Source organism: Prunus persica, chromosome G3 (assembly GCF_000346465.2).
Source record: "Prunus persica cultivar Lovell chromosome G3, Prunus_persica_NCBIv2, whole genome shotgun sequence".
Classification (NCBI taxonomy): domain Eukaryota; kingdom Viridiplantae; phylum Streptophyta; class Magnoliopsida; order Rosales; family Rosaceae; genus Prunus; species Prunus persica.
Window position 1 is genome coordinate 1,196,469 of NC_034011.1, and position 117,399 is coordinate 1,313,867.

Consider the following 117,399-nt stretch of genomic DNA (forward strand, 5'->3'; position numbering starts at 1 on the left):
GTGGTAAAGTGGAGATTCTTGCTTCCGAATATTCAGGATTCCAAGAAAAACTTGATTCCGGTACACCAATCAAACAACCTTTTTTGTTAGTTGACAAGGTACAGAATTCTCTTGCTCGTGTAGCGAAATTCCTCTTCACTTATTTTCTTTGCAATTTTTATTATTATTAAGTATTACAGATTTTTCTTTTATTAAAATGATTTGTTGGCCTCCACCTTGTCAAAAAATTTAATGCACATCCATCGAATAAAAACAATAGTCGAGGTAATTTACTGACATATATATACTAAAGACATATATACAACAAAATAGTCGAGGTAATGTTGATATTATTTCAGGGTTATCCATTCCCCAACTTGGAAGTATTGGGCTTGGACGAGAACACGAAGATTTGGTATGAAGCGCATAGTCCACTCCCAGCAGAGTTGTTTATCAATCTAAAAATGTTTGCATTTTCTTGTGCACACCCCCAGTCATTTCATTTCCTCCAAGAATTACATAATCTTGAAGAGCTCGTTGTTTATAATGGTCCTTGGAAAGAAATATTTGTGTATGAAGGAACTAGTAGCGGGGAAATAGATGCAGTTGGGAGGACCCTCCCGCACATAAAGATTTTGTATCTCAACGGATTGATGGAGCTGATGCATCTAGGGATTGGGAATGACAACTCTGAATCAGTTTTTCCAAACTTGGAAATTCTAAAGGTGTACAGTTGTGGCAGATTAAAGAATCTAACTTCATCCACAATATCCTTTCACAAACTAACCACTTTACACGTAGCAAATTGTGAGGGACTGAAATACTTAACAACTTATTCGGTGGCTAAATGTTTACACCAACTCAAAAGCTTGGAAGTTGAGAATTGTGAAAGCATGATAGAGATAGTGGCAAGCAACGAAGATGAAGAAGATTCAGGAAATTATTACGAGATTGCTTTCAGCTGCTTGCAACATTTGAAACTTTATTATCTACCAAGTCTGCAAGGCTGTTGCTCATCAGGAAATTGCACTGTTAGAGTCCCATCCCTAAACTCTTTAATCGTCGAGGAATGTCTGATTGAGTTGAAGATTTCCCCTGATGGGTCACTGATCCAAAGTGGTTCAAGACCAGAAAGACAACAAATAACAGAGGAAGTGGAAGAAGAAGAAGAAGAAGATGATGGCAATGAAACGGTATAAGTTGTCATTCATATTAATAAACTGTATGGTCGTATGTTTCGTTGTAATGCTCAACAATATATTTCCAGGAAGGAAGGACGCAGCTGATTGCCCGTACAAATTAATGCTGCAAGACTCCATATTCCATAGTTTCCACCTCATCAATTCCTAATTAGTTTCACTGTAAGTGTATACTGGTACCATTCATTCAGTATGTAGTGGATACCATTTGATAAATACAGTTTTACTTGTTCTGACAATTCTCTCTGTTCCACCCTTGCCGCCATTGCTGATCTGATCAATGTTAATTGTTTCATACAAGCTTGCAAGCGGCCACCTCAAGGCACAGGCTTAAGAATTTGGAAATGGTTGTGTGATTTGTGTTGGCATTCAGGCATTCCAATTCCTGTTGTGTTATGCTTGTGTTGCCATGTCTATAACTGCAGTCGAGGTGGAAACCGAAGCTGTTTTGGAGGGGTTACTGTTAGCAAAAGAGGAAAACTGTCAGAAGATTATACTTGAAAGTGATTCAATGGTAGTTATCTCTTGTATGAGAAACGAAAATCTGCGTGGCAACTGGAGAATTATCCCCCTCATTATGGAAATCAAAAGGATTTCTTCGTTAACTCTGCCATTGTACTGGTTGCAAATGGAGGCTTCATCTGTGAACTCTTTTGTTACATTTTTTTTCTTCCTGCTGTGTTCAGTTGCAAATGGAGGCTTCATCCGTGAACTCTTTTGTCAACTCCCTACTTTTGGCTTTAGGGATTGGTACGTGCACCAAGTGTTTGGGAAATGCTTACTCTCTGACTTGTGCGATTCAATAAATTGTAATCGAATTCATAAATCCTGGTATTTCTTTCAGTACTCTGCTCTTTTACATGTCTCTTTTGTTGATCCCTCAAACTGATATTTTCTTGAGAGATTGTAACCAAAACTTTTGCACGTCAGTGAAGTTAAGAAAAGCAATGGCATAACATGCTGCATCAAATACGGCGGTTGTAATCAAATTCATAAATCCTGGTTTCCAGTGCATATTCATTGAGAAAAATAGGTCAATAGACTTAAATAAACAAAACAAAATCACCCGACTAAAAGCAAACTTGTCAATGACCATGCATAATGAAAAGAGCAAGTCTACGAGAAAACAAAAAATACTACATTAACGGATATCACCTAACTTAAATGTGTATTGAAGAGACCAAAATCCATCCAAAGGCACGCCGCATCGCGCCCTCAACATCAAAATTTTGAATTGATGGGCTGATGAGCAGAAGTTCTTAGAAAATATAAAGAAAAGGGGCGGGTATCTGGAAGGCGCTATCACACACTATTTCTATGCATCAGTTATTGGGTACTCAAATACAACATCTTTTCCTGAAAGCTTCCTGTAAACTGCAGAAAAGCTCTCCAGCTTGTACTCCGTGTTGTTTCGTTCCTTGGGATCCAAGAAAACCTGCCCAGCATTGAAGATAGATAATTATGGTACTTAACAAACAAAATCCCACCCTTAACAACCTATGCATGTACTTTTATAATAAATCCATTATAAAATCCATCCCACCTAAATGTACTACGTTCGCAATTCATCCATTCCATTGGCAGTCTTTGGACATCTTCGTAACAAAATCTTCTCTTTGGTATAAGGTTCTTAGCCTTCATCTTTCAAGCATTAATCAACACCTTTTTTTTTTTTCCATTTCCAAGTGTTCGTGTGCGTGTGTCTATATATCAAGCAATATTGTTTTCCTTCGACAGCTTACCTTCATTATCTTGGACCCATCAAGTCGATATCTAGTTCGTTTACCAACAATCTCAGCAGGCAAAACAACATCCTCCAACATTGCCTCATGCACAGCAGTTAGAGTACGAGTGCGGGGCCGTTGGACAGCAGACCCTTTCTTTGGAGGCCTCACTATCCTCCGTGTGGCGATCAGAACTACATCCTACCAAATGACAAACAAAAATAAACACCACCAAAGAAAACCACTATTTGCAAATAAATACATGTCTGAATCAGAGATCTACTCACCCTAATTATAGCAAAAATGAAGTAAGAGAAGAAAAAATAAAATGGGTTGACTGTAAGAAAAGTCAGCTAGGAAGATCAGAACTAGGAACTAAAACATAAAAATAAAATATCCTTCATTGTAAGGCACTAAATGTAGTGCCTAGAAACAAGTACAGAAAAACATCACAAAGAAAACATAGTCTGGGTTAAATCTAGATTTCATAAATGGCAGAGAACCAAAGAACTTAAATAATCACCTTTCCACTGAATTTCTTCTCTAGCTCCCTCACAAGCCGAACATGGATCTTGCGATAAGCCTTCCTAAGTCTATATGGTATGTGGATAACAACAGCCTTCCGGTTCCCAGCCACATCAACTTGACTGGATAAAGGAGGAATATTAATCATACAATGGCAACAGTTTACAATAAATAGTCATTCAGTAAACAGTTCATACACAGCCGAATTTATATATAGATCCTTCAGTTCACTTTTTAGGTCCGAGTTTGTTTCCAAATCAAAGATTGCCTGCACAGACAACAAACAACTCATGATTATATCTAAACATCATAGCAACAATTTCATCAATAGAAAGCTCAATAAAAAGCTGCTTATCTTACCTGTCCAACTGACTCTTCAAATTCAGTGGGTTCAGCGTTCTTGTCCTTGTGAATCTTCTTCCTTGATGTATACATCTTGACAAATCTGACTAAACAATAGGAATGAAACATAATTACAACTATTTTGAAGACATGAAAAGGTTGAGAATACAATGTAGGTTAACTACTCTTGAGTAAACAGTATAATCATTTTCAAAACCCATACACAACTGAACCAATTTTAAAATCAATTCCAAAGTCAGCAGAATAACAAAATATGAGCCCTGGTTAGCTTATTGTTTCAGTATCAGTATAAGCAAAAGCAAAGGGCTTAGCTCCTTCAAAATCTCAATCAAAAACAAAGACAACGCCAGTTGGTTTATCACATTTTCCCGGAAAGAAAACAAAGCAATCAACACAATTTACAGAAACAACGCCAAAAGCCCCAACCTAAAATTTATTCTAAATTAAATTTCACAAAAACCAACCAACATACATTTTCCAATCATGGTTTCTAACAATATATCATCCCGTACGATTGCTAAAGAATTCAAACTTCAGTATTTCTTTCGGTGCAGAGGAAGAAATAAAATAAAAAAATTCCTGCACTTCATCTGGAAACAGAGAAATAATTCGAAGGTGATAAAATAAAAACGGATTGGTTACTGGATTTACCTCAAGGGGAATCAAGAGTCCGAGAGAGATTTGCTCAGAGTGGCTGTAAACCTTAGTTTGGTTTCGGCAGAGAAGAGAAACCCTAGCGATTAGAATAAAAATGGTTCAGATGGATGGAAAGGACGACTGTGGGGTCTATTTGTACAACTGGACGGCTGCGATCAACTGATATTTTTTTGGAGTGTCATGGTAAAAAACAAACATAAGTAAATTTAGGTTTTAGTCATAAAAAAACTTTCACTTTTGGAAAAAGCCAAAGCTTTTTCAAAAAAAACAGAAAAACCTCTCGACTTTCAAATTAAAGACATGCAAATGTAAATGATTCATTAAGAAATCCAAAAATAAATAAGGACAACTTTGTCCATTTTAACTTCTTTTAAAAAATTTCTCTCTCCTTTGGGTTTTTCCAAAGTCTCCCAAAAACATATATATTTTGGGGTTAGAATCTGAATAAACATCAAATTTTCAACATTAAACAAAATTCTTTTTTTAATGCTCCGTGAATTTGTTAGAAGTTCTCTTTTTTTTTTCTTTTTTCTTTTTTTAAAAATAAATAAATAATAAGTGATAGTATATCTATATATCTATATATCTATATATATAAAGCAAAAGGCAGAGAATGGTGAAACATTCAAAATACCAGAAAATGCCATTGGTTAATGCAAACATTAAGAATTGAAATTATTAATTAAATGAGGATAATATGGTAAATTCACAATTTTTCGTATTAAAAAAAATTAAAATTAAAAGAAAATTCAGATAATGGATCCTATTTTTATGGAACACAAATATCCATTATCTTTTTTAATTCTAAAATAAATTTATTTTTTTTATAAAAAAAAACCTCTCGCATGCGCGGAAGCGCGTGCAGAGAGGCTAGTATATATATAAAGCAAAAGGCAGAGAATGGTGAAACATTTAAAATACCAGAAAATGCCCTTGGTTAATGCAAACATTAAGAATTGAAATTATTAATTAAATGAGGATAATATGGTAAATTCATAATTTTTCGTATTAAAAAAATTAAAATTAAAAGAAAATTCAGATAATGGATCCTATTTTTATGGAACACAAATATCCATTATCTTTTTTAATTCTAAAATAAATTTAAATTTTTTTAAAAAAAAACCTCTCGCATGCGCGGAAACGCGTGCAGAGAGGCTAGTTATTGATAAAGAAACAAAAGTACAAAGTAATTATGTACCGAATATGGGTAAATCGTCTCCAGTGATCAAACATAACAATATATTGAATTGATCTAGAGAGAATCACGCACAACCCAAACAATAACTAAATCTCCTTTCTAACAACTAAAAGCACATGTAACCAGAAGTTCTCCTTTCATGGTATATTTTCTAATCTGTAATTGGATTAGGAGAAATTGAATTGAGGATGAATTCAATTGAGGAGGAGTTAGATCGAAGAGAATTAGATTCCGAATTCCTATAAAGTTGTTTACTGAACCATATGAATTGTGGGGAGTTAGATTTCGAATTCCTATTGAAGTTGTTTACTAAACCATATGGAATTGCGTTAGGAGTGGTTCTAATTACTAAAATGTCATTGTTGTTTGATTAAACTATATGACAAATTTGAAAATTTGAAAATTGTGTGAGAATATAATGGGTAAAAAAGATGAATTTCTAATGGATTAATTCTCCAAGAATTAGAATACCACATCTCACTCAAGAATTGAATTCCTCCAAAATCAAGAATTCAATTCCTAATTTTATATGGGGTCTTACTTTTCAATTCATTGATGTGAAGTAAACACAGGAATCCACCACATGTGGAATTCAATTCCTAATGAGAATTCTAATTCCTGATTAATAAACACACTATCAATTCGCAAACTTGCAATTAATCAATCTAGTCCACAAAACAATTTGGTCCATAATATTACATTTCATCTAAACCTTTAGTACTTTAAAGAGGCAACAAAATAAAGCTCTGTCTTTTACTCATACCGTAGCCCCCAACACCAGAACTTTTGCATCCAAATCTCCACCATTAAAAAAAAAAAAAAAGATTCACTATTATACCCAATACATGAGCCCAAATTATAAAAATACCTTATATGAAATGGACTTTTGAAACACATCCAAAACTCATTTACAACATAACAAATAGGCTTTTAACTTCTTACAAATTGCAAAACTGCCATCAATTCTTAAAACAAGCCCAACACCAAAATCTCATAAAAATACCTAAAACACGCAATAGGGCATCAAAGTAATTTAATAATCAATATTAAATTCAATAAGGCCAGCTATCATTTTTTGGATTTTTTTTGGGTTTGTTTATAGAAATTCAACAGTGTAGGGTTTATTTATAATATTAGTGCTAAGAATGGGTATATCACTAAATATCTCTAAATTTCAATGAGCTATAAATAGGCTTGATTCATTCAAACGACATGTACCGAACAAGGAATTCATTATAAGTGTATTGTGTAGCCACAAAACCAAACAAATTCACATTCCCGACTATGCGCCTTTGTAATTTTAATCAAAATGTGTTTTATTTGTTTCATGCGCCTTTGTAATTTTAATCAAAATGTGTTTTATTTGTTTCAATTATAACGAGGGATCATAATTAGAAGATACTTTATTTTGAATTGGTCAAGCTTAAATAAATAAAAACCTTTGTTCCTCGTGAGTGAATATTAGTGAAATTGTATTCAGAGTAGTTTGTTCGTTATCGTAAAGTTCCCCAACCCAGGGGATTGCTTCTTGTTCCTAAAAATTTCATGTTATCTTCATCAGCTACTTAGAAAATGTGGGTGATTGGTTGGTAATGGTGGTTGCTGTGAAACAACCCGGCTATAGATATTAATTTGACTTCTTATTCATCCCAAATCTATCCGGATTACTGCTTCCAAATACCCCCATAAACATACCAACTTGCTTCAAAACATTCAAAAACTTGCTGTCATGGCCTCCAAAGCACCCCAAAAAAATTGTTTACATGAAAGCTAGAATGGCCTACCTGCTGCTTCCTCCGGCATTCTCTAACCACTTAGTCAAAAAATGAAAAATCTTTACTGCGGACATTTGAAGCTCCAATGACCTTACCAGTAACAAAGATCATGCTTTATGGAGTTTATAATACAAGATTCTCGTGGAAAACAAATTCTTGCAGCAAGGAGCAATTTGGGTCAAACATCTAATCCAGCTGCGGAATGTACAATGTAGAACTTCAAAAGAACTTTCAAATTAAAAGAATATGAATTAATAGTTGAAGCTCATGCCATTCGGCTTTGTTTTTTACAAAATTGAGTCAACCAAATCCCTAAAACTACCTGCTAAGTAGACCCTTTTTCTCCTAGTGAAGGGAAACACACCCTCTGAGCACCATCTCTCTCAAAATTTCTGAAAGCTTCCCAGACCCACATATACATACCAACCTGCCTACAAGAAAACTGCAACGCTGATGAAAATTTCAATTATCAGTACAATGCTAGTAAAAGCATTGCTGTGAAGGTTGTAGGCCGAAGAATCTACACTTGTGGAATTCAATGATGGAGCTGTGATATTTACCAAGGTGCCATTCTTGCCGAGACTGCGAGCACAAAATAATAATAATCAAGATTCAAATGGTGCCATAATTGTTTTGTACCACCAAAAAAAAAGTTAATTGGTCATCTAGCTAAGTGTAGTAAATAAGCAGAATTTTACCTTCCAGGAAATATGCAGGATCCGTGGCCTGCATAATTAGAACAGAATTGTTAACATTGATGCATAACTGATAATAGTTTTTAATAAATTGAAATAGAACCTACAACTCGGAGAATGTTGCATGCTGTACAGTTGAAGTCTTACTTGGATCTGTTGTGGTAATTGCAGCCACTCCATTGAAGTCGCATGCCGCCGGAGTCTTCCCCATCTTATGATAGTAAGTATCAAACGCATATGTTGCATGTGCAATCACGTTATCAGGTTCGTAGCATGGTTCTCCCTGCAATAAAGCTGAGCAATCCACCTTGCCAGGTCCACAAGCCCAATCTAGTGCAGCCTGAAGCATCTTTGGATCAGCGCCATCCTTTGTAATACAGAAAGTTTGGTTTGTAGTATCATTTGATAATACTGCTCCTGATCCTGTCAAACGCAAAATGTAGATAGGTGTCCCATTTGCATCAAACAATCCCCAGTTCTTCTCTGAGATGGGTCCAGGTTTCATATCCTCATTATAGAGTTCATAAATGAAAGTACTAACAGCAAGTCCAGGATGTTTGGGAGTTCCAGTTTTATTCAGGACATGCCTTATTAAATTGCTGTTGTATGTGTTGGCATTTTCTAATGTTGCATCTGGCTCATTAGAATCACCCTTGGAAGGCCAGCCTGATTCTGTCACTATTATTGGAACGTTAGTGAAGTTAAGAAAAGCCATGGCATAATATGCTGCATCAACCACAGCATCAAAAACATTAGTGTAATGAAGAAGCGTATTGGAATCAACAGCTTCTTTGTTTGGAGGGAGGGACTTGAAGAGTGAATAATCTAATGGAATGACACCATTTGATTGCATGTAATCATAGTATGGGTATATATTTAGCATGAGAAACGATCCTGTGGACTGCAAGAAAGTAAGCATGGGGACCAAAACTGGATTCAATGAACGGTTAAAGAAGGCTTGGGAAGGTGGGAAGGAATCAAGGATAATGGAGGAAGAAAGAGGAGTTGAAACTTTGATTTGGCGGTCAAGATTGGATGCCACAAGGGCTGATTGAATGTACTTGAGAGCATTGACAAGAATTTTTGCAGCATTTGGGAGGGTGGTAAGAACGTCTGACCCAACAGCTATGGCTGTGATGTTTGTGGCTGGGTAATGTGCTACCACATTCTGAGATACCCAATTGGCTGCAGTGGAATTAGATTGACCAATTCCAAGGATCTGTTCATTAGGAACAGAAATCATAACTTGAATGCCAGTATTTGCAAGTGCAACTAGCATGGCACGGTCAGCGTCATATAACCGGACATGTCGAATTTGCTGAGCTTTTAGTAGGGCTACTACTTGTGTTGGGTGTGGCATGTCTGACAGATCTGTTCCTATGTTCACGCCAATAAATACATCTGCAAAAAAGAAGTCACGGTAATTGATTTGTTATAAATCTAAAACATAAATCTAAGTTCAAGGTTCAAGTAATAACACACACATGTAAGGAAATGAAAGCAGCATCTAGCAGAACAACTTCAACTTCTTTTCAAATCTTAGTTAAATTTTAACCTAGACACTATTGAAAGCTTCAGTACTCTTGAGAACCAAATACTCATGATTTCCAAAAGTTTCAAAAATAGGCCTAAGCCCAATAGAGAAGGAGAAGAGATTCTTTGGTGAAAGTTTGGGTTGGTTTGTGAAGATTATCTTCAAGAACTAGACAACCAAATGTCAAACTGACACAGCCATTGACCAAGATTTGCATGCAGTACAAGTCACACCTATATAGAAATTCGTTTTATCAAGTATATGCAATTTTTTTTTTTGTGACTAAGATTGGATAATATAAAATCCACTATAACCTGCCAATTTCCTGCCCTCACATATTAAAACTGTAGTAGTGAACATCATGATCACCCAAAGTAGTAGTGGACCTAAATGAGGTGATTAAGTAGCATAAGTCACTGAACAAATTGTACAAGAAAGAAAGTAAACATCCCATTTAGGTTGATATAATGCCAAAAAATTTAAGATTATATGATCATGGAGTGCACGACTGGAATGAATCAAATAAAACATCATAATGCCAAAAGAAAAAAAATATTCAAGATTCTCAAGCCTTTATTATGATCATGGAGTGCACTACTAGAATGAATCAAATAGGAGACCGTAACTTGACATCTAGTCTTCAAAGCTCACCAAGACAAAGATTTACATGACATGAATCTAGCATTTCTAATTAAACCGCCAAATGATAATCTGATCATGGTGATAGGAGACTAAAAATCTGTTAAATGGTGTCCACACGATAAACAACAACAACGTCATCCGTTCACTTTATAAAAATCAAAAGATGACTATGTCATGCATCTTTATCTTTTGTTTCTCTTAGTAATACAAAATTTTGAAACAGGGTGAAAATTCATAAATTACCCATTCTTACTATATGTGGAAAAGAAAAAAGTACTGGTACATTAAGAATATACAAAGAAAAATAAATTTGAATTACTGATTCACTTTAGAGTATACAATGTTAAGGCACAATTTAACCCTCTAAGTCCCTTATAAACTCAAAGTGAAGTAACAATTTAACACCGTTTGTTCATTCCACTCAGTCCCTACAAATATTCCTGTGGCATGTTTCAAATGTTTTCCCTGTGTCATAAGAGACAAAGTGTTCTGCAATAAAATGGGAGCCTTGTGAGGAACAAAAGAAAACGAAGCAAATTGACTGGGTGCATTTTGGTTAGCTTTATTGAGAAAAACTAAGTAGACCATTATTCCAAGGTGTCACGAAACTAATCCAAGCAGGCACTAGACTTAGGTAGGAAGCAATACTTATGGACAGATGCTATATAATATTGAGTAACTGAATACAGCAGCGTATGTCTCCATAATCCACAAAGTTCTAAGAAGAAGTGCCCAAATTCTGTCAACTTTGACCATTTGAGCTAAAAACAAGGTAAAAAGGGTAACAAAAACTACCACATGAGCTGGAAGACAATGGATATGTTATATTATTATTATCATACACTACTGTATCTGAAGATGGCACAACTTCAGCTTCATGTGCACAATCTCATCATATGCGCCTTTGATTTTTATTTGAAAACAACTGCAAATATGAGATGGTGAAAATGCAATTTCAGTACATTTAGGCATATTAAATAGTGCAGGGACTGTTGTTGGAAGATTATCTACAGTATCAGGAGCATTGTCACTGTCAAAGTGAAGCAGAGCAAACTCATACACAAAACAAAATGCAACAGGACACTTCACACCCTAACTTTCCTCTCTCAGATTCTCTTCCTGTAAGAGGGAGATTTTAAAATTACTGTGTTCTTCTTTTTGCCTCTGGAACATCACTAAATTTCCCCTGTAAGAACAGAAACTCAAGTGGGTTTTGAGGGAGGAAGTGAAAGAATGCCTCCGGAAGAACATATGAAGATAAATTAGATAAACATCAGCATCATAGATTCATGAACTCTAAATATTAACATCAAACAAGTAAATTGTCACATAAAAAACCCAACAATGCTGAGAAATGTGGAGGCCAATCCTTCAAATAAAACTCAAACACATTCAAAAACACCACGGCAAAGTAAAATAGCAAAAAAAAGATCCAACCTTCATCAGCTGTAGCAGCTGAAACTGCTATAAGTAGAAGCAGAAGCCGCCCAGCCGTAGCTTTACTACCCAGAAAACCCATTCAAGAATCTGAAGCGAACCCAAACCCAACAATGGAGAGAGAGAGATGAGTATTTAGAATGGAAACAAAAGCAACCCAAGTGAAGAAGTAAAGTGAAGCAAAGAATGGATTAAAGTTGCAGGGGAATATATGATATAATTCGGGAACTCTGACGGATCAGTGAGAGTGGCCCACAAATCACGTGGCAATAATATAAGCAAATCGAACGGTCAAGGAATCATCTGATAGCAGTCATGATGATAAGTGCAAAGTTGACAGTAAAAGCAAGCAGGAGGTGTTGGTAGTCCAAGTTAATGAGGGGGAGCCCAAGGACCTGGAAGTCATCTTCTTGTTTTTTTGTTTTTTGGAAATTAAATGAATCTTTCTTTCTTCTGTTGCTGTTGGGTACCGTTGTGAAATCAAATAGAAATAAGCTGATTGCTTTTGCTTTTGTGCAGTCACTGCAGACGACGTTGTTTTTGTTGCAATTGTCTTGTAAGTTTTGTATTATTTTACTGTAGAACTGTACTGATATTTGTCTCTTTCTGTTGGCTTTTTGTATCTGCATGCAATACAAACAAAGGACACGCATCAGCGGCAGCGGGAACACCGAAATATATGACCCACCCAGTTAGCTGGTCTGGTCCCAACGGTCATATTTTCCGTCCTTTCTACTTTTCATTCAATTCATTGATCATTTTCGTTCAACTCATTCATTGTTCATTCATTCCATCCAATGCTGAATTAATTTGAATCGATCCGTAAATGTATGGTTTATTGAGATTTGTTTCAAAATTTTCCTATAGCAAAAAGGACTAAATATGTGACAAAGTTGGAGTCGTGAGGTTTCAAACCTATTACCTCCGACCAACATATTTAGCCTTTTTACTACTGCACCACATGCCTTATTGGATAAACGTTGTATAACTAATATAATTAATGTATAACTCGAACAAAATTTTAAAAAAAATAAAGAAGATATAAACCCTACCAATTGGTTCGACAATGACGACGCCGAGAATCTCTTCTCCCTGTCTTCTCTTTTCCTAGGAATCTCTCTCTCATCTTCTATGTTTTCAAAACCAAACTACCAACTAGCACCAAATTGGTCGATAACCACCCTCCAATAGGTCTGCGACGGTTCCAATTTTACATATACCGACCACCCTCGATCAGTGTTAGATTTTATCTCATCGATTTGATTACCGAATCGAACCCAATCCTAATTCTGAGGATTCAAACATGAGACAATTAGTTTGCAAGTCAATGTAATCGAACCGAACCCAATCCTAACTCCGAGGATTCGAACATGAGATAATTAAATTACAAGTCAATATCATTTTTTACTGAATTAGACCTCATTGTCGAATTACGAATTAGATTTGAACAATTATTGATGCATTCACAACTAAAAAAAACAGACGGTTGAAAAAACCTAGACATAACTTAAAACATTTTAATAAACTCAATATGTAAACATACCTACATTATGTAAAAACTTGTATATAATTTAACATATAAATACATGTTCGACTACATATTAAATAAATAAAACTTTATTTATAATTTATAAACTAAATATATATATAAAAAAACATCTCCAGCCGCCCCACATTCTTCCCCAAAACCCAGCACCCCATATTCTCCTCACCGCCACCACCGCCACCCTACCCACTCATCACCACCACCCCACCCCCACTCCAGCCTCTCCTCACTGTCTCCCCTTCCCCTCCTTCTCTCTCTTCAAATGAACCCAGACCCACTACTCAGTAAATAGGGGGGACTCTAAAGTCTCCTCACATTCTCTTACTTCAACTCTCATTCGAGAATCAAGATTCGGCCACCTAAAGAAATAGGAATTAAGATTCTTGACTCAACTTTCTTCAAACTAAAATCTGGTTAGTTCTTCTTCTCCCAGGTAATTTTAATATTTATATCTAAGGGTTTAAGATATTGCTCATCAGTTTTCGTTTTAAGTTCTTACCATTTCTCTTTCATTAGTCGTTTACTTGGTTTCCATTAGCTATTTCTGCAACAACTCCACGCATTTTCAATCACAGTTGTTTGCTCTTTCTTTGAATTTGTCTCAGGCTGACGGGGTGTGTTGGGGTATTTAGGTTTTTTTTTAAATAAGTTTTTTTTTAAAGATGAAAAATGACGGTATTGCCCTTTGATTGTTAGTGGAAGTTAATATAGGTCAAGAAAAAGAAGGATTGTAATTGTACTGTGAATCATACATACATACCGTGAGCAGAATTTTGCACCAATATGAATACAAGTAGGGTGATATGAATACGGCAATGATACGGTGATTAAAATAATATATATTTAAAAAATAATATAAATAGAAATTTGTATACATTATTCATTTCCCATCACTAGAAAATTAGCCAATTCGAGGGTGAAAACGCTATGCTGGGTTACACAACCCCCTCCCTCTCTGGTTGGAATTCTTACTATGGATGGCCTCCCTGCCCCCCATAAGACACGATGTTTTGCTCCTCACTCATCTTCTTTGTCTGGGGCTCTGCTGTCACTCTGCTGTCCTGGTGGATGTTCATCCCCAGGTGTACGTGGTTCTGGCCCTCTCCAGTTTTGTTATTGAACTTCGTATTGACCTCAAAAATAATAATAAAAATCACTATAACTATTACCTAAATTATTCATTTCCTGTGAAACAAATGAAGTTTGATAATTAAAAAATAATAATAATAATTAAATACATACACAAAACAAGGCAGCTATTTCCAAAATATTTTAAGTAATATATCCATATTATCTAATTAATAACATTTCCAACTTCACAAATTAACCACACAACAACTTATTAAAGAAAGCCATATACGTATTATCTAATTAACAAAAGTTATTAAAAGAATAAGAAGAACTGCGTAAGAAACCCCGCAACCCAACCAAATGAATCTGAGATGGGTGCGACGGCGATTGCTGGTGAGTTCTCTTCCTTCTTCCTTCTTTTTCTTTTTTTTTGATTGCTGTCTGATTCACCCAAAAGACCTAGCCTCTCGACATAGGGTCTTTGAAATTCTAAGTTTTAAGTTTACATTTTAACCCAAATATTCAATAACCTTTAAAATCACCCCAAAATTTTCAAAATATTTTCTCTTTTACCCCTTGACGTATCGTGACCGTATCGCAAACGTATCGTGATCGTATCATAAAAGTCTACGGTACGCCACATGGCGTATCGGATTTGTATTGGTGCAACAGAGTATGGGTCTCTCCAGACGGCGTCGTATTACCTCCTAGTTTGGTTGTTGTGTTGGGCTTTTAGCCCCCCTGTTAGCGGAAAAAAAAAAAAAAAAAAGGAAAAAGGGGTGTAAACTAAGTGGAATAAATGAAAGGCTTCTCCCGTTTTTGTCTTTTGGTCCGATAAACCCTATTACTTTTCCTGGGGTTCTGATAAACCCTATTAATTTTCTTTGGGTTTCAGTTTTATCTCCTTTTTCCTTACAGTATTTTGCATTCCTTTGGTTGCATGTCTGGTTTCCCACCGAAGACAATATGGATGTTGTTTAGAAACTGAAACGCTGTGGTGAGTTCCTTTTTCTATATTTCCTCTTACTTTGGATTTGATGTTCAGAATTAGAACCTGGTTCCTGGTTTTGCATAAATTAGTGCATCTTGTTTTGCATAAACCAATGCATTGTTTTTCATAGGAGAGCATTAAGTTTAGGAGTTTGGGAGTGTTGAAAATAGTTGAATGTGGTGATAGAATGGCTACTGATTTTTATGCTTTTTTTTTCTCGAGATATTTGGTCTGTGTTAGGCTTCTAAATGGCGGTTTGTGGGTTTATTGTTTCGTGTTTCGTCTGTAACTTTGAATGTTGATGGGTTGTATGTGCACTTTTTATTTTGTTTTTTTGCAAATTCAGATTGTTATTGACAGTGTAGTGTTTGATGAAGTGCCTCTTAGATGAATTGGGTTCATTTATGTCATATAATATTGTTATTTCCATGTATCAGATTCAGCTATGATGTCCAGGTTTATTCATTTTATGTTTAGGCATCTAATGATTTGATATTTAATATTTAGGCATGTTCAAAATTATAGATCATTCTACTCAACTCACGTATAAACTTCATTTTGATCTTTTGTGCTCTTACAGTTCCTATTGTGTTTCTAATATTTCTAATATTCAACTCATGTTAAAACTGTGTGCCACTTGTTGGGTCTCACAATAAACTGGGCTGTTGTACTGGAACAAAAAGAGAATTCAGTCACTGGTTGAAGAATTTGAGTTAAGATTTAGAGCATTAGTTGCTGACTTGAAGGATGCTGTGATTTTGGAAATGGGCATTGAATTAGTTATGATTTTACACTGGTGGATTAATTATGATACGCAATTGAAATATTACAGCAATATTGCAATATGCATGGAAGGCATTTCTGAAATGGGCGTAACATAACCATGTGCTCATGCATCCTATGTCCTGAACATAAGTTGATTGAATTTTTTCCTATTTGTTTGCATAAATATTACATTATCTTCTTTCTTACAAAGACATATCCTCCCTTATATAGCAACTGGTATGTCTTTGGTCTTACTTGCATTTATTTTCCTGGGCAGTGAAAATTGCTTCTTGTTTGTCCTTAATGTTCAACTGTGATACCACAAGTGCCAGAATTGGAAGTATCGTAGGTTTTCTTGGGATTTAAAAAAAAAATGATTTTCTTGTTACAGATGCAACTAGTCGGAGAAACTACAGCAACCAATTCTATTCAGTACTGGATCCTAGTATGCTTGTTAACCACAGAAAAGTTCTCAACCATTCTCATTGCTCTATGAGATTTGCTTCATCCGGAGGTTATTCTGTTCTTCACTCAAGTGGTCTTCAGCACTGGTTCAAAAATTGGCAAGGACTCAGAAAACATAAACTGACAGCTAGTACTTTTGCTGCGGCCATTGGTTTTTTTCATCGCCGAAGACTCCAGCTTTGGTTGGAGAAGATTGGAGCAATTGAGCCATTTTCGGGTAACCTGGCTACCTGTTGGAGCAATATCAAAGAAGAGGAAGCACTTGAAAGATACAAACTAATAACAGGAAATTCTGTCTTGTTTCCTGAATTTCAAGTCTATGGTAATAGAAATGCTGGAGATGATTGGCTAGGAGCTTCACCAGATGGGGTGGTTGATAGACTGGTATACGGATTGCCTTCACGAGGAGTGCTGGAGATTAAGTGCCCATTTTTTGATGGAAATATGAAAAAGGCTACCCCTTGGTCACGAATTCCTCTATACTGTGTTCCACAGGCTCAGGGTTTAATGGAAATACTTGACAGGGATTGGATGGATTTCTATGTTTGGACTCCTAAAGGGAGCAGCCTATTCAGAGTATACCGAGATGCAGAATACTGGGATGGTTTGAAAATGGTTCTCTCAGATTTTTGGTGGAACCATGTCCAGCCAGCAAGGGAGATCTGCAGTAAGTCTCAGATTACGGATCCCCTCCTTGAATTAAGATCACTCAAACCAGCACCCAGGCATGAAATGTGTAGTTATATAGTTTATGAAAGCAAACGCATTGTTGACAGCTCCAAGTTATTGATGCGTGAAATCAATGGCAAACTGATAAACTGATGCATCTTTAACCACAATTTAGGCCTTTCAAATTAATTGGTTCTGAGGATATGGGACTATCCACGTCAAGTTGCTGGAATATGGCTTTCTTGAGTTTAGTAATTGATGTAAATTCCTACTGCCTGTATCATCATAACTTTTGCCTAATTAGCGTAAGAGGAATGTACGTTGCTACATGAGGCAGATTTTGATAGGATGAATATCCCAGCTACAGTCATTGTATGATAACATAAAAGAAAGAAAAAAGTTTGATTTCTACAGGATTGAAGAAGTATAGACCGAAGATTGTTAGTTGAGGTGCTGATCATGCTGTGGAGAAACTCAAACAGGTGATTTTTTTTCTTCTTAAATACTCTTTTCTTTATTTTCTTTATTTTTTATGTTCAATATTCATACGGGGCACCTATCATATTTGATGTTGAGCTTGAAACACAATACCATTTAAGTTTACTTAGTCGTCCCTGTCATCATTTGCAGGAACAGCTTGCATTTGCCTTTCAAACTATCAAATTACTGCTGCAAAATGAAAAGCAAGTTAAAGTTGTTCATGATTTAACTTACCCAGAAGTTTTGCTCTTGAATGAGCAGGGGCAGTTCTTTTGGGCTCTGGAATAATTACTGTGACTGCAGCCCATTCTGATGGTACATGATGGAGGGGTACTGAGCTCATTTGCACTATCAAATTGGAGCCAACTAGTTTCATTTTTCATCGATAAACTTACCTTTGAAGGCAATTGTTAGAAAGCAACTAGATGAAAAAGATACTAGGTGCATCGTATTTACATGCTTTAACATATATCTTGTCTTGTATTGACTTCTTGACCAGAGTTGAATGGTGCGGCGTAACGGCGTTCGTTGTGTTATATATTTTCTAATTATGTAAAGAGGGGGGTATTTTAGTTTTTGCCTGGTTAGATGTTTTAGTGATGTAGGAGGACAGAATTGTATTGAACAAAATATTTGTGATCTGTGACATGGTGGATGAAGTTTCACCATTATTATTTGAGGCCATACTTTTACTAGGTCGCTCAGGAAATAAGATTTTATAGGAAAATTTGGAAGGCAAACAGCTGCAAGAAATTGAGTATATTTTGGCTGAATTTCAAGACAGATTCTGGCGTTCTTGTGATTTTCTGTTCACTATTTGATGTTCGTTTGTTCTGTTTTGATGTTTTGTTTCCTCTGTGCCTGTCGCTCTTTAGTGAGTTTAGTTGGCGTTATGGGCTTTCTGACTTGTGCTGGTCCAGACCCACCCAGTCACACCTTGTGTTGTTTTCTCTTGTAATTGTTGTCGTGCACTGTTATGGGGTCTTTATCTCTGTATCTTCTTTCTCGTAAGGCCTGGTCTTTATGCATTGGGGATATGGGCTTTGGCTCAATTTCATCTTCTCCTAGCTTATTTGATCATTCAATGGTATTCTCGCCTTGTAAGATTCAATTTCTTCGTTGATTTTTCAATCTCATTTCTTGGATAAATCCAAGACAAAAATAGTTATAATACTGTTTTTTTTGCACAAGTTATATTGAGGGAGGGAGGTTTTCTCACATACATAGTCAATGTGCTATGGGAGTTCGAACTTGGGACTATTGATATGCAAGTCAATCCTTTTCACTGTGCTAGACCCTTTATAATACTAGTACAACTTTTTTTAATTCTTACATGAGAGGAAGGAAGAACATTCAAATCGTGTACTAACAAAATAGACTATTTGGATCGTGAGACAATATTGTCAATTAGACCCTAATAATGTTATACTTTTCTCAAAACTAAGGCATTTCCTTGATTAGAATGATAAGGCCGGAAGGTCTCGGCCCAGATTAAAACGGTAGTTGCTTTTGCCTTTTGCCACCATGCGACCCAAAAAAAAAAAGAGAGGCATATCCTTGACTTATTACATATAAAATTAGCTGAATGAAAAATCACAAATGAATATTCTCAATTTCACAATCAGCAAAAAAGAAGTACATAATTTAGTAACTTTTACTTCGATACATAAATAATTATTTAAAGTAAGCAAACTTTTAATTAGACTTTCCAAGGATAAGCAAGATGAGCATCACCACCCACCAAGCCATGTTTTATTTCTGTTTTCGGAATTTGGAGTGGAGAGATTGGAAAAAAAGAAGAGAAAAGTGCTAAACAACTACAAACCAACATAACCTACTTAGCTTTATATCCCATCAAATCAAAAGAAAACACATCAAAGCTGATGTGTTTAACAAATACTTGATAGAGGTTGAGCACCGACAAATCTAATTGATAATCTCCAAGACTATGGAAATCCAGATCAAATGTGGAGGGATTGTGTGTCTTAATGTTACTGATCCAACTCTACATATGGAAGCAAATGATACATCATACATGGGTACCCTCCAAAACATTTTGTCTCCCCTTCTTTCATATTCTAATCATCTTTTTCCACTTTTATTTGCACACATTTTTCTAATAATCTAAGGCCTCAAAATGTCACACTTTAGCACAAGTCCAGAACAATGTAGAAGCATATATATTTTAGTGTGGTTGAACAAGATAAGGTTTTCATGATATTGGATGGGGCATTAGCATCAAGAGAATCAAATTCAAATATATATATTTTTTTTGGGTTTAAAAAAAAAAAAAAAAAAACCTTTGGATATATCAATGTCTATCATCATTATGAGAGAAAGTGGTAAATATAAAATAATGTTGGAGAAAAAATAAATTTTTGTGCTATTTCAGAATGCTTTGTAATGTTGTCTCCTCTCATTTTGTGATGTGGCGGCATCTGGCAAGCAAGCAGAGCTTAATACAAGCACTTTCTCATCATCAAATGTAGTCCAGTTATCATTCCACTTTTTTTGGACCCAATAACAAATTCAAACTCCACGTCACCATAAAACCGTGTAGAGGGTATATAGACAGGCGTGTACATGTACTAGCTAAGCAATGTGGACCTTAACAATGAAAGACTAGGCTTTATCCATAAGGTGGTGTAGAAAGCCAGAAATGTCATCATTTTTATTTCCAACAAACAGGAAAGTGATGTGTCTAGGTAATGTATAATTTCCATCCAAAGTGCTTGAATGAAATTAATACAAAATGTTACGATTGTTTAGCAACATAAGGTGTTATGTCGTCAGGTTGTGAATCTCGATTATTAATCAAGTTAAGTTTGTATGAATTAATACGTAATTTAGATTCATAGTCTAATAACGTGTGTGTATACAGATAACTTTCATTGAGGGATCTCTCAAATTAGCTTATTTGAGGGATACTTTTGTAGGACCCACTCCGTATTGTATTTCACTAATCCAAACCTTCTATTTTGTAGATACCACTTAATTGAATTATTGAAATTTTAGTATTTTCTTGAAACATCGTGTTCATTGATTTTATAAAACACAATTGGATATTGAAACTGTTCCGATTTGTCTAATTTTTTTGCAAGGATGATTTATGAATGTAGACTTAAAAAATAGATGGCTTGAATCGTTGAAAAAAAATTTATAAGGGATCCTAAAGAGTGTCCCTCAAATAAAATTATTTAAAAAATCCCTCAATAGAAGGGAACTGTATGTATATATGCGTAGTTCCGCCAATGTTAAAAATAAACATGCTAACTCAACATGCGTAGGCATTGCATCATCTCAAATTTCTTAGTGGTGGGTTGGTAAAATCATACTAATTAGTGCAAAAGTAGGAGTAACATAAATATAGTCCTTTAGACCTTTTTCACTATATATGATGACAGAAGCATTGCGAAATTCTGGTCACTTGAGCATTGGCCGATAAGAATTCAAACCTGGCATGGATTATTGGTAATTTGAGAACATACTATAATAAGTTTGAAAAAGTAGTATTTCTATTGAATATGCACTCATTGGAGCATTGATTCATTTTGATTCATCAGATTAATGAAGACTAAATAAAGCTTGAGAGCAAGACAGAGGGACCCAAAATCCACTCATCTCAGACAGCAATGATTCCAGTACAGTCCATGAGCAACCGGCCTATGATTCTGTGACCGCCCCAGTGAGAAAAACAAACCCAAAAAATAAATAGTAAAGAAAACTCCCTTTACAAAAGTGATTGAGAAATGAACAGAAAAATAAAAAGAAGAAATAATAATAACATGCATAAAAACTTCTTCATCTTCCCCTTCAATCTCTGAAAGAATAAGAAAGAAAAAAAGCATTATCTGGCAGCCTCTCTTTCTCTCGTTAAACAATGGTTTCCAAATTGGGTTCATCTTTTTCTGTGTTGCTTTCCTCCCAATCCATTCACTCCTCCACTACCTCTTTATTTTCTCGTTCTATTTTGGAGGCAATCATTGTTTAAGGGGACATGCTCCATTCTTTTTGCATGTGCAATTTTTTATTGTGCACTTTATACCTTTATCTTGTGTATTTTTTTTTCCTTAGTGATTCTATCTATCTATTTGTTTTCTTTTGTCTTTCTGTTTTTGGGAAGAAGAAAGGGAGAATTTAAAAAACAAAAAAGCATAGATTAAGCTAGATGGACATGAGTAGATTACTTTCTTTATGCTATATATATATTATGTTCTGCCACACACATTGCCTTTCGATTTTCTTATTAAACCTTAGCTACATTATAGTATTAGACCTTCATCCACGACTCAAAAACCTGTGGGCTATCAAATGGCCTGCCTGGTACAAGAACTTGGCGCCAGGTTTACTTAATTTGGTCCACAGATAAGATAACCAGAGACAGTGGTGTAGTACTACTTCTTTCCTTTTTGTTTTTCATCAATCGGAGTGGATGATCCGTTTAATATTGAGAAGAGAAAAATCATATATAGGTTTTAAAGATAGTACTCAATTTATTTTACTGATTTTTTCTTTTAAATGTCACAAAGACAAAAAATTATCATTGTAAGAGCGTGATAAAACAACTCACAAAGTTAAACATAGACATGCGTGACCCCAACCTTCTCTTAATTTATAAAAACGCACATTTCATTAAGCATACTGTTTCTTAAAATAAAAATTCAAGAACACTACAGTTAAATTTTATTCCGCAACAAATTAAATTTTAAGCATGCGCTCGATAATAATTAACGATGGATCGAATCACGAATAGGAACTAGTTATAATAAAAGGGTAATGATTTCCCCACTCCAATTTTATCCACTTACACTCCTTTTTTAGTTATAAAATAGAGTGTAAGTAGATAAAATTGGAGTGGGGAAATCACCACTCATAATAAAATTTGTCCGACAAAAATCCTCATATCTATTGATATTCATATGTAACCTCCTAGCCAATGAACGATTAGGTTTTTGAGTGATTGTGACGTGATTTGGTGAGCAGTACGCATTCCATTCCTCTCACCACTGCGTTGACTGGAGTTTTGACTCAGCGGATCTTGATAGTGACACGTGGACTGAATTATGCATTCATCACCATCCAAATCTCAAACATTGTGTTGACCAAAAAAAAAAATTGCCAAAACATTGTCGTGCCGCGTCCTTTTGTCCACGCATTTGGCAGCGAGTGGATAGAAAGGCTGGCGGAACCGCGTTTTGAAGCTTTTTAGCGCAAAGTCAGAGCCGCATTATGACCGTGGAATTGCTGCCCCACGCGCTAGTTGAAACCCGTGAAAGGGTGTGGCCCACGAACCCTTGTTGTCTAGCGAGAGCGCGAGAGGAAGTGACTTGTGGCGATTTGAGTCGCACTGAAAGATTGGAAGGACACGTAAACTATTATGGACTGCTCCTGACCCAAGAAGAAGCCGTCATGTACTCATCAGCATGATGTCAAATTTCAACAATTTTAAGATTTATTAATTTACACGGAAATAAATTTTAAATCGATTTGTAAATTAATTTATTAATAGCATAGGATAGCATTTGTATTTTTCAGTGACTAAATTAAAATTTTGTGTAAAATTCAGTGGCAAAAAATGTATTTAACCCAACAACTTAACGAAAAATAACAGTAAGTTTATAAATTGTAAACTTTGAATAATACAACAATCAACATTATCAATTTTTTTTCTCAGTGACTAAATTTAAATTTCGTGTAAAACCTAGTAATAAAAAATATATGTTCCTTATATTCACCTTAAAAAGAAAAAAAATTAACAAGTTCATTCCTTATAAGGAATATTTGTCACAGTTTGAAAAGAAAACAAACAAACAAAAAAAACAAACAAACAAACAAAAAACAAAAAAGGGCACTGAGTTTGAATTTTGAATGTGAACGAGAATTTTGAGGAATCTATAACAAGTGATATGGTGATTGAGAATGTAGAATGCGCATGATGTTTCTGAAAGCTACAGTGCAGCGATCCACTAGTACAATATATTCATGGGACCATTTGAGACTTCCAGGTGTGTTATGATAACTATTATTATTGGCCACTAATTTGTTGGATATAATTGGCTTGAGAAATTTCAATAACAAAACCCAATTGAGAGCCATTTTGTTGGCAAAAGAAGCAATCACAGCACCGAGGGTCTGCAACTTCAAGTGATTGCAAAACATAATTAATTTAAGAAAAACATCATTCTTAGACTTCCCCAATACGAAGAAATCATTAATGCTTCGTTTACATGAAGGGATTTGAACAAAATGATTTTAAATTTGCTACAAAATTAAGAAATAACAATCATATTAGATTTTTTAATACAAGCGACAGTTCAAATTATAAGAGGAGAGAGGTTTTTCATACACACACTACTAAGGTGCAATGGGGTTGTTCGAATGAGAGACCACTAGTCTGCAAGTCAATGACATTTTCATTAGGCTAGACTCCGTTGACAAGATTCACATTAGATTGAATGTATTTAAAATATCTAGATGTATTACATTTGAAATAAATTGGAAATAACAATATCCAAGAAGGAATCATTTAAAATCCATTTGTGTCCTTTCTTCTTTTCTTGTCCAAATATTGACACACATGGATTGTAATATTCCAAACAAATAATTTTTAATTATAATTATATTTCACCGTATACTTACTGATGTCATTGCCAATCCTAAAAGTAATTTCATATATAATTGCATACTTTTTTTTGGGTAATTGTTATTGGCATTTTAAAACGTCGGCATGCACTCATATATAAAAATACAAGGGAGAAACTAAGTTGAATGAGTGAAGGATGACTTTTTTTCAAATGTCAATAACAATCTTTAGAAAAAGTTTGCATGTTTATTTGGAACGAATTTATTGCCTGTCCAATTGATCTGCCCCACATATGCATCTTAACTAAATTTATAAAAATAGATATTGGAGGCATGAACATTTTTCTGTTAGCAATTATGAAGCATAGCACATCAAGAAACATAAAGAGTGTGAATGCACTAGGGCTTCAAGGGGTTGAAAGATTCACAACAAATTATGGCTGTGATCCGTAAGAGTCGCCAAAAAGACTTTGGGATTTCCACACTACGTAGGAAAGAGGGTGATAAATTTTGAGTTTATTTCTACTTCCAGAACTCATCGTCTTTGAATGGATATATCCCAACATTAATGAACTATTTTCTACTAGCTCTATTTTTCAGAACGCAAAGGTGGCGTAAGTTTGGGCACTCATTCAAGAGTGCTAGGCCTCAACATTGACTGAATAAGCATTCCCAACTCATGATTTACGCACTACATGCAATTTTTCTTCCTACAATCCACTTGTATACTTGAGATTCACATTATACATATCATATTATAATTCTCATATGTCTCGTAAACGTATGCTGTGTTTTTTTCACACATATAAAACTTCACTTGCAAAGTTTCTGTAAAATAACTTTTACCAATCGACGGACATCATGTTCTTCTATGACGCATAGTGTTCGTGTACGTTTGTATATATAATCGTATAAAAGTGAGAAGGTATTCAAATCCCTTTTGGATAAAATTGCCCTAATTCAAAATACGTAATTTTGAAATAAGTTTTCCATTTTCATCCCTTTGTTCATCTTCGTACCTTTTGTCAGTGTCCCCATTTATAAATATCGTAAGGAATAAATATATCTGAATGTTTACAAATATTTCTTGTCGTTCACGCGGATAGACAGCTAGTTATTAGCTTTTGTCAAGTTAGACAACTTCGCATCAAAAGATAAAACAAGGACTTAGGTTGCAATCCAGATGGTATATCAATTTTATTTTATGTCTTTATCTCTTAGTGTTTATAATTATTTTTCTCGGGCTGGATTTTTCATGGTCAAATAAAATGAAATTGGTTTTAATAAAGTCAATGACATGGAACAGGAAATCTTCTTTGAAAGAAGAAGCTACTGTACAATGACAAAGACCTATTCACATTATTTCTTGGGTTAATTTTGACTAGGTGTACGGATGTTTATTTTTGTGAGAGTACTTTCTTATCTTCTCCGGGTTGATTAATGAATCTTTACAACACACATGTCATAATCGAGAACTATATTTATTTTTTAAAATTACAATTTAAAGATTATCATAATTAGTGATTCACACGGCGTACGGTTGAACTATTTTTTCATGAATGTTACTTCCTAACTTACGGTTCTAACTTTCACGAGACAAAAACAATGATTTGTACTGATTGCCAACCAAAGACACTGAATACAAGGTTGTTGCATGAATAAACCACACACAAGAAATACAAATTTTATTTGGTTGATACTTCATATTCAAACATCAAACATGACCTTGCATATAGAGGGAAACGTAGGTTTTCTTTAAGGTTGTGCTGTAGTTTAAGATTGTGTATGAATATTTAATAGCAGTTGATACATAACAAACTCAACTGCCTTGATTGACCAAGGCATCCCCATCGCTAGGTCGCATTTACTAACAAGTTTCCTAATCATGTGGTTAACATCCTCTTAACATTCTTTAAAGCATGTGGCAGAGTTTACAGTTTTCATATATTGAACTAACGTACGTATGATAATAATATAATAAACAAAAATATGATAATATATAATAATTAAAGGTAGTACATGAAACACTTTTTTTAACGTAAAATTAAAATGAAATTAGTCAATAGGGTCTAACCCAATCAAAAAAGGGCATTGATTTGCAGATCAATAGTCTTAGATTCGAATTCCCAAATCCTGCTCCCCTTGTAAGTTTTTTTTTTGGTCGAATTTCTTTATAGTTTAGACTATTGTTTGTACTAAAAAAAATTTAAAATCAAAATAGAAGAAAGATGATGGTCCAACGTAGCTCTCTTTTGGCTTGGAAAACAACTGTTGCTTAGAGTTTCTATCTGAATTTATGTCATTGCAATTTGCAATAATGATAAAGTACTTGTCTTTACTTGGTTTTAATTAATCATAGGTTTAAAAATTAATAACAGGTTGACAAGCAACCCATCTCAAAGGAGTTGACATTGGGTGAGGGCATTTCTACTTCTACATATACATTAAATTAAAGGGAATCTTTAATTGCATGCATGCCACTGCCAGGCTGGCTTTTAAATCCTCGAACACGCTATTAAGCGTTCTAGAAGCAATTTTCTCATTAGTTTTTCCTCATGTTGCAAAACATAATTAAAAAAGGGTTTACCTTCTTTGATTTGGGATTTAGACTGATTGTTTTACTCTTTCTCAACGTTTAATCTCAACTTTTTTTTAATCACAAATCCAAGCATTATCGAGTTTTAAAACAAAACATGCCAAGCGCTACATATTTTATTTTATTTTACTATTAAATCCTAAATCTCAACGATAATTTAGATTTGGTATATGTATGGCGGTCAATGAGGCCAAGCATAGTGAAAAAAAGAACTCTGATAACATCTTAGTTGTGCGTGTGAGAAATCTCCCTCTTCATGATTTAGTATACATATGCACTTTCTCTACAACTCCAAATGAGAACTGAAAAATAGTTAGTTTAAGCTCTTACTCTCTCATATATAAGCTAAGCTAATCGCAAGAGTCGCCTACAGTTGAAAGAAATGACAAAGAAGAACAAACAAAATCAGCTCAGTTACTTTATAATTTAAAGGTACATTTTTGCTCCCCCACTTGCTCCTGGTTCGTGGAATTTAATTTTCAAATAAATTAATCTCCTTCAAACAGAAAGGGTTTAAAATAATATAATAATAAAAAAATACCAGCACGTATAACCTAGCTAATGTTTGACTACATATACTAGTATATAAATTTCTTGAACTATAGTCTATAAATAAGAAACGAACTTGCTTTGTTCTTCTTCCCATGATAATGTAAGTTAATGAATAATACTAAACAAATAATTTTTTTATAAACTTTTTATTAATTAATTAAATATCAACTACTCTTTAATCTAGTGATAATTTAAATCTCATATTCGACTCACGTATATATAATACAAATTTGTACTGAGTTCGATACTTCATGCATTAAGTAAATTTGTGACGAGAATGATACAAAAATTAGCTTTGTAAGTGTATTAAGCAATCAAGTTACTATTGTCATATGATGTTGATCCTCATGTGATAATTTAACACACATGATTTTATTCGACAATAATTTATTTAGGAATTGTATATCATATATCATATGAAATGCTAATCTTACCCGCGGGATTGAACAACAGTGAAAAGACGCATTGATAGAGGGGGACAATCAGTTTGGTTTCTTTCTTTATCTTGTTCCTCTCTTCAACCTAGGAATATGGAAACTTGAAGGAAGTTTGGTGCGATTTGTGGACCAGCCTATAACTTAAGGCAACATGTAGGGGTTAAGTCTGTGGCCTCACTACACGTGTTTAGTGCCTCACCAACTGTGAGCAGCCTGCTGAGTGCATAATTTGTTTGGATCAATGGAAATTGATGGCGCACCGAGATTTAGCTTAGTGGAAAATGATATTGACTTGATGATTGTTGGTTTTATAGAATTTTGACACTGTGTGAGAAAACGCTATTCTCCTTAATTTTCGTAAAAATGAAAATTGACAGCCAATATCATCATCACTGTGATCAATACAATATTACAATATTACATTGAACAATAAATAAGAAGGCAAGAAAAAGGTGACGCAACTTAAATAACATGATAATGAAATGTAACCAATCGGGTTCTTGAAAAGGTTTACTGAATTAATTCTTGAAGACAAAGGATAAGAAAACATGATGAGAAAGAGAAAACTGGAGCCTACAATAATACATTGAAATAACAATCAATCCAATCCAAACAAATGCTTCCATGAACACACAAAAACCTTATTTTAATTTATTTTATTTCACTTTCTAAAGAGTAAAAAATGATTTACATACTTTTTGGATTTCTTACAAGAACATTAGAATCTGGGGATTGCCTTTTGCTTACTCCACTCCAATGTCACATCTAAAAGAAATTGTGATTTTTTCAAAGATGTGGTTTTCTCTATTCTCTTATAATTTATTTTCTACTCTTTAAAAAACCAAAAGTAACAAGCAAATTACAAATAATCCAAGTGGAAAATTTGTTAATTCTCCTTTTCACAAAATCCCATATGCCCAAGATTCTTGACCCCAACTGCTGAAGTCATCATCCCACAATCCAATGCTGTCATTGTTGTTGCTGTAATCACAAAGCCACTCAAAATCTGGGAGATGCAGGTCTTCAAGAAAGTTGGATGCTGAATTTGAAGAAGATGAAGATGAAGAGGTTGATGAAGAAGAGGAAGGAGCACAAGGGACCAGAATCTCATGGGGCTCAATCAATGGAACTTCATCTGTGCAGAACCCATCAATCAAGAGCTCCATTTTATCCAACTCATCACCTCCTCCTTCCTCCTCTATGGCTTGAGCAGCAGGGGTGTTTTGCTCAACTTCAAATGTGTCATTAGCTGGACAAGATTTTTGTGCTTCTTCTTGTTGGTTTTGACTTTGTTCTTGTTGGCTTTGATCATTGACATCATTAGCAATTGGCTTGTGGGTGAGAGGATCAATCCCCATTTTCTTCAACTTCTTCTTGATGTGGGTGTTCCAATGATTTTTGATCTCATTGTCTGTTCTTCCAGGGAGATGAGAGGCAATCTTAGACCATCTGAGAAAATAGACAACATTTGACTTGAGCACACAAGAAAGAAAATGCAGAAGAAAACAAATTTAATAATTTGCTTTAAGTCTTTTTAGCATCATCAAAAGATTATTTGACTTTATGGCCATAAGAAAGGTCCAATAATACAAAATATACAGAAGGACAAGACTGCATATTTCAGCACTGTTGAATTCAAGGTTCTATAATAATTAACATGTCTTTTTTTTCTTTTTTTAAAAAAAAATCTCAAGTCAAAAGAAAAAAAAAAAAAAAAATTCATGTTGGACTGGGTGTAAAATCCTCAGACATCTTATTTCCCATAAATTGTATAATCTGGTCTTCTATTATTATTTACTAAAATGATAAAGAGTTCCTTAATTATAATTAATCTGTAATTTCAGAAATGGCAGAAAATATTTGAACTTGCTATAAAAAAATAAACCTGTTGCCAAGTTGAGCGTGAAGATCAATGACCATTTTCTCTTCAATTTCTGATAAAAGACCTCTCTTCAAGTCTGGCCTAAGATAGTTGGTCCATCTCAGCCTGCAACTTTTTCCACACCTTAACAATCCTGCAATTGAGACCAACCCACCATAGCTATAATCAGTGAGCTGATAATTCATTGAATATATTGGGGCATTCAAATTCCAACAAGTTTCCACTTTAATATTGATAATCATGAGAATCAGGCCTCTTAAACTGTTAGCTCATTTCCCTTAATTTCCCAGAGCAAAAACAAAAAACAAAAAGAAAACTTCAGAGCCACCTTATTTTGTTTTTCTGAGAGAGAAAAGAAAATTAAAAACAAAGATGAAGAGATGAAGAGATGAAGAGATGAAATGATGAATTAGAATAAACCCAATTTCTGAAAACAAAAGAGAAACTTGTAAAAGTTTTGGAATTCAAACACATTAACAGAAAACACATGTTCTCCTACCCCTCTCTCTCTCCCCTGAAGGAAAGAAACAGAATGAATAACAGAGCAATCAAATTTGCACAACATCTCTTTTTCTTTCTCTGTCTCTCTCTAGAATGCAGTGACAAAAACGAAGTATAAATATGATAATGGATATGAGACCTGCAAGCTTAGGAACAGCTCTCCAGCAGCATTGGCCATTTGTGAGGATGAAGTTAATGAGCTTCTTGTCCTCTTCAGCTGTCCATGGCCCCTTCTTCAACCCAACTTTGTCACAGCATGGTTGCCTTCCCATTTTTATTAATCCTCCCCAAAATCAAACACAACCCACAAAAGCTATAAGACCAATTAGCTATAATTTGTATACAGTAGCTGCTCAATAAACTATATTCAGGTCTTCAACTTAGCAATCTTAGCTTAGCTAGGCCTAGGCCAAGGCAGGCAGATATGTAAAATAAGGCACAGACTGATTCTGAGATGTGCAGATGACAAGCTTAGACTCATACCACCACCCACCTATATATAGTATCTTTTCACCCACATAACTCTTAAATATATAATAATATAATAAGCCAAGCAGCACCTAAGGCCAAGAAGACTTTCCTACTATGGTTGGACTTTGGCTTGGCTTAGCTGGTTCAAGTATTTGATTTATTTCTTTTTTTTCCTCTCTCTCTCTCTCTCATTTAACAATTAGTGTTATTGAAATTTAAATTCATGACCTCCTTTAACAGATATTTGTTTGCGAGTATTTATGTAAGAACCACTTATATTCATAAGCAATTTTGTTAGAAGTACAATAAAATTTTCATTGAAAATTTACATTTTTTAAAGAAACACCTACATCGTTTAAAGAAGTACTAAAAAATGTTATCGCAACCGATAAGTATTTTAAAATATTCTGTTAAAAATTGTTAGAAGCGTAATTCATTATTTGAATCCGCTATTAGTCCATTTAAGAACTTTATTAAACAAACATTGGATGTCACTATGCTACATTTTAATTGTTTCGTTTACTTCCATTATTTCTTTTAATCTTTCAGAATTTAATTTAATTTCTATTTTGTGTGGTGCTAGTCAGTTTTTTCTCCGACATTTGGGTATACACGTGTTGAGCTGCTGGGGGTAACGCGTAACACGTGCGGGCGTCTTGATCAGATAGCTCCACCTCATCAACCTTCTTTGCTTGCGTTTGAAGCGTCAGACACTCCATTGGAGATAAAACGACACCGCCACAAATCTTCATGAGGAAATTTTGGAACCCTAATTATAAATAAATGCTTTTTGTACTTCTCCGTCATCCCCAATTTTACATTTACACTACTGCTTCTTTAATTAGTCGTATGTACAAAGCAAAAAGGTCCCATCCAATTTCTCGTAATTATGTTTCATAAAATAAATAAAAAAGTTTCTCTTAATTATGTCCTAATTAAATTAAATATAGAAATTAATGTATTTAAAAAAATACAAAGAGAAATGAGACTTCCCTATTTGATCATCATTATCGCAGACAAGATGAAAGCTAGGATCATTATAATATAAAAAAATATATTAATTAATTAATTTAACTGAAGTAATGATTAATTTTCGTATTAATATATAGTTTAGTTAATTAAAGTAATATGATTATCCATTAATATTGAGCCACTCCCGTATACATATGCTTTTTAGTATATTTGTTCTTTTCAAAAGCACTATACATTTTTTTATACGCCATGTATGGTCCTACACACTTTAGTTTTAAGCAAAATTTTCCTTCTCTTACTCATAAAACCTCTTCCCATAAAGGGAAAGAGTTAGTAAAGGAAGGAAAGGGTTAGTGTTTGCCTCTTCCCATTGCTGCTATTTTGATCCTCTTCCTCCGCTGAAAATAATGTTGCACCAGACTTTGCAAAAGAAAGCCAGCCAATACCCACTGAATTTAGCAATGTATATGGCTTTTACTGCAGCTGTTTTAAAGATACAACAGACGGAAAACATACTCATATTCCTTATCTTTATCTAGTAAAGTCAATCGCCCGTTCGGAGCATAATTATCCCATTTTGGGTCTTGTCTAGGTTGGAAGCACCCCTGCACAAAGGTAATAACAGTTAGAATCAATAAGAAATTCCAAATGTCTAAAAGATAATACATTGATGTAGGCAGTTTGGTTGAATTTAGGCGTTTCACATAAGCCACACCAAAACAAACTAATTGTGGTTTGGTTTGGTTATGTTCACTTCTATATTTTTTTTGGTGCAAAAACAGAATCAAAACCATTTGAATTGGTTTGGTTTAGCCGGTTTGAATCGTTGTAATGATTTTTCCCTACTCATACTTTATATAATATGTATAATTGTTGATTTATAAATCACTTGTTTGATTGAAATCTAAGCAAGAAATATGTGTCAGTCAAGGTGAGTGACAAAAATTACACTCTCTCGATGGACAAGGAAATTAAGATGAAAGGTCGAACATTCACATCTAGATGTAAGACAAATTGTATGTCGTGTAGACTTGAGCTGTATGTAACTTCGTTTTTCAAAGAAATAGGACAATAGATGCTAAATGCTAGAATTGAAACCCAATAATTTACCGAAAAAATGTATGTGAATGTCTGGTTTTGGTCAAAGTACGTGAATGCGCATCCTTTATTTTGTCTTCAATCTGAACCTTCTCAATGCAAAGTCAAGTCTTTATCCGTTCAACTTGCATATATTCCAAAGTAACTTTAATTTCTTACTTTAACAGTGAGATAGTCTTATCAGCGTCTCAATTACCTTCTACTATTAGTATTACCCACAAAATTTTTCACATTTACTTTATTTTCTTGGAATTTCAATTTCACTTGGACTTTCCACTTGCCACTTAGTTTAATAATTTCTCTACAAAAACAGCAACCCCTGCCAGTCCAAGTCTTTACACAAAAGTCTTTGCTTTTTCACTTCTAGATGAGGAATCATACACTGGCTAGATGCTTCACATTGGCAAAGACAAAAGGATGTTTGTTTACTTAATAGCACTTCTCTTCTCTCTTTAAGTGTTTTTTATTTTTATTTTTTCCCTTTGAGAATTCCATTGAAACGAATTGTGTTCTAGAATTTTGAGGTCATCCAAACGTGTGGATGTTACAATGGACGGACAATGATTTGAATTTCCTATTCATTATGATAGAGACCAGAGTTATGAAGCAAAAAATTGATTTGATACCTAATCACATATACACATACAAGCTAAAAGATGTTCGACGATGTCTTTGTGGTGTGCAAAGCTTTTTTATATGCAAAGATGACGGATTATAATAAACCTAGTCACAGTCGAAACACGACACGACATAACTCTGTCGTCACCTTCAATATTATTTAGCTTGATTACTCATTTTCAACTTATGTAGTGCAAGCAGGTGCTATTTTAGTGTCCATTTTCTTTTACAAATGGAAATATTCAGATTTCAACTAGGTTCATTCCAATATGAATCAAACATGCGTCTCAATCTGGTTGGTTAGTATTTTTGTCTCCATTTCCCATCCTCTAAACACGACGAGAAGAAAATGGCCTTTCTAGTGTTTGGGAATTGGATTAGCTCCCAAAGTCTCCTACTAAAAAGCCTTCGCGGGGAGTCCGGGGACACCACAAAACTTCAGCACAATAAACAATAACAAGTCACAATATATTTATCTCACAAAAATGGTGCTTCTAATTTAGGATCCTTCATTCGAAAATCGAAATCATTTCAAACGAACAAGGCAATTTACAACAACCAAAGCATGACAGACTTGCCGGCTAGATAAGTACTGTACAGATCATTCTATTTGGTGAATAGCGAAATCCTACTATAGTTACAGAGTCTCAACAGTGGTTGTTTTCATCAATTCACCTTTTCAGCTCGTGTCGAACTTTGTTTGATCAAACACTCTGTAATTGATCGATTCATGGATCAGGTTGCTGTTTTGGAGTGTTTGATAAGCCAATCAATGACAACATCTATATTTATGGAATCCTTGCATGAGATCATATAGCAGCAGACCTCCTTGTCCGTAATTGAATCAAGGCCTCTGAAAACACCAAATGGAACACATCAAGATTTCTAGTAGTAGAAATAATCAACAGAGAATGATGATTGAAGTAACAACTATATCACATTCTGTACTCACAGTTGATCAACCAATGCTTGCTTGGAAAGAGCCTCAGACTTGTCGATTTTGTTGCCAAGAACAAGTAAAGGAATCCCACTTAAGGAAGGTTTCATCAAGAGGTCATGTAGCTCACTTCGAGATATTGGAACACTGTCTCTATCAGCAGCATCAACTACATACCTGTGACAACATCCAGTACGAAGGAAGAATTAGAAAGGGACCAGATTGATAGACAGCTCAGCTAACAGGCTGGGAATGAATGCCCAGACCTCTAAATTAAATAAATATAAGATGTATGTATATTGATAAACAAATGTGGAAAGTCTTCAAATAGCTGTCTGATGAAGGATAAGAGAATTGATTAATGCCGGCTAAGAGAACACTAAGGATAGACAGCCGACTTTATATAATAATGGATTTAAATATCAAAGCAAGTCTTTTTTTCATAAGCATGATTGACAGTTAAATTTTTCAACGTTTCTTAAGAGAACAAAAATGTCAAAAATATAGAAAGAGTCCAAAGGTGAGGCTTAATTTTCAGGATCAAAATATACTGTTCCTGCACACAGGCAGGCATTTGCTAGTTTCCCCAAAAGCCAGAAAAGATAGAGATGAAATTTCAAAAGGAGAAAACTTAATAGAATACAAAGTGACTGAAGGAATTACACAATTACAGAGACACCACGACAGTAACGCTCCCACATTGTACGGAACCTCCGTTGCCCTCCAAGGTCCCAAACCTTAATTGTCACATTTCCCTTGGTTACTTTTCGCATGTTGAATCCAACCTGGTTTTCATAATAGGAAAGAATTCCTCTTAAAGTACTAGAAACATATATTTTTCACACCACCCAAAAAAATGTGATAAACCTAATTCCACAATTTGTTCGAGAAAAGATGCTTACAGTTGGAATCATGTCCTCACTGTAGCCACCTGTCTGGTAATGAAAACATAGAATGATTAATGTGAAGGGGTAGCAACTATACATGCTAGAAAGGATGTGCAAAGTTTGTGTTTCACTCACAGCAATGGCATTTAAAAGAGATGTCTTTCCTGCATTCTGAAGCCCTACTAGTGAAAGTTCCATTTCCTGTTTAAAGAATAAGCTGAAATGTAGGCACAGAGTAGGATGATACAAAGTTAGCAGACCGATCATCGAGAAATCTAGAGACCTTCCATTTTGCAACAGTGTCATAATAAAAGAAAGGATAATGCAAATAGGACTCACTGCCCAAGAAAATGGACTCTCCACCTATTTCATTGTGTGCTCAAGAATTAAGAAAATGTGAAGATGTGGAAGCCAATAGTTATAACACCTTACAGCTATTATGGTTAAAACGTGCTAGTATCGTACAAAATTACTGCAAATTATGCTTCAACCAAAGAATGCGCAATTTGGACAGGGATTAACAGAAGTCATCATATGCATATCCAAGAGGAATATATTTTAGGCAAAGTTGTTCTGTAAAGAGTACAAATTTCAGCACTACAAATCCTTTTTTCTCTTCCTTTTCAAACCTTCACACTGATATTTCTGTGGAAGTATCTAACAAATATATGTATCAGACGAAATTCCACCCATCTGCCATGAATTTAGTAAAACAATTCCTGAACAAACCAGTTGGGAAGCAAATAAAAAAAATCAAAAGTGTATGCATGGATGGCATCATTTTCAGATATACAGACAGGCAACCTGAGAACCAGTATGGAAATAAGAGAACTGCACTCAATCTAGTGTAAAGTTTGGATCCACTTTACAAGCGTAAACAATGTATCAGTAAACTTGTCCCATCTCGTATCAAATAGTATTACCAGACATGTAACAGTTTTTCCAGGTGTAAACAGATTATAATGGCTCAAAGGTACTATCCTTGTACTCTGTATCGTTTAAGATCAGGTACAGCTAATATAGGAAGATATGACTCTGTACTGGAGCTGAGACTGTTCGAACTGAAATAATAGGGGATTTGCAGACAGAGTAGTCGGGACGGTTTAGTAGGAACTAAAGACTACCAAGATAATTTAGACATATCATAGAACTGATATGGGTTAAGAGGTTGGTGTACAAAGGGCTGGCAAGATGGAATGGAATTGTCACTCCATTCTGCATCAAAGTTGTGATCTAGGCTGGGACCCATCTGGGGCTTGTAGGGACTTCCCATCTGGTTTGCTATTCATACTTTGCTCATGTTTCTAGGACCTAATGACTTATTTTGCTACACACAACTCAACTACAGTTGCTGCCTCTTGCAAGAAAAAGAGCATAATACAAAACTGAGTGTTGATATCAAGAAATATCATAAGACAAAAGATCAGTTGAAGTTGCTACACATCAATCGACCGAGATCTGTCAACTTTGAATCCATTCAATTGGTTTATCAAATGAAACAAGACAGGATGTTTCAATCAAACGAGAGGCAAGCCTGATCTACTGACAACTGCATCAGGATTCTTATAAATTTGAGATTTTAGGATTTTAAGTTTCCTTATTCAAACTTCTCAAACATGCTTGTTTTACTTTTCTAGGGATTGCCTGATCATGTGAATACAAGTTTCAAATTTTTTGTATGAAATTTTGAACTTGGGCTTTATAGTTCTCTCATTAAGGTTTCGTTTTTTTTTTTTTTTTTGGGGGGGGTGGGTGTGGTTAAAATCTATTAGCATTGGAACTTCGATTTTCAATTCAACTGTTTAGTGCTCGCTTGCATTTCAGAAAACTCTAGATCTCTGTTGTGTGCATGGTCATGCTTTACTGAGTTTTCACCATAAATCTCATTAATTTACACATATTTTAGTGAAATCTTGATAGTTTGGAAGCAAGAAAACGAGGCTTGTACAAGGGTCCGACCGGTCAGTAGGTTTTGGGCGAACGGTAGCTACTCACTGAGACTGCAGGATTCGGAGTCAAAGCAGAGCGACCGGTCGGAATGTGTCGCACAGCGAGTGACCAGTCAGTCTAGCTAGCCGGCCAGTTGGCTCTCAGGTTTCCTGTTTTAACCCAAGCTGTCTTTTACATATTTTTTTAGGGTTTTAGTTTCCTACTTCGGGTCTAATTGTAAGCTGAGCCCTATGTGATACAAATAAAACTTTAGGGGGTTGGGAAACAAAATGAGAGATACAAGGGAGGCACCAAAGGATTTGAGCAAGGGTGAGAGAGAAATTAAGACCTAGGGTTAAAAAAGGGCTAAGGGGCTTCTTCTCGTAAGCAAAGTTGTTCCTTTCTTGACTAGTGAAATTTCTCAGGGTGATTACCAAGGACATAGGCACAAATAGCCAAACCTCATTTCGGTACAATTTCTAGTGGATTTTTTTTTTCTTTCGTGGTGTGTTTTTTTATCCTTTTTTTTACTGGTTGTGTGTGTGTGTGCTCATCATAGTTCATTGTTAACAAGATCTTGGCACGTTTGTACAAGAATTCCCACACTTATACCTTTCTTCACTTGGTTGTGTGCACCTGCCATACGCACCCTTGCCTTGGCAAGGGCATGGCAGCAATCATGCCTTGGCATAGGCACTGCAGCCATCATGCCTTGGGCAGGGTCCAGGGTTGTAACACTTATCGACTATGCTTGGACTTTCAATTTTTGAATTTTGAATAAAGTTTGTGTTTATGATCAAGAAAAGAAAGTGCCTATCCATGATGACATGTGGAGCAAATATAACCAAACACACAAAACAAAGAGATGCACGGTTCACAGCCCTTTAAGGATATGAAAAGAACTGACAACAGATTACTATAGTGTTTCTCGAACTTCATTAGATCAAACTCACAGGAAGCTCAAAAAGCCATTCATGACCATGAAGCTTAATGCCATATGATGAAGTATCTAACTATTAACTCAAAGGAAGAAAAATCATTGACAGAATACAAGGAGTGGAATGAGTAATGAGAATTTAACAAGGGGTTCACATCCACTGTCAACATTAGATCTGCTGTACAACAATGGGATAGTAGTCATTCTCTCAACTTAACCCCCTAAAACAGAGAAATCGAACGTTTCCAAATTCCAGTATCCCTGCATAATGCAGGCATAAAAAAACTAACGCAGAACTTCCAAATCATACTAACATAAACTATAGGTTGGTTATTCCAACAAACAATGTACTCTTTTGACCCCAAAAAAAAAACACAATGTACTTACCCTTTCAATTTCATAGATTATAATAGACTCGAAAGGAGAAAAACTATTTAAAAATACGAAGAGGAAATGCACAAAGATGGTTTCTAGTACTTCACTCATGGTAAGAGTTGCCCACACCGAATATTTACTCAAAGGCCAATTTCCCATAACCCCTTCCAGTTAAAGAGACAACAGAAAATACAAAGAATCTCAACCTTCTTCTTCTTGTTTTCTCATATGGAGGGAATAGTAAAATGAAAATCTTAATAGTATGAACATGTAGCTTTGCCTCTAATAAGGGCCGTCTAACAATTGTATGGGTTCTAGTCTCAGAAGATTGAAACTCACTTTCATAATTGTCATCATCATAGTCATAACAATGAAGACAACTTCAACCAGAATAGCCACATAGTTACAATTTTGATAGGACCGATAAATTCAAATTCATAAAATTTTGTGTGTCCACATCTTTTTTAAGCCGCTAATTAGGAAGTCAGAAAATCATGTTATGCAACTAATCCACTTGTATAAACAAATGAAATCACCGATCCTTTTTAAGTTATCTAAAAGCAACAGGATAACGCTGGAAACCATTTGAATCATAAAGCCTAAAGAAACTTCATTTCAGAATGATATAAAAGTTAAAACCATAGAGTTCTCAATTGAACAAAGCTCAGTGTGATTACAGATTCCACAAAACCCATCAAATAATGCAATTACTTTTCGTTTTGATTTTCATAATTGATTATTAGCAACATAGGAGGAAGGAAGTAATTAAATTAATCAACTTTCGCACCTCAAATCTTTATAATACCAAGTTGAACACAGCAATCAGTAAACCGGGAAAAAAAAAAAAAAAAAAAAAAAAAACCTTCCACAGCAACTCAAATCCAAAGAAAGAAAAATGAAAAAGAGCAAGATGGGTTACCTCCGGAGCCAAGTGAGGAAGGAATCCAACAAACCCATTGTCAAGAAAATGAGTTTGGGTCTCAGGGTGAGTGGTTCTAAGATGATAATGAATCGAAAGCCTGGGAATTTCTTCAAAGAAACAAAAGGAAAACTGGGGAAAAGAATCAAAAACAAAATAACGAAACTTCACGGACTGGTGATGCTTTTATCAACGTCTGTCTGTTTTTTTCGGCTTCCTCTTGTGATGACCGCTTTTTTTTTATTTTTTCCTTTTTAACTCCTTTTGTTTTTCTCTTTAGCGAGAGCACAATTCCGTCACAGAACCCACAGCTTCTTTTTTTTTTTCCTGTTCTTTTCCTTTTTTTAAGGTAGGGATGGCATGGGTTGAGTTGGGTCGATTTTAGTCCTAATATATAATCCAACCCGATATATAGCGGTTTATGATTTCTTCAACTTAAGGCCTGCTCATTATTAGGCCAATCCAACTCAACCCAAATCTTTTGTGATCGAGTTGGACAGTTTGGTCGAATTATCTCAAAATCATTCTTCTTTTGAAGCTTTAGTTCGAACCCGTTACTCAACTCGTTCAACCCATTATGATCGAAGAGTAATGCTATACTTACCACATTTTTATCCTATATTTTTGTACCACATGATGTGGCATGTCTATATCATATGTCACATTAATTAAATTAATAAAGTGTATTTTAATAAAGAAAGTTTAATTAACAATTTTTTTAAAGTATTAATAAATCATAAAAGAAAAGAAAATATTAAATAATTTTAATTGATGTGGCTGTCCACCTCATCTGCCACACAAGGTGGTATGGAAATGTGATATACAAATGTGGTAAGAGTAGCATTATTCATGATCGAATTGAACGATTCAATTAGGGTTGACTCGAAATTGTGCCCACCTCTATTCAAACAGTAAGTTTTTTTTGTACTTCCAAAAATATTTTTAAGGTTTCTTACGAGTTACTAGCCTCTTTTCTGTTTTCAAGTTTTTTGTCCCAAAATTTATGTTGTTTCTTCTTCAAATGTCTCAAGACACTTTAGCAATGTCTCTTCTAAGCTTTATATGTCGTGGTAGACAATGTATTTGCAATATTACAAATAAGCCAACATATTTTAAGCATTCTAACATGTGGTATTGCTTTAGGTTCCCAACATTGATGAAAACAGAGGTCAATTCAAAATTGATTGTTCAAATTCGATCAGTATAATTCCCATCATATTGCTCTACACATCAATATCATCCCCGACGTCAATTCCATTCAATTTTCGTTAAAACTAATGGCATGTTTATTTATATGGAATTGAGGAAGTTATGAATTATGGAATTTTAAATTCGAAAAAAGAATGAATGGGCATGTGATGAATTATTTATCCCTAATGAATCTAATTCCTTGTTTTTAAGATATCAACTTACGTATTTTAAAGTGTAACTCATACAATTCTTTATTACTTATGTGTTAGTAAGTATAGGGGAAGTCGAGAGTTAGAATAATTTCAACACCCATGTATTCGTAAACACAAGGAAATTCATAAATTAGAATAATTCCAATACCAATTCTATATAAGAAAACATGTCATAAGAATAATTTTAACTAAAAATTGGATGCAGTTGTCATTGAGGATGACATTGAAGCACAGAGCAATTGGATGGGAACGCCATTATCAAATTTGAAGAATGGAGACCAAAATTATGAGGGTTTAGGGTTGGATTAGGGGGACATTGAATTATGTGAGACTATAAATAGGATATTGTCATGTGTCCAGTGAAAGGATGAAAGGTATCAAAATGTACGTGACCAGCTTTAAAAAAAAAATACAAGTAATAGTTTAAACTACAAAAGAGAGGAGGTTTCTCACACATACTATCAATGTGTCATGGGAGTTCAAATATGAGACCACTACTCTACAACTCAAAACTTCTTTTTCCATTAGGCTAGACCTTGTTGGCGTACATGACAAGTTTAAGATAAGGAATATGGGATAGATCTCTTCTTGTCCGACAAAGCTTATTATACAATTCAGTTCACCTTCTTTTTTGTGTGAAAATTATCGGAATCACCTTTGAGTTCAAGCCAAGTTAGCTTGAGTAGCCCCCAAGGCAAGGCATGGGAGAGGAGCCCTAGTTCGGATCTCCTAAAGACTTACCTATTTCAGACCAAATCCACTTGGATTTGGAGAAGGATTTATGAGCCACTACGGCTATAAGAAGATCTCTATGCCTTTTACGATCGGCAACCATTGTCTCAAGACAGCCATATAAACAATAACTATATAATTTCTTAATAATCTTCTGTAATGGTTTTATGTTAGATTTGTGGTTATGTTGTATAATTTTGGAGTTTTTAGTGTTCCAAGCTGTCCCCCGAGGTCAGTGACTATAGAAGAAAAGGTTCCATAACTGGCATGAGAGCCCTAAGCTTTTTGTTTCTTACTTTTCAGCAAATTTATACCCCAAAAAAAGAAGCTAAATTGTATTCAAAATTCATTTACGAAAATAAAAAATAAAACTGGTGGGTAGAAATAAGGACACTCTTTACGTACATTGATGTTGAAGTTTAAAATGGCCTATATTATTACGTTCATTGGAAGTGTAATGAATGATACCAAGCTAAAGCAACCATGGGAGCCCAGAGAATCAATTGACCTAAGTACACAATAAAACTACATGATAAGATTATTCTCCAAGTATAGAGATATGCTTGACTAGGCTGAAGCGAAAGAACAAATAAATGGCAAATACTCAACTCAAAATCCAGAAAGTAACTCAAGCATTTCAAATCATATAGAAAAGTTGCACCCAGTTCAAAGCTACGAGGGACAGAGGGTGAGAGTGAGCATCTCACCAAGGGCTAACTCAGAGTTCGCAATTCGGGCAACCACGTTATAAATAATAATACAGATATCCCCCTCCACATACAGCATAAACAGTAATACAGGGGCTAATTAAAGAAGATTGCTATTAAGAAAATAGGTATGAAGGTGAAAACCAAAAGAGAAAAATACATGATCCTGCCGGTAATTTTTCTTTCACGAGAAACTCAAGAATAAACAAATAATGAAAGCACTAAATTATCCCTGACCAGAAGGGCAATGCAGGAAGAATGTTGATCTTTGTTCAATCCTTATGGACGTATATGAGAGTCAGCTGAGAAATGCTGCTGAGAAAGCCCATCATCCACATCACGAGATATATCAGGATTTGCATCTTGTCCATGCTTTAAACTGGCACTATAAAGCTCCTCAATTCGGCTAGTTACCTCGCCCATTAAAGGGCGATTATCAGGGTGCTGAACGGTACATTCAAGTGCAATCTGTAAAAGTTGAACCATATCCTCCTCAACATTCTGGTACCTGAGAAGCTCGAGGTCAAACACCTCAACAGTCCACTCCTCTCTGACCACAGAGTGAACCCATCTTGGAAGGTCTACTCCTTCCTCATTCATGATAGCTTGGGTTGGAGCCTTTCCTGTAAGCAGCTCCAAAAGCAATACACCAAAGCTGTAAACATCTGCTTTTTGGGTTACTTTGCTAGCATCTGTGAGTTCTGGAGCACGATAACCAGAAATGCGGTTGGGAGTAGAGGTTGGGCTTGCAAGATGAGCAAGGCAAAAATCAGAGACACATGCTTCAAAGGATCTAGTGAGAAGAATGTTTGAAGATTTAATGTTTCCGTGTGAGATCGTAGGACCATGAGAATGTAGGTATGTAATTGCACGAGCAGCTCCAACAGCAATGCCAGACCTTGTTTCCCAATTCAATGGAGTCCTTCCAGCGCCTCTGTTTCCTGTAGGGGAAAAGTAAAGAAATGAAATGATAAACAAGAAAACAGTCTTCAGCATCATTGCTTTTGTCCCTCTTTCAATGAGTCTCGGAGTTTACATTGGTGAAGAACAATGCAACTTTTCACGGCCTTTTCAGTGCTACATTTTTTTATTATTATCAAAATCTGTAAATTACTGAGCAGATATATTGGGGTTCTGTAACAGCATAGATATCATGCAAAATTAAAAAATTAAAAAAGGGAAAAATAAGAAGAATATATTGTTTGCGTGAGAAACAAAATCCAATTATTTATGTAGAAATCCATCCTTTGTTGACTGTCAAAAGCTTCAAATTTCTGCAAAGAATGGGAGCTTCACGTTTTCCACAAATTCAAATATTATACTAAACATTGGAGTTAAGAGAACCAAAATGTCATCAACAGAATAACAATAATAATAATAATATACAACAGTAAAAAAAGTAGTAGCAATAGTAATGATAATAACAAAAGGCGCCAAAACACAGAACTGAACTGGTATATCAATTGTTTCTTACCAGAAACACAATCCAAGAACCCCAAGAGCTACATTCAGTCACATATAGAAAGAAAATTCTTTCCAAACAATTTTTTCATGCAGCAGCAATTTTCCATGAGACAAAGTGGAGAATGGGCACCACTAGACCAAAATGAAATTTCTTGCTTTCAGGAAAAGGCAACAGTAGACAAAACAAAAATATATTTCTAATCATTGATAAATTCAATGTGGTTCAACAGAAAGAAAGAACACTTCATCGAAACTTATTAAATTAAAAGAAAAACATGCAAAATTCTTCTACATAAAAACTCAGCAGCTAACAGCATGCTTTGCATCTGTTTTATGAAAGTGCTGCTGGGATTTGGGACAAAATGCAACTGTCCACGGCAATATTAGGCTTGAAACCAGGGACCAAAACACATTGTTTCTTACCCCTATGTAGCTTATCAACTTGCTTAGAAACTCAACATTATGCTTCTTTGGTGTAATAAAATGGCTGAGACAGATTGAAAACCTTAGTTGTTCTCAGATGAGAATCATGATAATTTTCTTGTTGTCTATTACTTCAGTCCATTCTGTTATTTCACTCTATGGAACGATTTGTTTTCACCCAAATGGGATCATGATCAGAGTTTCCAGGTAACTAGAAATTATTTTACAGTCTACTGGGCTTCTGAGGATTCCCCTCTGTTTGGTGTAAATGTATGGCAAGCCTAAATTAGTAAAAGGGTTAATTGCAGACATGCACGTAAAAAATTGGGCAACAAAAATACAAAAGTTGATTTATGGAATACCTAAAGTAGCAATTCAACGGAGATATACAATCAGAACAAAGTTGGATGAAAAGAAACACTAAAATGATGATAACAATAAATCATAATGCAACAAATGGAACCCGAGAAAGAAATGCTCACCGTGCAAAAGAGCAGATAAGCTTCCCATAGGCATGTAATCATACACAAGAAGCTTCTCATCCCTGCTGTAATAGTAAGCCCTCAGTGGGACCAAATTCACATGATCCATTCCCCCAATTTCTTCAATATTTTCCCTAAATACCTTCTCCGATACAGTCACCTCCTTCAACCTCTTCACTGCCATGGACACCCCCAATTCCAAAGCCGCCTTATAGGTAGTCCCAAAAGTCCCCTTCCCAAGCACCTCGGCCGATGCCCTCAACAAATCCTCCAAATCAAACACCTTCACTGCATCCCCGAAAAACACCAAACTCTTACTCCCACCACCACTCTTCACATTCCCTTTGGACGCAGCCGAGAAATCAGTACTCAAACTCTCACTATCGACCCCTGTCTTTCCACTGGCGGTTTCAACTTCCCGAACCTTCGCTGGAGCAACATACTCTGTACCCTCTTCACCATTTTTATTTCTCTTACACAAAAAGATCACAATGGCAATAATAACAAAGAGACCAAAAATACAACCAATAACAATCCCTGCAATTGCCCCACCAGACAACTTGTTCTTCTTCCCAGTATTCTCTGTCCCATTACAGGCCTTCAATGGCTTCCCACAAAGCAAATTTCCCTGGAAAGCGTTTTCGGGCCAATCCGAAAGCTTTGAAGGGATCGACCCGTTTAACTGGTTGGACGAAACATTGAATTGTTCAAGGGCCAAACCCAGTTCAGGAATTGACCCAGTAAGCTGATTCTCTTCCAAATGCAGAGTTACCAAACTCGTCAAGTTATTAAACCCCGGCGAAATTTCACCGGAGAAATTATTTTTAGCAAGGCTCAATCTCGTAAGGCTTTGCATATTGAACAAAAATTCTGGAATCGGACCCGAGAATGAGTTACCTTGCAAGTAGAGATTTTTGAGGTTGACGAGGTTGACAAGGTCATTTGGGACTTGGCCTGAAAGCAGGTTTAGGCGTAGAGAGAGGGTCGAGAGTTGGGTCAGGTTGCCGAGACCCCGAGGGAGTTGCCCAACTAGTGCCCGACCCGGAAGCCTCAACTTAGTGACTCGGCCTGACTCACATTCAACGCCAGGCCATAAACAGGGGTTGGTCCCCGTTACGTTCCACTCCATTGAACGGCCTTTAACGGCTGTTCTGAGAGCCAACAAGGCCTCTCTATCTGCAGCCAGATCAGAACTCGCAATCAGGCAAAGGCCAAGACTATATATCAGCAACAAAGTGGTGAAAACCATGTTGCGCTGCTTTGGAGACTTCATTTTTCAACTCCAATGGTGAAAAACAAAGCTGGGTTTTGTTCTTTGGGGATGGTTACGAAATGGGTTTCATCCCTTTTTGAGTTCGAATTCGAATTTGGTTCTCTGGACCCTGGTTGGATGGAGAGAAAGTGAGAGAAAATGAGGGAAAAGTTAATACGGGAAGGGGGGAGGTTGAGAACTTGAGAGGACTGAAGTAGTTGCGTTTGTATTAAAAGCACCGGAAATTCAGAAATGGCGTTTAAAAGGCCATTGGCTGAGTTGTCATATAAAGAAGGGGTGATACAGTACAGGCAGGTGTAGATAGGAATAATGCAGCCACTTGACTTTCTCAACATAAAAAATTGTGGGAAATGCTTGAAAGTTTCGAGTTTGAGGAGATTAAGGGGCAATCAAAGGAAGCTTCAAAAATGGGGACCATGAACATTAGATCGGTCCAAAGGGATTTTGAACCTTTCTTGGAGCTCCAACGTGGATGCGATGATCTTACCTTTCTCAATAAGAAATGTCTACAGGCAATTAGGGATTGCATTAAGATATTTTTCTGATAGGTTCTTATTAATTGCTTGGCCATCTATAGTAAAAAAAAATTAATAATTAATAATTGTGTTTTGTTTTTAAATAAAACGGTGATTTATTGGAAATGGAATTTGGGTAATGAAATCTTATTGATTACAAAATCCTAATCAAATCTTCAATCAAAAAAGGCCAAACCAAGATATGCCTTTTAGCAGAAGCTTGTGGTCGTTTGAGGACAATGAATTCATTCTCAAATTCACATCAGCTTTTCATATATGTCTTTAATATGTACTCCACTTGTCGTCCTTTAGTTTCAATCTTAGGCTCAAAGATTACTTGGTTATAGTTTATACCCAATTGTATCAACGATAAATCCTCTCTTGTATTGTGATTGTCAAACCAAAAGGAAATTTTTTTAAAAAAAAATTGTTTGAATGAAAGCTGTCTTTTGGAGAAAATGATATGAATGTTAAAAAGAAATGAGTTCGTATTATTTTGATTGATTGAAAGCTAGCTTCAATCTCTAAGGCATGAATGTTACAATTTACAAAGTCGTCCCTTCTATTTGCATGGCTAGTTTGGCCAGAACACCTAATAAAAATAGTAATCGCATGTAGGAAGTTCGTAACTTTTCTTCCAAGTTCTAAAAAATTGATAATAAATTATATTTAACAAAAGGGTTGATTATATAAAATTACACAACTTTTGGGAGTCGTTTCAACTAGTACTCAATCTTGAAAATGTTTCAACTAGTACTCAATCTTGAAAATCTTGCACGTAGATATCAAACCTCAACATATTGACTATTAGTTCAATTAATGGATCCCCACCCCCTTCTCCCAAAACATTTCTAATTGATTTTGGGGTGAAAACCTCAACTTCCTTCAAGAGTTCAACTCACATAGAAAATGTAGACTAAACTTTCCAATATGGGGTTCATTCGGGTTATGTTTTGCTTTGATTTCTTTTTTTTTCTTTTTTTTTTTAATTTAAAATTTATAAATAATCAAGTGAAGAGATAGAGACATACATATAGTAATATACTTTGGTGTGCCAAACATTAACTGCTTGAAAGAACCCTATCATGGGAAGAACTTTCTAATATGGGGTTCATTTGGGTTATGTTTTGCTTTGATTTCTTTTTTTCTTTTTCTTTTTTAATATATATAAATAATCAAGTGAAGAGATAGAGATATACATATAGTAATATACTTTGGTGTGCCAAATATTAACCGGTTGAAAGAACCCTATCATGAGATCTCTTCCCAGTTGCACAAGCATAATTTGAGCGCCGATGAGGAGGTCACTGCCCCTTCTCCCTACTCCTTCCTTCACATTTTGTGAGGTGTCTCAAGTCTCTCTTATAGTAAAAGTCATACATGTCTTTTGTTAAATTTCATAAAGACAGACCAACAACTCACTATTAACGACACTGATATTATCTCCAACTTAATCACCTACACAGCCAAATAGATGTGGAGTTTTATCACAAAAGACATTGGTGCTATTAATAGTGGAACCACTCATTATATGTTATTTTTTATTAGTCAAGTTTTCAATGTTGGAATTTTATATTCTTCCATGCACTCCCTTATGAGGAACCACCACATAATGGGCCATGCGTGGAGCTAAGTCCACATCGAAGTCAATCAATCAAGCCTAACACGTGAACACCAAGTATTGAGTAAACTTGGTGTTCACATTTTGTGAGGTGTCTCAAGTCTCTCTCATAGCAAAAGACATATATGTCTTTTGTTAAATTTCATAAAGACAGACCAACAACTCACTATTAACGACACTGATATTATCTCCAACTTAATCACCTACACACCCAAGTAGGTGTAGAATTTTATCACAAAAGACATTGGTGCTATTAGTAGTGGTACCACTCATTATATATATTTTTTTTTATTAGTCAAGTTTTTAATGTTGGACTTTTATATTCTTCCATGCACTCCCTTATGAGGAACCACCACATAATGGGCCATGCGTGGAGCTAAGTTCACATCGAAGTCAATCAATCAAGCCTAACACGTGAACACCAAGTATTGAGTAAAGAGTAAAGGTAAACAAGCAAGCTCTAACACGTGAACATCATAGAGGTAAGGATAAAGACTCGGTCAATAAGTGCCCTATGATACCATGTTACATTTCAAATAACCGGATCATCGGGCCATTACTAGTAACACTGATATTACCCTCTACTTAATCAATTACATAGCCCAGTATGTGTGGGGTCTTATCACAAAAGGTCTCAGTGTTGTTAGTAGTGGAACCACTCAATAAATTTTGTAATTTATTTAGTCAAGTTTTCGATGTATGACTTTTATATTCTTCAACGCCTTTGTTTGTGCAAATATTCTCACGGGAGAACATCCGCTTGAAGATCCTTTCATATTTGAACTTACTTCTCTCACTTCCTCGATTCCTGTATAAAAAAACATAAGTAAATAGACCACACTCGATGGTGTCGGGCAGAGGCCCTCTAATGCCGAGGTTAGTTATTTTGAATCTATGAGAAACAATTGCTAAAAAAGGGTACAGAGTTTTCTCTAAGGAGATAATCGGGTGGCAGGAGTTATGTGTGGTAATCAAAGCTGTGTATGAAAATATGGAAAAATGAGAGAGGCATGGCTAGAGGTAGTGTTGGTGTCATCGGCTTGGAGAGAGAGAGGAGTGTCTCGGGGTATTTTTGCTAGGTTTTTGGGATTGGAGAATAATTACCTTATCGAATATAACCATGTATTTATAGGGATCTAGGCATCTAAAGTTTTCGAAGAATATCTTATTTGGAAGGAAAATATTTTTTCCTCAAATTGTAGAGATTGAATCAAATAGAAATTTGATTAGGATCAAATCACTAATTGATGATGATATCTCTAAATTAGGATAATATCTAAATTTGTGATATTATCTTATTATATAAAGATAATATCCCCTATTTATAGTATTAATTAATTAACCAAATAAATAAATTTAATTAATTAATCTATAAGATATTCTTCTTATCCACATGGCGTCTTGTGATTAGAAGCTGAATTATTTGCTCCTACGTCCTTTTTGTCTGGTTCGAAGCTCTCTCCTTCCTAAGAACTAGTTGTTTGTCAAGCTCTTGCTCATTTTTTAGGCTTCGTGCCTCATTGCAGCTTAGTTTACCCATATTTCCACCAACCCAGCCCTCCCAATGTTTCCCCTTTCCCCTCAAACTCCATAGTCCTAACCTTGCTCCTTCCTCCTTATCCCACCCAATAGATCTCCTCTTCCACAAATTTCTATTCTCTATCTATAACGCAGGTTCTCCCTCTCCAAATTCGTTTTTGCCTCTCCATTGGATTGTTACATAACGTTGAATCCCATAAATCTCGGAAGATGCGAGTCACATCTCGGGTTCATTCCAATTTCTTGGTGTTCATTCAATTGGCTTTGGGTTGTATGGTTGTTATCCGATTGGCTTTGGGTTGTGTCCCATGATCTTCTGCATTCTTCACCCATTATGCCTTGATTTTCTGCGTGACCTTTTGGAGTGTAATTTTCTTTACCCTAGTGCATTATAACGACACTGAGGAAGTATACGCATATGCACGCATATATACTTATTGCTACAGGCTAAAGCACAATACATGACACATGATCAAGCACATGATCAAGCATTAGATGCTTCTGGTTTGATTCTCGTGAACAGCTAGGTGGTGGTGGTGGTGCTTAGAGCTTGCTTGTGATGTTGATGTTTCGCACTTTAGATGGCTTGGGGGTTGCATCTTTAGGGACAACAATGGTGAGAACTCCATTCTCCACTTGAGCTTTTATCTGATCCACCTTCACGTTTTCCGGCAATTCAATTTCCCGAGAAAAGTCTCCTTTCCCCGTCCCTCTCTCTGCCACATGCCAAACTGTGTCTTTTGCATGGTAAGCCTCCTCTTTCCCGCCTTCCCCTTTTATCTGCAGAACGTTCCCTTCATCTATCTGCACTTTTATGTCCTCCTTTCTAAAACCTATATATACATATATATATTTTCATCAAATCGCTCAATCTCAATATATATAAAAACAGTGCCCAATTTACTTACCCTAGTCACAAAAAATTGTTCAGTCCTAAAAACCCAATTAAGATTACAATCTAATATTTGGAGGCAGAGGAGCTAAAGAAAATGAGCTAAACTCATAAAACCCACTAATATTTCAGTTTGAAAAAATGAACTGCAAGAAGGAAAACAGAGCAAAATTTATTAAACCAGCAAAAAAAAAAGGTAAATCCCAGTTGGGATTGACTGGACTGGGAAAAAAAGTGGTATGTATGTATACCTGGAACATTGATTTTGAATATGTGGGCATTAGGAGATTCAAGCCAGTCCATGAGGGCCGTTGATCCTGACCATTCTCGGAAAATCGGAGGGCTCCACAGGAAGCGCCTCAATGGGTACCCAAAAATGCTATCAGCTGCCATTGTTTGTTTGTCTACTTGGTCTGTCTCTGAAGCTTCCGTGTATTCTGGTTTGGTGTTTGATGTGAACAATTGAGAGAACAAAAATGGTCTGGATGACGGGTTACTAATACTATTGGACTCATCTGACAGAACCGAGAAGCTTCTTCTGAAACCTTCTTATCCCTTCTTCAGTTTCCAAGGTATTATCTTCTACGACATTCCAGCAACATCTCTGTCGTATTTGGGCTTTTCATGGGTCTGAAAACCATGGGCCATTCTGTGATCTATTTTGCTGGTTTGGTTTCTCAAAAAGAAAAATGAGTAGGGTAGAATTCTTGAGAAATTTGCTATGGACATTAGATATGTGAATCCAAACATTAATAATTTTTACATCTCTTGCCAATTGACTCAAAAAGTTTAAAGGATGATGACCAATTTCCATGTTGTTGATGCATTGCCAAATTCTTGATGGGCTTGCATGTTAAAGGCTGCCATAATCTTGACCTTGGTGTGCGCAAAGTTTGATTCTCCCTTCATTGTCAATCTATGTAGTTTTGTTTAGTAGCAATTGTTATTGGATGCTACATTCATTATGTCCCATATTCTTCTTCTGAGTACGATGTTCATTTTGACCCAAAAAATAAAAGTATGATGTTCACTTAAAACAGATGGTGAAATGAAATTTTATAGTCTAAGTTGTTAAAAATAATGAAAGAGTAGTTTTCATGTTGTCAACAGGGTTCATAACTCAGAGGCTCGGTAATAAGATAGCACAAGGTAAGTTATAAATTTATACATCCTAAATTAAAATCTTCATAGATGGGTGCGCAAATTTTATTTATTTATTGGACTTAACAAATAGTTTGGATTTGATTCTTGTATTATCTTTACCTTAATGAGGAAGTGAGTGATAAACAAAATTTCCTATTCCTTGGATAGCAATGTTTTTAAATTATTGCAAAGCTTCATCATCAAGAAACCATACAAAATGAATTATATGGTGACATTTTATAAAGCCCAAAACAATCATATATTTAAGAAATTACAAAAAGAAAAAGAAAAAGAAAAAGAAAGAAAAAAAGATCATCTGTGCTTTTACAAAAAGAATATGCCAATTTTTTTTCATACTAGACAACACACTTTTGTCAAGTGGAGGGGAGATTGGAATCTCGAGCCTCCTTTTGTCACCCACCCTCCTTTCAACTTTGTTTTGGGTAAGTGCCCCATCGTACATCTTTCCATCTTTTCCATATTTTCTATGAACTCTACTTTCCGAGAGAAAAACATGATCTTAAATCAAAGAAAGAAAATAGCATAAAGATTAAAGAGGGAGAGGAAAGTAGACATAATGAAGAAAAAAGAGAGCCAAAAGCAAATCACTTCGGAAGCCAATAACTTTGCAAGCTCATTATTTATTTACCTGCACATAAAAAAGTAACATTATGTTAACATATCCCTGAATATACAGTATCTATCTGCTTTCTTGTCCTAAAGCCAGTGGAAATTAATAATAAAATAAAGGATAAATTAGGGTAAAAGAAAGGTAATCAAATGAAGATTTTACGTACCATTTCCCCCAAACACCTTTCTGATGAAGGTAAGAAAAACGATGAGCAGAGCAACTCCAGCCAATAGTCCAATAATAACAGCAAATGTCTTCTCACTATCATTGGTAGATTTATCTGCCATTCATATTGTTGAAAAACAAGAACCAAAAAAAAAAAAAAATTGTTATATCTATATGTTTCGTCAATCAATAATACTAGAGACATTAAATTTGTTCGTTAAATAATACGATCGTATAAGCAAATTAAGTGTAACTTACCATGATGGCCCTTAGAGTAAAAATTAGATCCACCAGTTGAGTACCTAGCATAACACTTGGCCAAGAACATATCACCATAAACAGCTCCACCACACTCACTTTTAACCCGTCCGATTGCCTCCGACACACAATCCTGACACTCCGATAAGCTTAAATCACCAACGCATTGCGCCAAACCCTGCACTTCCCCTGACCCACCAACTCTATATGGCCCACTGGACCCAACCAAGGCCGCCAACACTGAATCTCTACGGCCCATTCCATCGGCATCATACCCAATCGACGGTCCACATTTCTTCAACACCACAGTCTTGTCCTCCACTCCCAAAAAACTAGTGTTGTCATACTTGATGTAGCATCCTTCTAGCTGAAGAGCGCCACCGGAGGTGTAGGAGCAGAGGTGCCCTACTTGGCTCACGGCACGAGCAACACACGTGGCGCAGTCGGGCATGGCCAGGTCACCACGGCATTGGTAGAGTCCGTAGATGACGTCTTGAGGGCTTGAGCCCATGATGGTGTAGTTGTTGTACGAGGAGTAGGTGGCCGAGTTGACCAGGGAGGTGAGGAGTGAGTTGAGATTCGACTCGTAGGGCGAGTCGGGTACATACTTTTGCTGTGTGCAGCCTCCAAACACAAAGGAGTCTGTGGAGGAGGAACTTGTAGGACTGTAGAGACATGAGAGAGAAACAAGGACTGTAAAGAAGGAGAGAAGAGTTGTTCCCATCATTTTTTGGGACAAGAGAGAGAGAGAGAGAGGTAATGAGAACGTTGGCAAATCTGTACTAGTCTCTAGCTAGGAACATTAACGTTGGAGCTTAAACCCCTTAATAAGAGACTAATAATTTGCTGCTTTTTTTTGGGGCAATTTTCTAAGAAACAAAAAACTAATAGCATATACACAAAGTTGTACCTTTTTTTTTATTACAAAAAATGTTACACCTTTATCTTTTCAGAAAGTGGACTGTTTTTACGACATGTCAAACATACATACTATCCATATTCATTATAGCTACAGTAATATTTGATCAATAATGTATATTATCAAATCAAAAAGTTTGCTAAATACGTATGGTTTACAAATAATTACATGTATTTGACGTTCACTTGGAAGTCTTTGCAATAGCAGAGGTCAAATATCTTCCGCTGATGATTATTTGGCTTTGACCCCAAGAGAAATATCCATGTTCATTTGATATCTTTGCAAATAATTAAAGACTTGCATCAGATATTGAAAAGTGCAGTAGGTCACTGTTACAGTGTTGTGTAATGTGTCACAACAGAGATCATGGTGTAAAACTTGAGAAAGCGTTTAGATGACTATAGCATTATTGTAAATATTTATTCTCACCTTGTCACTTTTGGTATATTCAGTTTAATATAAGACCTCAAGACACAAAAGGGATGACGCTTCTTTTCATTTTCTAGAATTTCTAGATGGTCCATGAATCATAGGTATAGACCTTTACCATGAATTATACATAGACCTTTTTCGAGTGAAGACACAAACACAACGGTGCCCATCGCACCATAATTGTGCTCTCTCACCATCTAACTTTATATGACAGCTTACTTCAGGAGAAAGAAACGCCTCAACACCAGTTGGAGTTCAATTTATGAGCAACTTAGCAAAAAAATAGCACTACATGCTCTTTATTATAGCTCTAAGGTGAAAGTTTTGTTGCCATCAGGATCTAGCCTAGTGAAAAAAAGAGCATTAACATGAAGACTAATGGTCTTAGGTTCGAATCCCATGACACCTTAGTAATATATGTGTGTGAGAAACCCTTCTCCCCTTTGCATACTTGTATTATTTTATTGGGAAAAAAAGGTGAAAGTTTTGTTTCCAAGCATGAAAGGAAAAAATGAGAGATGTGGGAGGTGATTTGCACAGGTTAAATTAACGTCCATGTGTGTAATTATCTTGTTAAGTGTAAAATATATCTTCCCTCAAGCTCAATGATTAGGTTTAGATTATGTACTTGTCATGGAAGTTAGAACACCATGTGAATTTGAAGCAATTCTATGTGGGCCTTGACACCCTCACAAAAGTCACGAGATGTTGTTAGGTCCCCCACTAAAGAACACTAAAATAAATAGAAACGTGTTAAGTTTAGGCCTGTAAAATGGGTTGGGTCGGTCATGAGACTAGACCTTCAAAAAGTCCAAGATTAAGCAAACTTATCAATACAAACCTAGCCCCTTAAATCTTGAATAATTGTTGAAGTCACACACTAAATTCATTGAAGATTAATTCAAGGCCCATGCAAAACATCAAGGACTTTCATGTCTGTTCAAAGTGTCTGTCTCTGAAGTACCCTAAATAAACTTCTGGTTCTGATCACTACTCTACGACTACACATAAAGAATGGGGCAGTCAGAATTTAATGCATACAGTTTTGTAGCTCCCACTCCACAACAAACACTTGTGGTATCGATCGGCCTCTCTCTGCCATCATATATTGTTTGCTTCGTTTGTTACGTCTCTCTCTCTCTCTCTCTCTCTCTCTCTCTCTCTCTCTGTGTGAAAGTATGTATAGATGAAGTAGTGGAGGTGCAAGCTGTGAATGTTAATTAATTAATTTTGTTTCCTTTCAGAAGTTCAGAACAAAGAATGAGAGGGGACGATAGGGTTTGTGTGTCCAATTCAGTAATGTATATGTCGTATTAAATTTATGGTATTTTGTCTTTGGTCGCTTCATGCCCACCACTCCACAGTTTACGCTTGTGGTTTAGAAATCGTCCAGACGGCCATTGTCATTTTCAGTTTACTCTTTTACAAGAACGGATTCAGGATTTTAAATTAAGTTGGGTTAAATTTATCTTACGCACATAGCTATTAAATTTGACGGTACTAAGTGAAATTCATTGATAACAAAAAATTATAACTAATCATAATGACATAATGAGTTTTATTCCTCAAAACGCATCTAATACGTAATTCTTTTATATTTTCTACTTGCAGGAGTTATTTTTTAACAAACATGAAAATAAGAGGGGTTGTTTTTTACCAAAAATTAAAAGAAACAGGGTTTTTTGTATTTGGCCTTTGGCCCCTTTTGTACCAAAAGGAAAATATGAGAGAAAAAAAAGGTGAAGGGGGATTATGAGAGTGCAGTGGAGGGCTTCTCATTGGGTGGGATGGGTGTATCAGTTTAGGCTTAAAAAGACAAAGTCACCTGGCTATAGCACAGGTTAGTCAAAGAGTAGGTCCGTAGCTGCTCTCTTAGATAAAAGGTCGTCCATAATTAAGAACAATTGATGGCCATATGCTGCATCAATCATCAGTACCTGTGGTGATTGGTGAACAGCTTATTCCTAGTTGTTGTAAATTTTATTGGTGTTTTTAATCTTACTTACCCCATGTTGACCCCCACTAGTCTTCTTGTTGGGTTGGGGCTTGAGGGGATGAATGAGAAGGATGACTGGGTTTTCTATTTTGGGTGTTTCTAGAGACAAAGTGGGTGTCTCGAGTAGATAGGTTGGGCTTCTATTGGTGGGGTAACTTATTGCAGGTAATTTAGAACTCCATCTACCACCATTTCAATGTGACTTCCAGTTGGGTGGAACTAGAGATACTTTCAAAATTGTAAAACTTGGGCCTTTTGAGCTTATCAGAAGGAGATCTCTAGCTGTTATGAAGCATGATTTTGCCTAACTTTGTGAGTCGATTACCAAAATACGGATACTTGTGCTTAGTGAAATAAAACTGAACATGTGGCAACTGGGTTTAGCCTAGGGAAAAAGAGCGTTAACTTTCAGATCATTGGTTTCAAGTTCGAACTCCCATGACATCTTGGTAGTGTGTGAGAAAATTCCCCTCCTCTTCCCTTGCTTTGGCTATAAAAAAAAAAACTGAACAAGTGGGCTAATCCTGGCTTGCCTCAGCCATTAATTTCCATGACTTCAAGCGTGGACCAAACATGTCCACAATTCTCTTCCACTGAATTTATGTCAAGTTCTTCTAGAAATGCTGCTGTGGTTTGGAGGACTTTACTTTCAACAATGCTAGGTTGTCATCAACTTGCTGAAGGAAGACTTGCAGGATCAACTTGTAATGTCCCAAGAGGCAATAGGATGCCATAGCTGGAGACAGAATGAGAAGCGTACAAAAATCGGTTTTGTCTTAATTCATTAATGGCCAAGTCAGCAGATTGTGTTGGTTGTATTACTAAGTAGTTAGTCAGAGTTGGAAGACGGCATATAATCTTATGAAGGCTCGTTTGGGATTACTTCTTCTGCTTTATAAGCGATTTTTTTAGAAGCAGGTTTATTATAAGCAGTTTAAGATTCTTATTAAAAATACAAGTGTGAAAATGGACCCTCTTATTATTAGAAACAACCTTGCCCAGAGTTGGCCTCAACCCGAGATGATTAATTGTAACAAAAGCTCTGGAACTGGGACTTCCAACAAAACAAGAACCAGTTCTTTTCAGGTGTCAATTTTTCTTGCTTGTTTGAAACCTATAGTACTCTCTCTGCCTAAATCCTTCTTGTCTAACAGGGAAAAGTCCTTAAATACTTTTTTTTTTCTACATACATGCCATCAGATTTTCCCTCCTAGCTTTAAGAACATGATCTAATTCTTGGTCTTGATTTTGTTGCTGAGATGTTAGACGATTTACTAATCTATCCAAGGCTTCTTTCATCCACCAATGCTGGCAAACTTCTCTTGCTTCTTGAGCACTCATCTATCACAAAAGTAATTCCAAATAAAATCAGCAATTGCAATAATAAAAAATTATGACCGAAGTACATATAAAGTTAATCACATACCCAAATCCTTCGTCTGAGATTCTTCTCTGGCCAGAAATCCAACTGCTCCTGAACAAGTAAAGGGAACATGTAACCGTCATAGTAAGCATCATGGCTTTTGCTCTTGAAGATCCATTTACCCAGTTCACCCTGCAAAAAAAATTATTTAAAAAAATTAAAAATCTTTTAAAAAAAAGGTTTTCACAAATGTAACAAGAACATCACAACATCTAATTAAATACAAGTAACAGAAAATATGAAACTAACCTCAATGAGTCCTCTTACTCCTGCTTCCTCTAACGTCTCTCGGGAGGCTGCCCCTTCCTTGGATTCATCTATTTCCCACCCTCCCTGTTATGAACAAATTGTATGAGTTTAAATTGATTGAATTAATAATGCAAAAAAAATACGTCATTAATTAATTTGATTGAAAAGAAGATTTGGGCACCTTTGGAAAGAGCATTCCTTTGCCCTTTTGTGAAGTAATGACAAGAACTTCTAGTTCTGGTGCATCATGCTTTGAGGGAGTCTGCTTGGAAGTTTTATATCTGTATGGAATACATCTGCAAAAGGCCAAACTTGGTTCAATAACCTAAACAATCAAATCCTAAGACTCAATAAACCTCAAATTTCCTCTGATTCTCTCTCTCTCTCTCCACATCAGATAGCATATACATTTTGTCCCTATAATCCATAATGAACACTCATTGCCACTCATCAATTACTGTTTTCTTTTCCAGCTAAAACCCACCGTCAAAAACCAGTAATGCAGTAATATTAATATAACCCTTCATTCCAAAAGCAACCAACAAAAGGAAAATGAAAAACTCAAAACTCCCAACACAAAGCTGAGAGAGAGAGAGAGAGAGAGAGAGAGAGAGAGAGAGAGAGAGAGAGAGAGAGAGGAGACGAACCCTACAACTTGGCGACGACCTTTGCTGTATCGCTGCAAATGCCTGCCAGTGCGAGATACCAAGGCAACCATATTTTCTTGAGGTACCAAAGCAACCATGTTTTTGTTATTCAGATGGATTCTTGGAATGGGACCATACTAAAACTCACCCCTCTTTTATAAACAAAAAATCAAAAGAAAGAGAATATTTGGAAATCAAAACCCATAGTTTATTATTGAAAACGAAAACATATATTTTATTTGGTTTTACATTAATGCTGACCACAAATATATATTTTAAAAAAATAAAGGAGATGAATTATTTGAATAATGATTGACGACATGCGTTCTGTTATCCAATAAAAGGGAAGGGACAGCTGAACCACCCAGTCCTACCCCTTATAATTACTTTGCCTATATGTCAAGGCTACCTTTATCTAGTCAGCCTTACACTTCTTGCCTTTCATATTGCAAGTAAAAAAGTAGGGCTAATATTACCAAAGGCATCTCCAGTCCAGCCATGGCCATAGGTTAAATATACCTTTGAAATAATGTAAAACTTATCTTATGGGTTAAACAAAAATTTGGTCATATTTGGCCTTTTAGTTCTCCAATCAGGCCATTTGTAGCCCAGCTTTAATTTAGGCCAAATTTTTTTGTGGGCCCAACATATGTGCTTTCTAAGAAGAGAAAGTATCATGTGTGGATAAGAGCACGAATCATCTCATGCAACTGCAGATCCAACAACCAATATTAAAGGCGCGATGATGTCATTAATGACGTCAGCTAGCCGTTAAGTTTTTTGTAATGACCTTTTTAAATGTTGGTGGTTAGAACCATTGATTGAAAAGTTATTTATTTAAAACCTTTTTAAATGTTTTAAATTTGTGGAATATAAATTAAACAATATTGTCTCTAAATAGTAGTTTAATTAAATTAAACAATACATAGTTATGGAATATATGAATGTTGTATCATAGTTTTTCTCAAAATAATAAAATATGAAGGGTTCTAAAATATAGCCATGCATGGCTGGAGATGGAAAAATTTAGACATGCACTATTCTTTAAAAAATTACTATTTTGGAGGGCTAAATTTATAGCACTAAACTACATTTAGCCTTATAACTGAAGATGGCCTAAGTTCATTTATCCTATCTTAAAATTTCATTCTCAAATCTATTAAATGGTTGGATTTCTGTAATGATGAAGTATAAGTCTCATAGAGTTTTGTTCTTTTGATCACCGATTGTTTAATCCAAGTTCAATATTCGACATGTAAATTTGATTCAAGTGACAATAAAGTGTTTTGCATTTAAAGCTGTTGTCGATCATCTCGTGGGATTAAACATGACAATTTCAGCTACATGAAGTTTAAACCGCGAATTAAACGAGACCATATAATTTTGTTATTTTTTTTAATAATCATTAATTGTTAAATAAAAAATTCAACGGTTGACATTCAAATTCGATTCAAATGACACTTTAGTAATTCTCCTCTTTGAATTTGAATCTAGTGGTTGATAATTGTGGACTTTTCCAATCAACACTAACCAAGATATCCAAATTGAAGTCTTATATATTCACACAGTGTTCTCTTCTCATAATAATAACTAAAGTTCATGCACATGTTGTCTTTGTCCGACAACCCGTCGGTTTAAGTTCGTAAACTCATCAGATTTGAATCAAATTGACCTCAATCCAAATCTGAATCCATTTTCTTTTTGTCAGAATATAAAATTTTGTTGAAGATTCTTAACGGTTGACTTGTGTAGGTTGGATTGCAGTCGTACGTGGTGCTGAGTTTCTTGAGTAGTTTTTTTCTTCTTCTCTTATGATAAAAAAAAAAAAAGATAAAGAAAGTGACCAAATTAAGTACAAACAAAACACACACCAATCAAGAGCTAAATGTAAGTTAAGTGAAATTGTGAAAAAGTGAGAAAATTATTTGATAGCGAAATGGGAAAAAAGTTAGGCTGTGAGTGACTCAGGGACACGTAGCCTACTGCATGCGATGCCACACCATTTGCAAGACAACAATAATTAACCAATGAAATGAAATGAAATAAATGGTCCCTTCCTTCCTCCCAGTGGCCAGTACCATTGTTGTCACCCTCTCTCTCTCTCTCTCTCTCTCTCTCTCTCTCTCCCTCCAATTAAATAATTTATTCATCACTCTGTTCGTTTAAAGTGAAAGTGGATCGTGAATCGACGTGATAAGATTCTAGCTTTTCATATTTAATATATAGTTTTTAGTTAATGTATGTAATACTGTTCATCCCTACTTTCTTTTCAAATATTAATTCGTTTTGTCCTAACTTTTTTTATCAACAAAATTAAACTACAAAACAGATTCCTTACATGGTAAGGAATCTGTTATCATATTTGTCTCTCGAAAAATATATTACAATTCATAAATTTCAAGATTATAAGAAATTTTAAGCGGAAGATCTCTTGTTAAAACTTAATTTGGTACTATCAACAGGTCTAGTTTAGTGAAAAAGAGTCTTGACTTGCAAACTTGAGATCTCAAGTTCGAATCTCCACGGCATCTATAGTTATGTGTGTGTGTGAGAAATCTCCCTCCTCATTATCACATGTACTGAAAAAAAAAAAAACCTTAATTTGATATCATATTAGATAATCACTAGAGCTTAAGGAAGAATAGCTGAACCATTTTTGACAAATGATAGGGACCTAATTTTAAACAGTAACTCTGCAGTCGACCAGTTTGTTTGCTTTTGTTCTTGTTCCTAATCACAAATGCTTTTGGTACAAGTTGTAATTGCCCTTTCTTTGGCTTTTTCTTTCACGATCTCTTCCTTTTGCATTTCTCTTTTTGTTTTTTGTTTTTTTTTTCCGAGAGAGAGAGAAGGACTTGTAACAGTATGTGAACCTCTAAGTCCCCATTAGAAGAAATCTTATCCAAGAAAACCTTTTGGATGCTTTTTAAAGCAATAAAAACCGACCTCTAGCCGAAAAAAAACGACCTTTCAATTGAAAAATACCACAAAAATGCTTTTGTCTTCCCTTTTGACAATGGCCAAACTCACGCCTCTCCTGGTGTAAAAGCATCCTCGTCACGCACGCCCACATATCAAGACAATTACAATTCTGTATTGTTTTTATTTATTTATTATGTGTTTACCTTTTCTTTTTCTTTCTTTTTTTTCCCCAAAAATTATATTCATTAATGCATGGTACATGCATGCTAGCGTCAAGATTTACAGTGGTCATGGCAGGCCCATTTTAATTATAAAATCAAACAATGTAAATATTCTAGATCCCTAGACGTGACTTGCCAATTTTGCACGTAAGTATTGGTGGAAAACCAAACAAATGAAATTCAATCGGATTGTTTTGACGTGATACACGATTAGTCGGCGACATGTCGGCCGTGGCCTGTGGGATTGATTTTTTATTACCCATTGTTTTTGTTTGTTTTCGGGAAATCGAGACAGAATTCCCTACAACAACGGCGGTATACTGTTAATTTTTGTAAGTCATTGATGTTGTTGGAGTTTTAGGTAATGGCCTCCCAAACATAACTACTATTGGAGGAACTGATGTCGTAACATGAACATGCGCATAAGTTAAAAGTTGATGCCTACTACATTGAAATAGACATCAGTCACCAATACAATACATCGCTATGTTGAACACATCGACAACAACTTTTATCCGTTGCGTAGTGGAAACTAACTGGCAATTTCCAATTTGATTTGGTTGCATTAGGGTGAACGACTGATCTCTTCTATAAATAGAAAGTAAGAGATGCCCTTTTTGATAAATTGAGGTGGCAATCCTATAAGTTGAACAACGTCTTCAATGGTGAAGTGTGAGTCTGCTCTTACTACTTCCAGGCATTCATGATAATGCATTAGGTAAGTTGAAGATGATGATCTCGGAAGCCAAGAGAAAGGAAGCTTATCCAAGTTGTTTTATAGCTATACTTAGTGTTGACTCTTCTCGCAAATGTAAATTGTTTACAATGAACATGAATATGATCTATATTTGTTTTCATGTTTTCATATGTCATTTATATGTGTGTGCCATGAATTTTATTTGATTTTCTCATTATATCTAAAATCAACTTTTTATACTCTCACATTATTTTTAGGTTTCTAGAATTTGGGTTATTCTTACTAAGATATTAAATTTGTGATATTGAAATTTAATCATTATAATGAATTCTTATATATATTTTCTTATAAAAACTAAGTTAATTGTAATTATAAAAGTATTTAAAGTTGACCCTCCTTAATAGAATTCCTAACTCCGCCACTTAAGGGGATAGATTTTGTCGTGGGGCATGCAAAACAAGATGAACAAATTAGATTAATATCAAATCCGAAGATCAAATAAATTTCTCCATGTTGAAAAAAGTCTCAAGTTTTATTAATAATATGACAAGTATTCAAAATACAGTCCTAGGATAGGCCTTGATATAAGCATCAACCCTAATTCAACTATGACGCATAAAAGGAAAATCTTCCAATTGATTAAAAAATATTAAGACAATAAAATTATGTATACATAAGTTGGAATATTATCTGAATGAAAATAGGCATAATAAATTATGAGATCATTTTCAAGTTTATACTCATTTTTTTAACATTTACAATTACATACTCAAACTCATACAAAACTTACAAATTACCCACTCCTTGGGAAAACCGTTAATAGATATGTTAAAGGCTGGTGTAGTGACGTGGACCCTTTTTTATTATCAAGAATGATCACAGGATATCTGCTTGTTGGGTAAAGGAGGGGCCACCATATTGATCTTAAGAATCCATCATTGTCAGGTGATGATGATATGCTTATATGTATTGCATGGATAAAGAAGAGGCCACAATGGCATCAAACTCTTCTGGAGAATGACTTTGTTATAAGCTGTTTTCAAGCATTTCTACATTTATATCCCCTCCCTCTTATCATGTCTGTCTAGCCAAAATAAAACTACCATATTTTTTAAATACCTCAATCTTTGAAACTGACATATTTGGCACTACAAATGAGCAATAAGTTTTGACTCAATTTCCAAAACTACAAGCAATAGTGTTATAGTATCATTATCAAAACATAATACAATTTCACCGCCTATATATTACGTAGTGAGCCTGCGAACAACCGGAGTACACATTTCACATTTTACAACTCACATGTGCCCATCTATGTACAAAATCTGCAACCTAATTCATTTGAGAAACAACCATACAACAACAAAATAGCATGTTTAAGCAATGATCATTGCATCAATGGAGAAATCTAACATGCCAACCCACTGATTTAAGGAACTAATCAGATCCATCGGAATCTTCATCCGATGTAACCTCTGAGCCTTCCTCATCTTCATCATCTTCATCAATCCTGAAGGCTGTTTTAGCTGTCATCTTGGACAGTGCTGCAGTCTTGCTTGCCCTCTGTGAGCGAGCGCTTACTGTGCCAAGATTATTAGGAACAACAGAGGTCGGGGAACTGTCTTCATCAGAAGATTCCTCTTCAAGCCTCACTTGTTTCCTGCGACGGGTTGGTTTAGTTGAGCAAGGAGCTGGTGTTTGTGGCATTTCAACAGAAACGTTGAAATCCATGTTGAAGTCTAGTTCTAACCTCCCTACAAAATTTATAAGCAGAAGAATTATCGAGATTGTAATCAGAGAAGAGATGCCATACTTCCAGAACAAAAGGGGGAAAAACACACCAAAACTACTTCAAATGAATGCAATCCCATATGTAATATGTCAATGAAACAACACCTAATAGGTGGTGTTTTGGCTGCATACTAGTAGTAAGCAGAAAAACTGTTTACTTGAAGAAGTTAATATGGCAGACATCATATTTTATTTCCTCCTGCAATAGTCTAGCTCAACATTACCGCAATGCAGCACACAATACTTGTGCGCAGAGGTTATCTAAACCAGTAGATTATAAGGATTAAGTTTATTATCAAAAAAATACCTGTTCCTTCATTCTGGATAGATTATAAGCATTTTTGTATCTTCAGTTGTTAGAAATATTTCCATGGTACTCTTATGAACAAGTTAAGGATTTTACCAAATATAAGATTAGCTTGGTCTTGCAACATTTCTTGATCTGGATGTCTATCCAGTGCCTTGAGATGGTCAGCCATCCGCCTTAATTCCTTGACAAGATCCTTCTCTGCCGATACAGATTCAGCCACACGAATTAATAGCCTCCTTATTAATTGGATAGCCCCTTGCTCTGACAACCGAAAATGGAGCAACACAAGTATTCTACATAATGCTGACACATATGACTTCTCTGCAGGTGTCTTCTTTGTATGGAAGGTTGCCACCTAAATAAAGAATAAACCCAAGTAATCAATACTTTTAAGCCTGCAAAATTCTTCATTCTGAAGGCATCAATTAAGCCTGGGGATTTGGGATGGATGTACTATGCTAGATCCTCAGTACTATGCTAGATCAGTTTGTGAAACTTAAGAGTTGGAAGAATAACAAATTTGTTTCAAGCTATTATTTGTTTCAAGCTATCTCATTATTTATTAAAAAATAAAGTAACATTGTTATTTATTTAAAAAATCAAAAAGAAACAAAAAAAGGAATCAAGGAAAGGATAATAACAAAACTAATGGGGGTAAAAACTATAACCTATGCTTACCATAAACAATCTTAGATAGGCTCATTATGTTTCATTAAGACATTGATAAGAAATGATGTGGAAAACTAGAGTTTATCTTTGGGTATCTGTATGGTAATGAAATGAAAGTGACAGGGTTATTGATAGCATAAAACTCAACTCAACAAGTCTTCATCCCAAAGGATGGGACTAGCTGCTTTTATTCCTACCTTGACTTCTGTCAATACCTTTTTTGGTATGAAGGAATAGGATAGGATCCAAAAACAATTGAGGACCAATTATGGAGCAGGCATAAAAAAATAGATTCTTGAACCTTGAACAACCATTTAAGTTAGCAGATGATAAGACTTAATCACTGAGACTTAAACCAACCTATCTATGTACAGCCTCTAACCCTAGTCAAAAGTAGATATTTATAGCTATGACCATAATCACAGCTTCAGAGTGGCAAAAAGACCAAAATTATGGAAGTTGAAATATTAACTTCTAGCTGTGGCCCAACATAAAAAAATAATCATTTGGTGATTCAGTCATCGAGTTACCTCTGTGGCTAAGCGTATGGCAAGCCCCTCCTCACCACATTCAAGTGGAGGTTCTTCTATGACTTCTGGTACTTCCCCGGTATCATTTCCATCTTCCATCTCGTTTTTATATAAGGGAGCCTGCATGATTTGCAGCATAAAACGTGATACTTGGACTGCACGCTTACGCATATTAGAAACCATATATGCAGAACCTCCAGCATTGCCATTGATACCCGGCCACATAGAGCGCATGACTGTAATGAAGGACTTTGATATACACTTCTGCATTTAAATAACCACACGATTTCAGGTTATTGGCATCATCCCCAATATGCGAATATACAAGAGGAACCTCATGTTAGACAAATAAGCATTACTTGCCTTGTGATTAGCTGAGAGGGAAGGGTAATGCTCAAAGAAAACAGATAAGCACTGTTTCAACCTGGTGAAAAAGTTAAGCATTAAACTGGTATGTGTTTGTTTTTGCCAGGACAAAATTGCGATGAGTATACTTGTGAAAAAGATACAGAATAAATAAGGCGCAAACAGGCTACCTATGCAAGTCTTTAGATTCATTGCTGAAGTACAAGGTAATGAGCTTGGATAAAAGCAAGGGATGTAGAGAAGCGGGCATGCCTTGGTAGTTTTCACTCACAAGAAGAACTTTAGCAAACCCCTCCCCAAGAGCACCTTGAACGGACTCATTTTCATCACTTGCTAAAGAATTGTCCCAATCATCTTTAATAAGCCCAGCGTACAAAAGATCAAGCAATTTAATATTCGATATCCCATCTGTATCAGAAAAGTTTAAAGGACTTGAGGTTATATCGTAATCTTGGTGTTGTGATAAAACGTCCTGGCCCACCACTCTATCAACTTCCTGAAGATTATGCCACATCCCAAGATCAAATAATGCCTTACAAGCAATTATGCTAATTGGAGCAGGACCCTTAACAAATGAAACCTTTAACTGCTTTACTAGTTCCTGGCTTGGCTTCTTCTCTAACAACCCAAAAAGCCCGAGGCATCTCACTGCAATCCTCTGGACTTCCAAGTGAGAATGTTTCGCCTGCAATTCAGAATCAAAAGATGTTGTTAACCCTACAAAAGAAAAACGCCATCAAGCATGCCTATTATTAGGTGCGTTTTATTTACCCAAAAGTCATTACAGTAAAAAGAAGAAACGGATTACACTTAAAGAGTTAGCGTCCCTCCTATCTCTTAAGTTGGAGGTTAGGCATATCAACCACCTTAAAACAAAAACCAGACACTCCTCCAATTTTTTGAAATTCAAAAGGAACAAACAACACAAATTCTTTGTTTTTCAGTTACATGAAATAAGCTCATTACCGCTGGAAGCAATAAAGATTGCAGTAGTTCAGCAGGCTCGGTAGCTCTCCCTTGAATGCAATGATATGATCTTGCCTTCTCCAAGTAAAGGCCGAAAACAGCAAGGCAGTGCATCCACTGCATAAAATCAGCTGTTCTTTCCCTGCAAGGCCGAGCAATCTCCTCTACAACCCCAATAACAACTTCTTCAAATTCACCACTAGCAGCATGCACCTTTCTTGCTAACCCAGACACCGCTTCAGCCCAATCTTTATCACCACCAAGATTTATTCCATCTCCTATAACAACCATGTCCCCATACTGATCAACTTCATGGTCAAAAGGCTTATGCAGCAGTTCCAGCACAAATGTGCTAGCAAACTTCCTGTTTGTAGCATCTGAAAAATCAAGCAATGCACCAAGCAAGAGTAGCTGCCGACATGCAAAGCGATAATTTGGTCCTGAGTAGGTAATTTCAAGTTAGGATATAGAGTTGGATATAAATCAATGTTCTCAATCAAATGTTAATTACACTCACCAGCATCAATGTGAGCTTTGACTAAATCTATATAATCAGAAATTGTTGCTGGCAGAATTTGCTCAAGAAGGTCATTGCTGTCTGAAGCTTCCGCCGCATATACTGCTGCTTCTGTGCCCATTGTAGAAGCAGCATCAGAGCCTTTTGCCTGTTCAAGCACAAGTTGCGACCCTTAAATAATGAGGGGCCAGTTCGTTCAGTATATGTAAATTAAGAAACAATATGTCATTGGAATATATGCCCTAATAGAGTGTTCCAGACATGGTTATGTGGCCTTTTTCAGCACCCACTGGCCACTTTATCTCAACTTTCATATGCCTTAATTTGTCAGCTATGATCTCCCCTCCATTCTATATGTTTTAAACCACAAACCACTTGAAAATTTACATAGTAAAATAGTATAAACTTACTTGTGCTTCCATCTGCAGGTGCCTGCATATCATCCTCCAATAAAGAGCGACCTCTGCTTCCATTAGTTGGATGCTTGGTGTGCAATGTGCTGAATCTTCTAACATTGAATCCAAAGCATGATCAATAAAACAGGCTAACATTCATAGTATAGTATGTATATGTGTGTGTCTAGTATAGATCAAAGGATGCATCGCTAACATTTTTACCTATAGACAAACAATTGTATTAATGTTTGGGAGCATCAAAGATTTGACGAAGAGAAAATGCAATCTTTTCTGAAAATCGACAGAACTGGAAGAATGTCCAAATTTAAGGTACTAGATTCAGAAAAAACTACTGGAACACATAAAAATAAAAAAGTTAGCTCACTGGAACTCTTTTTCTTAACCAAGATATAACTCGTTCAACGAAGTCCATGTTCACATGTTCATGAAGAACTGAGCCCAGATCTTCATAATGACATATTTAAAAGAAGTGTACTTCAACTTATATTTAGGTCATACTTTAGAACCACCGTGATGTTCAGTTTGGCATGTGTCGCAGAAGTATTCAGTATGACTAGTCTAGAAGACAACAAAAATCAAGAGGCAGAATCATTTGTATACATGTTTTCTCTTCATTGGCAATATCTAGACCTTGAGTTTCTGCTCTCAGGACTATCCCAAATTTATGGTCAAGTTTCTGGTAATCAAGAATGTTATAACATGTTGGGTCTGGAAAAGAGTTATGCTAAATTGGTAAGTCCCATACCTGGACAGGGAACCTTTATTGCTTCCCCACCCAAACTAAAAAATAGGAAAATAAATAGGACATACGTGTAAGTAATGAAAAAGCAAAAAGGTTTAGAATGCTATCAAACCTTCAGCCATCTCATCGCTAGATGATATGTACTGCCGAATATTTTCACCATCTCGTACTTTAATTAAACCAGCTTTTAACAAGGCGTCAGCCACAGACTCTCCAACGAATTCATAGGTTTCAACATCAAGAAACTTGAGAAGTTCCAAAGGGTCTCCTCTGCAGCACTTAATTAGCCATTCATCTTTCAATAATTTAAGACACTCATTTGAAACAGCAACAGAACGATCAGCGAGTCCCCTCTGAAGAATTAATGTTCTATGCTTGATACTACAAAAACAAGAAAATGAAAGTGAGAAAAAAAACTGAAAGAAAAGGGAAAAGAAAAAAGGCAACCCTCCAAAAATAATGCTCTTTTAAGTAATATACCAGCAAACTAACATAGTGGAGGAGGTTTATATATTGAAATTTGTAGCTCAAATATGACTAGACACGGGTAAACATAACTGCCCCTGTTAATAAAGCCAAGGACTAAACTATAATCAGACAGAAATGTTGTAATCATCACCATATAATGGTAAACTATAACTGCCCCTTGATTGTAAAATTCAAATCTGTTTCATAAAATAATAAGTTATTATTATTATTTTTTTCCAAATCTTTACAGCACCCCTTGCATTTCCATCAGATGTTCACATACTGCTGCAATAAGAAGGGAATAAACTTACCTGAGACTTTGAAGAGGAAATTTACTAGCTAGAACACAGTACGCTGCTTTGCGCACTGATTCACTGACATCTAATGTAGAATCAATGATTGCCTGTGCGGTTACATTTGAAGGAGGCAAAGATAGCACTATTGTCTTCCGAACCTCCTGCAAAAATGCCAAAGTTGGATATCTAAGAAGCAAGTTTCCGCAGAATTATAAAGTACTATAGCATTGAGATACGATACCAACACATAAAAGTTGACACAATCTTAGTATATCCTTTGGTAAACAATAGTATTACAAGCCATCCATTGGAAAAGAGTATGCAAGCTTGTGTCTGTTGTAACTACAACTCAAATTTCAGTATACCCAAAATATACTGAAATGCTTCTCAACAAAGCACGCATTCATATTATAACATGGACATGATGTTGAAATAGGAAACTCTACAAGAAGAATATAAACAACAGATAGGAGAAAGAAGATGGACTATCAGTCTAACACCAGCACTGCACAACATATATGTATGTGAATCAATGGAGGAACTTACCACAGTTTGTTCTAGAGGAAGCATATCAAGAAATAGATCAAGAATATCACTGTTCTCGCAATCACTTGCAAAACGTGAAAGAGCCCTAACTGCAGAAATACGGATTACAGGGACCTTGTCCCCCGCACGCAACTTCATACAATCTATTACTTCATCCCAGAGCTCACTGCTCACTTCTGCATCATCTGGTAATTGCAGGATGATCTACAAGAGTACAAATTTCCATCAAGCCAGGAAAAAGGGAAAACTATTGCAAAGTATGAAATTCATACAACCTATGAACTTCAAAAATAAAAATAAAAACTTCATGAAAAATCGGGGGTAAGGGTAACAGTATTACAGTGAAAGCTCCCGCCAAGAATGAATAAAGCTAACGAAACCTCACCATATAAGTTCAAACGAAGTGCAACATCCAGAGTAGATAAATCAAATGCTACTTACAGATCTCGATTTTAGGTGTCGGTAGCTCAAAAGTAAAACCTTATAGAAACCCCTCTTTTCCAATAAAACCATCGTGATGAAAATAGCTCTAAGAATTTATGCACCTTTCAAGTTCATCAATTGTAAAGTTTTGAGAAATAATTCATAAGCTACATATAGAGCAACCAAAAGTCATACGTCTCTACTTGTGGGTTCAAACAAAAGAAGCTAAAGTTTAAAATTGAAAAATAGAGTCGTTAAGAGTTCCTATCCAGCACCCAAAACCAGAAATCGTCTCCTATCACCCCTATCAACACATCAAATCCCATGAATAATATCCCCTTCTTTCTCCGACTTCATTTTCTCAGCAACCAACCAAGAAACAACCATTCAAAATACCAAAAATAGGAAAGCCCTAAAACCCCAAACCCCAAACCCCAATTTCCAACACTTGGTTCAGTAACCAAATTAAAAACCTACCGAAGAAACAATCTGGCAGGCTCGGAACCTATGAGTCCTATTAGCGGCAGCAGACACCGGCAGAAGGAACCTGAGAAAGTCCTCCAAGAAAGCGTCGCATTGGGAGGCAGGGCCGGAGTCTCGGGCCGTGGCGAAGGCAGAGATGAATCGAACGGTGCGTTCGGCGGAGGCCGTACGCCTCTGGAAGGCAAAGAAGGGAGTTAGAGTTTTACAGAATGCGGAGAAGAAGAGAGAAGACGACGACGTCTTGGAGCGGAGGGCGGATAGCTCCTTGAGCTTGCGGTTGTGGGTAGCGTTGGAGGTGCGAGCGTCGTTCAAGATTTGAGCGATTTTGAGCATTAAGGACTTCTCTTCTTCCACCGTCGCTTCCGCCATTTTTGCTCTCTGCTTGTCGGTGAGTCTGTGGAAATGGATCTGAAGATTATTTGGAGGGTCAAAGGTTCACGAGGATGATTGCCATTTTTGAATTCAAGCGGGAGTTTGTTTTGTTTTTATGCTAAGCCCAATTTCGTAGTTTCGTTTTGAGGCCCAACGCTAAGAAAAACTGGGCTTCAGATTTAACGTTTAAAATTTGAAAATATTTTTATCTTTAAACTTTATATATTTCCAACCAATTATTATCATTTAAAGTTGACAGAGTAAAGTTTATTAATTTGAAGTTTTTTATACCCGCGATGAAAATTGACGCATGTTATCTACATTTCTCATTTGAGAGCATTTTTTCTCACCATTTTAAACTAATGTGTACCATTATTATTCTTCTCAACAATTGATACGTGTCCATGAGCATAACCATGGTTCCACAAATACAAATGAAATAGTTATAACTATAGTTAGACCCATGGACACTTGTCAAGTGCTAAGATGCGTGATGAGAATACACATTTGGCTAAAGTGGTGAGAAAAAGTATATCATTTCTGATTTACCTTCCTCAATTTGCTATTCCCATTCTTATGTTAACACGTAGACTCCACTTACACATTAAAACAGACAATTAATATTCTAAGCACAAAAGGTTTTTAGCATTTTCAATGTAAGTTTGTTTTTTCAAAGTAAAATAATTGTTTTGAAGGGTCACAATCAACTTATCAATTAGAAAGAGAGAAGGAGTTGTAGCTTTTGTGATTGAGTTTTGACAAGTTTGTTTTGTTGGGATAATTTTTGTTGATATGGCTCACATATTTTAGCGTTTCAACATTGTTGAAGAGGCAATTGGAGATGCTCTAAAGTTGAGAGCTTGTGACAATGCTAATTTCAATTCCACAATTTTAATTGAGTTGTCCTTGGATATCTAAATAAAAATTTCTAATCATTTGTGGTGGAAGCTTTCTTTTTGTTACGGTTTCAAAGTGAAAATTACCTGCAATTCAAGTTCATTTGATTTCTTTTATAGTTGATTATAATAGTCTAGACTTCTGTTGGCCTAATGAAAATTGGTTAACGGGTATAGTCCAGTAGAAAATGGCATTGATTTGTAGATTAGTGGTCTCATGTTCAAATTTTCATGGTGCTTTGACATTGTAAGAAAAAACCCCCTCTCCAATATCGCTTGTGCAAAAAAAGATATTTAAAAAAAGAAGATAAATGTAGAAGAATGTATAATAAGAAAATAACGAGTACTGTAAAAAAGAAATGAAGGCCCGTATTGTATCCATTGCTTTTGGCCAGAGTGAAAAAGAAGTGAAATGAGAGAGTAAAAAAAAGTGGAGGGAGGAAGGATTGAGGAACAAAGGAGAAAGTAGTGGATAAAAACTTGAAATGAAAATAATATAATATATATTTACGTTTGTGTCCTTTATTTTTAAAATGAGTTAGTAAAAAGGAAGGGCATTTCGACCAAAAAAAAGTGCAAGAGGGCCATAGTAGTAACTTCACACAAATAGTTGGGAAATAGAATTTGTTATTCTATTTCGGGTTGAAACGGTAAAAAGGGGCACGAGTCCCCGACCCGTTGAGCAGCATGCTTATAAGCGTCACTGGCTCCTTTCAGACCCGTTTGATGAGCTGGGAAAAAGAATTGAATAGAAGAGAGTGAGAGCCTACGACGCTGCATTTTCCGATGGACATTTTCTCGGCGAGCCCTAGGTCGTTCAAGGTCCACAGGAAATCACATGCGGCTTTGAGACTCAAATCCTTCATTTCCCGCGAGCTTCGTCAATTTCTCGCTGATTACAGAGACGACGTCCTCGCTGTAATTTTCTCATCCTTTCCAGTTCAACTTACGCTATAATAGTCCTTTATTTATTTCCATATTCTGAGTATAATTAGCGAAATAAATTGATGTTTCGGGAAAATGTGTGAGCGATTCTCTTTTGTAGCTCCTCGTTTGGTTGCTGAGAAATTGTAGGAAAATGAATTTACACTTTACGTTGTGTTTGATGCTATTTCTCTCAGTGGGATGGGAAGGAAAACTTCGTGTTCGTTTGGTTGACTAGAAAATGTAAGCAAAGATATTAACATTTTACGTTACGTTTTGTGATGATTTTGTTGTCGGGTGAAATGAGAATGAAAACGTCGCGTGCTTAATAATTAAATTAAGGTATTTGAAGTTGTGCTTCAGAGTTACACAGACGTGTATGTAGATGTTATGAATGTTTAATCTTAGATAGAGCAAGCAAGAGGCTAGGGCTTACTTAATTTCTTCTATATTCAAAAGAAGTTGAGTGGACAACAAGAAATCATGTCCTAAGAGTTAAAATAATTGCAATCACTTGATAAAAATGTGATAGTGACTGGGATACACGGGCGGAACTACCACAAGGGCTACAGTCCCCAGTAAGGTTTTGGGGGTAAAAAAATATTAAACCTATATATCTGCTTTCTATCCCACCTGTTAAAAAATTCCTGGTTCTGCCCTTGCTGGCATAATTGTCTTTCTTTTTTTGTTTTTGGAGGAATTCAGGTTGTGGCAGTATGAGTGAATAATTTAAGTTGCCTGATTCAATTTTTCAATGGTAGCTCTCCATTAGATGATTATATATTCAAATCCACACACTGAAAAGAAAAATGTTTGTTCTCAATGATACTGCAAATTGATTTATGAGAAGTAAAAAAATGGAATTGGGATTGCTACTCCAACAATGAATAGTGGTCAATTTCTGTAATCATTGCCAAAGTGTTCTTTATCTGTTTCTTCTTATTTTTAAACTTGAGTTGAAATTTTGTGATGAAGCACAAATGCGTGATTATTCACTCTTCTCATTAACAAGCTTTTATTGAGGGATTACATTACTTCTTGAAATTTCACTGAGAGTAATGTGTTCATCACTTCAGGAGTATATTACAGTGCTGATTTGTAATGGAAAGCATCAATATCAGGCAAAAGAGGATTTAGAGGCATTTCTTGGCAACAGGACTGTAGAATTTGTATCCTGGTACCCTGAATATGAAACTCTCTTGATTAGCTGTAACTTTCTTCTTTATCGCACTCACCCAATTTTAAAAGTGAATGATAATTCCCTCACAAAAATTGGGTAAAATAATTTAAGTGCTTTGCATTTTGTTTTCATTAATAAGGTCATTTATCCGTCTCGTCTTATTTCTAAGCACACAAGAATGGCTCAAAATAACTTTCAACTCGTCTGCCTATGTAGGTTATGGAATCTTATCTTGAAAAAGCCTGGTCAATCTTCTACAGACTCTGGCTTTTTGTATCTAGATGAAATTGCTGCCGTTAGTCCCCAAGACAGTGATAAATGCAAGGGTGCAAGCACTGACAGATGTGAAGATTTCCAGAGTTATTCTACTGGACATGATGAGCTTGTGGTAATATCAGTTATACGAATTTATTTTTTTATGTATGATAGATTTTTAGGAGGAGTTGTAACGTAGTTTCCCATGGCAGATGAAAGACAACATGACCTACCAAGTGTCAACTTGTGATCCTATTTCTTCTGAGGATGTGAAACTTGCTGAAGGTTCTCAACACTGTCCCTCTTTTTCTGCCCCTTTGAGTGAGGTGAATACCAAGAAAGGATTGTCACGGACATGCAGCAATGGAATTCTGAGAAGAACTATTGCAACTGAAAATATAAACCGTGAGGTAGATCGAAGAACTCAGTGTATAAATGATATTAACCAGGTTGGCTGATTACACTGTTTAATGGCGCTCTTAGTGATTATACACAAAGTTTCCTTTTTGTAAGTTCAGAATTTGCTTATTGTAGAGCAGATTCTCAATCAAGAATCAAGAGGGTTGCCTAAGGAGCTTTTACCTTTACCAAAAAGAGAGGCAGTGCCTGAAAATGCACGATTTTTAATGTCAGGTAGCACATTAGATTACCTATATACGTATTCAAGCTATTAGAAATACACAATTATGTGGGTGTGTATGTATCTGTGGAACTGATCTTGTTAATTGCCTGTTTATAGAAAATGTATAAGCTTCCTTTGCTTATGGCCCAATAATGATGAACACTTTGATGCTTTCTTCATGCAGGACGTCCTTGTCTTAAACAGATTTGTGCCAATAACAATTTAGGAAGTAGTCTGTCACCAGGTACAGGATCCCTGCGTAGTGAAAAACCTCGGGGTAGTGTTTGGGATAGATTGGGAAAGCCATGTGAGGACATATCTCTAGGGCACACGAGTGTTGATTTTTATGGTGTTGGCCATAAGAAGCAAGATGGGAAAGTCCATAACCAGCAAGCACTAACACCTCCAAAGAGGAATCCAGAAGCTTCTGCTCTTGGTCAGAGGTCTTATGGTTACCCTGTGGAGGCAGAGAAAGTGGAGCATGTTGGTAGTGCGGTGGGTAAACCTCATACTGCAAATAATATTGGGCGGAAGAGGCTCTTTGGTGAACTCAGTACAGACCCTGGTACTAGTTCAGTTTCTTTGCTGCATGAGAGAAACATGTATCCTCAATGCAAAAATATCTCACAGGATTTCAAAAAATCGAACTTAACCAAAAATGGTCTGAAGACTATTCAAAGCCAGGTATCAGTATGTTCTTTTCCTCATAGATCATAGTTGATATAAGATAAATTTACTGCGAATCTGAAGCCTGTGCTATCTGTGAGGATTTAATTGTGTGATAGATTGAATTTTGAGAACCAACTTTTTTTCCTCCTTGACTGAATTGGTAAGAGACTTGTTTTGAATATCTTTGCCCCCAGGAAGTGCTTGATGTGAAACAAAGATTGCATCAAATTGAAATGGAAATGTCAAAGCTTCATTCAAAGCAGCTAGCGATGGAGAAGAAAGATGGAAAAATGATTCATTTGTTGAATTCTGGTAAAGCCTCTGTGTAACTTGGATCAATTTGCTAAAATATGAAGCTCATTTCTACATATAAATGCTTTCTGTTTTGTTCAGAACTACAATACATGTGTGTGCGTGGGAAAGTAGGGGGACCAGGTGGTTTTGGGTGGATGTGTGATAGAATGAAACTCTAGTGATGGTGTTTACAAGCTCAAGACCCGGGAAAAGAAAAAAGCTTGTGATCTCTGTATGGGCCAGTGTTCTTCTGTTTCTTTGATTCTTCTTGTCTTGTTAGCTATGTAAGCTATATTTTAAATTTTTTGTTCATAAACAGTTTATATAAGAGGCAAATGTTTTTTTTATTTTGTTTTTGTGCTTGTGTGTGTGTGTGTGTTGTCAAAGAGGCAAATGTATTCTGATGGTAGCAGGATAGTTTAATGTATGTCTGGAACTTCTTCAATTATCTATGCATAGGATGAAAGCATAACACAATGACGTGAGGATTATTCACATAAGGTCCTAATCTAATTTTGTGCATTGTTATGGATTTTTCAAAAAATTTAAGCAAATTAAAATTTTCTCAGAAACACAAACATGTTATGAAGAATATTTAACCATTATCCAGACTTGCAATTAGGTCTTTAGGGTTTCTTCTGTTCTTCCTCATTAAAATGCATATTTTTCTTCTCTTGACTGATAATCATTTCATTGATCTAGCTTTACTAACTGGCAATCATTGTTGTCCCCAGAAGCCTGAACTTTTCAGGAATCTAATGCATTTGTGCATTTTCAGGTATATTAAAGTATTCAGAGAATAACATTGAGGTTGACGCAAGAACTGTATTAGTAACAAATGTAAGCTATTTGTGTATGTTGCTCCTTTTTTTTTTTTTTTTTTCCTTTCTCTTTTTTGGTTGGTAAATACACACACCTAAGCACCCCCAAGATAATCAACATTGGTTTTCTCACTAAATTGTTTGTTCCTTATCTATTAGTACTTTTTTTCTTATTATAAATATAAATTCTTCTCCACAACTGTCATTTGTTTTTGTTAACAAAGCTTACTGATGGACTTTCTATGATGACTGTCATGTACCTTGGACATGGAATCATATGATAATTTAGAAACTAAGTCTAAAAACGTGACATTCCATATGGGGATTTACAGTACCAATCGTCATTGAAGGGTTTTTATATTTCTATGTTGTTTGGAGGTTTAAATTATTTGAGTTATTTGCTTCAATCTTCGTTTTAAGTTGAAATACTCTGTGAACCTTAGAAGATGGCCGTAGAGTATGTGGAGGCCTTGACTTTAATTGGGAGAAACATTAAAGCTCACAGTAGTGTGTTGAGAAGAGCCTGACTGTATTGCCAACATAAAATAATTAAAGGACGGTTGGTTGGATTGTAATTCTAAGTAAAGCAGTTGATAGTAAAAGATGGAAACCAGAGGGGTGTGCCAATTCATGCCTGTTATCCTCGCTTTGAGTTCACTTCTTAGTTAATCTAACCAGAAAGCAGGGTTTGTAGAACACTTTTGTTTAAATAAAGTGAAAGGTATTTGTGATTAATTTCCATGGAGATATTGCTATTATTCCTTCTGATTTATTTAATGTGTTTCAAATTCTGCATTTGTTGTTCAGAATATCTCATAAGTATACCATGTACTATTTGAAAAAAAAACAAACAAAAAAACAGGTACATTTTTCAGCAACTAAAGAAGCTTTGTCATTGTTCTTTGCCAACTGTGGAGGGGTTGTCAATGTGGTGATGCTGACAGACATAGTAACTGCTAAACGACAAGGGTAACACTTATTTAGTCATCTATTCCATATCTGAGAAGTACCCAAAGTCTATTTGTATGATTTGTCTTTGGTTTGGGACAGTTTTATGACAATTCTATTATCAGGACTGCTTATGTTACCTTTGCTAGCAAGGAATCTGTTGACAAAGCCGTGGCATTGAGTGGGACAACATTTTATTCAAGAACTGTGAAGGTGAGGAGTTCCTTATATGTCTCAAAGTTTCAATTAGGTTATTGATGTGGTAAATTACAAGAAAAAGGTGGGAAACCTAAAAATAAACAAAAAATAAAACAGAACGAAATAAATAAATAAATAAGACGAGGGTAGGCCTTATGGAGATTAACTTGGTTGAGAGTAGTAAATCTGCCACTCAATTGTTCTAACTTTGTCCATGTTCGCAGTGGATAAATGTTAAAAATGCTATACAATTGCTATTAACTGGTTTCAAGAGAACCAAGTTGGGATAAAAATAATAAACTGAATAGGCTGATAATATTAAGCTTCTCTTGGGTTGTAGATGACAACAGAGTTTCTATTTCTGATCAAGGAAAGATTTTATTTTTTATCTTTTAAAGAGAATGGAATAGATAGAATTCCCCTTTTCTTTGACAAGTTCTTTTATACACGTGTGTATCCCTCATGTTTCTCTCTCTCTCTCTGTCTCTCTCTCTTCTATTAAAATTTTCCAATTAAAGGGCACAAGATGGGTACAGATTCTGTTAGTCACAAGGATCTTAGGTTGTAAATTTGAGAATCACCTTTGGAGAACTGACAATAATATTCAAAGAACTAACTTTTCACCTTTATACTTATTGTATAGGTGCTGAGGAAGGCAGAAGCAGCTTCTGCAGCAACAGCCCCAGCCCAGGTTTCTGCGAAGACTTTCGACACACATGTACCACATGGTAACAGAAAGGTCATCCCCAACAAACCACGGTATCTGAGATCTAGTCTACAATGGCGGAGAGAGCCCAGCATTGATCCAACAGAAGCAGAACCACCATCAGCTCCAGCTAGTGTTGAAGGAGTTTCCTCATCTGCCCCAAAACATCTTTCTGATACAGAGCGCACTGCAACTCTAAGCACATAATTTCCAGAATGTCATCATTGGGATGACATACAGCTCACTCAACTAGATCATAACTAGATCATACTAAATATCCGCTAGTTAGGGGAGCAGATTAGGTTGATCTATAAAATCTACTTCTAAACTTTTGAAGGCTGTTTTCTATTTCGTTTTTGTTTTTTTAGGAAATCTCAGCATGCCTTTTCTTTCACGCACACCATCTCTGATCTACTACTTCCTCTTTAGGATGGATGTAGAGGGTGTGCACAGCAGCACAGCATGAAAGTGTACTGCGTTCATTTGTAAAAATGATTCAACCGCATACTTTGTTCAGTAATTACTCGGAAGGTATATAAAGTTACGGATTATCAGATAATTTGAATGAGAATGTGGTGTCTTGATTTTTGTCCATCAGATTGACAGAATTTTAACTGTAATGACAGGTTTTCATAATACTTTGGAATTATTGGGTTGAAGTGAATTGAGGATTTCAACTCCAAAAGGTACCCTGCAAACATAGATAAAAATCATTTTTCTAAGTTTGAATCAGAGGGTTCTATAAGGTTAAAGACTGGTCTTTCTCTTTAGCCTCTACAATCACTGTTAAGCTTGCTGACGGAATATGTTTGGTTAAGGAGAAGCTTATTAGCCAAGAACATCAAATTATGTATATAAAAAAATGGGGCTTTACTATAAAAGGACAAATATGGTGGCACAAAGACAAAATGGTACAACACCTCCAAATAAGAATAAGTCGGTTCAGTTATTATGACCATGTCGTTCTCTGACAATGACATTGACTACGACTACAGGTGCATTTTTTTATTGGTCTGTTATGGAGTTTTTTACTCCCTTTTGTGCTCTTGACATAAAAAGAAGAAATTGGAGGAAAAACATGAAATAAAATGAAGCAATGAAACATGGACAGCTTCCCAACAGTGACATCCCATAGGTTATTATTCAAGAGTGACATCTAGAGATGTTATGTTTAAAATGGACCGGAATAACATTTTTTTTCTTCCGCCCCAACTGGAAAGCTTTAATTCTTTGTACCCATTATACAATTTAAGGCTTGAAGTGGACTTTTAAATAATTTTCTCTGAAAAAATTAAAAGGAAATCCATAAATAATAATTTAAATAAATACATAGTAAGTAATTAGTAAGTGTAAATCTATACAAACTGAATATTACATCAACACAGGGCTAACTAGTTTTGCCCTCAACACTATTTGTACCACATTACATACCATATTAGTTCAGGACCCGCTTGTTTAGACGGATCCTGCGTCTATTAGATGTATGATCCTATAATCTAAAAATATGGTCCTTCTAACATTACTCTTTCAACGAAGTCACATTGCCTTAAGAGTTACACGAAGCTGATTCGTTACGACGTTTTTTAGTTTACCAATAAAACGTATATGTTTGATGCTGGAATACTTGCCAATCTTGGGCTGAAACAGGGAGCACAACATCTTCTCCAAGCTTTGTGCAGTGTATTTAACATATTTGCTACCACTTGCATCTTGTTCAACCAAAACCCCACACTTGTGCATGTAGCTCCTATAAACAGGTACAACTGCCTGCACCAAAAGTTGGCATACCTTCTTCCTCAAGCTTTCGTCATATATATGACCCAATTAGAGTGCTTCTTGTACCTTTCATCAAAAAGCCTCATTGAAAATCAAAATCCTGGTGATCAAAAGGAAATGAAATTAAACCCTTTTGACTTAGAAGAGGCAGAAGCTTTCCCCACCTCTCTCTCAAGTAGAGAGCTGCACAATAGTCCTTGTATTTCTCATGAGCTTCTAACCAAGAATTTCCCATGATATCCCCAAGCTGTGTGCCTTTCATTTGGTCGAAATGACAGTGATTGTTCATCATGAAAAGGTAGAGGGAGATGTCCTCATTGGCCTTGGGCCATGCATCCAAATTTAGCCCAACTTCCTTCATGGTACTATAAATCTGATGGGAAAGGACATCATCATCACCATCATCACACACATCTTGTTTCCAGCTTTGATGGATCTGCAAGATCTAGATCAAGCTTGGACTATAATCATCTCCTAGCAGTTTATTATAGTAATTAGTTATAAAGCTTACTAGCCTGTGAACGCTACCATCCGAAGGAGGAGAAAATCGCCTTTGCAACTCCACTTGGCCATTCAAAAAAGAAATCAGGATTATGCTATTCAAAGCGTACAGCCGCGCGGCGCTACTTATAAAACATTCTATTTATGGAGTACAGCCGAGCGGCTATACGCTTGAAACAAAAAAGTGCAGCCTTGCGGCTATAATCTTATAATATCCTTTTTACTATTTGCTTTTTTATTAATTACATAATATCTTAGCCTTATTTAATTAATTTCATATGTGATTATTTTTTACTGAATAATTAAATTCATACATTATATTATTATTACTTAATAAATGGATATTATTATTTTTCATTTTTTTATTTAATCAAATATTTAAATAAAAATTATTCAATAAGTAAATAGTAATTAAAACATAACTTCTAAATAAAGTAATTAAAAAAGAGAAATCAGGATTTTGCTATTGAAAGGGTGTAGCTGCGCGGCGCGTATAGCCCATTGGTCAATGCAGGAGTCAATGCGACCCATCAACAAACTCTGTGCTCTCTATCTCAAGGTAGTCCAGATCAAGAGCCTGCAAGCTTCTTCTAGCACTCAAACTCCGAGCTTCAGCATACGTACACGAATATGCACTTTTCAGGCCGATCAGCAGCATTCAATCTCTCAACTATGACTTGAAGCTTTTGAATTACTAGCACTTTTGGTTGTAGTAGCACTGTTCTCCATTAATAAAATTATGAATTCAGCTTCAAGTTCGTTGAATGCATAGTTGAGAAGCCCTCCATCACGACGATGACAACCCTCGATAAGCAGGAAGATCAGAACATGATGCAAAAGAGAGTGACTTCTCAATCTCCCGAACGACATCAGCAGCAGGGCCAATGGCACCATTGATTTGGTCCTTAATTGCAGAATATCCACACTTTTGCGTGGTGATGGCCCTCATTGCAGCTTCCAAAGATGGCAATTCTGCTTCATGCCTTCCAACTTAGACCCAGTTTCATCAATAGCTGAAGAAAGAGCTGTAGATTTCTCTAGGCTAGCCTTACAATTGCTGGGTAGCTTCGAGTTTCTCCAAATTTTGTTTGAACATCATTAATACTCTTTTAGGAGGGTGAAGGTTATGAAAAGTTTATTTGTTGATTTTTTTTTTTGGGGTTTCTAGAATACGCTGGATTTTGCAGACCTAACATTGGATGAATATGATCTTGAAACATGTGGGGACTGTTTTGATTTGCCTGTGGAGTTTTACGAACACAAGTATCTGGATTCTTTAACTCAACCTATCTTGGTAGGTTTGGTGTTCTTAAGGACTTACCCTTGGTCCTCAGTGATTTTCCAGTTTCTGCTCTTCCAAGACTACTAAGGGAATGCAAGTTCTTGGAAAGCCTAACTCTAAAGCGTTGCTCCAAAGCAAGTTTCGGTTTGATTTACTAACTTGTGTTGGAGAATGCTTTAGAGTTAGGCTTTCCAAGAACTTGCATTCACTTAATAGTCTTGGAAGAGCAGAAATTGGAAAATCAATGAGGACCAGCCATAAGTCCTTAAGAACACCAAACCTACCAAGATCATACGGCTCAACCTTGCAAGCAGGTAGAGTTAAAGATTCCAGATACTTGTGCCTGTAGAATTTAATAAGCGAAGTGGGTTTCTTAAAATTAGTCAAAGTTGTCATTTTGTTGGGGTAAGGGTTTGCTTTTTGCCCTTGCCTTATATATTGTCGTGCTCACAGGATTTCTATGTTCTGCTCATAGGGTTTTCTGTGGTCTACCTTATCTACTGTTGTTCTCACAGGATTTGTGTTCTGCCTTACCTACTGTCGTGCTCACATGGTTTCTATGTTCTGTTTTATCTATTGCCGTGCTCACAGGGTTTGTGTTCTGCCTTATCTACTGTCATGCTCACATGGTTTCTGTGTTCTGCCTTATCTACTGTTGTGCTCACATAGTTTTTGTGTTTTGGCTTATTTACTATTGTGCTCACAGGTTTTTGTTCTACCTTATCTACTGTCGTGCTCACAGGGTTTTTGTATTCTGTCTTATCTATTGTCGTACTCACATGGTTTGTGTTCTGCATTATCTACTGCCCTGCTCACAGGGTTTCTGTGTTCTGCTTTTATGTGTTATTCTATGTGCCCTATTTGTTAGGGTTTGTCAGTTGTTTCAATTGTAGTTTATGACAAAGCCTTCTCTACAGTTGTTCGATTGGTGTTCTATGACTCACTTGTTAAGTTGGGCATGCGAAATATCTTTGCCCCAACTTGAGGGTTTGTGTTGGCGGGTCCTTACTTAGTTAGGATTTGGGTTCCTTACTATATTAGGATTTTGGTTACTTACCCATTTATCTAGTCCTATTATAATTTAGATTTATTTCTATAATTGTAATTTGTATTCAATTCTTATTTTATTTAGGGTTGTACTTCTTTATAAATACCTTCATATTATAGAAGAATAAAAATATGAGCATATCTGAATATTTGCCATACTTTATTTGACAAAGCTCTCTCAGGGTCCGGTGACAGTGAAGAGATTAGGCCCTTGCATAATGGGTTTCGTTTAGTTTCTAAAGAGATTCTCTCTGTCTCAAGTTTGTGTTTTTCAAACTGTCTACATATGCTTGTTTGCATATTAATCTGCAAAGTTTTCAGCAACTGTTTGTGCCTTTTATTTATTTATAGTTTTAGTAAATCCTGTTTGGTTGCTACGTAAATTGAATGTTTTTTTTTGGGGGTAACAAAAAGGGCTAAGCCCAGACAACAACTAAACATAAATCAATCTAGACCTTAAAAGGCCATCCCAGTCTTCTTGGAGAACACCGGTAATACCACCAGGAGGCAAAACAAAGCAGTGACTACCCATTTCCATCTCATGCCCCATCTTGGCCAGAGAGTCAGCAGCAAAGTTAACCTCCCTGAAAATATGAAAGATGCTGCAGTCCCAGGAACTCTTCCAACAGATCAGGATAGTGGAAGGAAGAATCAAAGACAGAGCAGCATCTCCATTTCCATATAAACCAGCAACCAGTGGCAAAAATATTGCACCATCTCAAGTTGAAAAAATTAACAACTGTTTTCAGGTTTAAACGCAACCAACAATTAAAGTCAGTAGATAAGGATACCTTAAGATTTATCTCAAAATTTAAGTATACTTGATAGGTTTCTTTCTTCATAAAGATTGCTGATTTTTCAGCAAAGTCAATCAAACGTGTCAAATTCCTTACTTTTGCTTTGATCACAAATGTTTAAAAATGTTACACAACAAAAACTAAACCACTATCAACAACTAACATTCAATTTATAGCAGCAAGGAGTTGTAACAGAAAATAAAAAAATTATCAGCAACAGTATCTTCTGAACACTCTCTGGTTCCTACCAACCATAGGAGCCAATTCACAATCCACGATTGAGACTGCAAATTCAACTTAAAAACTTGAATTGCACCCACAATCCATGATTGAGACTGAAGTAGTCTGTCACCAGGTACAGGATCCCCGCGTAGTGAAAAACCTCGGGGTAGTGTTTATGATAGATGAGGAAAGCCAAGTGAGGACATATCTGTAGGGCACACGAGTGTTGATTTTTATGGTGTTGGCCATAAGAAGCAAGATGGGAAAGTCCCCAACCAGCTAGCTCCTGCTCTTGGTAAGAGGTCTTACAGTTACCCTGTTGAGACAAAGAAAATGGAGAATGGTCCGAAGACTACTCAAAGCCTGGTATCGGTGGCTGGGGCTTAGTCGTCCCATAGAGTCCCACCCTTGGATTTGGAGAGGGGGAATTGTTGTCTCGAACATGTTGGACAGTGTTCCAGTTTAGTCGTCCAAGTAATAATAGGACCCAGCAGCTTTTTGCTCCCTATCCTTGGTTGAGTTCAGTTTGTTGATTCTTGGGCGATAGTTTGTAGGGTCACGTCTAAATGTGATATCCAGTTGCTGCAATGCCACATTGGAAAAACAAAGAGAGAATCAAATCGTAGAACAACAAAAATTACGTTACATTCAACTGGAGGACAAAGTATATGCAAGGCAAGGAGGTAAATTAAACAAGCTGCAAGACTTACAGATAAGAAGAGATTCATCCCAGTCAACAAAGATTGTGGAGAATTTGCAATACAATCGACTGATGGCTTTCCTTCATAGACAATAACTTTGTCGGCCAAGTAAGTAGCCATAATGAAATCATGCTCAACCACGAATGCGGTTTTCTTAGCGTGGAGGATGAACCTCTTTATGACTTTTGCTGCAACGATACGCTGCTCAGAATCAAGATATGCACTTGGTTCATCTATCAGATAGATGTCTGCAGGCTGCAATATCAAGCAAAAAGTAGGCTGCATATAAGTTAAGTTCAAAGCAGATGCATCATACTGTGCACTTAATTTGTTATTGCTGTAAACTTAGGTAAACTAAAATCAATCAGTTACCTTTCCAAGGCATAGACATAGAGCAACCCTTTGCAGCTCTCCACCAGAGAGTTTGGTAACATCTTGATCCATTAATTGCCCAATTTGAAGAGGCTTCATCACGTCTGTCACAAACTGGGGATGTGTACAGGAATCCCGAATTTTTTCATGAAGCATGTCTTTGACTTTTATTGCACGCTTTGTATTAATTTTCTGGGTCTTGTAGGAAACACAAAGCTCAGGTATCTCCACATCAGAATCAGGTTTCAATAGGCCAACCTACAAATTGAACAAATCAAATGTATGCAATGACTCCACGTATATATCAAGATGCAATTTAATTTTAACATATGATTGAATTGATTAAAAAGAGTGAAAATGTTAAGGACTAGTACGTACCAGCATTCTCATAAATGTAGTCTTTCCGGATCCATTCTCACCCAACATCACAATAATTTGAGAATTGCTAAATTCGCCCTCTATAACTTGAAGCTTGAAGTCTCCCAACGTTTTAGTCATCGATGGGTACCCATACCGTGCATATGTCTCAATTTCCTCACCGCTTTCTTGTGGAGTCTCAGAAACCTAAACAAACAAGACAACAACATGATTATATATCTTTAAAAATATTGATTAAGTGCTTAAAACCAGCATTTTCATTGACAGAATTTATTATCTTACCTTAAAAGTCAAAGATTCATCTCGGAACCTTAGGTTTTCTGTAGGAACAAATCCCGCCAAGAAGATGTTGATTCCTTCTCTAACTGAGAAAGGTAGGGTTACAACTCCATATGCACCCGGCTTCCCATATAAGCAACAAATGTGATCTGATAAGTAGTCTAGGACGCTCAAATCGTGCTCCACAACGATTACATAGCTGAAAATGTAAAGCAAAGCAAAACATCCATTACTTAAACATGCCCAATGTAAGCAAGAAAAGACCCCACAAATATAAGCAATGAAAAGAAAATAAAAAAAATTGGGGGGGCAAGAAGAGAAGAAGAGAGCTATGAAAACAAAACCTATCAGGCCTGATCAAAGATCGGATGACTTTGGCAGCTTTAAGCCTTTGTTTCACATCAAGATAACTTGAAGGTTCATCAAACATGTATATATCTGCCTTTTGCAAAGCAAGAAAAGCAATGGCGAATCTCTGAAGCTCCCCACCAGATAAATTGACTACTTTACGATCTAGAACCTGGTTTAGCTCAAGATCAACAATGACTTCTTCCATCACACCTCTCTCATCTTTCTGTTTGAGCAACTCCCCTACATTGCCTTCAGCTACTTTTGGAATGTAGTCAACGTATTGGGGTTTTATAACAGCCTGTTTAAAGGAAAAATAAAACATATTACATAAAACAGCAAAGGAAATAATATATAAGTGCCCGACTATGCAATTAACTGGACTAAACAACATCACACATAGCATAAGTGTCGGAAACAACCCATGTTCAACACAGAAAAGCCCAAGAACAGAAGGTTAGGCAAAAAATAAAAAACAAAACAAAACAAAACCGGTAACGAAGAAATAATCTATATACCTACCTTCAACTTATCTTCCAAGAGACGAATAAAATAACTTTGCAGCTCCGATCCTCGAAAGTAAGTCAAGATTTCCTGCCAATTTGGAGGATTCTACAAAAGAATAAAAAACAAATTATAGTCATTCAAAAGAATTAATTCATCAAACAAAACTTGAGAAAAATGATCATATACTAAGAAAAGGGGAGAAATTGGAAATATGAAAAAACGATGATATGTAAAGGGTATTACATTGAAACGACCCAAATTTGGTTTGAGCTTGCCAGCCAAAATTTTGAGGGCAGTTGACTTCCCAATGCCATTAGTTCCAACCAAACCAAGAACTTCCCCTGGCCTAGGGACTGGTAACCTGTACTAATTATGTATAATTTAGTTTCTGTTAACTTAAAACACTAAAACCTGAAGCTGATCAAAGTGGTAAGGAAGTAACTGACCTGTGTAATTTAAAAGAGTTAGACCCATAGCGATAGGTTGTGTCTTTGTCCAGTGCCTTTGGCAAGTTGATGATTTCAATTGCTCCAAATGGGCATTTCTACATGATCATAGCCAGAATGAAAACAATGCCTCTGTTAAAACACAACTAGAGTAGATAAAAAGAAGATGAAAACAAGACAAACAAAATACAATCTTCACTCACCTTAACACATATACCACAGCCAATGCACAACTCTTCGGAGATACGAGCAACCTTGGACACAGGTTTGACCTCAATGCATAATTTACCTGCACATTGATGGTTAATAATAGATAACAAGTAGCATTTATGCATAAGAAGTCCATGTACAAAAAAGAAGTAGCATAACATACATACCAGTACGTACGACCGGGCAAGTCCTCTTACATTCCTGGTTACATTTTTTGGGCTTGCATTTGTCAGTGTTCACTATTGCTATGCGAGTCGACCGATTTTCCATCTAAAAGGTGAACAAAATGTTAATGATATGAACCCTACATCCACATGGATAAATCAAATAAACTTATAAATAAATTCAAACCAAACTAGCCACCTGAACATGATCGGCAAAGTCTAGAATTACAAATACACTTTTAGGAAACTCTCAATGCAAAATAAGGGCAATACTAAATGCCTCATTCAAGTTACAACTAAAGATTTTGAAAGAAGAAGAGGTGGTCTTATTTCTTACTTGTGCTCGCTATATGATTATTATGACAAACAAAAATCGTTACATGATGATCTCGAAAACAGAGGAGGAGTTGAAAGAAACACACATACAATGCAGTTGAAGATTGAGAGAGACAGGACTTGAAGAGGAACTTACTGTGTTACTGTAGAAGAAGATAGCTTTGATAGCTTTGAGAGAGAGAGAGAGAGAGAGAGAGAGAGAGGATGATTGATGAATGAAAGGGTATGCGAAGGCTCATGATGAAGAATAGGCTTATTTATACGCAACTCTGATAACGTGTTAAACAAGTTTCTTCTGTTTCCTTATACTTTTTGGTTTTTAATTTTGAAATGATTGGGATTTTTAGATCAGTGTTCGGTTAGGACAGCAAGTCAATACCTGCACAGCACAACATAAAATTACATTTTTGCCCCCAATTAAATGGTGGGTCTCTCCCTTCTGTTTTGTAGGCTTATGAACAGTAACTTGACCCTTTTACCCCTGAGATCTCCTCTCAGCCCCACACCCTTCCTCTTCATCCCAGCCCTCTTTCTCTCTCTCTCTCGCGGCCACCGTCATCATGTCTCCGACGGACGGTTCTGATGCCTCCCCCGTTGGATCTCTTAGTAGGAGGTCTTACGGTTACCCTGTTGAGACAATGAAAGTGGAGCATGGTGGTAGTGCAGTGGGTGGACCGCATATTGCAAATAATATTGGGCGGAAGAGGCTCTTTGGTGAACTCAGTGCAGACCCTGGTACTAGTTCAGTTTCTTTGGTGCATGAGAGAAACGTGTATCCTCAATGCAAAATTATCTCACAGGATTTCAAAAAATCAAACTTAACCAAAAATGGTCTGAAGACTACTCAAAGCCTGGTATCGGTATGTTCTTTTCCTCATAGATCATAGTTCATATAAGATAAATTTACTGCGAATCTGAAGCCTGTGCTAGCTGTGAGGATTGAATTGTGTGATAGATTGGATTTTGAGAATCAACTTCTTTTTTTCCTCCTTGACTGAATTGGTAAGAGACCTGTTTTGAATATCTTGCCCCCAGGAAGTGCTTGATGTGAAACAAAGATTGCACCAAATTGAAATGGAAATGTTAAAGCTTCATTGAAAGCAGCTACCGATGGAGAAAAAAGATGGAAAATGATTCATTTGTCGAATTCTGGTAAAGCCTCTGTGTAACTTGGATCAATTTGCTAAAATATGAAGCTCATTTCTACATATAAATGCTTTCAGTTTTGTTCAGAACTACAATACATGTGTGTGTGTGTGTGTGTGCGTGTGGGAAAGTAGGGGGAGCAGGTGGATGTGTGATAGAATGAAACTATAGTGATGCTGTTTACAAGCTCAGTACCGGGGAAAAGAAAAAGGCTTTTGATCTCTGTATGGGCCAGTGTTCTTTCTGTTTCTTTGATTTTTCTTGTCTTGTTGTCAGCTATGTAACCTGTATTTTAAATTTTTTGTTCATAAACAGTTTATGCAAGAGGCAGATATATTCTTTTTGTTTTTTTTTTTCAAAGAGGCAAATGTAGCAGGATAGTTCAATGTATGACTGGAACTTCTTCAATTATCTATGCATAGGATGAAAGCTAACACTATGATGTGAGGATTATTCACATAAGGTCCTAATCTGATTTTGTGCATTGTTATGGATTTTTCAATTTTTTTAAGCGAAGTAAAATTTTATCAGAAACACAAACATGTTATGAAGAATATTTAACCATTATAAAGACTTGTAATTAGGTCTCTAGGATTTCTTCTGCTCTTCCTCATTAAAATGCATATTTTTCCTCTCTTGACTGATAATCATTTCATTGATCTAGCTTTACTAACTTTTCTGGAATCTAATGCACTTATTCATTTTGAGGTATATTACAGGATTCAGAGAAAAACGTTGAAGTTGACTCAAGAACTGTATTAGTAACAAATGTAAGCTATTTGTGTATGTTGCTGTAAGCTATTTGTGTATGTTGCTCCTTTTTTCTCTTTTTTGGTTGGTAAATACAGAGACCTAAGTAGCCCCAAGATAATTGAGCATTGGTTTTCTCACTAAATTGTTTGTTCCTTGTCTATTAGTACTTGTTTTCTTATTATAAATATAAATTCTTCTCCACAACTGTCATTTGTTTTTGTTAACAAAGCTTATTGATGGACTTCCTCTGATGACTGTCGTGTACCTTGGAGATGGAATCACATGATAATTTAGACACTAAGTCTAAAAACGTTTTCTCTGACATTCCATATGGGGATTTACAGTACCAATCGTCATTGAAGGGTTTTTCACACATTTATATTTCTATGTTGTTTGGAAGTTTAAATTATTTGAGTTATTTGCTTCAATCTTTGTTTTAAGTTGAAATACTTTTTGAACCTTAGAAGATGGCCATAGAGTACGTAGACTGTAATTGAGAGAAACATTAAAGCTCACAATAGTGTGATGAGAAGAGCCTGACTCTATTGCCAACAGAAAATAATTAAAGGAAGGTATTTAATTGGTTGGATTGTAATTCTAAGTAAAGCAGTTGATAGTAAAAGATGGAAACCAGAGGTGTGTGCCGATTCATGCCCGTTATCCTCGCTTTGAGTTCACTTCTTAGTTAATCTAACCAGAAAGCAGGGGTTGTAGAACACTTTTGTTTAAATAAAATGAAAGGTATTTGTGATTAATTTCCATGGAGATATTGCTATTATTCCTTCTGATTTATTTAACGTGTTTTAAATTCTGCATTTGTTGTTCAAAATAACTCATAAGCATACCATGTACTATTTGAAAAAATAAAACAGATACGTTTTAAAGCAATTAAAGAAGCTTTGTCGTTGTTCTTTGCCAACTGTGGAGGGGTTGTCAATGTGGTAATGCTGACAGACATATTAACTGCTAACCGACAAAGGTAACACTTATTTAGTCATCTCTCCTATATCTGAGAAGTACCCAAAGTCTGTTTGTATGTTTTATCTTTGGTTTGGGACAGTTTTATGACAATTCTATTATCAGGGCTGCTTATGTTACCTTTGCTAACGAGGAATCTGTTGACAAAGCCGTGGCATTGAGTGGGACAACATTTTATTCAAGAACTGTGAAGGTGAGCAGTTCCTTATATGTCTCACAGGATCTATTAGGTTATTGATCTGGTAAATTACAAGAAAAAAAGTGGGAAACCTAAAAATAAAAAAAAAAATAAAACAGAACGAAAGAAATAAATAAAAAAGACGAGGGTAGGCCTTATGGAGATTAACATGGTTGAGAGTAGTAAATATGCTACTCAATTGTTCTAACTTTGTCCATGTTCACTGGGCAGTGGATAAATGTTAAAAATGCTATACAATTGCCATTAACTGGTTTTCAAGAGAACCAAGTTGGGATAAAGATAATAAACTGAATAGGCTGATAATATTAAGCTTCTCTTGGGTTGTAGGTGACAACAGAGTTTCTATTTCTGATCAAGGAAAGATTTTTTTTTTTTAAATCTTTTAAAGAGAATTGAATAGATAGAATTCCTCTTTTCTTTGACAAGCTCTTTTATACCCGTGTGTATCCCTCATGTTTCACATTCTATCTCTCTCTTCTATTAAAATTTTCCAATTAAAGTGCACAAGATGGGTACAGATTCTGTTAGTCACAAGGATCTTAGGTTGTAAATTTGAGATTCACCTTTGGAGCACTGACAATAATTTTCGAAAAACTAACTTTTCACCTGTATACTTATTGTATAGGTGCTGAGGAAGGCAGAAGCAGCTTCTGCGGCAACAGCCCCAGCCCAGCTTTCTGCGAAGCCTTTCCACGCACATGGTAACAGAAAGGCCATCCCCAACAAACCACGGTATCCGAGCTCTAGTCTACAATGGCGGAGAGAGCCCAGCACTGATCCAACGGAAGCAGAACAACCATCAGCTCCAGCTAGTGTCGAAGTTGTTTCCTCATCTGCCCCAAAACATCTTTCTGATACAGACAAAGAGGGGAATGCCTCGTCAACAGAGCGCGCTGCAACTCGAAGCACTTAATTTCCAGAATGTCATCATTGGGATGACATACAGCTTACTAACTATACCATACTAAATAACCGCAGGTCAGGGGGCAGATTAGGTTGATCTGTAAAATCTACTTCTAAACTTTTGAAGGCTGTTTTCTATTTCGTTTTTGTTTTTTTTTACGGTCCACATGCCTTTTCTTTCACACACACCATCTCCGATCAACTACTTCCTCTTTTTTCTTTTCTTTTTTTGGGTCAATTACTACTTCCTCTTTAGGATGGATATAGAGGGTGTGCACAACTGCACAGCATGAAAGTGTACTGCGTTAGTTTGTAAAAATAATTCCAAGGCTTACTTTGTTCAGTAATTACTTGGTATATAAAGTTACGGATTATCAGATAATTTGGATGAGAATGTGATGTCTTGATTTTTGTCCATCAGATTGACAGAATTTTTACTGTAATGACAGGTTTTCATAATACTTTGGAATTATTGGGTTGAAGTTAATTGAGGATTTCAATCCCAAAAGGTACCCTGCAAACATAGATAAAAATCATTTGTCTAAGTTTGAATCAGAGGGTTCTATAAGGTTAAAGACTGGACTGGTCTTTCTCCTTAGCCTTCACAATCACTGTAAACCTTGTGAGGAAAATATGTATGGGGTTTTTTTTAATCAAGAAATATGCATGGTTAAGGAGAAGCTTATTAGCCAAGAGCATCATATATGAATAAAAACATGGGGCTTTACCATATAAGGACAAATAGGAAGGCACGAAGACAAAATGGTACATCGCCTTCAAATAATAATAAGCCGGTCCAGTTATTATGACCATGTCATTCTCTGACAGTGGCATTGACAATGGGTGCATTTTTTTGTTAAAATGATTTCTCTCTAATGGAGTTTTCTTATTCACTTTTTTGCTCGACATAAGAAGAAATTGGAGGAAAAACATGAAATAAAATGAAGCAATGAAACATGGATAACCTGCCCAACAGTGACATCCAATAGGTTACTATTTAAGAGTGATATCTATGGATGTTACTTTTAAAATGGACCGGAATAAAGTTTTTTTCCTTTTGCTCCAACCGGAAGAGGAAAGCTTTAATTGTTTGTACTAATTAGACTATTTAAGGCTTGAAGTGGACTTTTAACTAATTTACTCTATATAAAAAAAAAAAAAAAAAGGAAATCCACAAATAATCATTTAAATAAATACATAGTAAGTAATCAGTAGGTGTAAATCTATACAAACTGAATACTACATGAACACAAGTGTAAATCTATACAAACTGAATACTACATCAACAAAGGGTCTAGTTTTTACCCTCAACACTATTTGTACCACATTACAGACTATATCATTTCAGGACCCGCTTGTTTAGACGGCTCTGACCTCTATTAGATGTATGATCTTACAATCTAAAAATGCGATCCTTCTAGCATTACTCTTTCTATGAAATCACATTGCCGTGAGAGTTACACGTAGCTGATTCATCACGACGTTTTTCAGTTTACCAATAAAACGTATATGTTTGGTGCTGGAATACTTGCCAATCTTGGGCTGAAACAGGGAGCTCAGCATCTTCTCCAAGCTTTGTGCAGTGTGTTTAATATGCTTGCTACCACTTGCATCTTGTTCAACCAAAACCCCATACTTGTGCATGTAGCTCCCGTAAACAGGTACAACTGCCTGCACCAAAAGTTGGCATACCTTCTGTCTTAAGCCATCGTCAGATATGACCCAATTGGAGTGCTTCTTGTACCTTTCATCAAAAGCTTCATTGAATGCCTTGAGCAGCTTGTTATCAAAATCCTGGTGATCAAAAGGAAATGAAATTAAACCCTTTTGGCTTAGAAGAGGCAGAAGCTTTCCCCAGCTCTCTCTCAAGTAGAGAGCTGCATAATAGTCCTTGTATTTCTCATGAGCTTCTAACCAAGAATCTCCCATTATATCCCCAAGCTGTGTGCCTTTCATTTGGCTGAAATGGCAGTGATTGTTCATCATGAAAAGGTAGGAGAGGGAGATGTCCTCATAGGCCTTGGACCATGCATCCAAATTTAGCCCAACTTCCTTCATGGTACTATAAATCTGATGGGAAAGAACATCATCATCACCATCATCATACACATCTTGTTTCCAGCTTTGATGGATCTGCAAGACCTGGATCAAGCTTGGCCTATAATCATCTCCTAGCAGTTTATTATAGTAATTAGTTATAAAGCTTACTAGCAAGGGAACGCCACCATCTGAAGGAGGAGAAAATCGCCTTTGCAACTCCACTTGGCTAGGAAGTTCCCAGAAAATCTCACAAGCCCCAATAACAACTCTCTTGATTAAATCCCTTGTCAGGGTTTGAATTTCATCGCAGGCCTTCCCACCAAAGAGCCTGTTAAAATTCAATCTTAGATTTTCCATAACTGTAAATATATCTAATAGCTTCAAGAGCTTGATGGGGTCCTTCTTCATCTTGGTGACATTAGTTCCAAATTGGAGGAATGAAGCAAGTCTAAACTCTTGAGAAATTCTTGCAAAGCAGCACTTCCAAGCATCTGATCCTACCTTCTCAAAGACATTGTTGCATAGTTTGTACTCAAGCTCAAGCAGATGCTTCACAACCAACTCCAAATGCTTCCCCCATTGGTCAATGCAGGAGTCAATGCTCTGCCTATCAACAAACTCTGTGATCTCTATCTCAAGGTAGTCCAGATCAAGAGCCTGCAAGCTTCTTCTAGCACTCAAACTCCGAGCTTCAGCGTACACGAATATGCACTTTTCAAGCCGATCAGCAGCATTCAATCTCTCAACTATGGCTTGAAGCTTTTGAATTGCAAGCACTGATAATGGTGATGAAGCAATGCTGGTGATTGTAGTAGCACTGCTTTCCATTAATGAAATTATGAATTCAGCTTCAAGTTCGTTGAATGCCTCGTTGAGAAGCCCTCCGTCACGACGAGCTGAACCCTCGATTGCATGCAACTCCTGTAGAATTCTGAGAGCTTTCTTCACACTCAAAAGGCTTCGATCATTGGTAAATGCATTGCCTTCCAAAAACTCAACAATGTCCTGCAGCCACTGAGTTGCCAGCTCACAGTTGTCAGCAAGAAACCTCAATGCTTCTTCAAGCCGTTTCATGGCTGAAAGATAAGCAGGAAGATCAGAACATGATGCAAAAGAGAGTGCCTTCTCAAGCTCTCGAACGACATCATAGGCTTTGAGAACAGCAGCAGCAGGGCCAATGGCACCATTGATTTGGTCCCTAATTGCAGAATATCCACATCTTTGCATGGTGATGGGCCTCATTGCAGCTTCCAAAGATGGCAATCTCTGCTTCATGCCTTCCAACCTAGACCCAGTTTCATCAATAGCTGAAGAAAGAGCCGTAGATTTCTCAAGACTAGCCTTTAACAATTGTTGGGTAGCTTTGAGTTTCTCAAAACTTTCAACATCAGCCATTGCCAAAAGAAGTATCTATCTATCTATCTATCTATCTATCTTTCTCAGAATCCCCAACAATTGACTGAACCTTTTATAGTGCACCAAGAATTTAGAAGAGTGCAGTAAAAAATTCTGTCATGGTTTCTTCTACACTACTCATTTACTTTCCACCAAACTTACCAAATCAGATAAAGAGAGTAACCATATTCAAACCAACCCTCACTTGCAAGATAAACACCACATAAGCCTCAACTACCATGTACTGAATTTCCTTGGTTCTAATACTTACTTGCAAACAAACAAACATAACATATTAGGGACCCCAACCACCAAATTATATACATACATATAAAATGTACAGCTACATACTTAAGAACAATCAGACTATCTCTTCTAACTTGTGTGGAATTCTGAAACTTTAGTCGTTTCGTACACAAATTCTTCTCTGCAAAAGAAAGATTTAGGGCGCTGTCCAAAAATTGTTTGCCCATAATTAACTTCCCAAAAGTCCTCCAAATTTTGTTAGAACATCATTGATATAAGTTTAGGATGATGAAGGTTATGAACAGTTTATTTTTTGATTTATTTTTTTGGTTTCTTGAAGTAATTGTTTCTTTTGCGTAACTAGACTGCTGGGTGTTGCTTGCTTTTAAGATACTATGAGGTCAATTATAGAGATTATGCGTGCGCCCACCTTCACTTCACCTTTATTCCGGAAGGGAGAACAAAACAATGTTGTAGCAATGGGCAAGGAAGCTCACTAATGTTTTTCTTTTTGGTCAGTAAACCTTAGGAAGCTCGCTAATGTCTGCTTTGTCTTTTACAAAAAATCCAGCCTAAACCCTCACTTAGAAAGCTCCCGTTTTCGCAGATTGAACTTCCTTGGATTGAAATTCCCATGTTTAATCTCACAAGATGAAAATAAAGCATGTTCATTCCCATATTTGAGAACGCCGGTAAATGAGGAGCAGAGGAAAAATCATTTTTACCCATTTCCATGTTTGATTTGTACAATATTATTATAAATGAAAAGTTATTTAGATTTCCAACAATGCCCTCGATTAGTTTTTCATTTTACTTCTGGTTTGTGTGAGTTTTGATCAAGTTCCTCCTAAAGACTGTTTAGGTTGGGTAGGTAGGGGGGCGTGGCTGAAGAGCAAATCACTCAGGAATCGAAAAATTAATCCGAAAATCAAACTCCTAGAAATGCAATGGTGTCTGAACTTTGGGCCCATCAAATTTTGTGTGGTCATTAAAAAATCTATTAAAATAATGAAGGTCCAGGGAAATATCAATTGATAGCAATGTCTAACACAAAGCTTAATAAAAGAAAATGAGTCGATAAACTTGATATTAAAATATGTGAGGCGAAACTTGCTGGGGGTATTGACAGCAACAGCTAATACAAATTGAAAACATGAAATGTTACAATTAACAACAGAAATGTATACAGTGGGCATCACTACAAATTTACTTTGAATATATTGTGGATAGCAGCAATAGTCCTAACTATCCACTTACTGGGAAAAACCAAAAAGCAAAAGAATTCTATAACAGAGGCGATCCTCGGTAAAAACACGAAAATTAAGTGCAAGTGAGATGAATATAGATAGGCCTCATGCTGCAAGCAGACTCGTACTAACAAAGGTTCAAGCAAGAATAACAGCTGCAAAATTAGGCTTGTTGTCCAATCAGAGGCCGCCCTTCTGTTTCAAGGTGATCTTGTCCCCAAGACTGAAGGGCAATGCCTCGAGTCTTGCTTCTAATTCTGATGTATCCACTGAGCTTACCATCTGCTTGTTTCTCAAAACTCACATTCACCAAAGTATCCTCCCCAAAAACACTCTTTGGGTACAGAGGACTCCACATTCTCCTTCCAGTGTCGATCTAATGCCCAATTAGCCAGGGATGAGCAGGAATTAATGACCATCAATCATCCGCCCAGAAGGCGTAAAGATTTTAAAAAGAAAATACACGTACTCCTACATGCATGTTACACGTATTTATGCACCTATGGAAAATGTCAATATTGAACTGTATTTTGTTTACATTATGACATGGTGGCTAAGTTTTTACGTAAAAGTTTGGATTTGTATAAAGAGAAATAGAAGACATAAATTTCAAATGATTCTCTCTGTCTAGTCATTTCAACATTCAAATTCAAAAGATTCCATCTGAATTTAGTTTAACATAAATTGTACTTAATGAAAAATAAACATAGATTGTATTGCATTTAATGTTTCATGGTGATGTAAACACTGTTACAAACCTATCGTTTTAAATTTGTCCATCAAAATGGAACATAAGTAAAACTGAGATTGTTTTGTCTCTCAAGAGTGATGCCGCGTCTAAAAGGTCAAACTTACCATCATCCAGGATATCTAATCTCTGATTTGATGGTATCCAATTCCTACACTCTGAATAAATGAATAAAAGAAAAAGGAGAGAGAGAACTTAAATATAAAAAGGGGTTGAAATCTCAATTCTAACAATTCCAAAACTACACTTCTAACCTTTGATAACCTATACTGCTTCAAATCACCAACTGAAAGATTTCTGAGTCAAAGGTATCCCAAGTGCGACTCATAGGAATAATTGTGCACAATAGGAAAAAAACAAGCTCATTATTTTTTTTAAAATCTAATGCCAGGGTGTGCATGCCCAAGGTTATCAAATAAAATGTCCCTTCCCCTGTATGCAAAACATAATTTTTTGCATAGTAAATTTTTGTTTATTCTTTCATATGTACACTTTTAGCATACCTTCAGAACAAGTTATCTAGCCTTCATGAACCACATTATATCAAGGGGGAATGCAAAAAAACATATGTTGCAGTAAATCTTCGAGCAAGAAAAAACAAAAACAGTTGTTGCAATAAATCTTGAGTGCAATACCTGGGATTCTGCCATATCTTGATGTTTCAAACATTTCCTTAAGGCCATATCAGCGAGCTATGTGCCTCATCAATAGTGTGAACACGATTTAAATCTGAGATGGCTGGTGTCTAATTTTCAATTTTTTCTTCAAACAAAGCCAGTTCCAAACTCAAATACTTACAGGTTGCAACTGGTGACAAGCATAAAAGTTTGTAAGAAGTTATTAATATAGATCCTCTAATGTAAAGAGTTAGGACAACCTTACGATGAATACTAATGCAGTAGAACATTTTAGATAGAAAATAAAGGATATCTATATACAAGTACTATAGCCACACTATTCAATGATACTTTAGCAGTTTCTTAATTTAAGGTTTTATGTTTCTGTATTCTATTTAGGGGGATGGGGGCAGGGAAGATAATGATAGAAGTGAGCTCACAAGTGTAATTTTTCTGAGGGATGCCAAGGGTCATTAGTCATGACTCACAACTAGTCATCAAAAGCCATAAAGGCCAAGACTACAAATCAGAGGCTCTACTTTTGTTTCTTAGAATGGTTAGCCTTTGACTTCATAGTTCCTTTGAAAACCTTAGGGTTTGTTGTGATTAACAGAGATATGTTTTCCTTTTTCCCTTTCAAGGAACACATTTCATCACCAGCTAAATATTTCATCGTCTCATTGCACTCTTCAATATGTCAGCGTGTATTAAAGTCAAGGCTACTCAGATTTTGTATCAAAGAAGTACAGAAACGTTGAAAAAGATTGAGCTGAAGTTGGCAAAGTAAAGATGCCAAAGATTCCATTATTAGAAACCGGTATGAACTAAAAATAGTAGTTCCGCTATTTTTATACATTTTGAGTCTCCATTTATGATCCCCTCGTGATGTTGATCAGCCCACAACCATGGGCTAGAAAGAGCAAAAAAGTTTGGTGAAATCACGTGACAGAGAGATACAAAAAGACAGGTAAGGGATTCCAGTCTACAAAAACATTACAATTATATTAAGGCTCTTTTCTCAGCATGTTCTAAAATAGCAGTTCCAGTTTGTAATCACAATAAGGGCTTCAAGAAGAAAAGTCTGAAATATCCGTAGAAATTTAAATTTTGCTCTCTTTGACGCCACACCATAACTGCTTTTAGCTTTAGTACCAATTGGTTTACTTAAGCGGGCAATAAGGGAGACGAATATCTGTACATAACTATCATAAAGGACGACAACGTGAAAACCTTCCAGAGTCAAGTCAAACAAGCCTTAGATTCCTTAACCAAAAGAAAATAGTATATATGCTATCAACCTTAATGCAATTTTATTTTCAAATAAAGATACTTAAGAATCAGACAACCCTGATTTGTAAACAGATGGTAATGATATCATAGGTGCCCCCAGCTCAACACAGTTACCACCTATGCAAAGGCCCAACAACTCTATGTCAAGTTACAATAATAGAACTATTAATGAGAGGAAATGGACTTAAAAGTTTATTCATCAGACAGACTTGAAATAGGAGCTGATAGGAGCTAATAGGAGCTACATACATAGAGAATTTCAATCTTACAACATATAATGGAAATTTGTCATTATATTCAAGTGAATACAACTTGACATAACTTATTAAACTGCTAACAGATGACACTCCATAAGTACATGGCACAGTGAAAATCATAAATGAGTTCACCAAAACAAGATGTTGCTAAAAGAACAAGATGAAAAAATGACATGGTAAACGAAACAATTATGCTCAGACCAAAAAAGAAAAGCAACAATTATGAACTAATTATTTTCATCCTAACCCAGCAATAACTATAAACTCCTAAAAGCAATTGAATTACAAGTAATGAAACAATCTTCAAACAAATAAGATGCAAAAAATGAGTTATGTACAGATCTACCAACCTCCCATGTTCAAGGATCATTTTGGAGATGGTAAGGAGATGTAACATGTATCCCATGGTCTACAGTCAGCAGTATTAAGAATAAGAATATGCACCTGCACATTAACCATATTACTTCAGAACAAGATGCGCAAATTAAATATGATAACTTTTTTAAAATAAGAATTCTTCATGCAGAAAGTAAACACCTAACCTTTTGAATGTTTCCATATCATTCCTGATTTGCACATGTAGTGGGCTGATGCAACCCATGAACCAATGTTGTATATGTAATCTCATCTAAACCTACACCTTTACTGGACATATGATCACATACTTCAAAAGCTTCTTCCACCATCCTTTCTTTGCAAAATCCATTTGTTAAGGCATTATAGGTAACGGCATCTGGGGCAATTCCCATTTTTGCCATCTCGCATAGAAGTTTAGTTGCTTCTTCCATATTGCCTAGTTTAGAATACCCATCAATCATGACAGTGTAGGTAATCTTATTAGGTTGTATGTTATCTGAAGACATCTCCAGAAAGGCACTCCTTACTTTATCCATTTGGCCTAGCTTACAATAACCATGAATCAGTGCAGTGTAACAAACAACATTTGGCAACAAACCATCCTTCCTCATTTCATCCAGAAGGCATTTTGCATCCTCAACATCGCCAATATTGCATAGTCCATGTATAAGAGAAGAATATGTGCCACAAGATGGTTGAATGCCCTTCTTTTTCATGTCACAACGAAGACCAAGGGCAGCAGTCATATTCCCATCTGTGCAGTATGCTCTGATTAGTGTATTATAAACAACTGAATTTAGTTCCACTTCCTTATTCACCAACTTACTGAAGAGATTTTCACCCTCTTTCATTCTTCCAGCTTGACAGTACCCATCTATCATCACCCCATATGTATAGACATTGGGAACAAGACCACGATTTTCACACTCATCCCAAAGTTTAACCGCATCGTCCACTTTTCCCATATTACATAGGCCATGCATTAGCAAATTATAAGTGTAAGTATCTGGTTCAATTCCTTGTTTAGCCATCTCTTCCTTAAGCTTAAAACCTTCCTCCACTTTTCCCTCCTTGCAACAACCCAAGATAAGTGTGTTGTATGAGATTCTATCCAATACCAAACCTCTTTCTAGCATCGGTTTGAGTAGCATAACAACCTCTTGCATGCTACGAGATTCACAAAGTCCATGAATTAGAGCATTTGAGGTCGCTGTGTTGGCTGCAACTCCTTTCTCCCATAGCCTAAACCAAAGCCCAAGTGCCTCAGAATGCTTTCCATCTTTACAGAGCCCACCAACCAATGTGGTAAGCAAGCTATCACTGGGCCTAAAGTTTCTTAATAGCATTTCAGTAGTGAATTTTAGTGCAGAATCAAACCTAGACTTCATGCATAACCAGTGAATAACCGAGAAACAAACAGCTTGGTTTATGGATAAACCACCAGATATAATCTTGTCTAAAACTTGCTCAGCATGATCAAATTGATCACTTCTACAAAACCCCTGCAGTAGAGAATTAAGAGTAACAGAATTGGGAGTTAACCCATTGGATAACATATTATCCCTTATCTTTAGTGCCTCACTAATATTTCCCGTTTTACAATATCCATCAATCAATGTGTTATAGACAACCTCGTTCGGGACAAATCCTCTGTTGCACATTTCCTTCAAAACACAATTTGCATCATGAAACTTCTCCAGCTTTATCAAACCATTAATGAGCACACTATATGTTATAAGACTCGGGCTCACATTGTTTTCTATCATCTTCTTCTTAAACTGGAAGGCCTCTACTAATCTTCTGCTCTTACAGAGCCCATGAATAATATTATTGTACGTAACCACATTTGGGACAATACCCAGCCCCTCCATTTTCGAAAACAAACCTATTGCATCATCAACCTTTCCTCCCTTACAAAATGCATTAATCGCAGTAGTAAACAAGTAAACATCAGGAGAAACACCTCGGCACATAACTTCAAATACATCATAACTCTTATGAAGTTCGTTAGCCTTCACTAAAGAACTCAACAAAAAGTTACAAGTCTTCAATGATGGAAAAACACCCTTTTTAGAAAAAATTACAAACGCATCAATGGCATAACCAAAACCCATATTCTTGAATTGCGTACAGTAAACATGAATCAACAAATCCAATGCCTGAACCCCAAGACCTTGTGTGGACACGGTATTCAAGTCTAACATGGCAATGGCAATCTCCATATGCCTTTGATTGTGGTTAGCATATAAAACTGGCACATTCCCATCAATCAAACGGATCAAAAGCAATCTCGCAGGCGACACAAGATTCGAAAGAATAAGCAGACGAACTAAAACACAAAAGGATCGTACAGTAAACTGAAACTTAAAAGATTCAGAAGCAAAGTAAAAGAAATGAAGAGCTGTTTTGGGGTTCACATTGGAGCTAATGGAACAGAATACCCTATCAAATTCATGAGAGGACAAAAGGGGTATCAGAGCTTTACATTTAGAAGAATCCAGAGATGGTTTTGAAAGAATAGAAGATACCCAGTTGTGCAAACTCTGATTGGGAGGCTGTGGTTCCTTCGGAACCTGTAATGGTGGCGGTTGAGGAGGCTCTTTGGGGCGTTGGAGGTTGCAGGTAACGCACGTTAAGGGGCGGTTGATGCGGAAGAGAAGAGTGGGTTTCGAGATTGAAAGCCTTCTAAGATCCATAGGAAAATGCATGTCATTAGTTGTTTTGGGTCTCTGGATTTTGTGGATTTTACTCAAGGGTTTTATGCCATTGCCACTGGCGGAGCCACCATGGGGTCAATGGCAGCCATGAAAATGGGCTTGAAGGTCCCTACCCCTTAAAGTTGCGTAACAGCTGCTCAACGGAAGTCCAGAGAAGGAGAAGGAGCTAGCCGTCGTCGCAGGGTTTTTGTCAGCCTCTTTGTTAGGCCATCAAGTCATTGAGGATTTGTGCTGGGTGAGGAAAATGGAGGGGCTGCGTTCTGGGGATGGTCGAGGAAGGGTTAGGGGGGGTTAGGTTGTTTTTCTTCTTGTTTTTGTTTTTGTTTTTGTTTTTTGTTTTTTAATAGTAATTTTTACTTTGAGAGCCCATCCCTATTAACAATTTATCGAATATTTTAAACACGTTTGCTAATATCACTTTATCTATTTTTAAATTTGTTTTTGTTTCAATAGCTTTTTCTTTTTTGGTACTATTAATTTCTTAAATCGTTTTAATTTTATTTTTATCAAATAGCTATTTAGTCGCTTCGTACACAAATTGTTTGCCCATAATTAACTTCCCAAAAGTCCCCCAAATTTTGTTAGAACAGCATTAATATAAGTTTTAGGATGATGAAGGTTATGAACAGTTTATTTATTGATTTATTTTTTGGTTTCTTGAAGTAATTGTGTATTGGGAATCGAAAAATTAATCCGAAAATCAAACTCCTAGAAACGCAATCGTCTCTGAACTTTGAGCCTATCAAATTTTGTGTGGTCATTAATAAATCTATTAAAATAATGAAGGTCCAGGGAGGTATCAATTGATAGAAATATCTAACACAAAGCTTAATAAAAGAAAATGAGTCGACAAACTTGATATTAAAATTATGTGACAGGCGAAACTTGCTGGGGCTATTGATAGCAACAGCTAATACAAATTGAAAACATGAAATGTTACAATTAACAAAAGAAATGTATACAGTGGGCATCACTACAAATTTACCCTGAATATATTGTGGATAGCAGCAATATGTCCTAACTATCCACTTACTGGGAAAAACAAAAAATCAAAAGAATTCTATAACAGATGCGATCCCCGGTAAAAGCGCAAAAATTAAGTGCAAGTGAGATGAATATAGATAGGCATCATGCTGCAAACAGACTAGTACTAACAAAGGTTCAAGCAAAGAATAACAGCTGCAAAATTAGGCTGGGTTGTCCAATCAGAGGCCGCCCTTTTGTTTCAAGGTGATCTTGTCCCCGAGACTGAGGGCAATGCCTTGAGTCTTGCTTCTAATTCTGATGTATCCACTGAGCTTACCATCTGCTTGTTTCTCAACACTCACATTCACCAAAGCATCCTCCCCGAAAACACTCTTTGCGTACAGATTGGCAGCGAGGACTCCACATTCTCCTTCCAGTGCCAATCTAATGCCCAATTAGCCAGGGACGAGCAGGAATAAATGACCACCAATCATCCGCCCAGAAGGCATAAAGAGATTAAAAAGAAAATACACTTACTCCTATATGCATGTTACATGTATTTATGCACCTATGGAAAATGTCAATATTGAACTGTATTTTGTTTACATTATGACATGGTGGCTAAGTTTTTACGTCACGTGTGCTACACTACTCCACTTCCATCAATTAGGTACTCTACCAAGCACTGGTAACGTATCACACTTGTAAAGGTGACCAACATGGCACTACCATTGACAACTATGTCAACTTCTTAAATGATTGTTGTAGAAAATTATATCATATGTACACATGTATATGTTTGTATGCTTGCATGTAAATAGATATGTATGATTCTGTGCATCATGAAAAGAATAATTTATTTCTTCAACATGTAAATAGATATGTATGATTCTGTGATTCTGTGTATGATAAACATGGTTAATAGAGTGCCAAAACTTACGGTGGAGTCAGGCACTTCATGTTAGTCGCTTTAACAACATGATTCAGAAATTCCTTCTCGTCCTGAATAACAGTATTTACAGCAACCTGGGGAAAACAGTGTGTTAATGCATGGTAGAATCCAAATGCATCTACCAAGGAAGAGCAGGGGTGGCAAGAAAGAAATTGTAAACTAACATATAAGATACACATTGCTTGTGGATGAGAACCCAAACAAAAGTCCACAGTAAGGAAATGTTATCAAGTTATAAAAAAGAAATCATAATTAAGGACATCTAAGATTCACATTGTCATTTAATGTGAGAACGAAAACACAGGTCCACAAGCATTAGATATGTAAAGATGATGCATGAGCTAACACCCAAGGACGATTCCGAACCAACACCATCTACAAGAGCCTCCTTTATTCAGCAGTAATTAGATAACACGAAAGCAATTACCCAAGTTGCATCATGTATGGTGCAACAACCACACAACGTATCCACTAGCACGAGCCCACTGATATACTACTGAATCTATGCCATTAAGAAACTCACAACTATCATTATAACCATAATAATAGCTACCATAATTATTATACTACAGCTTTATTACCAGCACAGCATCATCATAATCATAACCCGAAACTCAAGCAATTAAATATCAATGAAGAGGTTCATCATATAAATGCATGTCTTGTAAGCCATATCTGAACATTGGCATTCGTGAACATAAGCATAACATGATCAATTGATGATCATGTAATTGGGTTCAAAGACATCATATCCTTTTGGGTCGTTGTGAAACCATTTCAAAGAAGAAGCATCTAATGATCATATCAATGAAGAACCAAAAAAAATTACAAAAAATAAAATAAAATGAAAAACCATATCAAATTACCGTACCTTGTTCTCCCACTCAAACTCAGCCCACATTGTCCTAAATGACACGTCAGCACATGACGCAGGAGAGATGTAATCCATTATATCAATATGAATGTCATTGAGAACAATAACTGTTCTCTCAAGCACATTTGAAGAAGTCTCATATACAATGTTACCGAATATAACTCCCGTTTCAGTTGAAGAGACCTTAATGTTAGCCTTTATCTGTTTGCTTGATTCCGGAGCTAGCGTATAGTTTTGTGGACGCTCAACAAGTTTCAGATCACCCATTGTCGCCAACTCCAAGCACAAATTCTGAAGGGTTTCCTTGGTTCGATTGATGACGGTAACATCAAGAACAATGTCATAATGATTAACTGTTACATAGGCTTCAGCATAAACAGGATCACTGAATCCTGTGAGTTGAAGAATGCGGTTGAGTTTGTTTGCATCATCTCTATCCTTTGTGAATTCTCCAGTAGCACGTTTGAGATCATCTTGAACCGCATCTTCCAACTCGAGCTGGCTCAAACCCTGAAAAAAAAATTGTGTACATATAAAAAGGCATCCAAAGTTCCAAACTATGTGATGAAAACAATGGTTTTAGCAGTCTATCCGAATTGAGACAAGAAAAGCCTAATGCTGCCTTACCTTTCTGCTCTTAAGATGGTAGAAATCAATAAGGTCATCTGGTTGTGCACTCAATATCTGGGCTTTAGCTTTAGTTTCCTCTGTTTCGAGGAGCTGCTTATCTGCAAGCATTTTCACAAAGCTCTGTCTGCATGACTCTAGCCATATCTTCCTCACTTCTTCACCTTTATGGCATAGTAACCTGATGCAAAGAACTATTCTATCTCGAGAATCATTATCAATCGGATGTGGAAGGACCGAGGATTGACCCAATTGAAGCATAGAGACCATGATCAACAATGCCTGTGTAGTTGCCTTGTTCACTTCAGCCTTTGAAGGCTGAATCTCTTCCAATCTCAAAACCAGCTTTGTTAATGTGCAAGCTACAACTGTCTCAAGGAAAAAATCACCCGAGAGAATCAATGATCTCAAGTTCCCCACGGAAGCCAAAGATCCTTGAACCAGGACAGGTGCAGACATAGCAGTTTCCAGTGCAGCAGACTGGGTGGCATAGGTCCCATCTGCAAGGATCACAGGCCTCCTAGAAGACACAGTGGTCGAGCTTACCACCTGAGAATTCTTTGTAGCATCTTGTGCCTCTTTTTCCTCAGAAGCTGTGTAAAATGGGAGATCCCCAAGACACTGCTTAATGGTTGCAATCCCACTCTCAACTTCAGAGAGCGAGAGACAATACTCCCCGATAATCCAGAGGGAATGAGTGCAAACCCTCGAATTGCGGATCTGGTAGAAAGTATCTAGCAGCCTCGTTATTACAGAAACACGCAGCTTGGGGTTGGTTTCAATAATCTCACGCACAAAAGCAGCCACATCCAGGGCTGAAGCAACATTGGTATCGCCCAAGAAATCCATCAAAGGATGCACCACCGTGCTCGCCACCTCAGGAAACTTAACTGCGCATGCATATATTGCTTGCACTAACATCTGCCTATACTCCCCGTTCTTCTCAAGCTCCCCACTCTGGGTCTTCACGACCTCCTTCTTCAACATCATCACAACCTGATTAATATTCCGGGAAGTAATCAAATCAAGCACAATATCAAGAGTCTTCCTCCTAATATCCACATTCGGACTTGACAGTGCCCTCAGCACATCCATAACCAACTCAACCATAATCTCCCTATGCGAAGCCTTGAGCTCACTAATCCTATCCAGCAAAATCAACTTCACATTGTTATCGCTCTGCGACAACAACAACTGAGAATAAGTGTTGGCTGCTGCTTTTATGGCCGTAGGTGCCGAAGACAACGACACAAGCGTTCCAGCACACTCATAAACAACGGCACTCGACGGTGCATCCAGCAACGATATAATAATCTTAATGTACTTGGATTTCTCACCCTTATTCACTCTACAGACCTTCTTAATCAATTCCAACACGACCATTTGGAGCTGTTCCCCCCACTCAATAATCCTACTGATATGTGTAAACAAATAATTCACAGCCCTATCTTGCGCGCAATTAAAGAGCATAAGGAAAGCATTTCGCTTACTGGAAGGGTCCTGCTCGGAGGCCAAGAACCGATCGATGATCTCCGGCGCGCTATCCAGCAATGTCTCCCCCTGCGGAAGCCTATACACGAACATGATCGCCAGCACGGCATTTCGTCGAACAAATGGGTGGCGGTGCTCCAAATTGGTGAGAATCGAAGGGATCAGAGGCTCGATGATCTCGGCCTCGTTCAATCGGCAGAGAAATCGCAGCGTAACGCCTCGGATGTACTCGTTCGGGTGCTGAAGATTGTTGCGGAGGTTCTGGCAGATGAGGATCATCTCCGGGAGGATCTTGCCTTTGGAGTCGGTTTTCTCTACGATCTCAAGGTAGAGGAGGAGGAGCTTCTGGACTGTGTGGTCCTCGGAGGGCAGTACGTATCGGATGATGGTGATAAAGAGGTGGGGAATGGTGTCGCCGTTGAGGAGGAGCATGATGGCCTTCTTGAGGGCTTCGATCTTCAATTCGACGTCGTTTCCTTCAAGGGCTTCTTTAATCTCGTTGGCTAGGGCTGGTGTGCCTTTGTCGAAGTGGACGAGGAGAGTGCATGACTTCTCCATCATTGGGGATCCGAATCGGAATTGGATCTCAGGGAATCAGAAATGCCGGATCTAAATGAGAGAAATGAGAAGGAGGAGAAGAACAAGAAGAGATCTGGGTTTGTTTTGGTTGTGGTGGATCCGATTTGGTGTCTGGTGTTGGCTTTGGCTTAGATTGGAAGTGACTACTGCTGAATTTATCTTGTGTTGCGCCTAAGGAATTTGTCTCGTGTTGCGCTCAATCATTTATCAAGTAGAAAGTTTGGTGTTTGGCCCCTTTAGGCTTTGATGTTTACAATTTGGAGAGTTTTAAATCGCCCCGACGGCATGGCATGGCGCTGGTTTTTGAGAAGAAAATATATTTCATTAAAAAAAACCATGAAACATACAGAGTGAGTAAACCAAGATAAAGATTCAAGAATTAGTGACAGGCCCAAAGGGCCCAACAAGAAAATAAAAACAAGTGTGAGGCCTTGATAATAAAAATATGGAATAGAAAGGTAACAATATAAAAAGCAAGCTCGCAAGAATACAAATGATTTGAATTTAATTTGTATATTTTTTATTAAATTAAAGAAAATGGCTTGATAATTAAAATAATTTAAATAAATATCTCTCTCTCTCCCTTTAAAAAAATAAAAGTCACTCAAAATATTTTGGCATATAGAGCTTGTGGTCATCCTTTACAAACCGATTTCGTAGCGTAGGGAAAATCTTACATGGGCCAAATGAGAAGGGAGAAATTTACTTTGATGTTAACCACAAATTAATTACAATTATTATTTATACCATATTTATTAAGTTCGATAAACATTTTATCAATAAATGTGTTACGCATAACATTATTCTTTTCTCAAACCATATAGTATTTTGTTCAAAAACTTGGGACATTGATCCATGACTAACATAAAATTAGTTGAGCAATCTTGCTCTTCCAACTTTTGATATTCATTCAAATCAAGCTTTTATTAATTAAAGATTGAAAGCAATTACCCAAATACGTATGAATTAATCTATTTTTTTAAATTGAAATGTTGCAGTTTTAATTATTAAATTGTTTTATTTTATTTTATAAAAAAGCAATAAACTTTTATTAGATCAATAAGAAAAAGTAGTACAAAGGACATAGACTCTATAACAAGATGACAGACGTGGGTAAAACTTCCCCAAGTCAACTGCAAAAGATGAAGTAATGATCTGGAAAACTCACACAGCTTAATAAAAGAAAATGAGTCCATAAACTTGATATTAAAATATGTGACAAGCGAAACTTGCTGGGGGTATTGATAGCAACAGCTAATACAAATTGAAAACAGGAAATGTTACAATTAACAACAGAAATGCATACGGTGGGCATCGCTACAAAATTACTTGAAAAATATTGTGGATGGCAGCAATACGTCCTAACCATCCTCTTACTTGAAAAGCAAAAAAAGCAAAAGAATCCTATAACAAACACGATCCTCAGTAAAAGGTTGAAGCAAGAATAACAGCTGCAAAATTAGGCTGTGTCCAATCAGAGGCCGCCCTTCTGTTTCAAGGTGATCTTGTCCCCAAGACTGAGGGCAATGCCTTGAGTCTTGCTTCTAATTCTGATGTATCCACTTAGCTTACCATCGGCTTGTTTCTCAACACTCACATTCACCAAAGCATCCTCCCCGAAAACACTCTTTGCGTACAAATTTGCAGCGAGGACTCCACACTCTCCTTCCAGTGCCGATCTAATGCCCAATTAGCGAGGGATGAGCAGAAATTAATGACCATCAATCATCCGCTCAGAAGGCGTAAAGAGATTAAAAGGAAAATACACTTACTCTTATATGCATGTTACATGTATAAGCACCTCTGGAAAATGTCAAAGTTCAACTGTATTTTATTTACATTATGACATGGTCACTAAGTTTTTAAGTCATGTGCACATTTGTAGAGGTGGACAACATGGCACTACCATCGACAACTATGTAACCTTCTTAAATGATTCTTGTATGAAATTATATATATGTATATGTTTGTATGGTTGCATGTAAATAGCTATGTACAATTCTGTGCATCATGAAAAGAATAATTTATTTCTTCAACATGCAACAGAGTAAATGATAAACATGGTTAATAGAGTCCCAAAACTTACGGTGGAGTCAGGCACTTCATGTTAGTCGCTTTAACAACATGGTTCAGAAATTCCTTTTCGTCCTGAATAACAGTATTTACAGCAACCTGGGGAAAAGAGTGTGTTAATGCATAGTAGAATCCAAAGGCATACCATACCAAGAGCAAAATTACAATAAGGATGACAAGAAATAATTTTTAAACTGAAATATAAACACATTTGCTTTTGGAGGAGAACCCAAACACAAGTCCACAGAAAGGAAATATTATCAAGTTGTAAAAAAGAATCATAATTAAGGACATGTAAGAAGCACATTGTCATTTGATGTGAGAAAAGAAAACACAAGTCCACGAGCACTAGATAAGTAAAGATGATGCATGAGCTAACAACCAAGGATGATTCAGAAGCAGCACCATCTGCAAGAGCCTACTTTATCCAGCAGGAATTAGATTAACATGAAAGAAATTACCCAGTTTGCATCATGTATGGTGCAACAACCACACAATGTATCCACTAGCATGAGGCATTGACATACTATTGAATCTATTCCATTAGAAAGCTCACAACTATCATTATAACCATAATAACCATCACCATAATTATTATATTACAGCTTTATTATTGGCACAGCATCATCATAATCATAACCAGTAAATGTCACTGAAGAGGTTCATCATATAAATGCATGCCTTGTAAGCCTTATCTGAACATTGGCATTCGTGAACTTAGGAATTAAATGAAAAATGGATCATTATGTAGTCGGGTTCAAAGGCATCATATCGTTTTGGGTCATTGTGAAACCATTTCAAAGAAGAAGCACCAAACGATCACATCAATGAAGCACAAAAATTTAAAAATAAAATAAAATGCAAAACCATATCAAATCAGGGTACCTTGTTTTCCCACTCAAACTCAGCCCACATTGTCCTAAATGACACATCAGCACATGATGCAGGAGAGATGTAATCCATTATATCAATATGGATGTCATTGAGAACAATAACCGATCTGTCAAGCACATTTGAAGAAGCCTCGTATACAATGTTACCAAATATAACTCCTGTTTCAGTTGAAGAGACCTTAATGTTTGCCTTTATCTGTTTGCTTGATTCCGGAGCTAGCGTATAGTTTTGTGGACGCTCAACAAGTTTCAGATCACCCATTGTCGCCAACTCCAAGCACAAATTCTGAAGGGTTTCCTTGGTTCGATTGATGACGGTAACATCAAGAACAATGTCATAATGATTAACTGTTACATAGGCTTCAGCATAAACAGGATCACTGAATCCTGTGAGTTGAAGAATGCGGTTGAGTTTGTTTGCATCATCTTTATCCTTTGTGAATTCTCCAGTAGCACGTTTGAGATCATCTTGAACCGCATCTTCCAACTCGAGTTGGCTCATACCCTGAAAAAAAAAAATGTGTACATATAAAAAAGCATCCAAAGTTCCAAACTATGTGATGAAAACAATGGTTTTAGCAGTCTATCCGAATTGAGACAAGAAAAGCCTAATGCTGCCTTACCTTTCTGCTCTTAAGATGGTAGAAATCAATAAGGTCATCTGGTTGTGCACTCAATATCTGGGCCTTAGCTTTAGTTTCCTCTGTTTCAAGGAGCTGCTTATCTGCAAGCATTTTCACAAAGCTCTGTCTACATGACTCTAGCCATATCTTCCTTACTTCTTCACCTTTATGGCATAGTAACCGAATGCAAAGAACTATTCTATCTCGAGAATCATTATCAATCGGATGTGGAAGGACCGAGGATTGACCCAATTGAAGCATAGAGACCATGATCAACAATGCCTGTGTAGTTGCCTTATTCACTTCAGCCTTTGAAGGCTGAATCTCTTCCAATCTCAAAACCAGCTTCGTTAATGTGCAAGCTACAACTGTCTCAAGGAAAAAATCACCCGAGAGAATCAATGATCTCAAGTTCCCCACGGAGGTCAAAGATCCTTGAACCAGGACAGGTGCAGACATAGCAGTTTCCAGTGCAGCAGACTGGGTGGCATAGGTCCCATCTGCAAGGATCACAGGCCTCCTAGAAGACACAGTGGTCGAGCTTACCACCTGAGAATTCTTTGTAGCATCTTGTGCCTCTTTTTCCTCAGAAGCCGTGTAAAATGGGAGCTCCCCAAGACACTGCTTAATGGTTGCAATCCCACTCTCAACTTCAGAAAGCGAGAGACAATACTCCCCGATAATCCAGAGGGAATGAGTGCAAACCCTTGAATTGCGGATCTGGTAGAAAGTATCTAGCAGCCTCGTTATTATAGAAACACGCAGCTTGGGGTTGGTTTCAATAATCTCACGCACAAAAACAGCCACATCCAGGGCCGAAGCAACATTGGTATCGCCCAAGAAATCCATCAAAGGATGCACCACCGTGCTCGCCACCTCAGGAAACTTAACTGCGCATGCATATATTGCTTGCACTAACATCTGCCTATACTCCCCATTCTTCTCAAGCTCCCCACTCTGAGTCTTCACGACCTCCTTCTTCAACATCATCACAACCTGATTAATATTCCGGGGCGTAATCAAATCAAGCACAATATCAAGAGTCTTCCTCCTAATATCAACATTCGGACTTGACAGTGCCCTCAGCACATCCATAACCAACTCAACCATAATCTCCCTATGCGAAGCCTTGAGCTCACTAATCCTATCCAGCAAAATCAACTTCACATTGTTATCACTCTGCGACAGCAGCAACTGAGAATAAGTGTTGGCTGCTGCTTTTATGGCCGTAGGTGCCGAAGACAACGACACAAGCGTTCCAGCACACTCATAAACAACGGCACTCGACGGTGCATCCAGCAACGATATAATAATCTTAATGTACTTGGATTTCTCACCCTTATTCACTCTACAGACCTTCTTAATCAATTCCAACACAACCATTTGGAGCTGTTCCCCCCACTCAATAATCCTACTGATATGTGTAAACAAATAATTCACAGCCCTATCTTGCGCGCAATTAAAGAGCATAAGAAAAGCATTTCGCTTACTGGAAGGGTCCTGCTCGGAGGCCAAGAACCGATCGATGATCTCCGGCGCGCTATCCAGCAATGTCTCCCCCTGCGGAAGCCTATACACGAACATGATCGCCAGCACGGCATTTCGTCGAACAAATGGGTGGCGGTGCTCCAAATTGGTGAGAATCGAAGGGATCAGAGGCTCGATGATCTCGGCCTCGTTCAATCGGCAGAGAAATCGCAGCGTAACGCCTCGGATGTACTCGTTCGGGTGCTGAAGATTGTTGCGGAGGTTCTGGCAGATGAGGATCATCTCCGGGAGGATCTTGCCTTTGGAGTCAGTTTTCTCTATGATCTCAAGGTAGAGGAGGAGGAGCTTCTGGACTGTGTGGTCCTCGGAGGGCAGTACGTATCGGATGATGGTGATGAAGAGCTGGGGAATGGTGTCGCCGTTGAGGAGGAGCATTATGGCCTTCTTGAGGGCTTCGATCTTCAATTCGACGTCGTTTCCTTCTAGGGCTTCTTTGATCTCGTTGGCTAGGGCCGGTGTGCCTTTGTCGAAGTGGACGAGAAGAGTGCATGACTTCTCCATCATTAGAGATCCGAATCGGAATTGGATCTCAGGGAATGGGAAATACCAGATCTAAATTAGATCAACGAGAAGGAGAAGAAGAGATCTGGCTTTGATTTGGTGGTGGTGGATTTGTTGTCTGGTGTTGGCTTGGATTGGAAGTGACTGCTGAATTTAGAGAGATGAGGGAGGCAGTGAAAGGAACAGTTGGGTTGGGCCTAAGGAATTTTTGTTGGATTTGGGTTGTGTTGAGTTGGGTTGGGTTGGATCACTTATCAAGTAAAAAGTTTGGTGTTTGGCACTTTTTGCCTTTCATGTTTTTACAATTGTGAAGAACCTCTGAGTAAGAAAGAATGTCATCCATACTTTTGATTAACAATAGAATCAACCTTACACCAACAAATCCTTCACACCAATAATAATAAATTAAAAATCATCCTAAATCGGGTACCATCGCCAATGCCGTTCACAAATTGAAAAAAGAAGGCGTTTTATGATGAAATAAGTGGGACTGTTAAAACTCAACATCATAGTTCTTTGCACAAATAAGAGTTCTGTCCGCAGACATTGGTTCATAATGAAGTTGGTTGAATGTGTAGAAATTTTTCTATGTAACTATCACAAAAATGATGTTAAAGTCCACTCATTCATATTATAACACGTGTCCTAATTATCGGTTCTGAAGTCTCAAAGGAAAGCTAGAAAGGTTTAAAGCGTCACATATGATTTTCTTGTTAAATGTCTCTTCTTCCCCAGTTTCAGCAATGGCCACTAAATGGGCCCAAATCACCCATCTTTTAGAGCAAAATGTTAAATTAAGAGGAGAAAGTCATTTGAGGAAGGCCACCAGGTGGCTCAAAACCAAGACAAAAATTAGTGACAGGCTCAAATGGCCCAACAAGAAAATAAAACGAGTGTGAGGCCTTGTTCAGTTGGAATTTACCAATACAAATTTGGTATTTTGATAAGGAAAAAATATGGAATAGAAAGGTAACAAATACAAAAAGCAAATTATCTCGCTGCTCGCAAACAATACATTACATAGATAGTACAACATGCAATGATGCAAACGAATGATTTGAAGTTAATTGTATATTTTTTTTAAAATTAAAGAAAATGACTTAGTAATTAAAATAATTAAAATTAATGTCTCTGTCGTTCCCTTAAAAAAAATAAAAGTCACTAGAAATATTTTGGCATCCTTTACAAACCGATTTCGTATGAAAAATCTTACATAGACCAAACGGGAAGGAAGAAATTGACACTTTGACATTACCCACAAATTAATTATGATTATTATTTATATCATATATATTAGATTTGATAAACATTTGATCAATAAATGTGTTAGGTGTAACATTACGTTTTTCTAAAACCATATAGCATTTTATTCAAAAGCTTAGAACATTGACCCGTGACTAACATAAAATTAGTTGAGCAATCTTGCTCTTCCAACTGTTGATTTTCATTCAAATCAAGCTTTTCTTAATTAAAGAATGAAAGCAATTAGCCAACTAATTAAACAAAAGTCACTAGAATTATTTTATAGCTTCATTAAGGGTCATGAATTATAATCATCTCAATTTAGAGACAAAATCCTAATCCTGCCACCTTAATGATTTGATTAAATTAACCACCATAGTGTACAAGAGAATCCAGCAGCATCCCCACCCCCTGGACGACTGGGGCATGGCATCTTAAAAATCGTTTTCTTTTAGCATCATTTCCGGGTCATAATACACTTAATGATGATTTAAGAGATAATATTTAGGGAATATTGTGTTCATCTATTTATTTGATCAAATTAGTGAGTAATGATTTCAATTGGAATAACAAGGATGAGGAAACACATTACAGATTGGTCCAACAATGTGAAACGACTTGTGTCTTTTCTTAAAGAGGAATCTCTCTTTGTATATAGAAAGACTTAAGTAACTTAAGTATCGAAGCTGAAAAAATATATCTAACTTAAATAAGTAAATCCAGTGTACCATAACAAGGTGGAGAGAGATTTTATTTTATTTTCTGAAAATATTAAATATCTGAATTAATCTAAACTTTTTAAATTGAAATGTTGTAGTTTTAATTATAAAGTCACTTTTTTATTTTATAAAAAGACGATAGAATTTTATTAGATCAATATGAAAAAAGAGTACAAAGAACAAAGATTGTAAAGGGAGTTATTCCAATAACAATTTGGCAAACATGAGTAAAAGTCCCTCAGTGACTTGAGTCAATCGAAAAATATGAAATGGTATGGGGAGAATCACTCTAAAAACTAACTTTTTGTTTATAACACATTTATCTAGTCATAATTTCATTGAATATAGTCCGTTGCAATGACATCACATAAAAACTAGCCACTAACCAGCATGACTCTCTTAAAGAGACTAAAAATACGAAGAAAACTCAGCTAAGTTTATGGAATTATGAGAAGAAAAAAACATAGAAAACTCATAGAGTTTATGGACTTTATTGAAGAAACTAAACCAAAACTAAAAAGCTAAAACGTAAACCAACAAAAGGAAAACTAACTGCTGCTAATCTTTCAGCGCATGATATAGAGAGCGTCACCTAGTTACTTCAAAGCCAAAACACACTAATGAGCAGTGGATCTATCATGACCAAGTTGCAACACCTCAAAGAGCAACCTTGCAAGATGAGGCACAAATAAAGTCAGCTCAACTATGAGACAATAGATATGTTGAAGGAAGAGTAAATCAATATAGGTCTACCAAAAGTCGAAGAACACTGAAGTTCCAATGGGATCCAAAGGAGAACTCCCTTGATCTTTGAAGCTTTTTCTCTTTGTTAAAATTATTTATTTTATTAGAAAAAAATGATAATTGTATTCATAAATTAGAGATCACGATCATAATTCATGAGCCCCAATACAAATACCCACAAAAAATTAATACAAAAACAAAAGCATAGATTTAGCAGTCCATGATTAAATATTTATTTAAACAATTATTGCATCATCCTTCCCAAGTTCCCAACAAACACTCTTCTTCGCCAAAGTCTGTCCTGGTTGACTCACTTTCCGCTGTTTGAGGCGGATGATTGGCATTTGCAGGTCATTATCAGATTTGGCCACTTCTATTTTCCTTGATAGTTTATTAGTCTACAATAAAGCTCGAGTGCAAAAGTCTAACTGATTTAAAATCTCTACTTATAAGTGACATAATCATAATTTATATATTTTTAAATGCAGATAATAGTTAAACTATATAGGGAGAAGAATTTACCTCACATACACTAGTCATGAAGGTTCGAATCAGAAACCACTAACATATAAATTAAGATTCATTTTTTAACTGGCTAGATCTCGTTAACCATAATTTATAATTTTTAAAATTAAGGATTAACATTCTATTCTACAATGTAACGTATGATGTACATATCAAACCCAAAAGTAACTTATTAAAAATAGAATTCAGAAACAAAGAAAAGAAGATAGAAAT

The 117,399-nt window shown here is 36.3% G+C and overlaps 18 protein-coding genes and 1 pseudogene across 30 annotated transcripts in view; 4 read left to right on the plus strand and 15 right to left on the minus strand.

Annotated features, from left to right (window-relative positions):
• LOC18782692 (disease resistance protein At4g27190) overlaps window positions 1–2,054 on the plus strand; it is a 6,744-nt gene extending 4,690 nt beyond the window's left edge. For 2 of the 3 annotated variants that reach the window (XR_002270659.1, XR_002270660.1), the window contains exons 4-7: window positions 1–98; window positions 339–1,172; window positions 1,247–1,340; window positions 1,480–2,054. The exon at window positions 1–98 is cut by the window's left edge and continues 577 nt beyond it. Coding sequence is in view for 1 of the 3 variants with exons in the window: in XM_020559283.1 (XP_020414872.1) it covers window positions 1–98; window positions 339–1,172; window positions 1,247–1,282 (968 nt within the window). In the remaining 2 variants the exon portion in view is untranslated. Of the gene's footprint in view, window positions 99–338; window positions 1,173–1,246 lie in introns of all 3 variants that reach the window. The other variant, XM_020559283.1, reaches the window with a different exon arrangement.
• Window positions 2,168–4,539, minus strand: LOC18781586 (40S ribosomal protein S7-1). 2 transcript variants are annotated; one of them, XM_020559285.1, is made up of 6 exons: window positions 4,442–4,539; window positions 3,788–3,872; window positions 3,625–3,695; window positions 3,426–3,549; window positions 2,921–3,103; window positions 2,168–2,613 (listed from the first exon to the last, which is right to left on the minus strand). In XM_020559285.1, the coding sequence occupies exons 2-6, from the start codon at window positions 3,860–3,862 to the stop codon at window positions 2,494–2,496; spliced, it is 573 nt and encodes a 190-aa protein (XP_020414874.1). In that variant the 5' UTR covers window positions 3,863–3,872; window positions 4,442–4,539; the 3' UTR covers window positions 2,168–2,493. The 2 variants fall into 2 exon arrangements, with proteins under 2 accessions (XP_020414874.1, XP_007216004.1); XM_007215942.2 differs by having other exon boundaries at window positions 3,788–3,876.
• On the minus strand, window positions 7,639–11,922 carry LOC18782651 (glucan endo-1,3-beta-glucosidase 2). Its single transcript, XM_007215196.2, has 4 exons — window positions 11,729–11,922; window positions 8,263–9,516; window positions 8,119–8,146; window positions 7,639–8,002 (listed from the first exon to the last, which is right to left on the minus strand). Exons 1-4 carry the CDS (start codon window positions 11,808–11,810, stop codon window positions 7,852–7,854), a joined length of 1,515 nt encoding a protein of 504 aa, XP_007215258.1. The 5' UTR covers window positions 11,811–11,922; the 3' UTR covers window positions 7,639–7,851.
• LOC18781968 lies at window positions 13,579–18,514 on the plus strand. 4 transcript variants are annotated; one of them, XM_020558752.1, is made up of 4 exons: window positions 13,579–13,687; window positions 15,307–15,342; window positions 16,493–17,717; window positions 17,866–18,514. In XM_020558752.1, exon 3 carries the CDS (start codon window positions 16,549–16,551, stop codon window positions 17,386–17,388), a length of 840 nt encoding a protein of 279 aa, XP_020414341.1. In that variant the 5' UTR covers window positions 13,579–13,687; window positions 15,307–15,342; window positions 16,493–16,548; the 3' UTR covers window positions 17,389–17,717; window positions 17,866–18,514. The 4 variants fall into 4 exon arrangements, with proteins under 4 accessions (XP_020414341.1, XP_020414339.1, XP_007217519.2 ...); XM_020558750.1 differs by lacking the exon at window positions 13,579–13,687 and adding an exon at window positions 14,582–14,738; XM_007217457.2 differs by lacking the exon at window positions 13,579–13,687 and having other exon boundaries at window positions 14,749–15,342; window positions 17,872–18,514.
• On the minus strand, window positions 28,503–30,783 carry LOC18784152 (protein ODORANT1). The gene is made up of 3 exons (XM_007215744.2): window positions 30,405–30,783; window positions 29,768–29,897; window positions 28,503–29,331 (listed from the first exon to the last, which is right to left on the minus strand). The coding sequence occupies exons 1-3, from the start codon at window positions 30,535–30,537 to the stop codon at window positions 28,782–28,784; spliced, it is 813 nt and encodes a 270-aa protein (XP_007215806.1). The 5' UTR covers window positions 30,538–30,783; the 3' UTR covers window positions 28,503–28,781.
• LOC18782469 (ADP-ribosylation factor-like protein 8c) lies at window positions 33,862–39,954 on the minus strand. 2 transcript variants are annotated; one of them, XM_007214978.2, is made up of 6 exons: window positions 39,409–39,954; window positions 35,384–35,465; window positions 35,264–35,296; window positions 35,025–35,146; window positions 34,377–34,538; window positions 33,862–34,277 (listed from the first exon to the last, which is right to left on the minus strand). In XM_007214978.2, exons 1-6 carry the CDS (start codon window positions 39,444–39,446, stop codon window positions 34,160–34,162), a joined length of 555 nt encoding a protein of 184 aa, XP_007215040.1. In that variant the 5' UTR covers window positions 39,447–39,954; the 3' UTR covers window positions 33,862–34,159. The 2 variants fall into 2 exon arrangements, with proteins under 2 accessions (XP_007215040.1, XP_020416461.1); XM_020560872.1 differs by lacking the exon at window positions 39,409–39,954 and having other exon boundaries at window positions 35,384–35,569.
• LOC18781761 (probable inactive receptor kinase At1g48480) lies at window positions 42,156–46,222 on the minus strand. Its single transcript, XM_020559600.1, has 2 exons — window positions 44,620–46,222; window positions 42,156–43,191 (listed from the first exon to the last, which is right to left on the minus strand). The coding sequence occupies exons 1-2, from the start codon at window positions 45,890–45,892 to the stop codon at window positions 42,530–42,532; spliced, it is 1,935 nt and encodes a 644-aa protein (XP_020415189.1). The 5' UTR covers window positions 45,893–46,222; the 3' UTR covers window positions 42,156–42,529.
• Window positions 49,930–50,991, minus strand: LOC18781679 (15.7 kDa heat shock protein, peroxisomal). The gene is made up of 2 exons (XM_007215068.2): window positions 50,711–50,991; window positions 49,930–50,400 (listed from the first exon to the last, which is right to left on the minus strand). Exons 1-2 carry the CDS (start codon window positions 50,850–50,852, stop codon window positions 50,111–50,113), a joined length of 432 nt encoding a protein of 143 aa, XP_007215130.1. The 5' UTR covers window positions 50,853–50,991; the 3' UTR covers window positions 49,930–50,110.
• On the minus strand, window positions 51,763–53,499 carry LOC18781845 (cysteine-rich repeat secretory protein 60). Its single transcript, XM_007215717.2, has 3 exons — window positions 52,657–53,499; window positions 52,400–52,513; window positions 51,763–52,251 (listed from the first exon to the last, which is right to left on the minus strand). The coding sequence occupies exons 1-3, from the start codon at window positions 53,381–53,383 to the stop codon at window positions 52,244–52,246; spliced, it is 849 nt and encodes a 282-aa protein (XP_007215779.2). The 5' UTR covers window positions 53,384–53,499; the 3' UTR covers window positions 51,763–52,243.
• On the minus strand, window positions 56,950–58,536 carry LOC18782443 (nudix hydrolase 18, mitochondrial). Its single transcript, XM_007217207.2, has 5 exons — window positions 58,323–58,536; window positions 57,857–57,971; window positions 57,676–57,759; window positions 57,430–57,558; window positions 56,950–57,344 (listed from the first exon to the last, which is right to left on the minus strand). The coding sequence occupies exons 1-5, from the start codon at window positions 58,418–58,420 to the stop codon at window positions 57,186–57,188; spliced, it is 585 nt and encodes a 194-aa protein (XP_007217269.1). The 5' UTR covers window positions 58,421–58,536; the 3' UTR covers window positions 56,950–57,185.
• LOC18783902 (condensin complex subunit 3) lies at window positions 63,304–71,131 on the minus strand. 2 transcript variants are annotated; one of them, XM_020561021.1, is made up of 12 exons: window positions 70,680–71,131; window positions 69,780–69,983; window positions 69,249–69,394; window positions 68,582–68,850; window positions 67,722–67,816; window positions 67,312–67,459; window positions 66,795–67,234; window positions 65,999–66,513; window positions 65,826–65,886; window positions 65,463–65,726; window positions 64,357–64,618; window positions 63,304–63,916 (listed from the first exon to the last, which is right to left on the minus strand). In XM_020561021.1, the coding sequence occupies exons 1-12, from the start codon at window positions 71,052–71,054 to the stop codon at window positions 63,600–63,602; spliced, it is 3,096 nt and encodes a 1,031-aa protein (XP_020416610.1). In that variant the 5' UTR covers window positions 71,055–71,131; the 3' UTR covers window positions 63,304–63,599. The 2 variants fall into 2 exon arrangements, with proteins under 2 accessions (XP_020416610.1, XP_007214912.1); XM_007214850.2 differs by having other exon boundaries at window positions 67,722–67,819; window positions 70,680–71,122.
• On the plus strand, window positions 72,695–79,129 carry LOC18781638. Of its 2 annotated transcripts, none has more exons than XM_007217446.2 (11): window positions 72,695–72,871; window positions 73,954–74,054; window positions 74,274–74,445; window positions 74,525–74,761; window positions 74,852–74,945; window positions 75,119–75,618; window positions 75,798–75,915; window positions 76,676–76,737; window positions 77,581–77,687; window positions 77,792–77,879; window positions 78,508–79,129. In XM_007217446.2, exons 1-11 carry the CDS (start codon window positions 72,740–72,742, stop codon window positions 78,775–78,777), a joined length of 1,881 nt encoding a protein of 626 aa, XP_007217508.2. In that variant the 5' UTR covers window positions 72,695–72,739; the 3' UTR covers window positions 78,778–79,129. The 2 variants fall into 2 exon arrangements, with proteins under 2 accessions (XP_007217508.2, XP_020415122.1); XM_020559533.1 differs by having other exon boundaries at window positions 74,274–74,442.
• LOC109947876 lies at window positions 80,107–82,305 on the minus strand (annotated as a pseudogene).
• On the minus strand, window positions 84,055–88,340 carry LOC18784141 (ABC transporter E family member 2). Its single transcript, XM_007217562.2, has 12 exons — window positions 88,073–88,340; window positions 87,604–87,706; window positions 87,430–87,515; window positions 87,227–87,324; window positions 87,024–87,141; window positions 86,796–86,885; window positions 86,270–86,574; window positions 85,929–86,124; window positions 85,647–85,832; window positions 85,269–85,526; window positions 84,906–85,151; window positions 84,055–84,777 (listed from the first exon to the last, which is right to left on the minus strand). Exons 2-12 carry the CDS (start codon window positions 87,704–87,706, stop codon window positions 84,658–84,660), a joined length of 1,806 nt encoding a protein of 601 aa, XP_007217624.1. The 5' UTR covers window positions 88,073–88,340; the 3' UTR covers window positions 84,055–84,657.
• LOC18784257 lies at window positions 88,474–92,335 on the plus strand. 4 transcript variants are annotated; one of them, XM_020559534.1, is made up of 6 exons: window positions 88,476–88,796; window positions 88,972–89,088; window positions 89,802–89,852; window positions 90,708–90,814; window positions 90,919–91,006; window positions 91,638–92,335. In XM_020559534.1, exons 4-6 carry the CDS (start codon window positions 90,780–90,782, stop codon window positions 91,923–91,925), a joined length of 411 nt encoding a protein of 136 aa, XP_020415123.1. In that variant the 5' UTR covers window positions 88,476–88,796; window positions 88,972–89,088; window positions 89,802–89,852; window positions 90,708–90,779; the 3' UTR covers window positions 91,926–92,335. The 4 variants fall into 4 exon arrangements, with proteins under 4 accessions (XP_020415126.1, XP_020415123.1, XP_020415124.1 ...); XM_020559537.1 differs by lacking the exon at window positions 90,708–90,814 and having other exon boundaries at window positions 88,474–88,796; XM_020559535.1 differs by having other exon boundaries at window positions 89,802–90,814.
• LOC18784034 (exocyst complex component EXO70A1) lies at window positions 93,086–95,364 on the minus strand. Its single transcript, XM_007217784.2, has one exon. The coding sequence runs from the start codon at window positions 95,348–95,350 to the stop codon at window positions 93,356–93,358; it is 1,995 nt and encodes a 664-aa protein (XP_007217846.1). The 5' UTR covers window positions 95,351–95,364; the 3' UTR covers window positions 93,086–93,355.
• Window positions 96,719–103,582, minus strand: LOC18784473 (pentatricopeptide repeat-containing protein At4g19440, chloroplastic). Its single transcript, XM_020558809.1, has 4 exons — window positions 100,298–103,582; window positions 100,106–100,199; window positions 98,227–98,398; window positions 96,719–97,219 (listed from the first exon to the last, which is right to left on the minus strand). The coding sequence occupies exon 1, from the start codon at window positions 102,818–102,820 to the stop codon at window positions 100,316–100,318; it is 2,505 nt and encodes an 834-aa protein (XP_020414398.1). The 5' UTR covers window positions 102,821–103,582; the 3' UTR covers window positions 96,719–97,219; window positions 98,227–98,398; window positions 100,106–100,199; window positions 100,298–100,315.
• Window positions 103,662–108,632, minus strand: LOC18783793 (coatomer subunit beta-1). Its single transcript, XM_007217007.2, has 4 exons — window positions 106,249–108,632; window positions 105,619–106,131; window positions 104,736–104,821; window positions 103,662–104,239 (listed from the first exon to the last, which is right to left on the minus strand). Exons 1-4 carry the CDS (start codon window positions 108,298–108,300, stop codon window positions 104,035–104,037), a joined length of 2,856 nt encoding a protein of 951 aa, XP_007217069.1. The 5' UTR covers window positions 108,301–108,632; the 3' UTR covers window positions 103,662–104,034.
• On the minus strand, window positions 109,492–114,128 carry LOC18783709 (coatomer subunit beta-1). Its single transcript, XM_007214859.2, has 4 exons — window positions 111,908–114,128; window positions 111,277–111,789; window positions 110,405–110,490; window positions 109,492–109,997 (listed from the first exon to the last, which is right to left on the minus strand). The coding sequence occupies exons 1-4, from the start codon at window positions 113,957–113,959 to the stop codon at window positions 109,793–109,795; spliced, it is 2,856 nt and encodes a 951-aa protein (XP_007214921.1). The 5' UTR covers window positions 113,960–114,128; the 3' UTR covers window positions 109,492–109,792.

What these genes read in the sequence shown, in the direction of transcription:
- LOC18781586 (XM_020559285.1), bottom strand. Translation starts at nt 3,862, where the DNA reads ATGTATACATCAAGGAAGAAGATTCACAAGGACAAGAACGCTGAACCC. An exon ending in TTGAAGAGTCAGTTGGACAG is followed by an intron (nt 3,696 to 3,787) that starts GTAAGATAAGCA and finishes TTGTCTGTGCAG; the next exon opens with GCAATCTTTGATTTGGAAAC. An exon ending in AGAAGAAATTCAGTGGAAAG is followed by an intron (nt 3,104 to 3,425) that starts GTGATTATTTAA and finishes GTCATTTGGTAG; the next exon opens with GATGTAGTTCTGATCGCCAC.
- LOC18782651 (XM_007215196.2), bottom strand. Translation starts at nt 11,810, where the DNA reads ATGGGTTTTCTGGGTAGTAAAGCTACGGCTGGGCGGCTTCTGCTTCTA. An exon ending in AGCTGCTACAGCTGATGAAG is followed by an intron (nt 9,517 to 11,728) that starts GTTGGATCTTTT and finishes TCTTTTTTGCAG; the next exon opens with ATGTATTTATTGGCGTGAAC. An exon ending in AATTACCACAACAGATCCAA is followed by an intron (nt 8,147 to 8,262) that starts GTAAGACTTCAA and finishes CTAATTATGCAG; the next exon opens with GCCACGGATCCTGCATATTT.
- LOC18781968 (XM_020558752.1), top strand. Translation starts at nt 16,549, where the DNA reads ATGCTTGTTAACCACAGAAAAGTTCTCAACCATTCTCATTGCTCTATG.
- LOC18784152 (XM_007215744.2), bottom strand. Translation starts at nt 30,537, where the DNA reads ATGGGAAGGCAACCATGCTGTGACAAAGTTGGGTTGAAGAAGGGGCCA. An exon ending in AGCTGTTCCTAAGCTTGCAG is followed by an intron (nt 29,898 to 30,404) that starts GTCTCATATCCA and finishes TCTCAATTGCAG; the next exon opens with GATTGTTAAGGTGTGGAAAA. An exon ending in CACGCTCAACTTGGCAACAG is followed by an intron (nt 29,332 to 29,767) that starts GTTTATTTTTTT and finishes CTATTTTCTCAG; the next exon opens with ATGGTCTAAGATTGCCTCTC.
- LOC18782469 (XM_020560872.1), bottom strand. Translation starts at nt 35,554, where the DNA reads ATGACACTGTTGCAAAATGGAAGGTCTCTAGATTTCTCGATGATCGGT. An exon ending in CTCTTTTAAATGCCATTGCT is followed by an intron (nt 35,297 to 35,383) that starts GTGAGTGAAACA and finishes TTTCATTACCAG; the next exon opens with ACAGGTGGCTACAGTGAGGA. An exon ending in GTGAGGACATGATTCCAACT is followed by an intron (nt 35,147 to 35,263) that starts GTAAGCATCTTT and finishes TATGAAAACCAG; the next exon opens with GTTGGATTCAACATGCGAAA.
- LOC18781761 (XM_020559600.1), bottom strand. Translation starts at nt 45,892, where the DNA reads ATGAAGTCTCCAAAGCAGCGCAACATGGTTTTCACCACTTTGTTGCTG. An exon ending in CTTATCTGCTCTTTTGCACG is followed by an intron (nt 43,192 to 44,619) that starts GTGAGCATTTCT and finishes TTTCCCCTACAG; the next exon opens with GAAACAGAGGCGCTGGAAGG.
- LOC18781679 (XM_007215068.2), bottom strand. Translation starts at nt 50,852, where the DNA reads ATGGCAGCTGATAGCATTTTTGGGTACCCATTGAGGCGCTTCCTGTGG. An exon ending in ATTCAAAATCAATGTTCCAG is followed by an intron (nt 50,401 to 50,710) that starts GTATACATACAT and finishes ATGTATATATAG; the next exon opens with GTTTTAGAAAGGAGGACATA.
- LOC18781845 (XM_007215717.2), bottom strand. Translation starts at nt 53,383, where the DNA reads ATGATGGGAACAACTCTTCTCTCCTTCTTTACAGTCCTTGTTTCTCTC. An exon ending in TTACTCTAAGGGCCATCATG is followed by an intron (nt 52,514 to 52,656) that starts GTAAGTTACACT and finishes TATGAATGGCAG; the next exon opens with ATAAATCTACCAATGATAGT.
- LOC18782443 (XM_007217207.2), bottom strand. Translation starts at nt 58,420, where the DNA reads ATGGTTGCTTTGGTACCTCAAGAAAATATGGTTGCCTTGGTATCTCGC. An exon ending in GGTCGTCGCCAAGTTGTAGG is followed by an intron (nt 57,972 to 58,322) that starts GTTCGTCTCCTC and finishes GGCCTTTTGCAG; the next exon opens with ATGTATTCCATACAGATATA. An exon ending in GAGTAAGAGGACTCATTGAG is followed by an intron (nt 57,559 to 57,675) that starts GTTAGTTTCATA and finishes TTTTTTTTGCAG; the next exon opens with GGTGAACTGGGTAAATGGAT.
- LOC18783902 (XM_007214850.2), bottom strand. Translation starts at nt 71,054, where the DNA reads ATGGCGGAAGCGACGGTGGAAGAAGAGAAGTCCTTAATGCTCAAAATC. An exon ending in ACCTGCAGATGGAAGCACAA is followed by an intron (nt 67,460 to 67,721) that starts GTAAGTTTATAC and finishes GTGCTTGAACAG; the next exon opens with GCAAAAGGCTCTGATGCTGC. An exon ending in CAAAGCTCACATTGATGCTG is followed by an intron (nt 67,235 to 67,311) that starts GTGAGTGTAATT and finishes TTACCTACTCAG; the next exon opens with GACCAAATTATCGCTTTGCA.
- LOC18781638 (XM_007217446.2), top strand. Translation starts at nt 72,740, where the DNA reads ATGGACATTTTCTCGGCGAGCCCTAGGTCGTTCAAGGTCCACAGGAAA. An exon ending in TGCACGATTTTTAATGTCAG is followed by an intron (nt 74,946 to 75,118) that starts GTAGCACATTAG and finishes TTCTTCATGCAG; the next exon opens with GACGTCCTTGTCTTAAACAG. An exon ending in GATTCATTTGTTGAATTCTG is followed by an intron (nt 75,916 to 76,675) that starts GTAAAGCCTCTG and finishes GTGCATTTTCAG; the next exon opens with GTATATTAAAGTATTCAGAG.
- LOC18784141 (XM_007217562.2), bottom strand. Translation starts at nt 87,706, where the DNA reads ATGGAAAATCGGTCGACTCGCATAGCAATAGTGAACACTGACAAATGC. An exon ending in GCTGTGGTATATGTGTTAAG is followed by an intron (nt 87,325 to 87,429) that starts GTGAGTGAAGAT and finishes ATGATCATGTAG; the next exon opens with AAATGCCCATTTGGAGCAAT. An exon ending in TCTTTGATCAGGCCTGATAG is followed by an intron (nt 86,125 to 86,269) that starts GTTTTGTTTTCA and finishes TTACATTTTCAG; the next exon opens with CTATGTAATCGTTGTGGAGC.
- LOC18784257 (XM_020559535.1), top strand. Translation starts at nt 90,780, where the DNA reads ATGCTGACAGACATATTAACTGCTAACCGACAAAG. An exon ending in TTAACTGCTAACCGACAAAG is followed by an intron (nt 90,815 to 90,918) that starts GTAACACTTATT and finishes TTCTATTATCAG; the next exon opens with GGCTGCTTATGTTACCTTTG. An exon ending in TTTATTCAAGAACTGTGAAG is followed by an intron (nt 91,007 to 91,637) that starts GTGAGCAGTTCC and finishes CTTATTGTATAG; the next exon opens with GTGCTGAGGAAGGCAGAAGC.
- LOC18784034 (XM_007217784.2), bottom strand. Translation starts at nt 95,350, where the DNA reads ATGGCTGATGTTGAAAGTTTTGAGAAACTCAAAGCTACCCAACAATTG.
- LOC18784473 (XM_020558809.1), bottom strand. Translation starts at nt 102,820, where the DNA reads ATGCATTTTCCTATGGATCTTAGAAGGCTTTCAATCTCGAAACCCACT.
- LOC18783793 (XM_007217007.2), bottom strand. Translation starts at nt 108,300, where the DNA reads ATGATGGAGAAGTCATGCACTCTCCTCGTCCACTTCGACAAAGGCACA. An exon ending in ACCATCTTAAGAGCAGAAAG is followed by an intron (nt 106,132 to 106,248) that starts GTAAGGCAGCAT and finishes TTTTTTTTTCAG; the next exon opens with GGTTTGAGCCAGCTCGAGTT. An exon ending in ATGAAGTGCCTGACTCCACC is followed by an intron (nt 104,240 to 104,735) that starts GTAAGTTTTGGC and finishes ATTGGGCATTAG; the next exon opens with ATTGGCACTGGAAGGAGAAT.
- LOC18783709 (XM_007214859.2), bottom strand. Translation starts at nt 113,959, where the DNA reads ATGATGGAGAAGTCATGCACTCTTCTCGTCCACTTCGACAAAGGCACA. An exon ending in ACCATCTTAAGAGCAGAAAG is followed by an intron (nt 111,790 to 111,907) that starts GTAAGGCAGCAT and finishes TTTTTTTTTCAG; the next exon opens with GGTATGAGCCAACTCGAGTT. An exon ending in ATGAAGTGCCTGACTCCACC is followed by an intron (nt 109,998 to 110,404) that starts GTAAGTTTTGGG and finishes ATTGGGCATTAG; the next exon opens with ATCGGCACTGGAAGGAGAGT.